Source organism: Leiobunum rupestre, chromosome 10, assembly GCF_980474605.1.
Source record: "Leiobunum rupestre chromosome 10, qqLeiRupe1.1.hap1, whole genome shotgun sequence".
Classification (NCBI taxonomy): domain Eukaryota; kingdom Metazoa; phylum Arthropoda; class Arachnida; order Opiliones; family Sclerosomatidae; genus Leiobunum; species Leiobunum rupestre.
In genome coordinates, this window is record NC_143393.1 from 49,403,700 (window position 1) to 49,547,878 (window position 144,179).

At 37.2% G+C, this 144,179-nt stretch overlaps 6 protein-coding genes across 9 annotated transcripts; 4 read left to right on the forward strand and 2 right to left on the reverse strand.

Moving 5' to 3' along the window:
* The first annotated feature begins 3,316 nt into the window (after nt 1-3,316).
* On the forward strand, nt 3,317-72,622 carry LOC149926128 (ATP-dependent translocase ABCB1-like). Of its 3 annotated transcripts, none has more exons than XM_090159896.1 (24): nt 3,317-3,522; nt 31,271-31,515; nt 33,671-33,731; nt 35,477-35,664; nt 37,183-37,446; nt 38,268-38,439; nt 40,730-40,854; nt 41,560-41,746; nt 43,402-43,515; nt 55,212-55,322; nt 56,302-56,427; nt 57,041-57,244; nt 57,699-57,869; nt 57,943-58,104; nt 59,360-59,602; nt 60,172-60,360; nt 61,836-62,099; nt 62,799-63,002; nt 63,790-63,890; nt 63,947-64,087; nt 64,838-65,192; nt 66,196-66,402; nt 67,259-67,405; nt 69,296-72,622. In XM_090159896.1, the coding sequence occupies exons 2-24, from the start codon at nt 31,283-31,285 to the stop codon at nt 69,521-69,523; spliced, it is 4,197 nt and encodes a 1,398-aa protein (XP_090016022.1). In that variant the 5' UTR covers nt 3,317-3,522; nt 31,271-31,282; the 3' UTR covers nt 69,524-72,622. The 3 variants fall into 3 exon arrangements, with proteins under 3 accessions (XP_090016022.1, XP_090016024.1, XP_090016023.1); XM_090159898.1 differs by lacking the exon at nt 3,317-3,522 and adding an exon at nt 3,841-3,860; XM_090159897.1 differs by lacking the exon at nt 3,317-3,522 and adding an exon at nt 30,224-30,292.
* A 13,012-nt stretch (nt 72,623-85,634) lies between these two features.
* On the forward strand, nt 85,635-87,217 carry LOC149926129 (uncharacterized). 2 transcript variants are annotated; one of them, XM_090160956.1, is made up of 4 exons: nt 85,635-86,113; nt 86,199-86,650; nt 86,721-86,827; nt 86,902-87,217. In XM_090160956.1, exons 1-4 carry the CDS (start codon nt 85,651-85,653, stop codon nt 87,149-87,151), a joined length of 1,272 nt encoding a protein of 423 aa, XP_090017082.1. In that variant the 5' UTR covers nt 85,635-85,650; the 3' UTR covers nt 87,152-87,217. The 2 variants fall into 2 exon arrangements, with proteins under 2 accessions (XP_090017082.1, XP_090017083.1); XM_090160957.1 differs by having other exon boundaries at nt 86,334-86,650.
* A 1,556-nt stretch (nt 87,218-88,773) lies between these two features.
* Nucleotides 88,774-89,409, forward strand: LOC149926130 (uncharacterized). The gene is made up of 3 exons (XM_090161438.1): nt 88,774-88,895; nt 88,967-89,093; nt 89,150-89,409. The coding sequence occupies exons 1-3, from the start codon at nt 88,838-88,840 to the stop codon at nt 89,316-89,318; spliced, it is 354 nt and encodes a 117-aa protein (XP_090017564.1). The 5' UTR covers nt 88,774-88,837; the 3' UTR covers nt 89,319-89,409.
* Nucleotides 89,410-91,710: 2,301 nt separating this feature from the next.
* LOC149926131 (lysozyme c-1-like) lies at nt 91,711-96,982 on the reverse strand. The gene is made up of 5 exons (XM_090161868.1): nt 96,844-96,982; nt 95,003-95,094; nt 94,022-94,085; nt 93,555-93,630; nt 91,711-91,788 (listed from the first exon to the last, which is right to left on the reverse strand). The coding sequence occupies exons 1-5, from the start codon at nt 96,980-96,982 to the stop codon at nt 91,719-91,721; spliced, it is 441 nt and encodes a 146-aa protein (XP_090017994.1). The 3' UTR covers nt 91,711-91,718.
* A 10,472-nt stretch (nt 96,983-107,454) lies between these two features.
* On the forward strand, nt 107,455-112,514 carry LOC149926132 (uncharacterized). The gene is made up of 2 exons (XM_090161117.1): nt 107,455-107,479; nt 111,502-112,514. The coding sequence occupies exons 1-2, from the start codon at nt 107,468-107,470 to the stop codon at nt 112,432-112,434; spliced, it is 945 nt and encodes a 314-aa protein (XP_090017243.1). The 5' UTR covers nt 107,455-107,467; the 3' UTR covers nt 112,435-112,514.
* An 8,473-nt stretch (nt 112,515-120,987) lies between these two features.
* On the reverse strand, nt 120,988-131,148 carry LOC149926133 (glycine receptor subunit alpha-4-like). Its single transcript, XM_090161869.1, has 9 exons — nt 131,096-131,148; nt 130,906-131,013; nt 130,236-130,358; nt 128,312-128,388; nt 127,963-128,257; nt 127,816-127,898; nt 121,708-121,875; nt 121,323-121,648; nt 120,988-121,260 (listed from the first exon to the last, which is right to left on the reverse strand). Exons 1-9 carry the CDS (start codon nt 131,146-131,148, stop codon nt 120,988-120,990), a joined length of 1,506 nt encoding a protein of 501 aa, XP_090017995.1.
* Nucleotides 131,149-144,179: the final 13,031 nt, after the last annotated feature.

A 144,179-nucleotide genomic window follows, 5' to 3' on the forward strand; every position in this document is an offset into this window, starting at 1 on the left:
AATCTCATAGGTAACTAGAATGCTGCCGTGTAAATGGCAAATCGACCCAAAGAATATAAAGCCCCAGGAATGGAAGGTGCAGCTCTGTCTAGTGGAAATTTTGCGCCTCTCGTTTTTAAAGAGAGGTCGGGTTGTGTTAACCGTTTCCGGTTACTCTGATTTGCTTTGCCGGAAGTTTCTAACTCGGCCAAAACACGCGGCCAAAAATATCAATCCTTCCATTCCTGAGGCTTTATATTCTTTGATCGACCAAACGCCGTGGCAGACGATAGCCAGATCTCAGCCAATCTGAGCTCAGGGCAGGAAATAAGAAATTAAAGTTATCGGACATTTGTCCAGTGACCCCCCCCTCATTTAAAAAAATTTATCGGACATTGTCGAACAATTTTTTTTATTTTGTAGAAAAAAAACATTCCCAGTTTATTGAAAAAGTTATCGGACAAATGTCCAATGACCCCCCTAAGATTTTGAAAAAATTATCGGACATATGCAAAATTTACGGACAAAGAGTGGTTCTGCCAAGAATTTAATGTTACCAGAGAGAATGACGTCCTCCTTGGCGGAACCACTCTACGGCCTCTCATTGGCTGAAGGTTCAAAACGAACTGGCGACAAGCTCGGCCGTAGGCGGCCGCATTCTAGTTACCTATGAGATTTCTATGATTTGGGGCCCTTATAGGGCGATTTTGGGCCCCTCAAAATTTTAAGGTAGGCAGCGGCCTACCTGGCCTACACCCTAGCGCCGCCACTGGCCGCTAATATTCATATTAATAATAATCAAATATTTTCGAGGCCTTTTCTGTTTCGTAACTTTTAACTTCTTTGTGGACTATTACGCGTCTTAAAATTAACCCACCAATAGATTTTACCCAACATTTTTGGAGCATCGTGGTTTCCCAATGATCTCCAGGGAAAGTATTGAAACGTTTGTTGCTCTCACGCTGAGATTTTGGAACTGATTTTCGCCCAGATTTGGAACTTTCAAGTTGATTTGGCGATTTCTAAAATCATATTTTTCTATAGTGTACGCTTGGAGAAGAGAAGTATTCTGGAGTGGAAAAGTCGGGCGCCACCTGTGGCTCTGTAAAATTCCCATCATGCACTTTTTCTTTTTGGTCGGACGTCATCAAGCCAGAATGATGGCAGATAAAGCTGACGTCCGACCAAAAACTGGGAGTCTGGGTAATTCTAACAGCAATAGGCGGGAAAGGACGTTCTTATTACCGCTATGGGATTTTCCACTCCAGAATACTACTCTCCTCCAAAGTGTACGGCTGCCATTGAGTTGGGAATATTAATCTAGAGATCCAATCAAATCTGCTCCCCGCGAAACAAGTTTTTGAAAAATACGAATGTGCCGTCTGCTCTAAAATGACGAGCAAACGTTATCATATGACCCGTGGCGCCATCCATTATTTTGAAGAAAAAAATCTTTTTGCTTGAAAACGCGTCTTATTTGGACGAATCATTGAGAGATAGACGGCGCCACGGGTAGAATGATAACGTTTTCTCGTCATTTGGGACGCCGATGGGAGCAGACGACAGTATTCTTATTTTTAAAAACTTGTTTCGCGAAATACTGAAATCCGACGTTTCGATTGGACCTCTAGATTAATATTGCCAACTCAATGACGGCTGCCTACAGAAAGGGCGTACCTGCCGTACCCATAGAAATCTCATAGGTAACTAGAATGCTGGCTTGTAACTGGCAATTGGGCCAAACGCCGTGGCAGACGATAGCCAGATCTCAGCCAATCAGAGCTCAAAGAGTGGTTCTGCCAAGAATTTATTGTCACCAGAGAGAATGACGTCACCTATCTCCCGCTATAGTAGCGGATCCAAGGAGGATTATTATCCTCCTTGGCGGAACCACTCTACGGCCTCTCATTGGCTGAAGGTTCAAGGCGAACTGGCGTCAAGCTCGGCCGTAGGCGGCAGCATTCTAGTTACCTATGAGATTTCTATGGCCGTACCAACATTGAAAATTAAGGGAATCCCAAACCTCTAATAAGGAGTCTCCAAATTCAAAATTATATGGACCCACGAGTAAACTAAACTACGAAAATATTACATTTTTAACCATTGCTTTCCTGCTAGTGCTACATGCTGCTAATAACAGAACTCCTTGAAACGCTTTCGTTGCTTGATTTCATTTCCGAGTGAAGTAGAGCTCACGACGACGCATTACGTTTTTGGACAAAACGTTCAGCTAGCCTCCACTTAGGCTAACTTGTAATGGTAAATACTGAAACGCAGTGGTGAACCCATAGATATATGAAACGTATATAAAGGTCTAGATAAAATATTTCAAAGGGAGTCAATACGAAGGTGACAGCTAGCAGAAATGCGTAATTTCTGCAGGCTATCCTTATAAGGCGCTATCTATCGGTAAGAAAGCTCGTGCTATCGTCGCGAGAGCCATTGTCTCCTGCTTTAAAATTATACTAAAAGTCACCAACAGATGGTGTCTAAAGACTACGGCCTGCGCTCTTGGTCACGTGCCTTCCTCGGCGTCTGCTAGGTGTCAATTCCGTATTTTATGTTAGGCTTAGACGCCCCGAAATTTATCTAGACCTTTATATACATTTCTTATATCTATGGGTGAACCAGACTATAATTTAAAACATTTGCCTTGAGAGAATAAAACGTGTCATACTTTATTATATTACTTATGGTACGTCTTCATTATCTGTCGAGGCGATATTTGGCAATTATCTACATTTTGTTAATTATAAGTTAAGTTTTTAATTACGTTACAATAATTTGCACGTAAACACGGAAACCGAATCATTTAGATAAGATTTTGAGATTTATCGGGAATTCAGCCCCCTCCCCCAGATATCACATGATCCGTGTTACTAACGAGTTTGGGCCAATAGCTAAACTGCTAAACACTTTGGACTTGGGCCTAAGGTGGTGCCTTCGGTATTAGCCTAACCGATTATTACTATTAGATGTGAAACTTATATTTCGGCTATCCAATCTTGATAATATTTATGCGTTTAAAAATAATGGAGATCTAACTATTGATTTTGGTCAATATAACGCCATCTACGATTCTATGTATTAAAAGATATTTTCGACGCAGTGACAATGGAAGGCTACTATTATCTCGGCGCGCCGGTAAAATTATTCGTCAACACGTGCTAGCGTTAATGTAGGCCAACGACCGTCTAAAAGGAGGTTACGCGCTCTGTCGACAGATGGCGCAATAGTTTCCCTAATCTCTTCTCGAACTTCAATCCATCCTAGCGACGGCTGTATAAAGCATTGCAACACGCGATGCAACGCCATGTGTCATTCGGCTCGCGGGCGGTTTAGATAAATATCACTACGATTATAAAGTGGTCTTAAACCGGCGCTTTAGCGTCCGAATAATCATTATTATCGTCTGTGATAGCCGTTAAGCCTTTTAAATTATAATTTTGGTTCGTCTTCAGTTTTTCGATAGCCGAAGAACGATAAGAATAAAAGACATTTTATTCCGTTTGTATCTCGTCAAAACAACGCTCAGAAAAAAGGGTAAGTGTCTCCGACTTGTGAAGGTCGGCTTTAAAAAAAAAAAAAACATTTAACGTAATTTACGTCACCAGGTAAAATTTCATCAAACCATAAGAACTTAAAATTATGTTTAGATTATCATTATCAAGATTTTTATCAAATAATTGCAGAAAAATTCAACAATATAAACCAATACAGTATAACCCAGCCAGAAAAGCTGTTTTAAAAATATTTATTTGAGGCAATGCAAATGGGTTATCTTATTTACACGTTTTGAAATGTGTTTTTAAATTAATATTCATTTATCGATAAAACCAAACGTTAATGAAAAAAAGTTATCAGACAGCGATAGATTTAATGTAAGGGGCATTTTCCGTACGCGCCCCCTTGCATTATATCATTATCTTCTGATTAAACTAATCCATCGGCTTAAAACTATGGGTCTTATAACAACCCCGAAAATGTTTTTGCACGTTTTGTAGCTGTGTTTATTAAGAGCTCTGCTCTAAATTGAATCGGTTTTTTTACATTTTAAGTTTTCCCAACGGTGCTTATAAAATCCGATGCATGTTGTTTATTTATATTTGAAGATCCGAGTAACATAGGCTTAAAATAATTTGCCTTTTAAAACTGAAGTTCTACTAAAAAGAATAGATGATTGTATAAAATAAATTGAATAATAAGTAAAACAATTGACGGCTTTTAAAATTCATTTTGCGCGTGAAAATACCTCGACATGTTATGGTCAAAAAAGCACCCAAAGAAGGTTCTGTGCCCAAGACATGTACCTGTAGTGTCGCGCGCTAAAACGTCATTTCAAAATCCGTCAATTGAATATGTTGCTCTTACGTCACAAGACGCATCATTATTAGTATATTCTTCGCACGCGCGATTCGCACGCGCGCTAGAAAAACGTATATTTCTCTGGCGACTGTAAATTACAAGACTGTGACGTAGGAGCCATATCTTTATTATATTTTATAGAAACATCTATTCAAAATAGATCTTAGTTCTCCCGGGTGGATCTCCTTTTAGAACCGGTTTCGCAGTATAAACGTAAACTATAGTAATTATCACTGCGTATCATTGAATCGTTATTACAACGTAAACATAGTTAACCAACCTATACGTGGTTGGTATTCGGGGAAACGCAATATTTAAAGGTGTGATATAGCACATAGACAAGTTCCGGTTACTGACGTTGCCTCCAGAAAAACTAAATTATATGGTAATACCAAGAACGCAGGCCCGGGCGGCTAACCGGCGATCGCCGGTCAGATCGGGGCCAACTCAAATTGGGGCCAAAAAGGAAAAATTTGGCATTAATGGGAAATGGGGCCCAGACGATTGCATAGCCGGTGGGGCCAACTACTAGCCAGTCCGGCCCTGCAAGAACGTATATATGTATAAGAACGTTGAACGATCAAATTGGCGCCTGGTGCCATGATTCAATCGGATATAGAATAACTTCGCCCAAAAACCGCGTGCGGCGCGCGGTAAAGGTTAAAACCGTTTCTAGTTCAAGTGCGCGCTGCACGCTGATTTTACCCCAGGTGACCACAGGTCCCATATTTCCTATAATTTAACGTCTTTCCTTTTTTCTCCTATAATTTAATTACATTTCCTATAATACCCTATATTTTAAATCGAACGAATAAATTAAAATAGTTGATATTTTACCCTTAGAAGTCTTCATATTGTCCTAGTTTTTACAGATGCTTATTTCCAACACTGTTGGCCGATAGTTTTGGACTATTTCTATCGGTTATCAACTTTATTTTTAATGTTATTTCCCCTTCAAATAAGTTTGACAACTGTTTTCTCTTAGTGTATAATTAACTTACTCCTAATTCTTCCTTTTTTTCCTCAATTTTCTTCATATATTTTCCTCCCCCCCCCCATTTTCTTCCTATATATTTTCCTTTATTTCACTGATAAATTTCCTATAATTCCTTTAAAGGAAATAAAAATATTCTGTGGTCACCTGTAACCATAGAAACTACAAGAGGAATAGAGTAGTAGCACTCTGTAGCTTTGGCCATGGCCGCCATTGTGGGCGTGAATTTTTTATGAGTAGGAAAAAGCATGGGTGACGTAGCACTGCCATTACTCTATAGAAAGAGTCGATGAAAAGTGTTACGGGCTCGGTACGGGCAAAAGGTTATCCGTTCATTTTCGCTTGAATCTAATTGTCCTTCATTTCCAAAGCTTCTTTTTGATTGGACCAGAGATAACCGGAAATGAAGGGAGAACCTTTTGCCCGTGTCATCCTAGTAAATCACGTACAAAGGCAGGGCCTTCTATTCCTGTGGTAGTTTCTATGCTGTAACCCGGTCAGTAAAGGGTATTATCAGTAAACTGTTAGTATGAACTTCACATTTTATGTATTTGAAAACGTGGGAGAAATATTTACCAGAGGCTTATCACTTACGAAAGAAGTGGCAAACTTGGCCATTAAAATTAAATCTGAACCTTCTCTGATTTTTGTGAAAATCACAATAAACGTGATTTGAAAAATGCACCGAAGAGGTTTAAGGCGACGGGAATTTGAAAAAAAAAATCGTAATTTTTCATAAAATCTAGAGGAAGTAAATTTTTGAATTAGTGTTTTTTTTTGCAAAATTTGTACTGGTCAATGTACCACGGAGCAGGTACATGTTTCAAGCAAATAGCATTTAGTGTAAGGAGATGGATACCTCTCTCGTAACAGTATTTTATATACTTCTGATATTAGTAGACAGTTTACGCTCTTTTATTGCTCCTGTTCTAGATACGTATTCCATTTAGCAATCTCGATCAGTCCCTCTTCCAGAGCACAGCATTGCTAGATACTGAAAATCCAATTGTAGTAGCAAGGTCAGAAAATTATCGATTTCGGGAGGAAAAATGTGGCGTGCGTGACAAATTAAGTCTGGTAGAAGTATGATAAATCAAAAACACTGACGCTTGAATTAAAATGGGCCTATTTAAAAATATCGACCAAAACGAAAACCAATGTTAGAAGTTACAGTTTTAACCTGTTTTCCGGTAAATTCGAAAAAATTTCATTTTCTCCGGGCGATTTATCGAAAATATCGTGGAAATTCCCGAATGGCTGGCAACGTTGCTTGTTCCATTTTAGCTCGTCACTTCGAGCTTATCCGACTGTTGAGCTACTGGCCTAAAGATAATCAAAACGGAGGCACCGCCGCGAAATCACGCTCCAGAGTAGGTGAAAATATCCGCTTGGCTTAAGCTATCCGGAAATGCTCCGTATCCAACTTGCATTGGACACGATAAATGCGTAACTCGAAATAGGCTGTACACTACTTGGGGACAGACCTAAAGTTCTTTCGCCAGTGGCGGACTGGGTCTAATATTTTGGGCTGCCAGAAGACAAAAGGCCTCAGCTTTAACCACTATAACGCTATCATGTTTGAGGGGCCCACTTCATGAACGGTCCGTGGGGCCCACCTGGGCCACCTGCCATCGGGCAGGTTCACTCTATGGCTAGTCCGCCACTGTCTTTCGCTAAGGAGTTTGAAAATCTGGCACTTAAACACTCACTTTCGGAGCTATTATCATGTTAAATAGCTAACTTAAGGAAAATTTTCAAGCTTTTCTAAACAAGGTCTTGTTGGCGTTTAAATCGTAGAATCTAGGAGCAACTCTTAGGTTGAATCTCCGCTACAGCTAGTTGGTGAAATGATACACTTTTTTCCAGCGAGTATATCTATAATAGGAACTGCAAACTTTATTATCCATAGCGGCTGGTCAGTTCGTAGATTGCCTTGGCTAGCTAAAGAAGCCAATTGCAATCCATACTCGGGTTAAAATAGTTCATTCCACAAATTCGAGGTTATTTTGGTTTTTCTGTGAACCCTCATGGCTGTTTTGCCATCTTGCAAACTAGCCTTTATTTCTGGCACCGCTTTTAAGTCCCATCGGCAAGGACCATAAAAAGAGCAACTTGTACGTCTAGATTCTGTGTATTAGTACTTCTTAGAGACTTACTGAATCTCTTTTATTGAAGAGTCTATTGCAGTATTTCGGCAGTTCATATTAAATTCCAAGGATGGCCCATTCTTAGCAACCCTTCACCCTACTCTGTATAAGACGGTTTCTATATAAAATATGATGGTATATTGTGTTACAGGTTTGGTACTCTGATCTTCACTATAAAACTCATTATTAGTATCATGTGTAACAAAATATGCCTCTGTACGATAAAAAAATATAATGAGACCTTGTTTCACACGGAACAGACAAATAGAGGACCGAATAAAAATTATTTCTTGCGCTATTGAAAAGACAACCATGGAAATTAAATCTTGTAATAAATTGTCCGAAGCGTTTTACAAATCCGCTTCATTATCTTCAGTTCGACATCTATCAAGTTGACTACGCGTTTTTCGTCACAGAGTTAGAAGTGACGTAATTTACGTTATATTCCGCAAACAGTATTTCATTAAAGAAAATACCTTTATGGCATACTTATGAGTGACAATGTTACGTAAGTTAATATGTATTAGAGGCTTCTTATCGGTAGAAATCGTAAAATGACTCGTTGAGGAAGATGTGGTGAAATAGGATATCATTCTAACGTATTTCTGATAAATCGCGTACGGCCAATACGAAGAATTATTCGGGCGCATTCACACTACGCGGTTTTAAACTCGTTGGGCAACGTTTTATTTAGGATATTTAAATCAAGGTATAAATTAAAAACGTCAATCAGTTTTTGTTGGTAATTTGTTTGGTCGAAAAAACGATTTTTATCTGCAAATCGGCAAATGATAAGGTTTCATTGCAAAGGTAACCAATTTGCCAATTTTAAAGTTAGTTTTTATTGTAATATTTTATTATATTTTGAAGGTCGAGATCAACATTTATTTTTAAATGTCTTCCTTTTGGAGAGCCCTGTTTTATCCAAAACTTCCGGCAGTAAAATGTCTTTTCATTTTCCTATTTTGGAGGTAGAGGTAGAAGTTAAAATATCTCCTTCCCGCTAAAACAATAGTTCATTTAAAAAATAAAAAGTTGGTTTTGCCCAAATTGTTAAAACGTTGCTCTTACGTCACAAAACACAGCTTTATTGTTATATTCTTCGCACGAGCGATTTGCACTTGAAAAAGTTATATTCCTCTGGCGACTGTAGCGCGCGCTCGTAGACTTGTAAAAGTAAGACTGTGACGTAAGAGGCACATAAAAACAAGAAGGCCACGTTACTTCATAAAAAGGATTATTGAGCCACCAAGAATATGTTTATTTGTAATTAGGGAGAATGAGACGACTTTTAGCGTGGCTCTAAGTTCCTTCCCCCTATCAAAAATCAAATCGACCCAGAATATTATTGGCTGCCTAAAAGTGACCTCTTCCCACGCGATTGAAACAGACGGAAAATTCGACCATGATACACATTGATCTTTTCAACAAAGTAATAATCGGTAATTTTTTATCACATGTAAAGGTCAATATTACTGAGAGCTATAGTCATCCCAAGAAGAAAATCGCCCCCTAGCGAGGCGCTGTGAAAGGGGGCGAGCGAAGCCCGTAATGCAGTTTGGCTTGTGAATAGCTCTCAGTAAAACTTTTGCATGTGAAGAATAGGAAGTGTCACACTTATGTAACAATATTATACACTTATGGTCAAACTATTATTTAATAATATTCGCCAGTATTATTTTTATATCACCTTTTTTAAAAACAGTTTTTCGAATATTAAAAATAAAGCTCGATTTGAAAATAAAGCCCAGTTCACACTATACAACTAATTGTAAGCAAGAAAATTGTATAGTGTGAACAGAAAAAGTGGGAACAATTGTTACAATTTGTCTGTTCACACTTTACAATTTTCTTGCTTACAATTAGTTGGATACAGTTATGTGGCCCAAATAATTGTATAATGTGAACTGGGCTTGATAGAACCACTTGGTACAATTTGGAACCAAATCTAAAAAGCTAGGGTGGGCTATTTAAAATATATTGTTTCATTTTGCATCTAATGATAAGCATGTAAGACTCTTAGTGAAACCGAAACATTTGTGTGCTTACTGCTTAGCTAATGAAAATCTGGAACATGTTGGCCCCGTATGTGTATTCTTCGATTTAACGATCCAGTCGTTAATCGTAGGAAAATTTTATGACGGTCCAATACAGAGGTAACGTTTCTAAGCTCGCGTGACTGGGATGGGTAAATTCTGTTGTTCTCGTCGGTGCCGTATCGTCTCCGTTAAGCAAATTAAACGTTTACGTCTTCTAGGTATTTGTCGATCGGTTTATGGCTTGAGTAATTGGAACTCGTCTCGGATCCTAAATGTTCGATTAAATCGGGTTCACGATTGACTCGTACAATTAATGGCTTTGAAAATAGCGCAAACTGAAGTATGAAGCATACGCTTCACGAGCGAAATGCCCATCGAAACTGTCACGTGTTCAAATTTACTTTTTGTCTGATTTAAATCTCAAAATGAATAACGTAATTCGTGTTTGGCAGTCACGAGCCAAGGCTTAAGGATGATAACCCGTAAAATTACATTTAATTAAAATTAAAATGTGTCAAGAGGCATAAAACTTTAACGAAATCTACAAAATAAAAAATAAATTGAAATCAATAGAAATCCGATTTAAATAAAAAAATCAACTATCCTGGAAAATGCCAAGTGGAAATTCCTGAACATAAGCCGAATTTTTAAACTAAACAACAGTCGCGGCTGTAGGTGCGGTTCTAAGGGGGTGGACCAGTGGGCCTCATGGTTGCAGGCGCGGTTCTAGGGGGTGGAAGTGGGCCTCATGGTTGCAGGCGCGGTTCTAGGGGGTGGCAGTGGGCCTCATGGTTGCAGGCGCGGTTCTAGGGGGTGGCAGTTGGCCTCATGGTTGCAGGCGCGGTTCTAGGGGGTGGCAGTTGGCCTCATGGTTGCAGGCGCGGTTCTAGGGGGTGGAAGTGGGCCTCATGGTTGCAGGCGCGGTTCTAGGGGGTGGAAGTGGGCCTCATGGTTGCAGGCGCGGTTCTAGGGGGTGGCAGTGGGCCTCATGGTTGCAGGCGCGGTTCTAGGGGGTGGCAGTGGGCCTCATGGTTGCAGGCGCGGTTCTAGGGGGTGGAAGTGGGCCTCATGGTTGCAGGCGCGGTTCTAGGGGGTGGAAGTGGGCCTCATGGTTGCAGGCGCGGTTCTAGGGGGTGGAAGTGGGCCTCATGGTTGCAGGCGTGGTTCTAGGGGGTGGCAGTGGGCCTCATGGTTGCAGGCGTGGTTCTAGGGGGTGGAAGTGGGCCTCATGGTTGCAGGTGTGGTTCTAGGGGGTGGCAGTGGGCCTCATGGTTGCAGGCGCGGTTCTAGGGGGTGGAAGTGGGCCTCATGGTTGCAGGCGCGGTTCTAAAGGGTGGCAGTGGGCCTCATGGTTGTAGGCGCGGTTCTAGGGGGTGGCAGTGGGCCTCATGGTTGCAGGCGCGGTTCTAGGGGGTGGAAGTGGGCCTCATGGTTGCAGGCGCGGTTCTAGGGGGTGGAAGTGGGCCTCATGGTTGCAGGCGCGGTTCTAGGGGGTGGCAGTGGGCCTCATGGTTGCAGGCGCGGTTCTAGGGGGTGGCAGTGGGCCTCATGGTTGCAGGCGCGGTTCTAGGGGGTGGCAGTTGGCCTCATGGTTGCAGGGGCGGTTCTAGGGGGTGGCAGTTGGCCTCATGGTTGCAGGCGCGGTTCTAGGGGGTGGAAGTGGGCCTCATGGTTGCAGGCGCGGTTCTAGGGGGTGGAAGTGGGCCTCATGGTTGCAGGCGCGGTTCTAGGGGGTGGCAGTGGGCCTCATGGTTGCAGGCGCGGTTCTAGGGGGTGGCAGTGGGCCTCATGGTTGCAGGCGCGGTTCTAGGGGGTGGAAGTGGGCCTCATGGTTGCAGGCGCGGTTCTAGGGGGTGGAAGTGGGCCTCATGGTTGCAGGCGCGGTTCTAGGGGGTGGAAGTGGGCCTCATGGTTGCAGGCGTGGTTCTAGGGGGTGGCAGTGGGCCTCATGGTTGCAGGCGTGGTTCTAGGGGGTGGAAGTGGGCCTCATGGTTGCAGGTGTGGTTCTAGGGGGTGGCAGTGGGCCTCATGGTTGCAGGCGCGGTTCTAGGGGGTGGAAGTGGGCCTCATGGTTGCAGGCGCGGTTCTAGGGGGTGGCAGTGGGCCTCATGGTTGTAGGCGCGGTTCTAGGGGGTGGCAGTGGGCCTCATGGTTGCAGGCGCGGTTCTAGGGGGTGGAAGTGGGCCTCATGGTTGCAGGCGCGGTTCTAGGGGGTGGAAGTGGGCCTCATGGTTGCAGGCGCGGTTCTAGGGGGTGGCAGTGGGCCTCATGGTTGCAGGCGCGGTTCTAGGGGGTGGCAGTGGGCCTCATGGTTGCAGGCGCGGTTCTAGGGGGTGGCAGTGGGCCTCATGGTTGCAGGCGCGGTTCTAGGGGGTGGAAGTGGGCCTCATGGTTGCAGGCGCGGTTCTAGGGGGTGGAAGTGGGCCTCATGGTTGCAGGCGCGGTTCTAGGGGGTGGAAGTGGGCCTCATGGTTGCAGGCGTGGTTCTAGGGGGTGGCAGTGGGCCTCATGGTTGCAGGCGTGGTTCTAGGGGGTGGAAGTGGGCCTCATGGTTGCAGGTGTGGTTCTAGGGGGTGGCAGTGGGCCTCATGGTTGCAGGCGCGGTTCTAGGGGGTGGAAGTGGGCCTCATGGTTGCAGGCGCGGTTCTAGGGGGTGGCAGTGGGCCTCATGGTTGCAGGCGTGGTTCTAGGGGGTGGCAGTGGGCCTCATGGTTGCAGGCGTGGTTCTAGGGGGTGGAAGTGGGCCTCATGGTTGCAGGTGTGGTTCTAGGGGGTGGCAGTGGGCCTCATGGTTGCAGGCGCGGTTCTAGGGGGTGGAAGTGGGCCTCATGGTTGCAGGCGCGGTTCTAGGGGGTGGCAGTGGGCCTCATGGTTGTAGGCGCGGTTCTAGGGGGTGGCAGTGGGCCTCATGGTTGCAGGCGCGGTTCTAGGGGGTGGCAGTGGGCCTCATGGTTGCAGGCGCGGTTCTAGGGGGTGGCAGTGGGCCTCATGGTTGTAGGCGCGGTTCTAGGGGGTGGCAGTGGGCCTCATGGTTGCAGGCGCGGTTCTAGGGGGTGGAAGTGGGCCTCATGGTTGCAGGCGTGGTTCTAGGGGGTGGCAGTGGGCCTCATGGTTGCAGGCGTGGTTCTAGGGGGTGGAAGTGGGCCTCATGGTTGCAGGTGTGGTTCTAGGGGGTGGCAGTGGGCCTCATGGTTGCAGGCGTGGTTCTAGGGGGTGGAAGTGGGCCTCATGGTTGCAGGTGTGGTTCTAGGGGGTGGCAGTGGGCCTCATGGTTGCAGGCGCGGTTCTAGGGGGTGGAAGTGGGCCTCATGGTTGCAGGCGCGGTTCTAGGGGGTGGAAGTGGGCCTCATGGTTGCAGGCGTGGTTCTAGGGGGTGGCAGTGGGCCTCATGGTTGCAGGCGTGGTTCTAGGGGGTGGAAGTGGGCCTCATGGTTGCAGGTGTGGTTCTAGGGGGTGGCAGTGGGCCTCATGGTTGCAGGCGCGGTTCTAGGGGGTGGAAGTGGGCCTCATGGTTGCAGGCGCGGTTCTAGGGGGTGGCAGTGGGCCTCATGGTTGTAGGCGCGGTTCTAGGGGGTGGCAGTGGGCCTCATGGTTGCAGGCGCGGTTCTAGGGGGTGGAAGTGGGCCTCATGGTTGCAGGCGCGGTTCTAGGGGGTGGCAGTGGGCCTCATGGTTGTAGGCGCGGTTCTAGGGGGTGGCAGTGGGCCTCATGGTTGCAGGCGCGGTTCTAGGGGGTGGAAGTGGGCCTCATGGTTGCAGGCGCGGTTCTAGGGGGTGGAAGTGGGCCTCATGGTTGCAGGCGCGGTTCTAGGGGGTGGAAGTGGGCCTCATGGTTGCAGGCGCGGTTCTAGGGGGTGGCAGTGGGCCTCATGGTTGCAGGCGCGGTTCTAGGGGGTGGCAGTGGGCCTCATGGTTGCAGGCGCGGTTCTAGGGGGTGGAAGTGGGCCTCATGGTTGCAGGCGCGGTTCTAGGGGGTGGAAGTGGGCCTCATGGTTGCAGGCGCGGTTCTAGGGGGTGGCAGTGGGCCTCATGGTTGCAGGCGCGGTTCTAGGGGGTGGAAGTGGGCCTCATGGTTGCAGGCGCGGTTCTAGGGGGTGGCAGTGGGCCTCATGGTTGCAGGCGCGGTTCTAGGGGGTGGCAGTGGGCCTCATGGTTGCAGGCGCGGTTCTAGGGGGTGGCAGTGGGCCTCATGGTTGCAGGCGCGGTTCTAGGGGGTGGCAGTGGGCCTCATGGTTGCAGGCGCGGTTCTAGGGGGTGGCAGTGGGCCTCATGGTTGCAGGCGCGGTTCTAGGGGGTGGCAGTGGGCCTCATGGTTGCAGGCGCGGTTCTAGGGGGTGGAAGTGGGCCTCATGGTTGCAGGCGCGGTTCTAGGGGGTGGCAGTGGGCCTCATGGTTGCAGGCGCGGTTCTAGGGGGTGGCAGTGGGCCTCATGGTTGCAGGCGCGGTTCTAGGGGGTGGAAGTGGGCCTCATGGTTGCAGGCGCGGTTCTAGGGGGTGGAAGTGGGCCTCATGGTTGCAGGCGCGGTTCTAGGGGGTGGCAGTGGGCCTCATGGTTGCAGGCGCGGTTCTAGGGGGTGGCAGTGGGCCTCATGGTTGCAGGCGCGGTTCTAGGGGGCGGACCAGTGGGCCCGGGACAACCCAAAAAATTTCGTTCATTTTCTTTCAACTTGAAGAGACAGTGTCAGAATTTTTTTGGTGTGTTAGATTTTGTATGAGGTATATAAATAGATAATAAAAATAATAATGGCAAGGACGATTTTACCTAAAAAAACGGCACTATCCAACTGAAGTTTCCAAATGGAAGGGTAGGCTCCCCTGCATTCCTTGGGTGTCCATTATAGCCGGTAGATGTTTTTATTGGTTGCTACTATAGAGCGAGCCGATAGAGATTGCTTAGAGGGAAACCAAAAATAAAATAGATGGACAAAAAGCCTTATATCCTAAGCTTAATTTTGAGATTTTCAAAAATAATTTTTACCTTTATGGAGAATCGGAATTCTACATTTAATAAAATTATATAATGTGACAATGTTTTGTCTACTTCACTTAGCTGTAGATCTTAAAGGTAGAGAGTAAGTGCTGCAGTCGCGAGACCCTTTGGAATCTGAAACTTGCGTGCCAATCTCGCGTGCAAGTAAAGCACTTAAATAACTTGCGCTTGTGACGCAGATACAAACATTTCATACTTCTAATTTTTTGTTCTACTTTATTGAAACACCTATTGTTTTACGTAAAAGGAATTTAATTTTCAATAAACAGAAATCAATTCCTTATTTCCAAAACAAACGATAATGTAATAAGCTGTCGAAAAATATTGCAGGTTTTTGCTGTTTTCCGATGCACTGATATTTTAAAGTTATTGAGCGCGTGCTTTTTAATTTTGAACTTTTGAAGGGAGCACGCAAAATCACGCTAGCCACACTCCTCTCAAATATTAAGATCGCCTAAAAAACCTACACATAATGTTTTGCTCGTATTTAATCCTAACAAAAACTACAACGGTAGGAATTGGTGTTTCCATAAAATAAAAATTAGGATGTTTTTTTCACGTCACGAGCTAAAGCTTTTTAGGATTTTATTGGCACGCGCGTTTCGCACATGGACTTCCAATTTCAAAATCTTTATCGATTCAAGCGCGCGCTCTCTATCTTCAATAACTATAGCTAGTGACGTGACCTCCCGTATTTTATAGAAACACCTATTGGGTAGGAAATCTTGTAAATTTTTCTATCTTCACAACAAACTTTGACGTCAACAATGGGTAAGATTACCGCGAAGTGATTGACATATACATGTTTGAAAGTTAATTTTCATAACTAAATATTTGTTTTAAGTGCTGTAACATATAGATTTTAGAATTTTGGACATAAAAATCTATCTTATGATGCACCCTAAATCACAAATTTCGAAATATGTCCAAGCTGACACTCTCTCTCTAAAGGTTTGTGGGCACGATGTTACGACTGTAAATGAATATTTGCTTCACCAAATATTTATTTAGAAATGGCCGAGTGAGAACCACTGAATTAAAAACCATAAACCCACTCCTCGCGGTTCACTCCCCGATGAGAGTGACACAAGATTGGTACAGAAATACACAGGTGCCTACTTTTACCTACAGTTGAAGCTAAGGGTTTGTATTTCTAATAATTGTAACCAGGAATCCATACCTCTACTTGGAATGCTAATCGCGGCAGATTTTCGACGGTTTTTTTGACGTCACTATGTTAATTTAACAAACAACAACGTGTGAGTGCGCGCAGAGGGTATTTTTTCTGTCTTAGGCGGGGCCAAAGCCATCAGAGTGATCTTACCATACGCGATACGCCAGGATAAGCATTCCAAGTAGAGGTATGGATTCCTGTTGCAACGTATTATTTCATCATCACTGTTTGAACGAAAAGACTCAGCGCTGAGCTCAAAGGTCAGCGGTTTTTTACTGAACAGGTTTTTTGACTTCCGGTTTTGACGTCACGTTGCCCGCCCGTTGAGTAACGAAGTCATCGGCTGTAAGAGCAGGTTTTTCCGTTGCTCAACGGTCACGTGACGTCGCAGCACGGAGTAAGGCTAGCTGCAGACGCCGCAACCATGGACTAATTAACAACAGGGACGGTCCAGATCTATAACATTTCCCTATAAAGACCCCCAAAAAAAGTGTTAACGCGTTCAGCAGCGTTGCCAGGCAATTTTTTTATCCTGGTGATTCAAACGTCATAAACTGGAAACTGATTTTTGAAATTTCGCCATCTGTCGGGAAACTTTTTTAACGGTTTAGCGGTTGCGATTTGAATTTTCAGATTGTTGTTTACAAAGGAAGCTCCAAACGTGTTTCATAACCATCCATGTTATAACGTTAAATAAGTATAATTATTGCTATTATTTTAGTATCATTGGTATTGTTAAATGTTTCCACCACCGATTCTAAGATATCTTCTAAATTATTAAGCCATGGTACAATCATTTATATTTATGAATAATATTATATTATATTATGATAATAATAATTATCGTAACAAATTTGGGGATTGCTTCCAGACGATAAGCAGAATATTTTACTATAAGTATGATCGGAAAAGCTCGACATTCTAATGTTTTACGACGATTAATTTAATCTCGTGGTTCAACTTTTAAATTCCAAGCATTCCAAGGAAGCTTCTTCTTTCCCTATTTTACTCCCCCCGCCTATTTTGAATCACCAGACTATACAAGCATTTCCTGTTATACCCGCGAGTACCGCTAGAGTGCGTCGACGCTTGTTCTTTTTTACTTTTTCCCATGCCGGACCGTCCCTGTTGTTAATTAGTCCATGCCGCAACAGACGATATTTTACAAAATTTACAACAAGCGTAAAAAGCGTCCAACAAGATCCTACGTCAGGTTAGCAACGGTAGCAACGAAAATAATTTTTCAGATACTTCGTTGAGAGTTACTGAACGCAACCTATATGACCATTAAAAGAAACACGAGATTTTATCCGCGGCTAAAGCCAGAGCCGAAAAGGCTGAATTAAGGAATCCAAATTCGATCAAATATAAAACTCAAGGCGATCACGGAAAAGTGTTCATAAGACAAGAAACGCAAAAGCTCTGGCATTGATTTAGAAACTAACTGGAAAACGACTTTGTTCGAAGTCCTCGGCAATGTTTTTGGTAAAATGGAAAACCGTTTTACAGAAAACACGGGCTTGCTTGATATGGTGCTAAAGCCTGTGTCCCTAATTCCGAAAACTTGATGAATAACCAATTTAGTAATTAAGTACCCGTATATTGAAAAAGCAACCAATCAAGATCTTATGACTAAACAATGCAAGTTGACTCAAGAACTTTACATGGGCGACCAAATTTCTTTAGAATCCAATAAAACTCAATCGGGGATATTTTAAATTTACTTAAAAATTAAAAATAGAGCGTTCTATAAAATCGGCCCAAAACCGGCCAAACGTTTCATACAGACTATAGAGCTAGTTCAGCAGGACTAACAACTTTTGTTATTCTTTGGTTTAAGAGAATTCGGCTTATGTCCTGTCTTTATATGAATATTTTAGAGACGTACCTTTTAGGAGTTGTAGGAGGGACCCTAGGTGTTGAAGTATGTTTGGGGTTAAGAATATTTTCATGATCTAAGTTTCTTTTTAAACCCGTGGATTTTGGACTAGTATTTTGCTTATTTGCCATCATACATTTATGTCAAAAATCATTTAAGATAAGAAAAACGGCGCGGAAAGCCGGAAATTAGTGAAGCCTAGGCTAGCAACTACGCTACTCCTAAAAATTGACTGCTCTCAATTTCTTACAGGTTTGTCAGATAAGTATTTTTCTCTCACACGAAAAACCGACCAAACCTTCACCTCCTCCGAACTCAAAAGGGGGAAAGCACACTAAAATGATTTTACAGAACGCTCTATTGGTGTATGATTTATAAAAATTAGAGAACCCGGTCACAGATAAAAAAAGAAGGGCCCAACCAGAAAACAATTTCTGGAACCGCTCCTGCAAGGTTGCTTATTCTTCTGAAGTAGCGATGTATAGTCTTTGTCTTCGGCCGGTTTAACTATGATTTTACAGATGTCTATTGGAAATTCAAAAATCAAAAGGTCAATGCATTGGTGAAGTTGATACAAACTGGTATACGCATTTCGGGAACGACATAAAACTTTCGCCCACGAAGAAATATAACTTTTCCTGGAAAATATAATGGCGAATCTACCTATTATGGCATCTTGAGAATATATACATACTAAACTAGCGCATAATTTCGTACATGTAAAAATAAACCAGGTACAGGAATTTGATTGAGGTAAATTTGGTAAAATTTCGTGGTACATCAGTAGCGTAGTTAGATATTCGTCTGGGGGGTCAGAACATATAAAATGTCAGAGGTACACTTGAGGTTAAAAAGGTAATAGTGGGTGAAATGTTGGCTCGCGTGACATTAATGATATGCCACCACTCTCCTGCGCAGTGTAACCCGGCCCCCTGAATTAACAGTCTTGTTCCATTATATGACCTATATGTTTATCGTCTTTGATTAATATGGTACTTACAATACGATCATTGTAAATACTATGTATTTTTTAAATTTAATTAATATCCTTATAATCAGCTAACACATTTAACTTCAAAAAAATCACGGTAAGCCTCATGAAATTAAACAAATTCTTCAAATGTAACAGGCAATTTAAAGAGGTAAAAGCTTTTAATGTTGATGTTTAGCGCACGGTATCCGTTAGCGTTTGCGTTATGTACTAAATTATTGGACAAAAACGAAAGAAGATCTTGTCTGGAATTTATTGGTCAGTTGTGTTAATTTAGCACTTTGATACAATTTTTTACCGGCGAAAATAACTCTATGCTCACCCTAGCGTTAGTGTTGATTTGTGGTGGTCAGGTCGAAATAGCATGCATTCGGTTTTTCACACAATCCTCAGGGACTGGTGACATACTAAGATCACGTACAGTGTTGACCGCCGATACCACCGCCGAATCTAACATAACGCTTCTACCATCAGGTTTAGAGGGGTCATTGATATGACAATCTATAGAAAAATCAGATTTTCATTAGTCCTATATTCATTTTCCCACTAGGGAGCCCTTAAGTTAGTAATTTTCCCATTTAATAATTTCAGTAGATTTTCGAGTTGAATTGTACAGAACCTTTTTCAATTAAGACCGACTTGTTTGAAAATCATTTCTGAACTACTTATTCGGTTGCATTAAGAAATTTTAATTTTAAGTGAGATTTCTGGCCAATTCGCGGGAACCAACATTCAACTTAAGCACTTTCGTGATATTTGAATTCCGCCTAATTGATACGGATGCCATCTACATGTAACCCCAAAGAACATTAGCGTTTCACTACATTATTTACAAAACGAGGTAACTCAAAGAAATTCGGTTTGTCTAAAAATTACTTGAAAATAAGGTGTTCGCGTTTCGCTACCTAATATCCAAAACTTAATAACTCGAAAAATTCATGTTTGATAAATTTCCTCTTGGGTTTATTAAGTTAATGTACAAGATGATTGTTCAAATTTAAATTTAATATTTAAAATATAGTTAGAACATCGGGGAGATTGTGTGTACTTAAATGTCCGTGACATCTTGTTGTACCAGATTTTATTTATATTTCGTCCACAATTTACCTTCTATTTCAAGTAATACAATGTTAATAATATTTAAATTATGAGGTCGTTGTGTCTGCGACGTTCTTGCTGAGAAAATATTTGTAGGTTAACCTTCCTCCTCACGAAGGAGGTTCAACGAGATTACTACCCACTTTTTACAATCCCGTAGTTTTTAATCAGAATCCTTTAATCCAAAAACTTCAATAGCACAGGCGAAACCAATGTTGAATTCTTCTGTGGAACTTTTCATCTCTGTGTAAAATATTGCAATTTCCGCAACCAATTTTACTTAAATTTCGCAAAAATATTTAATCTCAATTTCACCATACAAATCTTAAGGGAGTTTTCCCCTCGTTTTCAACGTCCCTGCATCAGAAATGGCGAAGTTAATAAAAATTCATTGAATATTCGTTTAGCATTTTTTGTTTGTTAGCAATTTGCTCTTAACCCGATATCATTGAACTCTTTCGAGCCACAAAGATATCGATTATTGGAACGTTGATTATTTATTCCCGCCGGAATTTTGGTAATGGGTGTACAGTCGTTCCAGTCATTAGGCCCAAATTGACTGCGAAAGTATCGAGAACAATCATTTTAGCTTTAACGAACATAATCGGAGATTCCATTTTCTCGTGCACGAATTTGAACCCATCCTTCCCCACACTCCAAAACTGGTCTATTTCGTGAAAGTGACAAGAGGGGACCACTTGACGGATCAGACTTTTCTGCAATAGATATACGAATCAAACATGAATGAAAAGGAAGAAGAGTCCGAGCAGTCACAGAGAAAATCGCTCTGTTCTCGGTACAATTTCAAGATCATGCTTTCCTTGATTTAAATATGTACATTTTATTTTAATGTAATCTCTATTTAATTTTTTTAATACAATTTGGTCTGTGCTACTATGAGTTGCTGAGTCTGTAAATAATTTATTTCATTATTATTTTTTTATGTATATATTGTTTTTTTTTTGTATATTCATTATTGTAATATGTATCCTTTATAAACAGCCCCTAATTTTAAAATATATCCGAGCAAAATATCCATCCCAAATTTTCCTCAACTTAAGTTTCTCTATTTCTGTCCCTTTACCGCAACAAACGTAAAAATCCTTCTCAGTAGGCCAGCCTCACTGGCTACTCCCTTAATCCCCCTGCTAATCCCTAAAACTTTCCGTACTGAATGTTTTGCATGATACGGCAGAATTCTCGCCCGGACTTAATTGAAAGGTTCAGCTCTACTAATTTAGCAAAGTCAAATAAAGATTTCTTATATTTTTCAAGATGTGTTTTATTCTAAACTTAGGAGATAGTTATTCTAAGGTATCACTTAAATTTTTCAGTCAGTCTCGAAAATAGCCGAAATATAGCTCTCCCAGCGAAACCAAATTAAAATAGTTAGAGGCGTGGAAAACCAAAAAATTGTGAAAGTCCTCTTTAGATACATATTCTTCAGAGTCGATAAATTTCCGCGCCAATTGACTTCTATGGCGAACACATTTTTCCAAAAGCGAGGGAACTCAAAATCTCTTCGCTCCAAACAATTATCGCCCGTTTCATTGGTCGTTTTACTCAGAAGGGAAAAGTTTTGCAAATACGTTAATTAGATTTCAGAAAGTTCTTGAATAGTTTTCGTCTCAAAATATATTGGTTTTGCTTCACAACTTGTAGTGTCGAAATTGCGCAAAGAAAGTTAAGGAGACCCCATCACGTAGAATATCACTGAAAAAATTATAAGATACCGAAATAAATAATTATATAATATAATTATATAAAAAATAATTGTGGTGGAATAATATGATGGAAATGAAAACAAATATTATTATAAATAAAATAAATTTTATTATTGTAGTGTTGAATATCTGCTGCCAACGGGGTGACTTTGAGGGCCCTTACTAAGTGCATTTCACCCCAACCGCTGTTCTACACGTGCGCCAACTTGAAATAGGTTGATACCCATCACAGATCTTCAATGGAACATAAAATTCTGATCGCGTGATCTCAGATTCCTCTAGCATAGATGCCTAAATGAGCGATCTTAACTGATGATCTCGACCTTCAAAAAGGTGATCTTTAAGATAGCAAACTTGTTTATCCCTGCTCTAGCAAATATAAAAAGCTATAAGTTTAATAAAGCTTCTGTAAGACGCAAAATTAAATCGGTTCAATACTGCGTTTAAAATTAACTATGGTTTTCAGTGTTAGTTTATTCAATGTAGTTGACACGAGCCGAACCTAACAACTATAGTATTCTTCAAGATGGCCTTCTGGTTTTGGTTTACTACAGCAAAGTACGCGACGCACAATGATAAGTTTAAACTGCAGTACTATGGGTCTTTTATCATTGCTGTATAGCCCAATCATTTTCCATACTCGTGTACCCTGAAAAGGTAGCAAACGAGTGCTTTCTAGGTCATAACTACCTTCTTCGCGCCGATTCCCTTCTAGTTTTGCAAAAAGTAACTTGACCACCTGTTTTCATCCTACGATGACCGAAATAAGCTAGTGGGTCATGTGGTTTATCGTTTTATCGATTTGAAAGGAAGGGAACGATTTGGTCAATTACATGCACTGACTTATCAGTATAAGTATGGAAGAAGTAGATGTTAGAAAGCCTGTTACAACCACCATTTAAAGCTTTAATTTGATGGATCGTTAGGTATGCAAATGTCTCTGTCAGAATAACGTTATTAGCGTAAAAGAGATCGTTATTTTGTAGCAGTAAACATTCGACCTTGATATGGCGGTAGGCAGATCCAGGGTGTAGTCCGTTTGTCGTGTAGAAAATGGGCGTTTCTCGGGCACACAAATCGATAGACGTGTAAAGGTCGGAATGATGCGACCCAGATAAAAATACTTGGGAGAAGAGACCACCGGAAGAGCAGCGTGCTGTCCGGAATATGATCGAAATGAGGAGGGTCTTTCGAGTTGTTTATAGGTTGCAGAAATGAATAACATTGCGTACAGAATGTATTCCCATCTGACTATCTCTGGTAATGGATTATATTATATCTGAGGTATATTATGTTTATCTTTAAGAGACTATTAAAGGGAAAAGGGTGCTACAAATTTTAATTTAATTTAAATCCCCATTTCACACTCAGCCCTATATGCACTACTGTAGGATTTTTCCCCTGTTTTTCGCATTGAGTTGCTTAGCTAAATCTTCTTTCAACGAAACATTCGCCACAGAGCTCGGAGAAACACGTTTGAATTTGGCATAACGCGTTGGGAATATAAAACACCTATAGGCTTTTCACACTGAATGTCAATCAACAGCGTTCCCCAACGGCCAAAGTTGAAACAACTATAGTTAAATAATTTTAGTTGAACATATACCGTGGCAAGTATGAAACGGCGATATAACCAATCAATTGTCCTTTACCGCGCGTATTATTACAACATAATTGTAAAAATTACGCTGCGTTGAGATAGTGACTAATTTACCCGAGATAATAACCACTTTCTGAAAATCTATACACCGATTACAGCCATACAGAAATGAGAACTCTAAATTTAATAATGCCAATAAAAATACGAAAGAGCAACGCCCGCTCAGCGTATAGTATTTAATTTCAAAACTACATATACGTGAATATAAAACAACTAGAATTTTTTCTTTACACAGAAGCCATCGCCATACAGCGACGATGGTTTTTATTCACTGATTTCGTCAGATATTTCGCGATATGTCATATATTTCGTGATTTCGTCAGATATTTAATGATTTAGTCAGATATTTCGCGATTACGTCAGATATTTCGCGATTACGTCAGATATTTCGCGATTTCGTCAGATATTTCGCGATATGTCAGATATTTCGCGATATGTCAGATATTTCGCGATATGTCAGATATTTCGCGATATGTCAGATATTTCGCGATATGTCAAATATTTCGCGATTACGTCAGATATTTCGCGATATGTCAGATATTTCGCGATTTCGTCAGATATTTCGCGATATGTCAGATATTTCGCGATTTCGTCAGATATTTCGCGATTTCGTCAGTTGGAAATTAGATTTTTCAAACCAGCCCTCGGGAACCAATATCTCTTAAATTGCCAAAGAGTAGTTTTGAATTAGAGGATGGGACAGCAGAATTAAGTATTTTAAGACGAGGGAAAGTATGTTAAAGTCACGTGATGGAAGGGGAGGAAGTAAAAAAGTTATCCTTGGGACCAGTACCAATTTCCTACTAGGAAATTTCGTATTCTTAAACTGGTCTAGGGGAATCCCTAGTTATTGATTAAATAATTTTGCCTAAGAAACAAAGTATATTTGGAATGAGCGAATCAAACTCTGAGGCTTCAAAGGACCTATCCTCCACCGGTGACATTTTTACTTAAAGCAACTTGTAGAATGACAACAGGTTTAGTCGACTTCAAACCAAGTCGTTAGGCTTAATACAAGCTCTATTCTATGCCACGGGTGTAGAAATTAAATCTAATTTGTTCGTTATTAAAAATCACCGCAAATAATTTCAAACATCAATCGTGCGGTAGTTAAAGAATTTCTTTAGAAGGACTAGTATCTTCGCTAGATCACTAAAGACCTTTTCACACTAGCCAAATTTTCAAATCAAACTGCTGAGTCAGCAAAAATGGATCAGTTATCCATTTTTTCTCGCGTACTTTTTTGGTGGATCAACTCATCGAACTTTTATTCACACGAACTAGTTGACTAGTTGGGTCAAAAGGTTGGTTCGTGTGATAGATTTTCGGAATAAACTGAACTATTTTATATTTTTCTCGTTCATTGGATGATGGTTTATTTAAAATTATCTAATGAAATTTTCGATAATTTTATCGCGCCTAATTTGTGACATCATTGACTATGGTTCTGTCTAAATTTTTCCCACTGCATATGGTAGATTATACCAAGATGATTCTTGTAAAATCCTTGCTAGATAATATTTCGATGTCAATTTAGCGCGCGTTTAAAGAATAAGCCTGAGCGCGTGTTTTAAAACCATGTAAGCACCCGCGTACAAAATTAAGTGTAGAATCCCACAATTCTATATGAGATTTTTCGGATTTGAATTTGACCACTGAATCTTAGCATCTGCATTTTGTTTCCAAGCCTAAACTCTATATTGGGGATAGTGGCTAATGAGAATTAACGTGTAGTCAATGACGCCAATCACCACGCTAAAATTCAAATTGTTTTGGCGTTCTACTATTTATTTCTAATTAACTTCGAAGCGGAAAGTACCGAAATTTTATATTTATTTACTTTAAACGTAAGCGCTTCGTTTAATAACAAAATAAAAGCGGTAATGAATAATTATTCGTAGCACAAATGCTGGCGTTTATCACTCAAACACAGAAATTGGTATAGGGACAGTGAGGGTTTGATATTTCGCTTCAATAGACGCATTCACATATTGCCTACAGGGAAATATGTAAAAAGGGGCGAAATACAACCCGAGGTACCTTCCTATTTAATAATGTTTGAGGTAGATGGCGACACTATAAAGTTTATGAAAAATAAACTTTTTTTAAAAAGTTATTATATTATTACTAAATTATAGTATTTTAAATTCTTATTAAAAATATATAATTTTTGTAAATTAAATTAACAATTAATTTTAACAGTAGTTAACACTCTCCGCCATAGATGGCATTATAATACAATTTTAAACTATCCAATCAGGGAAGATAATTTTGTATTTTAAATCTCGACAAAACCGTTTTCCACTGAAAACTGAAATCTTTCAACCAATCGTTGAAAATAAAAATTATGACGTCATGTTGCTATCAGAGCGCCATCTACTAACAAATAACGCCATCACCACGTTACCTCGGATGAATTTTACCCCTTTAAAGTCGTCTTTGCCCATGAATAATATTAAATCGATCTATTGGAGCACCTGTTGACCTTCTTTTAACCTTCATTGAAATTTGCATATCCTATATTTGAGAAGGTTTATATTAAAGTCCTATATTATCCTATATAATCAATTTTTGTGACTTGTATAATTTCCCAAAAAATAATAAATTTTTTCCTATAAGGAATTATCAAATAATGCGCTCTGTAGAAGACGACGGCGTCGGCTACACTATACGTAAAAGTAATACGTACGATTTCTTGGTTGACTGTGTGTAAAAACTAAAATCGAATGACTCGAATCTCTTCCAAACATACACACGGTTAAGTAGGCCTAGGTCTTAAGTACGTATTTATCGTTCGCCGCCAGTTGAAAGATCCGAGATTCTTTGTCACTTAAAAGATCCACGTTGCTCTTGAACTTTCAAATGATACGTTCAATTTAGAACTATATATTATCCCTAAAGATGTATAAGGTTTTCTATGTCAACGTTGTAGAAGTACATCTCTATAAAGTTAACCCAATATTTTCAATCCGTCTCTTCAATTTAAGTTGACATTTCGTTTTGGGTACTTTATTTCTGTAAAAATAGAATTTTTTTCTATAAAGACCTTTTTTTTATACAGAACTAACAAGAAAGAATTGCTATTAAACCTTGAAATTTTATTTCGGTCATTCGAATAAATTTTGTTTACAAATTATGGAATTTTTCGAAAATAATAAAAAGCTAAACATAAACCACACAAAAATGCGCCGCGTATTTCACATACATGAGAGGTTGATAGTGAAGTCAGGGTTATTCGACTTTTAGAAGGCTGAACCAGTAATCTTGGATTAATAATAGTGTTACCTGGATCACGGCCAACCCATTCGCCGAAATTCCATGAACAATTATTTTCCTGGCGTCGAAAATTATTATTAGAATAATTTTTATATTGGCTTCAATGCAAAAACTATTCTAATAATAATTTTCGACGCCGGGAGATTTTTTGGTTCGTAGGTTAACAAAGAAACTTCAACGAATGGGTTGCGTGAGTGTCAAAGTTGGCCGTGCCTGAATATATCACTTCGACATTTTCCCGACCACCAATAGCTTTTACGACCCCCGGAAAATATTTAAGAATAATAAAGAATTTTCACTTCAAGCTTAAAGAATTTTCACTTCAAGCTTATAGAATTTTCACTTCAAGATTAAAGAATGACCACTTCAAGCTTAAAGAATGACCACTTCAAGCTTAAAGAATGACCACTTCAAGCTTAAAGAATGACCACTTCAAGCTTAAAGAATGACCACTTCAAGCTTAAAGAATGACCACTTCAAGCTTAAAGAATGACCACTTCAAGCTTAAAGAATGACCACTTCAAGCTTAAAGAATGACCACTTCAAGCTTAAAGAATGACCACTTGAAGCTTAAAGAATTTTCACTTCAAGCTTAAAGAATTTTCGCTTAAAGAATTTTCACTTCAAGCTTAAAGAATTTTCACTTCAAGCTTAAATAATTTTCACTTCAAGCTTATAGAATTTTCACTTCAAGCTTAAAGAATTTTCACTTCAAGCTTAAAGAATTTTCACTTCAAGCTTAAAGAATTTTCACTTCAAGCTTAAAGAATTTTCGCTTAAAGAATTTTCACTTCAAGCTTAAAGAATTTTCACTTCAAGCTTAAAGAATTTTCACTTCAAGCTTAAAGAATTTTCACTTCAAGCTTAAAGAATTTTCACTTCAAGCTTAAAGAATTTTCACTTCAAGCTTAAAGAATTTTCACTTCAAGCTTATAGAATTTTCACAACCAGAGAAACTCGGATTTTGTATACACATCAGCTACATTTAATTTAGACGGTACGTATCTGATATTAAAAAAACCCTCATCTAACTTCTCACGTACAAAATGATATCGCACAATACGCGGGATGGTTTTTTGTCGAATTTGTCCAATATTTCCTTCAGTTTATCGTTGGACTCGGGGTAGGTTTTAGCGCATATATTGCAGCGTTCGTGTATTGAAGGCGGCCTATCTCCAAAAATTTTATAACCCACGTACATAAAGTACTCATGCACCCCATGTCGCACACATGTCCCCTTCTTGAATTTCTTCAAGAACTTATGGTCACCGACCAACTCCGTCACTTCGTTTCAGTCTGGCATAACGCGCATCTCTCCGTCGCAGTTTAAGCTAGGAACAACAAACACAGCACCCCACACAAGAGCCTCAGTCACACTTACACCTCGAAATCGCTTCAAAGCGCTTTGAATCGCTTTTTTATTGGTTTTCAACGCGTTCACACTTTCCAGAAACCGCTTCAAAGCGTTTCTAAGCTGTTTCGAGGTGTACACGTGAACGCGGCTAAGGAGAACGCAATCCGTCAAACGTCGTGCATTTTCTTGTGTACCGTTTCCAGGGTTAGACGCTTTAGCATCTGCTTCCGTCGGAAGGGGAAAATTCAGAAATTGTCTTCCCCCCGCCCGTAAAACCTTCAGTGTAAAGGTTCGGCCAATGAAAGTTGTACACAACACTGCGTTAGCGTGTTTAAATTCTAGCTGCGTTCTCCTTGTGTTTGTTGCTCGTAGGTTTAAGGAAGAACGCTTAGGAGTGCCTGTCAAAAGCGGGGAACGACTACTAGTTTCAGAGCTGTAAAGCCAGGAATAATTCGAAATATTTTAAACTAAAATCCCAGGGAACTCTTTCCAGGTGAAAATAGATTTCTCTGGGAGAAAGAAAATATTGGAAAAATAAATGTAAAATCACATTTCATTTTAAAATGTTGGAAGAATCCTTATCTTGAAGAGTGAAATACGACGAAGAATAGAAGAGTGTAAAAAAACTCTTCCGAAATCCTACAGCCTATGTATACCATTTTTAAGATGGGTAGTGTAAAAGGTGTTTTACCACTCTGGACCAGCTACTCCTCTAATTTTAATAATATATTAATACTCTCAAATTTAAATTTAAGCCTTCGATGTGTAACCAGTTGAGTCATTGAACAGTATACTCGAATAAATTCCACCCCACCACTCTCACTCCTGAGTGAGAGTGAATCTCCCAAAATCACTCGTGATTTTAAATTTTGTAAAGCTTGATAGTTCCGAAGCAAACAAGGGTGTACTAACGAAAATTTGACTACTACATGAACCCAGCGTGGAAAAATATGGAATCCCTTAATATTTTTTATTTTAATAGACGCTTAAATAAAACCTGTTCAGTGATTTGCCTAGAAGTAGTAATATTACAGAGAGCGCCAGGACTTGGTAAAAGTATTATATTATAATCGCGCGCTGATTAATATTTAAATATAAAAGGGTTCGTTCAATTTGACTTTAGCCTTACAAATAAAACTAACAGAAACACGCGACTATTTTATTCAGTGACTCGCGCATGCGCGTAGGGGAGGAGAGAAAAAGAGAGCGGCATTTATTGAAGCGCCAATTAGAGCTTTTTGAACGACTAAAGTAGAATATAAAAATTTTCATTTGTCCAAGTGGGCACCGATTTTCCAATTCTTCGACTTTTTAGTGGGGAGACTATTTAAAAAACGAAGCGCCTACCGTCTATCTTACAACTATCTTAACTGTGCTTATTTTAGTACGCCTTCCAACAAACCAAAGAATTATATCTTCATTCAAACATATGAGGCGTAGGAGGAAACTCAAACCCTGGGCAATTACATTAGTTCGTTAGCAAGACGAATGAACTGCTGGACGCGGCACATGATAGGCGACGGTGTACGATTATAGAAGCTTCTAAGCCAACGCCACGACCGGCGATAAGAGACAACTCTTTCCAATAAAATATATCATTTCTCTTTCGTAAGCCAAAATTATCAGTGACTGTAGCTAAATTAAAAGCTTTAAAAGTCGCTCGATGACTTAGGCCTAGGGTGGTGCCTTGGGTACTAGTCTAGCTGATTATTATTATTATTATTTTATTTATTATTAATTGAGTCAATATTGAGTTTCAAAACCGCTCCATGGCTGTATTGGACATATATCTTTAACCCTAACGATCGAAGAGTTAAATGATCCGGCAATAAAAAGGACATTACATGCAATCCATATCACAATTTGTATTTCGACGAAGCTTCAGATGTTCAATTTTTATTCTTAATTAAACTATTTATTTAAGCAAACTACTAATGACGTTATTATTTCATTTAATGATAAGTAAAAAATTTCAGCGGCCCTTGGCCAATAGTTGCTTTACAGTGTAGGTTATCCATCACCACCCAAACAATCAAATAGTTTGGAACACAATTGCGGAAAAATAGAAAATTATCGATCTAATCCAAGGACGGTAAAATCATCGAATTATGCCCAAATATGGAATAAAGTTATATTTTTGTCTGCAATTTTGACGCCATTCATCTTATCGAGGGTTTGTGTTTCTAACAAAGAAACTGATAATCGAAATCCTTCACTTATCACCTTTCCTTAAAAATGAAAGGCAGCGGGTTTTATAGTAGGAAACACGGCGCTCGCACGTTCCTAATTAATTATACTCTTACGCGAGTGAAGTTGGCTGTGACTACTTTTATCCAATGCTATTTTCCGCCGCGAATCTTTCCGCTTCAACTTACTACCATTGTACCAATTTCCGAAGCCTACTTTAAAGTTCATTCAGCGAAACCGGACCTAATCTTATCGCGATAACGGGTATATCGGCGCTTGATTACGAAACAAAGCTCGAGTGATACTTGGCATAGTGCTTTTACTTAACCTCAGCCTTAGTTCTCTATTTTCGTCTTCCGTTCATTCTCAAGAACTCTTTGAGGTGCCTTGTAGTAAAACATAAATTGCGTCTACAATCTAGCCATTCTTTGTCTCTGTGAGTATTGTGTAGCGCGTCTCACTTAAACAATTTGCGTAATTTAGTTTAGTTTGGTCCCTTAAAATATCTTTTGACTAAAATCATTCCGTAGAAAATTAAAATTGGTTTTACCTGTTTGGCGAAGATTTTTACCATTATGTCACTAGTTATTTATTATTAGCTATTAGTTTATTCTATTTCTTTATTATATTTCTACGACTTCACCATGGACGTATTTCCATCAGCTTGCGAGATAAAATCAGCATTTTAATTTTCGTAAAAAATCAAGCATTTTTTTGTCCAATATGAAGTCGTTGATGTCGTTGTAGGACTTCCAAATTTACATTGTTAATCCTGTTCTTCAGTGACATCTGAAATCTTTTAAAAATGATAATATTTTCTCACGAGTCTGAGAGAACAGTTCGCCGTGAGATCGTTGTTAAACAAAGAAATGGCCAATATACAAAATTCGGGGAACTGCCAAAGACGGTTTTTTTTTGGTTTTGGAAACGTTGCTTTAAGGGCCGCGGAATCGTTTGAAATTCACTAGTTACCCGCGCTAGTACCCGGAAATGGGGCTGGAAAATTCCCGAATATAATTGGTTTTATCCGGTACCACGCGGTACAGAAGACGAAGAGCTACTTGAAATTGTATTCAAATGATTATGTGGTTCTATGAAACCAATTACAAATCTACTAACTAGTAACATTTTAACCGATATCTGACAATCATGGGTTCAAAACAGGTTCCCAAGCTACAAATACAGGGTTTTACGGTTAGCTTTTCTGATAAACCAGGTCACACGAAAAAGATACAAGTGATTGGACGATACTATAGCAATGGTGAAAGGCGCGTTACTATTTCGTCCTCGTGCAAATTGATTTCTGTTCACGTCAATAGTACTATTTGCTGTAGCGCTAGCTAAAAGTGACGACAATAGCTTCGATGCAATATTTCCAGTTACCTTTAATTCTTGGATATTATTTCTTTTCTAGGTATCTTAAGCGATGTCCCACGACATTTCCTCAAACAGTATTAACGCCTCGGAAGCGGAACAAATCACGCAAGTGCCAAATCAAGAAAACGCGTCCAATCATGTGAAAGAGCAAACGTCTTCATCTGTACCGAACGGCAAGAATCGTGACACGACGAAATGGGCCGAAAAAGTGTACGCATTTCCTGATCTGGTGAACGACGCTTCGGTGCAAACTGTCGATGACACCGCCAAGAAGAAGGACGAGTGAGTGTTCCTTCTATCCATCGCGTTTAATATATCTTATAGAGACTAGGATCCTTCTCGGATCTAAATATTAACTGTGATATTGGGGTTTGTTTTGCACCCCTCGACTTTTATGACTTGCACTCGAGTCTAACGTCTGGTGCACCACTCTAGACGTAACACAAAACGAGGGCCCTAGGCCCGCGCCTCATATTCTGCCTACCAATGTATAATGACCAAATACACTGCCTAGAGATTGACATCAGCCGAAAATCGCAATAAACACGAATTTCCACACTTAATTTTTTCTTCGGATACGTATTTTGTTAAATCAGCGAGCACCTGTTAGGTGATTACGCGCGTTGGCCGGCGAAGAAAGGGCGTAGCTGACTAATGTCTTTTCTAACCTCTTGGTTCCGAGTATCTCCCTGTCCCAAAGTACATAAAGAAACACTTATACACAAAATTATATGATTTATTATTTCGTTTGTTTAACATACATTCAATATGATCTAATTAGGAGAATTTGAAAGAAATTTAGCATTAAAAAAATTGTGTCAATAAATTAGACATGGCAAGTTTTCAAGGTATGGGCTTTATCTGTTTGTCAGGAATTAGGTCAAGGACCTGACACCAAATTATTCGGTGCTCAATTGGTTCTTATCGGTAACTGAAATTATCAATATTTTTTGTTATCAAACATCTCCGTTCTGGCGATCGATAAAGAGGTGAAACATGGAAATCTCCTTAGACGTTTTAACAGGAGCTTCAAAATGCTTCCGACTATACCAATAACCCACTCGCATAGAGTACAAGGCCCTTTGGAAGTGCACGAAACAATAATCCTGATGGGCGATGGTGTTGTTTTTACATTTTTTAGAGTATTAACTTTTTTATCCAGATATTGTACATTACCTTTAGGCCAACTTGTTTATTTCACGCCTCGAAAACAAGACGTTGCGTACGAAAAGTGTTAACAAGTTTCGCTGATAGCCTTCCACTCTAAGTGAGTGTGTTACTCTATGGACTATACTGCTATTTTGTTATTAAAGAATGTATAAAGTGTTTTGTAAAATTATAGGGTGGTAATTATTTTCAAATCTTCATTTCGCATTCTTGTATAGGGAGCTAACAAAAAGGAATGACAAATTCATAAAAACTAGCTGAAATTTTGATAATGTTTTGATTCGCAATTTTGGCATATCGATTTGAAAATCAAGTCTACGAGGGGCTAGCCACTTCTTTAATTTCTGTACCCCGATTACAGTCAAAGCTACGAGCTTGTACACCGATTATGGTCAGCCCCTCGCAAGTCTAAGGAAATATTGTTGTTCTTCGGTTTTCTGCAGCTTAAAATTTCCTGTTGACGATTACTTTGGTTTTTTTTGTAATCCACGGTTTTTGATACTTTGAATCCGCTGAGTTCCGCTCAAAAGGGTATATAAACCTTATTTTTGATCAAATTAAGGGATTGATGTAATAAGTTTTTCATCCTTATGAAATTGTCCGTAACAAGAACCAATTTATGTATTTAGTTACTTTTCAAATTGTTTTGTACTGGTTTTTCCTGACATTAATTTTAATTAGCCTAGATGATTATTAGACTCATAAGTGTGCCAGAAATAACTTTTTCTCAATGAGACCTTGTTGCAAGGATACGACGTAATTGACGTCACTTCCCAGTCGATGACGGTTTTATCGTCATCAAAACTAGTTCTGGCGGGGATGGAAGGAAGTTAAAACCAGTTTTACGCGACGTTAGTCCGTATTTTTTTGGTGGCTGTGAAACAAGGTCTCATTTAATTTTTTAATACAGAGATGTTAAACAGAGGAACACTTATGAGTAATTATGTTACATATGTTAGAATGTATCCAATATCCTGCTATTTATGTTATAATTTTAAAAATGACTGTTAAATTAAACTTAAAGTTGAAGAAGGTAAATTAACGGTTAAATCGAACTTTTCCGTTTATGCAACCGATACTAGATGGCGTTATAAATTTATAAAAATGTAGGGAGCTACATTTGAGATGGAAGCTTAGGTAGAAGATCATGCTAGCTGGTCTGGGTGGTAGGCTTTTACGTTCTCCGTACTTTAAAACGTGCCTGATTGTTATAATTGACAACCGAGATATTTGAACCCTTATGAATTATATTTCCTCTTTATATTTCTAGTTCCAAAGATGAGAAGGAGAAAACTGAACCTGTAGTTCCTCCTGTTTCCTTCTTCAAATTGGTAAGAACTACAGAAATTATCTTCTTTTGGCTTTTGACATTTGTATTCTAGTTGAATCGCTTTACCTTAACTCTTATTCGTAGCTTGCTCGTGGGTGTGGCTTGTGTTCGCTGCCATGGTAACGCGTATAAGTCAGCCATGACATTAAGACGCACATGGTGGTCACGTGATTATTTCGCGGAATCGTGCGTCGTTTTGCCTCGTGATCTGTGACGTGAAATTAATGTCATGGCGGCCGTTTCAAGGCGGGTCTTAGTTATGACGAATGCTTACGACGCTACGAGCAAGCACACAATAGAAAATATAACATTATTGGCGGAGGTTGCCAGGTAGATTGAGTAGCCTCCAGGTAATTGGTGTTGGCTTCCAGTTTGCTCCTAGCTAAATATTATTTAAATAAATTGATATCAAATATTACGCAATACGTTTTAATAAACGATTTTTTTGAATCGATGTTTTATAAATTTTTTTTATAAATTAAGTATAATTTTGTAACGATATTGGTATATTGATTGTAATTTTTTTGATTTAAATCGCAATTTTAATCAAATTATTTTTGAAAAAAATCATTGATTTAAATCAATGTATTTATAAAAATTTAAAAAGTAGGTTCTCTAGCAATGTCAAGTCAGAGCAATCTAAATAAAATTTTGTTTTTAATGAGTAATTAAATTTAATTAAGGTTAATTAAATTTTGAGTTTTCATTACTCGGTGTTGGTCTATTTGATCGAAAAATATGTGATCGACAGTCGATCATTATACGTTGCAATTGATCGAAATTCCATTTGATAGAATCCCATTTGTCATTTGTTTCATAAGATCGAACCTTCAAATGATCGAATACTATTTGATCGAATTCAAAAGTATTTATAGTACCAGTTGGTATGTTTTTATTTTACCGAATGTCAATATGAAGTGCAGGAGGAATAATGATGGAATAATTCATTGCTTTAACTGTATTAAGCCACAAAGATGAAGATATTTTTAATTTATACACTATATGATGGAATTTTTTATGACATCGACGATAACGGCCCGTTGTTTTTGATATATATAAATAGGGTCAGGTTGATGTACGCGTGCCGTAGGCGCGTATGCACCGTTGTATACGAGGGGTCTGACCACGTTCACGGCCCTTCTATTGCTAAAAATTAGGTAGAGTTCGTTTTTTTAATAGGTCTTTCTATTAATTATGTCCGAGAGAATATTTTGTTTTCTACGTCACTGCGCTCAAGTTTTTTCTGTATATTATTTTTTGAATTTTTGTTGTTAAATTGTAAACAAATTAATTAATTTATTAAATTTGAATATGCATATTTCTGTTGTTACTATGGTTATTTTTCTTTAGTACAGTTTAAATAAATAAGTATTATTCATAGAGTCTACTGTATCTCATTCTGACTAGATGTTGCCTTTTCGATTTACTCCCAAAAAATAGTAGATTTACCCTACAGTAGCTTTCGATCAAATTTCGTTCGATCAAATGGAAATTCGATCAAATGGGACCCGTTCGATCATTTGGGAATCGATCAAATAGACTCAAACCCTGCGCTCAAATTATTAATATATTTGTCAAGAAAAAGAGACGTGTAAAATGTTCAATATCAAAATCAGTAAGAAAAGCAAATTTTCTTTAATCGATGTATTTGGTTTCGGAACTAAGGCAGCGAATAGCTGACAAATGCAATGATTTTAAAAATCATTCGGTACCCCTCAATTTTATTTCACCGTTTTTTGCGTCCAGTTTCGTTTCAGCTCCTGCCTGGATAAAATTTTAATCCTGTTTGGTACTCTGAGTTCCACCGCCTCTGGCGCCAGCATGCCTCTAATCATCATTTTCCTCGGACAAATGCTGGATAGTTTCGTACAAAACGATTTCGAGGCGATTAACAAAATTTGTAACATTACAAACAACGGCTCAGTATCACCAGAGTTAGTATTGTAACTTTTATTTTCCTAAATCCATTTCCTTTTCGTCTACCGAGGCTAGAAATCATCGAAAAATGGGAAGACAGCGCTTGGAATCACAATGTGTTTTAAAGCTACAGGGTAATTAAGGAAAAGCCGGTTAAGCTAAGAATGGGCCTAAAAAGTCCGGGTGACTTAAGGGGGAAGAATACAGTAAAAGCCTCTTTTTCGTTCAAGCTGAACGTTTCTGTTTTAACAATTACATAATTGAATTATATTTTTATTATTAGGCTAAACCTTCCTCTAGTGCTTAAAATAATTTTGATAATTCGAATATTAATAGTTAACGAGATATAAGGTCTTAAAGGGTAGTTTGTGAGCTTGCCCAACTTGTTTAGCTCCGGGGGTCCGAATTGAAACGTAATAACTTAATTACTTTTAAGTTTAAAATTGTCAAACTTATTTTAAACACTAACCAAGTGGCTGTTCTACATTTAAATATTAATTTTGTATGTTAAAATACAAAATTAAGAGTTCAGCTTGAAATAGCGCGAAAGTAGACAATAGCCACTGTAGTCTTCCCCCTCAAGAATTTCTTTAAAGTCGGGGAAATTCAGGGAATTAAATTTAATCTTCACACCTTTTGAAGGTTATTTTACTATAGATCTATGACAATTTGTGATTAATATTAATATTTAGTTTAATATTTAATATTAACGTTTCAATAACCCTTGTACTGATATATAGGTTGATTAAATTTGATCAACTTCTGATAAAAGTAAAATATGATGTTAAATTGTCTTTTTTTGGCTTTAAAAGTCTGAGAAATCTGTTAAACGTAAAGGGGAAACCGGGAATAGTCAGGGAATTTGAATCTGAAAATATTCTGGGAACCCTGAACTAGTACCAATTTTTACGAGTGACTACCCCTTGGTCTTTTCAAGGATCCTATATGTTAAAAGGTTAGGTAGCCCTCCGGCCCGCCCGTGTTTTCAAAACGCCGGCAGCGCCGACGATATTAAGAGAGCCTCTAAACGTGGGACGTCTTGTTTCTATTCCCTCAAGGACACATTTTGGTGGTGCTTCCTCCATGTTTTGTCCTTGACGGAATCTCAAGACGGATTCTCTATCGCGCATGACCCACCGACGGCGCTGCCATTTTTCGTCCCTCGCCTCATATCCTTTTAACATATAGGCTCCATGGTCTTTTACGCTAGATGGCGCCAGTTTAAATTTATTGGCGGGAAATGCAAATTATTACATATTTCTTAGTTCTAAGATTATAAACAACTGCTGAACTAATCTAAAGAACGAAATAAAAATGGGGCCTTACGCAGTTTTTGCTTCTAGTTGTTGGAAAGGGCTTCAACCTAGGTGTGATTTCCGGAAGTTATTTTAAACGAGAGTTACTTTAATGGGCGTGCATCCTAAATGTTTGCTTACCTCCTTTGACTCGGTAAAAGCGCTCAATCAAAAATAAAGCCCCACGAGTTTAACACTTTTATCTTTCTAACCAAATATTTCATTTGTGCATTTGAAAAGGCTCACAACCGTAACGACCACTATTCCGGATCCTACAATCTTGGTAAACGAGTTCCTAGCCAAATGCGCCGAATTCGCGGCGAGGATGTCCATCGTGGGAGCCGCCTGTTTCGTCCTCAACTACATCACCGTCTTCACGCTCAGCTGGTCAGCCGAGAACCAAGCGCTAAAAATCCGCGAGAGGTTCCTGCAAGCTGTCCTCAGGCAGGACATTGGCTGGTACGACACCAACGAAACGGGAGACTTCGCCAGTAGGATCACGGCGTAAGATATGACACTTTGATTTTTTTTGGTAATAAGGGTTGCCACAGGTCAGGGAATTTGAAAATAGGTCTCAAGCGTCAGTGAGAGTTCCATGAATTTTACAAACGAGTAAAAAGTGGAATTTCAACGTTACGATAAAATGTTTTTTTTTAACTAAAACGTAACTTGAAGAGTCACATTTACACTGAAATATAAATTGAAGTAGATTCATCTAAAGAAGATACTTTTGACTTAGTTATACAAAGTTAGCGACTTGCGCAAAATTAATCTAAAGAAGTTAATTTTGACTACAAATTTGTCTTGTGCGCAAAATTTTATTTAAAATTAAATTACAATACCCGACTACTTTTGGTAGAACAGCCTACCACCATCAGGGTCTAACCGTAATATGACGGAATAATCAACTTGTAACAAAGGAAACAATGTCAACCAATTTCCATATCCTTTTTCTATAATATTATTTTTATTGGGGGTGTGAAATTTTCACTCTACCCGGGGGCAATTTTTTCTAGCTATGGCCCTGACCAGTAATTCATACCTCTACTTGGAATGCTTATCGCGGCAGATTTTAGTCTCGATGTGGTCGACTGTTTTTTGACCTCACTATGTTAACTGAACAAACAACTACGTGAGAGGGGAGCGCGCGCAGAGGGGATTTTTTCTCTCGTAGGCGGGGCCAAAGCCGTCAGTGACCTTATCATACGCGAAATGGCAGGATAAGCATTCCAAGTAGAGGTATGGACTCCTGCCACGCGTTATTGATTTTTCTGATGCGTTGCGCGGGTCGTATTTGTGTGTTTGATAAGTTTATATTTTGACAGAGATCTTCAAAAGATTCAAGACGGAATTGGAGATAAAGTTGGAATCTGTATATACTTCTTTTCAACAACCATCATCAGTGTTGGCGTCGCGTTTTACTGGGGCTGGAAACTAACTCTCGTTATTTTGTCCGCTATGCCTGTGATGATCATCTCCACCAGCATTATTGCTATGGTATTACAAATATCATTCTTTTTTTTAAACGTATTATCAGAAATATACAGGGTGAGTTAAGAAGTATGCCTGTGTTTCCCATTTTCCTACGATGAGTTAAAAGAGCGCCACAGAGCTTCAAAATGTGTCCTACTAGCCCCTGGAATTAGGCCGCAGCCAGCGCAGGGAAATTCGAACATTAAGGTTTGGGTTCGTGTGATCGGTAAAAAAGGACTTTAACAAATAGAGGTAACCAGCGTAAAAAAAGTAAACTTAAAAGTTAAACAGTATTTAAAGTCCCTGCTGCTTGGTTTTGCGCTTGTTGCAGCCTACTTCTAGGGGCTAGTAGGCCACACTTTGAAGTTCTCTGGCGCTCTTTTACTCATCGTAGGAAAATGAAAAAAAAAAACAGGCACACTTCTCAACTCACCCCCTACAACTCCTTAAAATTTTGTATAACCTTTTGAAACACCCTGTATAAGAACCAATTTACGAGAGAAGTCAATATTGCTAATGCGATTAGCAGGCTCATTTTTCAAACTGCTTTTCGGAAGATAAATAAATTAAACATCCCTACAAGTTTAACGATAAGACTATCAAGGTTCCCTAAGTTTGAATTGTGCATAAAGGCGCGTGTATGCAGCTACCTGGCGTAGAAAAAGAGCAAATTCTGCCAACCCCCTTCGCCCCTATCATCTAAACTACCTCTCTCCATCCGGTAGCATGAAATAGGGGATTTGTGCATAAGTTTCAATTTTTCACCACCAGGTGGATTCATGAAGCCCGTTTGGCCAGTCATTTGTCTAACTTTAAAATCCCATTCGTTTCAGACTCAGGGGGCCTTGATAGTCTTATGTTTTAACTGATACATTTTGCATCGTTAGTCGGAGTAAGTTTTGAGCCCGTGAAGGTACATATTTAGTTTTTCCCTGCTACTTGAGTATTTCTCGAATAGTGATATAAATGTGACCATTAGTTTATAATATATTTTAAAGCAACTGTCGGCTCTATCATTGCCACCTGTATTTTGAAAAGGCCCCTGTTATAAGAGATGGCCATGAATCTATCCGAATCTTCGAAAAAAATGACTTTCGTGGAGAGCGTGGAGCCATCTATTAATGGGAACGGAAGCTAAAATTCAAAATAGCGAAACAATAACGTCGTCAGAGAGCCATTATAGAGTATTATATTTAGACCACTTTTACTCTGCTTAGTGAACTTTAACCTAAATTATATATCCCATATAAAATATATTGTAAGCAATTACTATAATTGAAGTTATTGATAAATTTACTAACGAGCCAATCAACGCGAAGCATACTTTCCGCCTTTTGGGTCAAAATGTAGCTTCAGCATCTTGTTTTGATTTCGACGCTAGCGACATCTGTTGAAAAAAGAGCTACTTCACCTAAAGCCGACACTTGCTTTAAAGTAATAAACTGCATGTAGTTGGAAAAATACGCATTTGGAAATAAAAAATGTTCTTGATTCAAAGAATCTGTAGAGGGACCTACCAGTATGTCTCGAAAAAGCGTGTATTTTTAAGCAGAAAGCAGAAAGGACAGCATATTTTAATTCAATTCGGAGAGACTATAGGCGGGCTTATTTAGTGTTAGGAGGTTGGAAGCCGTCCACCTGGAATACAGTTTATTGTTCTTCAGTGAATTGAATGACAATTCAGAGAAAACAAATTAAGTTTGATTAAGATTATAGGGAGTAGAAACGAAAATAAAAATGTACTTCCTTTAACCGAATCCCGCTTGAAGGATTAGAAAATCGTTGATCTGCCGTAAAATTAAACATTATATTCTCTTTCAATCAAATTTAGTTTGCCCGGGAAAAGGGGCAGTTTAAAATACGATAAAATCATTCAAAATAAGATATTTTTAAATCTATTTTATTAAAAATAAATAAATACAAACATCAAACTAGTCCCCTTCAGTTAAGTGGTATAATTGGAAATATTGTGCCTCAAATACAAAAAAAAGGAAATGAGACCCAATAATTTGAATTATTGTGCCTGAAATACAAAATGAGGAAATGAGACCCAATAATTTGAAATATTGTGCCTCAAATACAAAATGAGGAAATGAGACCCAATAATTTGAATTATTGTGCCTCAAATACAAAATGAGGAAATGAGGCCCTTCAATATTTACGCCACGGGCATCTCAGTAGTCATGGCGTATGGCTGAGCTTGTGGGCCTAGATAAAAAACCGATCCCCAATGTACCGCGTGGGATGCACTGTTTCGGAAATGTTTCGAAGAATGTACATTCTACTTTCACTCAGGATAACTGTGTTTTTGTAGATTCAATCGAAAGTGGCGGGCGATGAGCTGTCGGCTTATGGAAAAGCAGGTGCAGTCGCCGAAGAAGTGATTTCGTCCATAAGAACGGTGGTTTCTTTCGGCGGGGAAAAGAAAGAAATTACCAGGTAATGCCGAATCGCCAAGAGTTTAAACTATAAACCTGAATATTAATTTTCGTGGTATGAATAGTGTATCGAAAGGTTTACAAGCGGTCGTAGAAATTATCTTATCCCTTTTAATTTAATGATTGAATAATTAAAATTAACCGGACAAAACTACCCACGCGAACACGCAGGAAGCCGTTGAAATAACAAATTCTAGATTCGTTGCTGAACCAGTACTTGGCAGACGACTGTTTCTAAAATTAATAATCAGCTAGGCTAATACCCAAGGCATAACCTTAGGCCTAAGTCATCAAGCGACTTTTAAAGCCATTAATTCAGGTGGCCGGGTTACATTGCGTAGGAGGGTGGTGGCAAGCCCTTTATGCCACGCGAGCCAACAGCTCCCTACACTAACTATTGCCGTTAACCTCAACAAGTTTTTATGGAAGGGGAAAACCCCTTAAACCAGTGGGGAGAGAACTTGCAAACTCAACGCGGAAGGAGTTGTTCCTAGTTTCCAGCCAGCGCCACCAGCTGGGATCGAACCCGACTTCTCTCGCTGCGAGGCGAAAGTGCTAACCACTCCGCCACCCCACTTAATTATTAGCAGACTTGTAATTAAATAGTTCAGTAATGCAGCTAGGGATGGTGCCACGTTTGCTAATCCCGATGGGGGTTGGGTATCGTCTTATTAGAGTGGATAAAAATGACTTGGATTTTTTTCAGATACGAAAAGGAATTGATATCGGCGAAAAAGAATGGCATCCGAAGAGGCATGTTGACGAGCATCGGAATGGCGACCTTTTGGTTTTGTATCTACGCCAGCTACTCGCTCGCCTTCTGGTACGGCACCAAACTCGTCCTGGATACCAGATGCTCAAGTCAAGAGTATTCTTCGGGAAAGATGATTGTGGTGAGTAATTACTACGATACCTTCATGGTGGCGACTGTGTTCGATGCCGTTATCAAATCGACTTTGGCTGAGAAAGCCTTGGTTTTTTAAAAATCGTGCCACAATTTTGTTCATTTATAAACAATAAAACACTTTCGTGTTACCAACATTGCGGTAAATTGTATTCTGTAAAGATATAACATAATAAACTAAGCTTTATGATATAGTTTCCGAAGGAGCTTGAAATAGCCGAAAAGCTGAGCTTCTCCGAATGCCTTTCGGTTGAAAATCTTGTAGACTAAATTCGGTGAATCACGCGAGTTTTAGTTTTCAATGGCCTTCGGAAACATAGCTTTATTAAAGAGCAGATCATCTTGTCAAGTTGACGGGAAAAAAAACTTTGTAATTTCATCTTCGTTTATTTCAAATTCGAACTGTTAAGACCTTACGTTTGACCCCAAAAGGAACCATTATTGACATTGATTATGACCAAATTTGTTCCTAGAATTGCACTGACTGGCTTCGTGTCAAATTACCCCTCAGTTGAACTTGTTTATATGGTTTTAATGTAAAAGATTTCAAGCGTTAGTGGTGTTTAGTATTTATTCCCACGCCACCGAAAACGTTTAAATTGGTGCTATATAGTATATATGGATCCGATTAAATGAAATGTCTAAAGTACTTCGCCCTTAATGGTGGTTATTTTTTAAGCAATTTATGAAAGTTCAGGAAATCTAAACGAATTATAATCTCCAGTGCTTTGGTTTCAGTGGCGTAGCTAAAGGGAGGGGGTGGTCCGCCCCTTTTGGGCGTGATTTGGGGGTGATACCCGACCGTGAAAAAAATTAAAACTTACACAGACTAGAGACTAGTAAGTAGCACACCATGATATCCGACTCGGGTGTCACCCATGCTAGCTACGCCACTGCGTATTTTCTTAGTACTTTTCCGACACGTGAATAGGCGATAGCATAAATTATTTCGTTCTTAGCTAACTTCCCTGAAATTCGTCATAGCACTGCCAACGTCTATAACGCGCTTCCGCGATCGGGGTTGGCCGTGTTCAAAACATAGGGGCGGCTTCACTAAGCCAAGAATAAAAACGTGTTCTAGTCTGAGTCTTTCATTTTTTAACAATTTTCTTGTCACAATTATCACAATAATAATACTTATGTCCGAGTAGTCGTTAAATTAATTTTTTTCTTTTAAAAAAGTATAAATATTTAAAAACATAACTTACCATAAAATTAAAGATTTATTTAATGGAGCTGGAACTTTAAAGCAATTTTATAACCACATAACTATTTTTAAAGAAATTTTACCCATTATACCTTGCAATTTATGCTATCGCCTATTAACTAGCTTTAAAGGTGCAGTGGCGTAGCTGAGAACTCAAAGCCCCCCCCGCAAAAATCTCCATGAGGCCCCCCCTTTTTAATTTTTTTATGGTTTGCGGCCCCCCCCCCCCGAAGCTTGAGGCACCGCTGGCCCTGCGGACCATCAGCTACGCCACTGTATATGTGACATAATCAATCATAAGTATGTCTTTGTATCTCTAAAGCAACTATTCACTATAAATACTTGTTTCAGGCAGAAAAGGTTAAGAAAAAGTCCTTTCCCAGTATTTTTGAAAAATCATGTATTTGTTTAGACTGATAAAATTTGAAATGTTTCAGATATTCTTCAACGTGTTGACTGGCGCCATGTTTGTGGGTCAAACCGCCCCTTACATGGAGGCTTTCAGCACCGCCAGAGGAGCAGCCAGGAAAGTGTTCGACATTATTGATAGGGTTAGTAAAACTAAATTTAATATTAAAAATAATAATCAGCTAGGCTAATACCCAAGGCACCACCTTAGGCCTAAGTCATCAAGCTACTTTTAAAGCCATTAATTCAGGTGGCCGGGTTACAAAGCGCAGGAGCGTGGTGGCAAGCCCTTCTTGCCACGCGAGCCAACAGCTCCCTACTATTACCGTTATACTCAAATTTTTAGGGAACGGGAAACCGAAGAGCTAGGGGAAAACCCCTTAAACCAGTGGGGAGAGAACTTAGTATGTCCGCTATAACCTTCAGCTACTAGATAATTTTGTAAAGTCCTAGTCATAAATTTTATCTTTAACATTCTTTTAAATTATTAAATTTAATTTATAAATTTTATATAATACATAATATTTTAAATTTTATCGAACATGCAATTTTAACATTTATATTTTAAATTTTATCGAACATGAAATTTTTACATTCATATTTTAAATTTTATCGAATATGCAATTACAACATTTATATTCTTAAATTTTATCGAACATGCAATTTTTAAATTCATATTTTAAATTTTATCGAACATGCAATTACAACATTTATATTCTTAAATTTTATCGAACATGCAATTTTTACATTCATATTTTAAATTTTATCGAACATGCAATTACAACATTTATATTCTTAAATTTTATCGAACATGCAATTTTTACATTCATATTTTAAATTTTATCGAACATGCAATTTTTACATTTATATTTTAAATTTGATCGAACATGCAATTTTTACATTCATATTTTAAATTTTATCGAATATGCAATTACAACATTTATATTCTTAAATTTTATCGAACATGCAATTTTAACATTTATATTTTAAATTTTATCGAACATGAAATTTTTACATTCATATTTTAAATTTTATCGAATATGCAATTACAACATTTATATTCTTAAATTTTATCGAACATGCAATTTTTACATTCATATTTTAAATTTTATCGAACATGCAATTACAACATTTATATTCTTAAATTTAATCGAACATGCAATTTTTACATTCATATTTTAAATTTTATCGAACATGCAATTACAACATTTATATTCTTAAATTTTATCGAACATGCAATTTTTACATTCATATTTTAAATTTTATCGAATATGCAATTACAACATTTATATTCTTAAATTTTATCGAACATGCAATTTTAACATTTATATTTTAAATTTTATCGAACATGAAATTTTTACATTCATATTTTAAATTTTATCGAATATGCAATTACAACATTTATATTCTTAAATTTTATCGAACATGCAATTTTTACATTCATATTTTAAATTTTATCGAACATGCAATTACAACATTTATATTCTTAAATTTAATCGAACATGCAATTTTTACATTCATATTTTAAATTTTATCGAACATGCAATTACAACATTTATATTCTTAAATTTTATCGAACATGCAATTTTTACATTCATATTTTAAATTTTATCGAACATGCAATTTTTACATTTATATTTTAAATTTGATCGAACATGCAATTTTTACATTCATATTTTAAATTTTATCGAATATGCAATTACAACATTTATATTCTTAAATTTTATCGAACATGCAATTTTTACATTCATATTTTAAATTTTATCGAACATGCAATTACAACATTTATATTCTTAAATTTTATCGAACATGCAATTTTTACATTCATATTTTAAATTTTATCGAACATGCAATTTTTACATTCATATTTTAAATTTTATCGAATATGCAATTACAACATTTATATTCTTAAATTTTATCGAACATGCAATTTTAACATTTATATTTTAAATTTTATCGAACATGAAATTTTTACATTCATATTTTAAATTTTATCGAATATGCAATTACAACATTTATATTCTTAAATTTTATCGAACATGCAATTTTTACATTCATATTTTAAATTTTATCGAACATGCAATTACAACATTTATATTCTTAAATTTAATCGAACATGCAATTTTTACATTCATATTTTAAATTTTATCGAACATGCAATTTTTACATTTATATTTTAAATTTGATCGAACATGCAATTTTTACATTCATATTTTAAATTTTATCGAATATGCAATTACAACATTTATATTCTTAAATTTTATCGAACATGCAATTTTTACATTCATATTTTAAATTTTATCGAACATGCAATTACAACATTTATATTCTTAAATTTTATCGAACATGCAATTTTTACATTCATATTTTAAATTTTATCGAACATGCAATTTTTACATTCATATTTTAAATTTGACCGAACATGCAATTTTTACATTCATATTTTAAATTTTATCGAACATGCAATTTTAACATTCATATTTTAAATTTTATCGAACATGCAATTTTTACATTCATATTTTAAATTTTATTGAACATGCAATTTTTACATTAATATTTTAAATTTTATCGAACATGCAATTTTTACATTCATATTTTAAATTTTATCGAACATGCAATTTTTACATTCATATTTTACATTTTATCGAAGATGCAATTTTTACATTCATATTTTAAATTTTATCGAACATGCAATTTTTACATTCATATTTTAAATTTTATCGAACATGCAATTTTTACATTCATATTTTAAATATGATCGAACATGCAATTTTTACATTCATATTTTAAATTTTATCGAACATGCAATTTTAACATTCATATTTTAAATTTTATCGAACATGCAATTTTTACATTCATATTTTAAATTTTATCGAACATGCAATTTTTACATTCATATTTTACATTTTATCGAAGATGCAATTTTTACATTCATATTTTAAATTATATCGAACATGCAATTTTAACATTCATATTTTAAATTTTATCGAACATGCAATTTTAACATTCATATTTTAAATTTTATCGAACATGCAATTTTAACATTCATATTTTAAATTTTATCGAACATGCAATTACAACATTTATATTCTTAAATTTTATCGAACATGCAATTTTTACATTCATATTTTAAATTTTATCGAACATGCAATTTTTACATTTATATTTTAAATTTGATCGAACATGCAATTTTTACATTCATATTTTAAATTTTATCGAATATGCAATTACAACATTTATATTCTTAAATTTTATCGAACATGCAATTTTTACATTCATATTTTAAATTTTATCGAACATGCAATTACAACATTTATATTCTTAAATTTTATCGAACATGCAATTTTAACATTTATATTTTAAATTTTATCGAACATGCAATTACAACATTTATATTCTTAAATTTTATCGAACATGCAATTTTTACATTCATATTTTAAATTTTATCGAACATGCAATTTTTACATTTATATTTTAAATTTGATCGAACATGCAATTTTTACATTCATATTTTAAATTTTATCGAATATGCAATTACAACATTTATATTCTTAAATTTTATCGAACATGCAATTTTAACATTTATATTTTAAATTTTATCGAACATGAAATTTTTACATTCATATTTTAAATTTTATCGAATATGCAATTACAACATTTATATTCTTAAATTTTATCGAACATGCAATTTTTACATTCATATTTTAAATTTTATCGAACATGCAATTACAACATTTATATTCTTAAATTTTATCGAACATGCAATTTTTACATTCATATTTTAAATTTTATCGAACATGCAATTACAACATTTATATTCTTAAATTTGATCGAACATGCAATTTTTACATTCATATTTTAAATTTTATCGAATATGCAATTACAACATTTATATTCTTAAATTTTATCGAACATACAATTTTTACATTCATATTTTAAATTTTATCGAACATGCAATTACAACATTTATATTCTTAAATTTTATCGAACATGCAATTTTTACATTCATATTTTAAATTTTATCGAACATGCAATTTTTACATTCATATTTTAAATTTGACCGAACATGCAATTTTTACATTCATATTTTAAATTTTATCGAACATGCAATTTTAACATTCATATTTTAAATTTTATCGAACATGCAATTTTAACATTCATATTTTAAATTTTATCGAACATGCAATTTTTACATTCATATTTTAAATTTTATTGAACATGCAATTTTTACATTAATATTTTAAATTTTATCGAACATGCAATTTTTACATTCATATTTTAAATTTTATCGAACATGCAATTTTTACATTCATATTTTACATTTTATCGAAGATGCAATTTTTACATTCATATTTTAAATTTTATCGAACATGCAATTTTTACATTCATATTTTAAATTTTATCGAACATGCAATTTTTACATTCATATTTTAAATTTGATCGAACATGCAATTTTAACATTCATATTTTAAATTTTATCGAACATGCAATTTTAACATTCATATTTTAAATTTTATCGAACATGCAATTTTTACATTCATATTTTAAATTTTATCGAACATGCAATTTTTACATTCATATTTTACATTTTATCGAAGATGCAATTTTTACATTCATATTTTAAATTATATCGAACATGCAATTTTAACATTCATATTTTAAATTTTATCGAACATGCAATTTTAACATTCATATTTTAAATTTTATCGAACATGCAATTTTAACATTCATATTTTAAATTTTATCGAACATGCAATTTTAACATTCATATTTTAAATTATATCGAACATGCAATTTTAACATTCATATTTTAAATTTTATCGAACATGCAATTTTAACATTCATATTTTAAATTTTATCGAACATGCAATTTTAACATTCATATTTTAAATTTTATCGAACATGCAATTTTAACATTCATATTTTAAATTATATCGAACATGCAATTACAACATTTATATTCTTAAATTCTATACAAAACTTCACCTGAAATTTATAGTTAACTCTCTAATTTTGTAAATTCATGTTTCCGTTTAGTTAAAACATACGTCTGTAAATTAGATTCTTAAAAATAATTCTTTTTAGAAAGTAACGTGGCCTTCTTGTTTTAATGTGGCTCCTACGTCACAGTCTCTTACTTTTACAAGTCTGCGAGCGCGCGCTACAGTCGCCAGAGGAATATAGGTGTTTCTAGTGCAAATCGCTCTTGCGAATAATATACTATTAAACTATCTTGTGGCGTAGAAGCAACCTTTTAACAAGTTGGGCAAGACCACTTTTTATTTCATTAAATCAACTATTAAATTATAACAAAAAAACGTAAATGTTTTAGCGTAAATTTGAAGAATATAACATAATTTATATTCTTCAAATTTATCTAAAATATTATTTTTTATTTATGTGCAAAAAATATTAAAATTGTTTTTTTATATTCTTCATATTTATTTAAAAATAATTTTAAAATTATATTTCATATTTATAAAAATAATTTTAAAATTATATTCTTCATATTTATAAAAATAATTTTAAAATTATATTCTTCATATTTATAAAAATAATTTTAAAATTATATTCTTCATATTTATAAAAACCATTTTAAAATTATATTCTTAAATTCTATCTAAAAACAATTTTAAAATTGTATTCTTGAATTCTATCTGAAAACAATTTTAAAATTATATTCTTAAATTCTATCTAAAAACTATCTAAAAACAATTTTAAAATTATATTCTTCAATTCTATCTAAAAACAATTTTAAAATTATATTCTTACATTGTATCTAAACCCAATTTGAGTGGAATTTTTGATATTGTTTTGATTCGCCATTTTGGCAGATCGATTTGAAAATAAAGTCTACGAGGGGCTAGCCACTTCTTTAATTTCTGTACTCCTATTACAGCGAGTACAGCCTTTGGTAGTGCTAAATCGGTAATCGATTACGTAATCACGTTAGTACAGTCAAAGCTATGGGCTTGTTCACCGATTACGGATAGTGGTCAGCCCCTCGCAAGTCTAAGGCTTAGTCTAAAGAAATAAAGTTTTTCTTCGGTTTTCTGCAGCTTAGAATTTCCTGTTGACGATTATTTTTGTTTTTTTTTGTAATCCACTGTTTTTGACACTTCGCATGCGCTCAAAAGGGTATATTTAAAAACAATTTTAAAATAATATCTAAAAACAATCATAAAATTATATCCACCCAAAAACCATTCGGTTAAAAATGGCAAGGTCCTTTAAACAAAAACGTCACGTCCTATATTACTCTAGGCCATAAAAGTCATGAAATCAAATAACGGGCAAGATCTGTAATTATATTCCCATAAACGTCATAAACTGGACTTATTTGTCGACAAGTGATGTGCTCTGAAGTAATATGCCAGACCTTGCGCGTCCGAAGTGTTTTACTGACGAGGAGACGACCCGAGGTGGTTCTCACCGATTTGGTTCAAAGTTGGAGGATTGTTAGACCTAGATGTAACATGAAACCCGTTAAAGGGAAAAGTTACGCTGGGCTTCCGTTTTGCCATGGCAACCAAAAATGTTTTTGACAACATAAAATGAGAAAAAGTCTATGTAAAATAACATGCGAAAATTACAAATTCTAAGGGTCCCCCCCCCTTTGCAAAACTCCAATAATTCAAAAAAAATATTTTAAAAAAATTTGTAAATTTTACATTTTTGGATTACTTTGGACAAATAGGGGGGAATAAAAACCGTTTAGGGTGAGCTCGAGCTAATTTGAATAAATAGGTCGAAATTTTAGATATAATACAAAATATTTGTAAAAGTTATGCCGTGATAACTGCCATATATTTTCGCCGATAAATCTTAAAATTTCTAAATTACATTATCTGAACGATGTAAACAGATTTTTAGATTTCGATAGAAAAACGACGCCATTTTATAAAATGGCGGATACAAATATAAATCATGGTGCAATAAGTTAGGTAATTTATATCCGATTAACTAAGATTTTACGTAACATTATCTGCCCGAATGAATTTGTACTATAGATTTTTATAGTAATCCGACACCATTTTGGAAAATGGCGGATATCAATAAAACTCATCGTGCGATAAGTTCCGTAAATATTCGTCGATTAATCAGAAATTTTCAACGTTTCATTATCTGCCCGAGTTAATTAGACCTATGGGTTTTCCGAATAATAATCCGACGCCATTTTGAAATATGGTGGATATAAATATACCTTATGATTCGATAACTGCCGAAATTATTTGTCGATTTACGTGAAATTTTCTACATTACATTATCTGACCGAATAAATAAGCCCCTTACATTGTGATAGAAATCTGACGCCATTTAACAAAATGGCAGATATCAATATCTCATAATGCGATAACTGCCGAAATTATTTGTCCAATTACTTGAAATTTTCTACTTTACATTACCTATTAAAGATAATCCTATTAATTTTAATAAAATTTCAGGCCATTTTGGAAAATGGCGGATGTCATATAAGTTCCGTAATTATTCGACGATAAATCAGAATTTTTATGTTTCATTAAATGATCGAATAAAAAAGTCCTTTCTATTTTGAAAGAATTCCGAAGCCATTTTGCAAAATGGCGCATGTCTGAGAAGTTCCGTAATTATTCGTCAACTATTCTGAAATTTTCTATTTCTGACCGAGTAAATTAGTCCTATTTCTTTTGAGATAAATAGTCCGTTTTTCAAAATAACGCACATCAATGTAACCCTTGGTGCGATAAATTCTGTATTGTTATTGTTAAAAAAAATTATAGGAAACTTCATATAAATGGGTAAATTTTAATACATTTCGGCAAAATCCAATAATATTGGGTAAGTTCTTATATCATTGGATTAATAGAAAATAATTATGGTTAAATATATCATTTAGGCATAATTTGGGTAAATTAAAATATTATTAAATTAGTTCAATTGGCATTGTAGAATTATTGGTAATTCGGGAAATTATTGGTAAAGCAGAAAATGGTTGTAATTCCGGAAATTTTGCGTAATTTGGAAAATTATTAATAATTTGGGAAATAATTTGTAATTTGGAAAATTATTAGTTATTTGGGAAATAATTGGTAAATTGGAAAATATTTTGTTATTCTGGAAATTATTGGTAATTCTTGAAACTAATAGTAATTCTTGAAACTAATGGTAATTCTGGAAATTATTGGTAACTCGGGAAATAATTGGTAACTTGGGAAATTATTGGTAACTCGGGAAATTATTATCGCATTATGAGATATTGATATATGTCATTTTGTAAAATGGCGTCATATTTCTATCACAGTGTAAGGGGCTTATTTATTCGATCAGATAATGTAATGTAGAAAATTTCACGTAAATCGACAAATAATTTCGGCAGTTATCGCATCATAAGGTATATTTATATCCACCATATTTCAAAATGGCGTCGGATTATTATGGGAAAACCCATAGGTCTAATTAACTCGGGCAGATAATGAAACGTAGAAAATTTCTGATTAATCGACGAATATTTACGGAACTTATCGCACGATGAGTTTTATTGATATCCGCCATTTTCCAAAATGGTGTCGGATTTCTATAAAAATCTATAGTACGAATTCATTCGGGTAGATAATGTAACGTAGAAAATCTTAGGTTAATTACCTAACTTATTGCACCATGATTTATATTTGTATCCGCCATTTTATAAAATGGCGTCGTTTTTCTATCGAAATCTAAAAATCTGTATACATCGTTCAGATAATGTAATGTAGCAATTTTAAGATTTATCGGCGAAAATATATGGCAGTTATCACGGCATAAGTTTTACAAATATTTTGTATTATACCTAAAATTTCGACCTATTTATTCAAATTAGCTCGAGCTCACCCTAAATGGTTTTTATTCCCCCCTATTTGTCCAAAGTAATCCAAAAATGTAAAATTTACAATTTTTTTAAAAAGATTTTTTTTTTTAATTATTGGAGTTTTGCAAAGGGGGGACCCTTAGAATTTGTAATTTTCGCATGTTATTTTACATAGACTTTTTCTCATTTTATGTTGTCAAAAACATTTTTGGTTGCCATGGCAAAACGGAAGTCCAGCGTAACTTTTCCCTTTAACGGGTTTCATGTTAAATCTAGGTCTAACAATCCTCCAACTTTGAACCAAATCGGTGAGAACCACCTCGGGTCGTCTCCTCGTGAGTTAAAATCCTTTGTACAACCATTAAACATTTCAAAGAGAAATGCTAATATTAGAATCGCCTTGTAGCAAATACACCGTTAAATAAATTGGTTTGAAAATTTTCAACGGTTCTTGGGATGTTCGCAAAGCATTCTGGGAAAGAAAGAAACACACTATTGGCTGAAAATGCTATCTCTCGCTTAGCTGTAACGATTCTAATAATACCAAATAAGTTAAATAATTTACCAAGTTAGTTAAAGAAAAAGGTCAATATAAGATAAAACGTTTTCTTAAGAATGTATAAAGAGTGAACAAAGCATAAAATTTACAACGTAGTGGACGAAGAATTAGTTCCTAAAAACGATGTAGATGCAGGGCCGGACTTAGAGATCCTGGGCCCATAGGCAGAGAAGGAGTCTGGGCCCCCTTTTCACGCGCTGCATTTACTCTTATCCCTGGAACTAGGCTGTGTCTGAATTTCCCTGATTCGGCGTAGAAGTCTGAGCTCTACGGTTATTATTACTAAATAAAAGCTCTTAACAATCGTCGACTAAATATGCGATAATTATGCAACATCGCGATTTAAGGCTGCGTCCGTAAACTGCCAGGCAGACATTTTGGTAATTTTAAAACAAAATCTTCTACCTAGGAATTTCTCCAATATAAATTACGATTGATATTATAGATTTATGCCTTCGAATAAAGTAATTACGGTCACTGGAGGGCCCCTTCCAAGGATGGGCCCCTAGGCCACGGCCTAGGTTGGCCTAGGCGGAAATACGGCACTGTGTAGATGGCAGCATAACCTAATCACGGGACCATTTCAACCTCCCGACTTTAAAGTTTTCTTTCGTTCTCGCAAAACGTGGCCCGGCTTGTTTATTTTATTTATAGGTGCATATATGGTTTATATCGAAATATATTATCTACTCTGTTTAAATTTACTCTTTTACCTTAAAAGCATAGTAAGCGAGTTTCAATCATCAGAGCCAACATAACTTGGCAGTGAAATAAACGTTGGCACGTGTTTAATTCTTGTCTCGCTCAAAGTACCACCTTGGCCAACCGGGACAAAATAAAAACACTCGATAAAATTATTGAAACTGTCCGTACTAGTGGTACTCGAACATTTCTGTACATTATCGATAGGTGGCGGTGCGACTATTGAAACTGGCAAATTACTTAAAGCAGACAAGTTGTTGACTGCAGTGACGTAATTACTGCAGTCAACAACTTGCCTGCTTTATTTAATTATGCTTTTAAGGTAAAAGAGTAATTTTAAACAGAGTAGATAATATATTTCGATCTGAACAATATATTTGATACAATGCAATTCTAATATTAGCAAATTCTCTTTGAAATGTTTTATGCTTGTACAAAGGATTTGAACTCAGTAAAACACTTCGGACGCGCGAGGTCTGGCATATTACTTCAGAGCACATCACTTGTCGACAAATAAGTCCAGTTTATGACGTTTATGGGAATATAATTACAGATCTTGCCCGTTATTTGATTTCACGACTTTTATGGCCTATAGGACGTGACGTTTTTGTTTAAGGACCTTGCCATTTTTAACCGAATTGTTTTTGGGTGGATTTTACGCCTTTTTGTTTATAACAATAGAAGTGAAGCACACTGCCCACCCTGACACTGGCGAGACACTTCGAACTCACTGCACCTGTTTCACTTAGAAACAACCTATAAATCAGTAGCATTCGAATGTTTAATCTATTTCCCTAGTATCGGCCATTTTGACCTTGACCGCCCTATGGCGGACAACCCCCACCCTGACACTCGCGAGACTATTGTTTTCGAACTCAGCGCCCATTTTTACCTACAATCCACCTATAAATATCTTGAATACATAGTTTCCAAGTATATCCGTCATAGCGGGCATTTTGACCTTTAACGCCCTCTGGCAGCTAACTGTCCAATCTGCGACTTGCAAGACTATTTTTTCGAACACAGCGCCACGTTTTCACCTAGAATCAACCCTCAAACTTTTTGCATTAATTTTTTTAAATCGATGGTCACTTCGGTTTAGTACTTATGTGTTTATTACTCCATGGTTTCGTTACCGACTCGCTGACTGTACATTTGTCGCCGTAGCTCAAGAACTATACCAGATATGAACATCTCCTTTGGAAGGACACAATGGGAGCGTAATTTGAAACGGTACACGAAATTGCATTTAAATCGGTTCAGTAGTTTTTGCTGTGGAGCGGTCTGCGAGGAGAAGATGGTAGAATAAGCAAAATTAAGCCTAACTTTGCCCCATTACTACGAAACTTCGCGTCAACCCTGTTCGATGGAATTCGTAAATGTTTGTTGCGTGCCTGTAAACTTTCAAACGATACATCACTGGTTTTAATACGACCTATAGTTTTTGAGATACGAGGGGGTAAAATCGGCTTCATTCTGACTCGAGATAATATAACAAGTGCTCGGGTAGGTGCTGTATACCCGGACCTTGCATAGGGACTACCGTCCTTTTTGATTCTTAAATTCTATCTAAAAACAATTTTAAAATTATATTCTTAAATTTTATCTAAAAACAATTTCAAAATTATATTCTTACATTCTATTTAAACACAATTTTTAGATTATATTCTTACATTCTATGTAAATCATAATTTCGTATATTCATTTTGTGCATCTTCCTGCAAATTTTTAAGAGGTTTTTTCTGAACACTTAGATACCTCCGATAGACAGCAGTTCGGAATTTGGAGAGCGGCCCAGGGGTTTGTCAGGAATGGTCAAAATCACCGCCGCTTTTTTCCGATATCCAGCGAGACCCGACGTCCAAGTAAGTTCTCTGACGCCGTGGAATTATCGTTTTTAGCTTTCCCAACGTCAACTGTGAAATAAGCGAGTGTCAATAACCGCACCGCCATCTATCGGCTTGAAAACTAACTATTAGGATGGTAAAGCCTAAACAATGGTCTTTTACCGATAAAAGCTCATGCCTACACCAAGGAGGATAGGAAGGGAAGCGAAGTAGGAGGGATGAACGTGCTAGTATCCTTGTGTGAAGCTTAACTCGCGCTCGGCGGGAAAATTTCGGAAAAATGGCGGCAAGATTGCAGCCGCTACGCTACGTGTTGCCGCCATTTTCCCGAAATTTTCCCGCCGAGCTTGCGCTAAGCTTGTTACAAGGATGCTGGCGCGTTCATCCCTCCTACTTCGCCTCCCTTCCTATCCTCCTTGCCTACACTGACGACATAATTCAGCGAGTTCACGCTGAGGCATGATGTCAAAAGTACCATCCTTTTCTGCGTCTTGGCCCAACTACGCATGCGTCAGATGTTATTCAAACTCGCTTATTCAACATTTCAAATCCCGAAATCATCTTGAGATTCAAAATCCCTTTCACAATATTTATAAATGACCGATCCTCGACCAAAGGTCACGAGTAATACCAGGGGTCAGTCAGGGCTATCCAATGCCAATGACTTACTGTAAGTTGTTCCGTTCCCAATAAATATGGAGGCGGATTATTATGCATACACGTTGTCTTCGACTACGTCGATGCTGTGGGGATTATTGGAAGTCAAATCCCACGAAGCGTTTCGGGCAAGAAATCTAACTAGATAAGACGTCAATGATGTCATTTCCCCTCATAAAGGTAATTCATGTCATGAAATTTTGAGCCGTTACCGTGGCCATTGAAAACTGGCTCTAGTCTGTAAAGGTACATGTTTGATTTAAGTGGCCCAGATGGATAAAACTCCCGTAATAGACACATAATTTTTCTTTTGGTAATTGTTATAAATCTATTTCTATAGATATTAAAAGGATTTAATTTGGAAGCGGTTCCGGGAGAAACTGTAGCCCTTGTGGGACCAAGTGGTTGTGGAAAGAGTACAGTCATTCAACTTTTACAACGTTTCTACGATTTAGAACAGGGACAAGTAAGTTCAATTCATTCAAGAGATACCTTGTAACACTAAAATGGTTTTGTTATAAACTTGAACTCGGCGGTTATCCTGAATAACTTTCGTTTTATTAGCCAACTGAAACCTTAACAACGGTCTCGCAATTTAAGCAGAACAATCAAATTGTAATATTTAGAATGTATGATTATTAACAATATTGCTACAATGATGTATCAAGTTCTCTATTCAAATTAATACGTTGATTTTTGCTTAGTTGATTGTGTGATAAGAAACCGTTGTTAAACAAAAATAATTTGGACAGCTTAGACGCTTCTCCGTCACGTATTGAAAAAGTAATTTAGCTTACCCCTAAATATTGGATTTTCTTCTTCTACAAATAGTCGCTTAACGCCTGTCTTCTGTTCTGACAGAAAGTTAGAGCCGTAAGTCTATAATATAGTTTCAATAGTATGACACTACTTGTACTTTATATGCAAACATTTTTATTGGGACCAATTTGTAATAAAACTCTCTAGCGACCCGCGTGAAGACGTCACTCTGTGACAAGGTCTCAGTGAAGTGTTTCGCAAAGAGATACTTACGAACAATACATTTATGCTATAACGAATATTTGTTTTGATTATTGTAGATTCAAATAGACGGAACGAATATTCGCAATCTGAACATCGGATGGCTGAGGGACAAAATCGGAGTTGTCGGCCAAGAACCAGTGCTGTTCAACACGTCTATCTTGGAGAACATTAGATACGGATACAAAGAGGCCACGGACGAGCAGATTACGTTAGCTGCCAAAGCCGCTAATGCCCACGATTTCATCGCGCGTTTACCGTTGGTACGTTCACAGTAGTTACTTCTTTCGCGATCTAAAACGGGCACACTGACTCTGAAAATCTAACCAAAGATGAAGAATTTTACAACATTGTGCAAGTAACAAAACCAAAATCGTTTAATTAAAATTGATGATACAAAGTTACTTTTGCACATTTCATGATAACAGAGATTCGCTTTTTATTAAATGTGCGAATAAATTAAAATTTATCTAAATCATCATGGCCGCGAGTTGTGAAGACATCAGTATTACCTTTTCTTAAGTTAAACGCGTAAATGTAAGAGGAGGTCAATATATAGGGAAAACAAAGCTTTATAAGATAAACAAGCTTGTTTCACTAGTAAGCTTAGTTTCCCTAAATATCGGTTTCCTTTTCCTTTCCGCGTTTAACTTTGTACACATTCCCATTAGATGGTTTCGGTCTTTTATTTTTCTTAAATTTCTTTTCGCTATTTAGGGTTACAAGACACAAGTTGGACAAAGAGGAACTCAACTGAGCGGTGGGCAAAAGCAGAGGATAGCCATCGCGCGCGCTCTCATAAGGAACCCCAAAATACTGCTTCTCGATGAGGCCACGTCTGCCTTGGACACCGAAAGCGAATCCGTCGTTCAAGCCGCTCTAGATGAAGTATGATCTCTTTCGCGTATTTATCTTTTCACGTTTAAGGTTTTTGACTTTGTTTTTTCGTCGTTTTTCAAAGGCGAGGAAGGGAAGGACTACAATCGTTGTGGCGCATCGACTGTCCACTATTCGAAACGCCAATAAAATCGTCGCCGTGGACAATGGCTCGGTCGTAGAAGAAGGTACGCACGAAGAGTTGATGGACAAACAAGGAATGTATTACAATCTCGTTATGGCGCAGGTACGTTGATAATCAGCTAGCTAGGTTAATACCCAAGGCACCACCTTAGGCCCAAGTCATTTAGTGACTTTTAATGCCTTAAACAGGTGGCCGGGTTACAATGCGTAGGAGGGTGGTGGCAAGCCCTTCATGCCACGCGAGCCAACAGCTCCCTGCACTCACTATTACCGTTAACCTCTACAAGTGTTATGGAAAGGGGAAACCGAAGAACTCGGGGGAAGAACCCCTCCAACCCGGGTGGGCGGAGAACTTGCTAACTCTACTCAGTAGTAGTGGTTCTGAGTTTTTCACCCAGTGCCACAAGCTGGGATCGAACCCGCCTCCTTTTGCTACGAGGTGAAAGTGCTCCGTCACCCCACACTGTTGCCAGTATAGCGTGTTCTTATTTTATGAATAATATCTTATTAGGAAAACTTATTAAGCAACAAAATAAGACTTATTATATAAGGGTGTTATTTAATTTCTAATAGATATGCGTGGAGTGAGTAAAATTATGATACAAATACTCGTGTACAATGTCAACTAAGCCACTATAATTAGAGATAATGCAAACTTTTTTTGATGGGCTTTTAATGTGAAACCGGAAAAATCACTTGTACTCTAATACCCTCTAATTGCAAAGCACAAGCCCACCAGTAGGGCGGAAATGGAGTATCAAGTAGGGCATTTAATCGTGAATCAGGGTTCGTACACCACCTGGAAAACCTGGAAAAGTCAGGGAATTTGAAAATGGGCCCAAAACCTCAGGGGTAAAGTGAGGGAATTTGAAAATGGGCCCAAAACATCAGGGGTAAAGTCAGGGATTTTGAAAATGGAAAGTCGGAAAATATGAAAATTACCACAACTAATAAGCAAATCAATTCTGTTTAAGATGCAATAAAAATACATTTTACATATTTTGAAAGATTTTACCTCAAATCCTTCATTTATTCTACAAAAATGGTCTGGGAAATTAATTCCGTAAATTTCGTACAAAACCTATCAATTAACGAATTGAACGTTTTTGTCGATATAAGCGCCATTGAATGACTCTTAGGTTGTATCGACTGCGGTAACCTCGATTTCTACTGCATTAAGGCAAGTTGGGACGCGTGCATCTTTTCCGCGGTAGTTAAAGCTTATAAGGGGAAGGTTGTTCGATCAAAGTAGATTTTGCTAAACAATTGTCAGCGCGAACATTTCAAAACACTCCCTTTTAGTCGTTAGGTAGTCAGACGAGAGATTAACGGCAAAATGAATTGTATCATACTCTTAGCAAATTCAAGCGGAAAAGAAAGGTTTAGAGACTGTGGAAGAGAATGAAGACGAAGAGGGTGAATCGGAGCCAGTGGCGCCCCACTTGGACGGCAGCGCCAAGGATTTGCAGCAGCGCTCGCCGTGGAGAAGTCCAGAGCGACAAATCAGCCTTTCCAGCGCCAGGTCCAACAGTTCCCTCGATGGCAACAGAAACATATGGAGACGTCAGTCCAGCGTCAACAAGGACGAAGTCAAGGGTCTCGTAAGTACTTCAAGTTGCGAGAGCTTATTCTCGAAATCAAAGTTACCCGCGACCCCACAGACAGAGATATTACTATAGTCTGATATAGACAATGTGGTCGCCCTGAAGTAATATCAGAGTTAAGTGAAATATTTATCGTGGCACCAAAACAATAAGAGAATATAACAATATTTTTTAAGAAAAATATATTGGAATCTAAAATTTAAAGTACCCCGCCATGGCTACGTTAAAAAGGGACATGACAACATAGTTTCAAAATAATTTATAACCAAAGACTAATGAACAGTAAACGAATTATTTTTCCACATAAATTATTACATCGAATATAAGTTTTGAAATCGTTGCTGCTGTTTGGGTCTTCTTATTTGAAATTGGCGCTGCCCAAAACGACAGACGAATAACGCCATCTACTGACTAGTAGAAATATGTGTAGTAATTATGAATACCGACCACTTTCGTAGTCTCTGCTGACATTGATTTGGAGTATAAGGACGCCTGATGTTACGAACGAGAACATTTCTTCAACTGACCTCTTACTTACGCAAAACTAAGATTATTTTGGGTCGCAGATGGAGACGATGGAGAATGCCGAAGACGAGGAGGAACTGGACGAGGAAGAGAAGCGCGGGCCCGACATGTGCCGCTTGATCAAACTCACGGCGCCGGAATGGCCGTACACTTTGATGGGATGTCTGGGATCTTTCCTCATCGGCTTTTCAATTCCCGTCTACGGTATACTTTTGGGAGACATACTCATGGTAAGTGCGACCAAGAGCTAAACGAAATGTTTTAGGCCAAGTCGGGAATCCATACCTCTACTTGGAATACTTATCCTGCCGTATCGCGTATGGTAAGATCAGTCTGACGGCTTAGGCCCCGCCTACGAAATAAAAAATCCCCTCTGCGCGCGCTCCCCTCTCACGTAGTTGTTTGTTAAGTTAACATAGTGACGTCAAAAAAACGTCACTATGTTAACTGCTCGATTGGCCGACTGCTCGTTTGGCCGACTTCTCATTTGGCCAACTGCTCATTTGGCGGTTGGACGATACTAGGTGCGTTTGGCTAGGTACTGTCCTCTAGGTCGCGTTTTAGAAGGCCCAGCTTGGTTATTAAGAACGGCACTGGGGGTCACCGGACAAACTGCTACAGGACTAGTAATGTTAGCCAATAAATTTTGGTTCTAATACTGTCGCTGGGTAAATTTATGACACCCAGGGTAGTTTTTGGAATTTAAAAATTCGGTACAAGTTGGCAGCCTCCATGGAATTTTTAAAAGGGGAAAATAGCCCAGAAAAAAACACAATTTACTTAATACTTAACTTGAAAGTTTAAACCATAGTTTAACTAATAGTAAATCTTTTTGCTCTTCTAGGTATTCTTCAAAATAGGTTTCAGTCGATTTTTAGCGAATCGATTGATAAACAAGATGATGATTTGCAAAGTCCAAAAAATTATAATTCAAAGAATCTCCATAAACCATTGTAGCACTTTTTCGGTTCCACCACTAAAAATTAATTACATACTCGTAAAATAACATCACAGCAGTATTCGCCATCTTGTACTTAATTTTTAAATCTCGAGAATTACGCACCGGGGCGTTGCAGTCGAATAGCGCAACAGTTTAAAGATAAATCCTCTATGAGTGTAGTAATACTAGCCTTGTAGTAGTTTGTCGATGGGCAGAGGGTATGGACAATGGGGGTTAAATGGGGAAACTAAAAAAGGACGCGCCCAGCGAAAAATATTGTATGAATAGTCGCAATGCCAGCTAGCAGCGCCACCACACGAGCGCGCGAAATGCGTAATGGGTGTTCGTTTCTTTACCAATGGGGTCACGAAACTATTTGAAAATAGGAAAGGGCACGATTGCGAATGATGTCAAAATCACGCGACAATATTTAGAGGGTGAAAAACCAATAAAATACGTTAAAATGCGAGCACCCATAATTCATTTCGTGGTGTAGATAGATAGTGATTTACTCTACACAACTTGACACCACTGATGAAATCAATGGATTTTTCACTGATTCGGATTTTAAGAGACAATTATATCAGGCTAGTTGCTTTATTATATGGAAAATCATTATTCTCGTGACATAAGCTCAGCTTCGGGACACGCGAGCTTTGTGTTTTTACGCTTTCCTTACTTAGGACCCCACCAAAATCGGCATAGGGCCGCACCTTCAGTAAAACCGGAACTGATATGCTAACGAATTATAATTTTTTCCCTCAGGCAATGAACGAGGAGGACGAAAAGGCGAAGGAAGAAACCAACTTCTATTGCATAATTTTCCTGATCATGGGCGTCGCCTCGGGGCTGGTCGTCTTCATGCAAACGTTCTCGTTCACGGTCGCCGGGGAATGCCTAACTCTGAGGCTACGCAAAATGCTCTTCACCACGATGGTTAGCCAAGAAATCGGATGGTACGACCTCCCCACCAACAGCACGGGAGCTCTGTGCTCCCGATTGTCCGCTGACGCCGCCCAAGTTCAAGGGGTAGGCATACTATTTGCTATAGTCGCGAGTATATAATAACTATAAATATGACGCGAAACATTTCGGTTAATGGTAGTCTGTCGGAAGAGGAAAGCTCGTCACAGCCTACTTTCGTTTGTGGCCAAACCACTAGCGAGCTAGTATGATGGCGATACGAGTGAAAGCGCTATTAGGTTTCAGTTTAAAAAAATATATTACAATTTATGTTCCGATTCAATAATTGATCATTATTTTGCCAAAGTAAACGTTATTTTTACTGTGCAAAAAATACAAAATGATCCTTCAATTGGTGGCGTTTTCTCGCACAGCGTTACTTGACACTTCCAAAGATAAGTTACAAAACCAAGATTAGTGGAAAGCTCTCAGTACTTAGCAGTGGCGTACCGACCAGGGGGGTGGGCAACTTGAACTGCTAAAAACTGTTTGACAACCCTTCTATCGACTGAAAAAATAAGTCAATTTCTATTTAAATTACCTTGTTGCGAAAGAGGCGCTATGCAAGAATTAATCTTGGGCGTCAACCATCGTCGGTACGTCACTGGTGTTTAACGTAACCATTTTATGATCATTAGCGAAACAGACTATCATAAAAATGTTTAGCGTCCGAAAAATAGGAAGCGTTATCTTATGCCACTTGTGATAATATACACGAGAGCAGTATCTAACTAGGCCAATTAAATGTAAATATTTAATTATTAGGCTACTGGATCGAAAATGTCAACAATTATTCAATCCCTGGCGACATTGGCAGCCTCGATTGGTGTGGCGTTGTATTTCAATTATAAAATCGGGCTGGTGGTTTTGGCCTTCGTCCCAGCCGTCCTCATCTCCGTGTACTTCGAGAGCCGGGTCATTTCCGGGAATCTACTTAACGAGAAAGCGGCGTTCGAAAAAGCCACGAAGGTAACTATTCACTGATTGAAAATTTGTACAAGTAATCCACCCTTTAATTAAAATATGTGGTATTTATTGAAGGAAAGTATTCGTGAAAACTTTGCTTAGTTAAAAACTTTCCTTATCAAATCAGGTCATTTAAAACATTTTCTTGTTAATTCGATCAAAAGCGAAGAATGACTGATAATATCAATTGTTTCGCTTTATTAATTTAAGATTTTTTTTGGCTAACTTCGTACTATTCAATTTTGAAAACAAATGTTTAACACCAAAATCGTTTTAAAATTTAAAGTCAAATTCGAACAAATGATTACCAGCCAATGTATACACTTGGAATGTTTAAGGAAGGCTGTGGTGGCCGTGATGATTCTCAGAGAAACGGGCGTGGTTTACAGGGGGCGAGTTAGACTCCGAGCATTGTCTACAATAAGCCTTATCTCGAATCTAAACAAAATATTTAATTACGGGGATTTACGCAAACTAAATCAGTTTCGTGAAGAACGTGAAAGTTCTCCATGTTGTTCAGTGTGTAAATTTATCGGGGTTTCTTAAATCCGTTTCTGGTGAGTCTATTTTCCGAGTGAGTGTTTTCTACTAATTAAAACGCTATCAAAAGTAGAAATATGTATGAAATTGGCAGGTAAACGAATCATCTGCATTAACTTAACCTGGTTGTAATTCTTCCAACGAAAAGTATAAAGATGAAATTTTACAGCAATGGTGGAGTAGTTTAATGCCCATTTAATTAAGTTAAAATACTTAACAGTGCTTTTATTATTGATATTTATGATTGTAGGTGGCCGTAGAAGCAATTAGTAACATCCGAACGGTGGCGTCTTTGCATTTGGAAAATACATTCTTCGAGCAATACGCCGTAAATCTAGCCGAACCTCACAAGTAATAACTTCTACCGAGTTAAATTTTTATTTGCTTATGAGCGTCACTCTTTCCAGACTAGCGAGAAAGAAGGCCTATTTGAGAGGCCTGACTTTCGGCCTTTCGCAGTGCATTCCTTGTTTGACGTACGGAGCCTCCATGTATTATGGAAGTACGCTAATCGCCAAAGGAGAACTCACCTACGGCGACCTTTTCAAGTAACTGTCTTGGTTAAATTAGTTAAAACGGAAGTTCATAGAGATACGTATACTCAACCACCATTTCGACATAGACGAACTCGTGAGTAGTATAAAAGTGAGAGTTAAGGACCAAGGGGTGGGAAATCCATAGGCCTTGTAGAGGGTGCCGAAATCACCCTCGAAACAGCGACTCTGGCCGCATTCGATTATCCCTTCACGTTTTCATGGGTCTCTCGCGTATTTCCGATGCCGAAAAATGTAGCCAGATCGAGCCGTCGCTGTTTCGAGGGTGATTCCGGCCCCCAGTACAAACCCTATGTAACAATTGCATCCCCTGGTCCTTAACTCTCACTTTAAAACTACTCTCGTGTTGACGCGCTGCATCGTATCAATTGTAGCGTTCAAAGTTCCATCTTTTGAAATTACTGTCAAGTTTAAATTTAATTAACCCTTTACCAAGAGGCAATTTATCGTGCAAAGGTGAAACTAAGTGAGCGGGGAAACAAGAATGTCATCCATTGAAAAACATAAAGATAAACGAGTCACATAAATTTTATAAGTTACCTTTAAATTTTTTCCCATAACCCAACGAGAGATAAACATAAATAGTCCGGGGAACCTGTAGTCTGGCTGCCTTCTGGTTCGTGGACCCCTCATTTACGCATTTTTAATTTTCATCGATGATGGTCCTATCATGTTGAATTCCCGCTTAAGGTTAGGCGTTCATTTATCGAGGGAAGTCATCAACCTTTATATATTTTTGAACAGAGTCGTAGAAGGAATAATCACGGGGTCCATGATCATCGGCCAAGCCGTCGCTTTCGCCCCGGATGCTCAAAAGGCCAAGGTTTCAGCGGTCAGAATCTTCCGGCTTCTGGAGAAAGTGTCCCAGATTGACCCCTTCTCCGACAAGGGCAGCAAACTGGCCCAGACCAACGGGGACATTGATTTCCACGACACCAGGTTCACGTACCCGACGAGACCGACCGTCAAAGTGTTGCGGGGTTTGAATCTGTCCGGTAGGCAAGGAGAGACCATCGCCCTTGTGGGACAAAGCGGATGCGGAAAGAGTACTTGCATCCAGCTCCTGCAAAGGTTCTACGATCCGGAAAGCGGAAATGTCGTAAGTTTTCTATGCGCCCTCACTTAGCAGAGATTAAGTCCATTGGGTTTGATTATTCCGTTGCTTTAAAGAAATCTCGGCTTTTGGGGGGTGGAGTCGGAATAACTGGAAGTCATCAACTCATCTGGCTAACGTCTACCATCTATTGGTGGCAATGAGTTCTTAAATACGGATGCAACATAATAAAAGCGGCAGTAAACCGATATAGAATATAATAATAATACACATATGTTTTTTTCCTTTTCAAAGCTACTGTTATTTTGGTTAAGACAATATTTCCAAAGATCTAATCAGCATTAAGGACACCCAATTTCAGTAGTCATTCATTATAACTTGAAGAAATTCCTTTGTTTTTGAAAACTTTCCCTGATTTTATTATTAAATTATAAAATTATCTTACCTAAATACACAAATCGGCTTACTATGAGGTGGTGGTCGTATAGGGGTAGGACCAATTTTATCGATTTTTATGACGCTCTAAATGCCCTTCTCCGATTGCCCCGGGAATAGTCATCATTGGCGCTCTCTAATAACAGCTGTGATCATTGACTCTTCTAGTACCAATTGCAAACCCGTTCTTTCCTTAAACGTGTTTTAATATCCTTCATGCAATAGTGACAATGCCGTGGGGTGGGTCGTAAAGTCCTGCCCCTGCCGTAAAGGCAATAGTGAAATCTATATTCATGGGTGTGTATGTGTAAAATCATGATCTTACGAGTGTAAACTGTGAAATCAAAATCTTTTTAACAGCGCCGGCCCTAGGGCGGTGTAAACGAAGTGACCGCACCGGGCACCGAACAATAGATCGGGACCAATAAGTTGTGACCTCATGACCGAAACGGTTGACCTAGCGCGGTCACGAATAAGCGATTGCATAATAGGGAGATCTCGAACCACCTGAAAAACTTGCTAGGGCCCCTACTGCTTTTTAATTAATTTGTTTCTGCTTTATCGTAGATATTAGTGAAATCGAAAGATTAAAATACTTTTCGTTTTACTACAGCAACTGGATAAAGAAACCATTCAGGGTCTGGAGTTGCGTTGGTTGCGTTCTCAAATGGGGATCGTCTCGCAGGAACCGGTGCTTTTCGGTTATTCGATCAAGGACAATATCGCGTACGGCGACAACACTCGCGAAGTCAGCATGGATGAAATCATAGAAGCCGCCAGAAAAGCCAACATTCACAATTTCGTTCAATCTTTGCCTGCCGTAAGTTCATTTTGAGTTTATAATGAGGCAGAAAGTGAAATAATAAGTGTTTCCGCAGGTCAGGAAAAATACGGGGAATTCTAAAAATTGTTAGGAAATCAGAATTTTAAATATTGTTAGGAAGTCAGAATTTTAAATATTGTTAGGAAGTCAGAATTTTAAAAATTGTTAGGCAGTCAGAATTTTAAAAATTGTTAGGCAGTCAGAATTTTAAAAATTGTTAGGCAGTCAGAATTTTAAAAATTGTTAGGCAGTCAGAATTTTAAAAATTGTTAGGCAGTCAGAATTTTAAAAATTGTTAGGCAGTCAGAATTTTAAAAATTGTTAGGCAGTCAGGGAATTTTAAAAATTGTTAGGCAGTCAGTGAATTTTAAAAATTGTTAGGCATATCTTGAAAATTTTACGAAAGTGAAAATATTTATTGTTATACCCGGGTTATACAAGTTTAGAAGGTTGGATTACTTGAGCTTTCGGATGGTACACTTAAGTCAGACTTGTTTCCCCAAATTCATCTCATGTTTTGTTATTGCACCAAAGCGCCATCTAGGTGACATATTGATTAAAGATACCAAAAACTTTAAATAAATGTTTACCCTAAAATTTATTTACCAACAGTTAAGAAGTAAATAAATGTTATTAATATTTTTTCATAATTGATCGGCCGACAAAAGCATTTTTTAACGGAGTTCTATTTATGCGCAATAGAGAGCGATGTTACCCAGTGGGCGTAAAATTCCCCACCTTCTCCCATTTGGGGGAAAACAGTCTGACTTATTGTGGTGCAGGCATTTCGATTACGTTAGCTTGCAAATATTGGGGCAACCCTGATGTAGTATATTGGACATGGTCGTTTCAGCAATACGATACTAACGTCGGCGACCGAGGCACGCAACTGAGCGGAGGACAAAAGCAAAGGATAGCCATCGCGAGGGCCCTGGTCCGCAATCCCAAAATATTGCTGCTGGATGAAGCCACATCCGCTCTCGATTCAGAAAGTGAACAGGTAAGATGTTCCCTACACTTCGTATTGGCAGACGTTCTTATCAATCTTCTTTCGTGGAGTGAGCTACGCGACAGTTCCCTTCGCTTCTCCGACTCTGGAAAGGAAACGGCCATTCTATAAATTCCTGAATGTAACTTTCAAGTATGAGAGCTGGTTCAGATTTCACTTGAACCGTAAAGAGATACGTTATCTCACTTACCTGGTGAACCCTCAAGCCGTTTTAGCTCGGTTAAAGGACCACCGTCTCCCTTTTTAGAATGGCAGAAACGGCGTTGAAAATTATTCAAATGTTTTTTAATATAATTTTGCATTTTAATTATAATAATAATTATCTGCTGTGCTAATACCTAGGGTTAAAACGTCAGCTGCGCTGTCTTCTGCATCTTTGACAAACTAATTTCCTCGGAGTCTCGCCCAGCATCACGCGTATTAATCTATATAGTTTATTATGATTCTTTGTGCGGATGGGTTAGATCAAGCGAGCCTTTTTATAAAGTAAATGGCACCCAATTTTTAGCGGGGAAGATTGGCAGAAATCGAAAAAACTATTTACGTATTTGTTAGTTAAATGTATTGTTATATTTTCCGAGGGGCTAACCACTCTCTGAAAATCTGTACACCTATTACATAAATATGAAAATGAGTACAGCGTTTGGTAGTGTTAGTGCAGTCAAAGCTACAGGCTTGTACACCGATTATCGGGAGTGATCAGCCCTCGATATTTTCACATTGAATACCTTAAAGGTCAACCTAATGTCTGGGGTTCTAGAGAAAAACCAACCAAAAAGGGCTGAGCAGTTTTTAAACCCTAAAGAATAGTCAGTAACAGTAGCAAGTCGTGCTCAAATAGCGTTATACAGTCCGGATTCACAAGGAATTAACAGAAGGTTTTATTGAAAAGTCGGGCGATGAATGTTGTACTAAATAGAAGTCGTCAAGAGATCATCAGCGTATTCTGTAAATGTTTCATTGTGCAAGAGCATAAGTGAAACCCGTTGAAGTTATTCCATCAAAAGTAAAAAAGTCAGTAACCGCTTACCCTCGCGATTCAATGACTATTTTTAAAAACGTAATAATAATAATTTGTATTTAAGTTCATGTTGATGTTTTTCTCACTAAGGTGTTTATTGCCGATTTTGTTCAAAGTCGGGCGTAATGTAGACCTATATGAGATATGAAATTTCCCAAAAGGAAACGTTGCACTACCCATTCGTTTTTCTATAGCAACCGAAAATGTTTTTGATCACTTAAAACAATAAAATCTCCATTTAAAAAAGCATGGGATTTTCTCGGTTTCACAGGGTCCTAGCTACGAAAATTTTAAAAATTTTGAAAATCACGAAATGTGTAATTTGGACCACATTTAGGTAAATTTCATCAAGTTTGGGTAAATTGAAACATTTTTAGGGTAAATTTGTAACACATTTTTTTGTAAAATAAGGGAAAAATCTTATTTTGGTTGTAAGTGGTCAAAAACATTTTCGGTTGACATGGCAAATCTAATGGGTAGTGCAACGTCTCCTTTTGGGAAATTTCATATCTCATATAGGTCTACATTACGGCCGACTTTGAACTAAATCGGCCATAAACACCTCGGGTACTCTCCTTGTAAGAAGCGCTTAGCGTTTTCGGCAGGTTCAAGTACCGCTCTTGAAAACCTGAACGGGAAACTCGTAGGAATGTAGATTGCGTAGAATAAACCTACGTCTACAATCTTCCCCTACAGTTTTTCGAGAGGTGCTTTTCACCTGTCTATTATTTCGTCTAACTGACACAATTATGATCGTAGACTTATGATAATAAAATAAAATAAAATCAAACTTAAATCTGCTGTTATAACCGATAATTGAGACGTATTGAGAATCTTGAAACATTTCATTTTCTCGCCAGGTGGTTCAAGAAGCTCTGGACAACGCCAGCGAAGGCAGAACGTGCATTGTCATCGCGCACAGACTTTCGACCATTCAGAACGCGGACCAGATTTTAGTGATCCACAAAGGAATGGTCGTAGAGCAAGGCAAGCACCGAGATCTCATGGCCAAAGAAGGGTTCTACTACAAACTGCAGTCCGTCCAAGGGGCGAAGCCTGACAATTCTGCCAATAACCAATCAACGTAAGGAACAAATCCGGTTCAAGACGAGGCTTGAATATTCGTTGTTGTTAGTATAAATTAAAAAATGTACCTATATATTTTCGTAAAGCGCCGTAGTGTGATTTTTACTATAACGCGTATTCCATCCGCAAGTTAGCTGTACCATTAATCTATTGCCTTAAAATGTTTATCAGTATTTTTATCTATATTTTCAAAGTTTAAAAATGGATGTTGTTGTTTAATAAAGATTTTAAATAAAGCGGTTACATTGTGCATTCCAAAGCCTTAGAATCTAGTGGAAACTATCGGTTACACTAATGGTAATTTTTAAGTTATAGCATGAATTTATTGATATGCACCCATGAATATAGAGCGTACATAGATTGCATCACTACGATGTTGCTGACGTTGAGGTAGGACTAAATTTATAAATTTTGATGATGCTCTAAATGCCGATCTCCGATTGGCCAGATAATAGCCAATGAGGAATCGGTCTAGTTATGGCAACATCGGCGCTCGCTAGACCGAATAGTCTTTGGCTATACTAGGGAAAATAGTGACTATGCCGAGCGTAAAGTCTGGCCCCTTAAACAAGCTGATGCGGTGAAGGTTACAGCCCAATCTATATTCATGGGTGTATATGAATAAATTCGTGGCTATAGCGTCCAAGACATCAAATATGCTAATATGTTATTGAGAACTATTGCTGGGATAAATTGGCAGTTGTGCGGGATAAATTAGACTATTCAAACTGGACACTTCTGAAAACTGATTAATTAAAGCGAAACTTTTCTTATTTCGATGCTAAATGGCGTTCAGGAACTTGTAATTATTTCGAAATATTATTAGCATTTCCAAATTTCAAATGAAAGCGCTACAATTATTAAAAAAAAATCAACTAGAAATTACTCGTGGGAGCTGCTAGGGGAATACGTTCTGCTTAGTTTTCTGAAAAAAGTGTTTCTCTGATTTATAAATAATTTCCAATTTTCTATCCTTTTAAATGAAAATTATCAAGTATCAAAATGTTTACGAAGTTAATTTCTAATATTCAAAAGCTAAGCCTTCGTTGTAGTTACACTAAAATTCCATTAGAACCTTTGAACGACATTTGTAGCACGCTGAATCGTTACTATTCCGAGTGTAGCCAATAGTTTCCAATCAATCGTTATCTATTGAAACGATCAATCGTTTTATACATTGCTAGGCCAGCATCAGCCTGAGTTAGAATTCATCGCAATATACTGATGCAAAACTCCATTATAAAACAGGGTAAATCGACAAAGTTTTTCAAATAAAGCAAACTGAAATAAATGTAAATCCGTTATGGCCATTATAATAATGTTTTGTGAATAGTGGGTAGTAATTGTGGTGGCAGTGCCTTCGTTTTAAATCACAAGTTCACAAATCTGCACTCCGGTATATTATGATCGGAGATTTCCTTCAGTTTACGCAGCGAGTTCTTTAGACAAATTTTCTTTGAGCCAATCATCATGCACTAAGCTTGGATGATTAGGGGATCCCACAGACTTTTCACCCTATAATGAACAGAGCTACTAGCATCAGAAACCTGAGGCGCCTTCTGTTGAAATGAGTGTGTTCAAAAACGCTTCAGCCGCAGCAGCCACTACTTATGGTGCAATGTGGAAAGTAATTGAGAGTTGGGTAATGAAACTATACCCATCTCGTTAATTTTATATTTGTATTTGTACGCCATGTGGTCGATTTGATTGTAATGGCTCGTGACTTAAAATGGGTACACTGACAACCATCAAAATCGATCTGCTCTAAGCTACCAGCGGCTATAACACTGCCAACTTCTTCTATAGTCGACTATAGCAAAAGTAACCCACGAAATTTCTCCGAAACAACGCCTAGTGTATGAGATTCGCTCGAAGTCGATAGTCTTAGTCACGTGACGTCACATCTCTAGAGTCAGACTTAAAAAACGAGAGATTTGAAACTAAGTACGGAAGGGAAGAAGTTACCTGAAATTTGGACCTAATTTTTCAAATTTTTATCTGGTTCTTTAAATATTAGGGTACCGGGAGAAACTAGATACACTAGTTTTTGTGGATATAAATATAGTTCCAAATGCAAATATTATTTTTTTTTACCTCTTTCGAATGGTCATAAATTACTAATTATTTGTTAATAATTTTAAGTTTGTTAAACTATTTGGATCTAATTCACTTTACATTAATAAAAATAATGAATTTAGTCACTGTAACGTGGAAAGAGACCGCGAAAACTGTGCCATTTCTGAATTTAACTATGTTTAATTTCTAATGTTGAATTCAAATGACTTAAATTAGCTCATGATGAATAGCGAGCAACGAAATAACCATAACAAAATCATCAGGTTTACACTTTTCACCCTTGGCGCTGTAAGGTAACTGGGAATAACCTCTCTTTTGTGGTGCTCTATTTGTAATCCCTCTTACCTGAAATGTGAGATCACTACCATCCACCAGAAGTAATAACGTTATAATAAGATTAAATATATTGTCTGCCACTAATGTGAATTAAAAAATAAATCCTTTTAAAAATGTGTGGTTTGAATACAAATATTTTCGTATTTTAACTTTAAAGCGACAACTTTTAGAGCAGTCATTCATAATATCATGTACAATACAAAGAGAATGGTAACCGTGCAATTCAATAATATTTAACCAAAAACCTCATAATTAACTAAAATGGTTAATATAATTTCTTCTTGACCTTTAGTGCAAAGTCCGGACATTATGATCTATATTTATTTTGCATAATTCGCTACCTTAGTTCCAAAACAAAGTATCTCAAAAAATAAATTTAACAAAAAATATTTAAATATTGCAAGTAGTTTTCTTTTTTAAAATGTAAAAAAATTAATAACTTTAAAGCTAAAAATGGAAGGTTGAAATTGTTTTCCTGAAAAGTTAAGACGAGCTACCCTGTTTTTAAACTAAGACAGCTTAATGGAGACAGCTTTGCTAGTCTCAGGTTACATTGATTCAGTATCCGTGAGCATAGTTTAAAAGCTAAAGTAGATATTTTGGTATATGTTCATTAAATAAGAGTAGATACTAATATAAAAAGTAAAAGTTAATGAACTTTAATTTAAAAAGTGTAATGTCTCGTTATTCTGTTCAATGAATCTTAACTAATCGTATTCATTAAAATGTTACAGAAAATCACCGTATGTGCTCGTTATTAAATTGTATCGTTTGTATTTAAAAAAATCATTATTGGTAGAAGTTATAATTTTTTACGGCTTTCCAGATTAATTTTGTTTCTAGGTGCTAATCTCTCAGACTCGCAAGCGTGTATCTTGGACCAGTGTTGGGCACCGCTCATCTCATTGTGAGCGGATTGGTTATTATGAGCGAAAATGAGCGGTAAAAAATCTTTTTAAAAGAGCGCAAAACAAAAATGAGAGGAGCGCCAATTTTACCGCTCAAAAAAAGAGGGGAAAAACAAGAGCGAAAATTTTACCGCTCAAAAAGACGTGAGCGTGAGCGGCTCTTTGACGAAAATGCCCAACACTGTCTTGGACTAATGAATACAGGGACGTTTTGACTAAAACGTGAAACACGCTTCTTTCGACCCCTCGATCGACTGAAAAATGCGTAATACACATTATCTCTTTATTTATATTTAGGTAGAGTAGGACGCACTAAGATAATAAATAATAGCTAGACGATACTCTAGATACAATACATAGAAGTCCCCAATTTGTGATATCGGTCGTTATCCCAATACACTACACATAGTAAATATATGGCACGTGGATCATGCCAGATTAGTCTGTTTAGGTATCAACTAAAAAACTATACAAGACCAATAACTCGAAATGTATTTAAGCTAGGAATTTCAAACTTTCGGAACACAGAACGTGGAGGGGGTCACTACACTATAGAAATTTCCATGACCTTGAACCATGTCTTCAAGGTCATTTAAAATTTATCTCTAGAACCATTAGATATACAAAATTGGTTTCAATTAGAAAAGTGGTCCAATTCGCATTTTAGGTGTAAAGAACTTTGATCCTTCGTTTAAGTCCTTATTTGACTAATAACAAGTCAAAAGAATTTAGACAAAAGGGCTATTAACTCGAAAAGTGCTCATGCTATAGTATCAAATTTACTAGACAAACTCATCTGGTATGGCGTTTTTAGAATTTGAAAACTCATGGTTCAAGATCAATCAAAGTTTATCTTGATAACCGATGGGGCAAACGAGGCGCCAAGTCTCAGGGGGCGCCTCGGTGGTTAAGAAAAATAAAGGAAAAAAATATATTAGGGGCAAGCAAGGGGGCGCCATAAACGGATCTCGCTCTATCGTAAAACTTGCCTCGGGCCGGCACTGGCTAGAAATTATGTTTAGTATCAATTAATTATTGTCGTAGTGGCAGGACTAACAAGGAGACATCCCGAAGTGTAACCCACCGATTTTGTTCAAACTCGGGGGATTGGTAGCCCTTCATGTATCATGAAAAATCCTAAAGGGAATTTATTCAATGGGCAACCGTTTTGCCATGGCAACGAAAAATGTTTTTGACAACACAAAATATTAAATTTTCCAATTGAAAAAAACATGGGATTTTGACCTCAAATTGATCAAAAGTTTTTTTGTCAATTTTTATCTATTTTTTCTATTTTTGGCATTTTCGAATTTTTGAAATTTGTTAAAATGTTTCACATGGGGGCCCTAGGAATCGGTCTGAATCCCATGTTATTTTCAATGGGAAAATTTAAATTTTTTGTTGTCAAAAATATTTTTCGTTGCCATGGCAAAACGGTTGCCCATTGAATAAATTCCCTTTAGGATTTTTCATGATACATGAAGGTCTACCAATCCCCCGAGTTTGAACAAAATCGGTGGGTTACACTTCGGGATATCTCCTTGTAAGTTTATCGTGCTCACGTGTTTGGTGATTTCTCCGCTAACTCCCAGGCAGAATTGGCAGTTTATACCATTGAGTTGGGAATATTAATCTAGAGATCCAATCAAATCTGCTCCCCGCGAAACAAGTTTTTGAAAAATACGAATGTGCCGTCTGCTCTAAAATGACGAGCAAACGTTATCATATGACCCGTGGCGCCATCCATTATTTTGAAGAAAAAAAATATTTTTACTTGAAAACGCGTCTTATTTGAACGAATCATTGAGAGATAGACGGCGCCACGGATAGAATGATAACGTTTTCTCGTCATTTGGGACGCCGATGGGAGCAGACGACAGTATTCTTATTTTTAAAAACTTGTTTCGCGAAATACTGAAATCCGACGTTTCGATTGGACCTGTAGATTAATATTCCCAACTCAATGGTTTATACCCTGCTAAGACGGCATGTTACCCTTGGCTAGTGCATATCGCCGATTTAATCTCTTGGCGAAAAATGCCCGGTGGCGGGGCGCCCGACGATATTTCGAAAATCCTCGGCGGCGGCGGTGGCGTGAAGAGGTCTCCCCCTTTTGAAAATTAAAAAATATATATTTGTTTTTGAAAGAAAAAGTTACGTAGGCGGTGGTTTGGCGCCATAGAAAATATCGGCGGCGACGGCGGCGTTGGTTCGGTGGCTCTAGGCTCTACTCTTGGTCACACGCGCACCAAAATCGTTTCAATAATGCGTTATTGAAAACCCTTTAAAGCAACTGTCGGCTCTATCGTTGCCACCTTTATTATGAAAAGACCCCTGTTATAAGAGATGGCCATGAATCTATCCGAATCTTCGAAAAAAATTAATTTCGTGGAGAGCGTGGAGCCATCTATTAATGGGAACGGAAGCTAAAATTCAAAATAGCGAAACAATAACGTCGTCAGAGAGCCATTATAGAGTATTATATTTAGACCACTTTTACTCTACTTAGTGAACTTTAACCTAAATTATATATCCCATATAAAATATATTGTAAACAATTACTATAATTAAAGTTATTGATAAATTTACAAACGAGCCAATCAACGCGAAGCATACTTTTATGTCCCGCCTTTTGAGTCAAAATGTTGCTTCAGCATCTTGTTTTAATTTCGACGCTAGCGACATCTGTTGAAAAAAGAGCTACTTCACCTAGAGCCGACACTTGCTTTAAATATTAGTTTACTTAAAATAGTTACGATTCTTTAAATGGTTTGTTTTGGATTTTTTCCTAAGCAGGTTGTACGAAGAACCTATACGAGTTATCCTTGCCTAACAAGATGCTTCACGCATGTTCGTTTTAGCATAAGTGTATAATAATGTCACATAAGTGTGACACTTCCTATTCTTCACATGCAAAGTTTTACTGGGAGCTATTCGCAAGACAGACTGCAATTGCTAACGCGTCACACGTAGCCTTTGACAGCGCCTCGCTAGGGGGTGATTTTCTTCTTGTGATGACGTCACTCTGTTACTACCTCTCAGTAAAATATTCCCCAAAGTGACAAACTTATGGAACAATATTAAAGACTCGTGGTTTTAGTTAAAACGACAAAAGGAAGTACAGCTAAGCCATTGGCAATGCTTGTTGAATACAAAAAATGTTTACGGAGCTTGATCAATTTTATGGAATTTATTTATAATAATTTTATAAAAAAAACTTTAGTTTATTTGTCTACTTGAATCCAACTAATTAATAATGTTATATTAATCAAGTTCGGCATGAAAGATCACATTTGATAGCCTAAATATCGAGCAATTTGTAAGCAAAATCCTCAAAAGTCGTAGAATAACACACGCCGCCAACTAATTGACTCAAGATAATGATCATTTCAATGCAGGCTCAATTTATTGGGCCTGGTAAATAAGGTTGAATTTCATTAGATATACGGACGCCAAAGATATTTTAGTTAAGCTTAGGCCTAAAGGGATATTTTTAGCAACTAAATAGATTATAAATAGATTTTCTACGGAAAATTCAGGTTCTTTAATCGTTTTGACTTTAAAAATAGCAAATAACAAAATTAATTCGGAGTTAATCTGCAACACTGGGTTCGATAAAAATTAAAATTATATTTTAAAATTTCATAAATTTAAAAAGCAGATAATTTGAAGAATGTGTCTTGATAATATTTTTTGATATTACACATTTAACTTTACTCTATTTATTCAAGAATTTGTAAAACATATTCGTAGTTGCCATCACGGTTGGACATAAGGCACTAGTCACATTTAAAATAATTGCTCTGACTATTAAAATTAATCGAAATCTGGAGGCTCACTAGTCACTTTGACTAGTGAAAAATGTACCTAAATATTCATAAATAATGGTGAATATGGCGTACCATAAATTCATCATTCATCAATCCCATTTTATTTAATAAAAAATTGTGATCGGCCAAAGTCATCTGACGGGTAAAGTCAAGTATTGGCTGTCCTTCTGGTTTTTATACCCCCATTTTTACCCCCACTAGTGTAACAAAATAAATACACATTTCCAAATATATTAGGAAAAATAAAACTTCCCAAAAATATTGAAAACCAAACATTCCAAATATACTCTAAATGGCTCTTGGAAAATTTCGAACATTTTGTATTCATTTCTTTTATGTTAAAAATTGACAAAGGCTGGTGATACCCCGAGCTGGTTTATCCTGTAGATATGCTACGCGTTCCTCGAATTTCACAGTGTTGCGAAATTTGGAAACCACACATCGCTTTCACTGGAATGTGTGACGTCGGAGGTTTTTTTCCGACCACGCTGACCAGGCCCAATATCCGACCCCAATTTGGAGGGGGCGAAAAACGAAGAAGACCGTTTTTCGGTTGTTAAACACTTGTTCGAGGGCCCTCTCTACAAAAAGCAGTTTTTCTGACCGGCTGAAGGCTCCTGCCTCCTTGTCCAATGCTTCAGACAACTCTCCGGCACCGTACTTTAAAATAATAAAGTACGCGCTAAATAAATAAACTATGCGGAAAATTAAGTACGCGCTCGGCCACTGTTTTCACCGATCGCGGCTATTGTGACCTGATCCACCATTATCAACGAACTGGATGCTGACGCTACGAGCTGATGAACTCCAAGCCGCCGTATGCTGTTTTGTTTATGAAGACGACCAACGATAAAACCGTCGATGGTATCGTAAGTGAAAAACGTATTTTAAAAAGGGGTAAACCAGCCTTCGCGAAATTGAACTATTAGTTTATATTAATTGAGCCCATTGATTGTTGTTTACGCGAAATATTTGTTTTATGTTATTTAGTATTAATTTCATTTGTCTTAACTAATTGATAATTTCCCAATGTATATAATTTTATCCATTCATTAAATATTTTCCTACCGAGACCAACCCGTATTTAATTTTGATTATTTTTAATGATGACACTAAGCAATTAACTTTAAGTTTATCTTCCCCTAGACAACTGATTTATTATCTTTACAATTATTATTCCCTAGTTTTATAAACATGCTAAAGAAAGTGTCTCATTTTGGGGGTTTCCCGTCCGGGATTAGGTCTCTCGCAGGATTATTTTTATGAAGGCTTTATTTTTGTCCCTAAAATTTTAATTTTAATTTCTCAACCTGTTCATTGTGGCCGGAAGTACGTAACCGTAGAAGCCAACTAAATAATGCGCTAAATTTTTTTTTTCTTCCTCGCTTTTTGATTAATTGTCGCTTTAATAAATTTAATTTACACGAACCTTAGGGAAGACCGTGGCGATTTGTTTAATCGATTAGCTTGATTTATTAATTCGTATCCATAGTGATATATGTATTTTTCAAAATTTTAGCTTTTTGGCGCCAAAATTTGCGTTAGTAGGCTGACATTTCTTTTTCTTACTTTTTTTAAATTTTTGTGGGTAAAAATTTTTTTTTTGATCAGAGGTTTAGCGACTCTTTATGCCTTTTAAAGCTAAGCATGCTAAGTGCCTACCCCATTATAGGAAAGATTTAAGTTGCGAGCTTTGCTTCAAGGATTTTAAGGTTTTTGAGCGAAACGAGCGATTTGAACGACGACAAAGTAGTCGCCTTCGTACCCCGCCCTCCGTAAATAAGAATTCTTTAACGACGTCTAAGATGGCGAGTACGGGTGCAACTGGAAATACTGGTCTCCCCGTTTCTATTGGCGGTATTTCGTCCCCCTCTACGCCCCCCGTATTAACGTCGGGTGCTTTAAGTCCGTTTCAACAGCAGAATAACGCCCCTCCCCCGCAGCAGCCAGTAACTGACCCTATGCTAGCAATGCAGCAGCAAATGAAACTATTAATGGACCAAGTAGCTTTCCTAACGAATCAGTTAGCAGCTCAGCAAGCTCCCACCGTGCAATTAGTTCAGCCTGTACCCGTTACGGTTTTTCCGGGTGCAAGTTCGGCTCAATCAGGTACTGCCCAGTTCGTACCAAGTACCCATGTCCCAACCTTTTCGACCCCTGCTAATTTAGCTTCTAGTTCGAGTATTGTCTTAGGCGGAAATGTTAGCGCACCTTTAACGGTTGTAACCCAAGGTAATCAGTTAGTTTCTAGCGTTGTTCCTATCATCGCAAATCCCACTTTAGGCGTTTCCCCTGGCAGTCTCCAGGTCGGAAGTAGTGCAGGTAATGGACAGGCTGCTTCGATAGGTTTGCCAAAGTCGTGGGTTCCCTCGATTAGTATGCCCAATTTCTCTGGTTCGACAACGGGTATGAGTCCGAAAGATTTTCTGACTAAAGCGCGTCAGATATTAGCTAGTCGAGATTGCCCCGAGGATATTTTTGTAAAGCGTTGGGTGCCCAATATGCTGACAGGTGCCGCGCTAGATTGGTTTGAAAAGCAGAACCCATTTTCTAGTTTTGCGGATTTTTCAAGTGCCCTTAAGGCCGAATATCAACATGATACGGATGACGACTTCCTACTCGAACAAATAGATAGTCGTTTCCAAAAACCTAGCGAACAGTCTAGCAATTTTATTGAGGCCATACTTACGCTTATGCGCAAACTTAGCGAGCCCTTAACCGCGCGAGAACAAATTAGGCACATACGGCGTAACCTACTGCCGGATATTAGGAAGTCACTAGCGACCCGTACCTATTCCAGCGTGAGAGAATTATTAGCAGACGCAGTCAAGGTTGAGCACGCGTCGCAAGACCCGCGTCGCAATGCTGCTCAACAAAACATAAATAGCGCAAGTCCGTCCTTCCACTCTAGACCTAGAAAGCCGGACGCCATCTGTATGTCCTGTGGTGACCGTGGTCATTACCAAAATCATTGCCCTAAGCGCGCGAACCCCCAGCCGCCCGTGGCGCCCTCTAGCCAACTAAACACCAATGCTAAGCCATTTGTTCCTACATGTCATTTGTGTGGCGAGAAAGGTCACATCAAGCCCCGTTGCCCTAAGCGAAGTAATCAGCAGGGAAACGCGAGAACCGTGGGGGAAAGGACAGGCGCTCCCAGCGGGAAGACCCAATAAGTCCCGTTATTGTAAATAATGTAAATAGTGAGGTTTCACCTCGCCCAAAACTGGCTTGGATTTGGATTTCAATTGATGGCACGAGTTGTTTGGCACTGGTTGACCCTGGATCAACATTTACGTTGGTCAATGATAATTTTAGAGATAAATTAACACCCGTGAACAATGCCCGTCACCGCCATAAGCTTGGCATTAAGCTAGCCAATAAAACGCGAGTTACCTCTTCGGGCACCGCCAATGCAACTTTTGTTCTGCCAGGGAAATCCGATTCTAACCTAGTTTATTTTGTCCCACATTTAGTGTGTGATTGTATTTTGGGGATGGACTTTTTGCAGAAACATGGCATGATCGCTAATTATAGAGACATGCGTTATTGCTGGGCTGATAAGCCCGCCGAATTTTTTCATTTTCACTCCGATAGTAAAAGTGATGACCATATAGGAAGCGATCCGCTAATTTGTCACATGGAACCCGTCGAAATTGACGAAAATGATTTAAAATCCGCTCTGTCTCTTGCGAAGGTTGATACTAACCAACGCTCCCAATTAGAAACTTTGGTGTATAAATATAAAAATTTGTTCGCTTCCAAAGCTGGTCTCACCGATACTACGTGTCATTATATAGATACAGGGGACGCGATCCCGATAGGTTGCGCTCCCTACCGTTATTCCCCTTTCAAGAAAGAAAAGATAGATGAAATAGTTCACGACATGTTGGCTCAAGAGTTGGTAGAACCCAGTAATGGCCCGTGGAGCTTTCCTTGCATAATCGTCCCTAAAAAGGACGGCGGTTATAGATTATGTATAGACTACCGTAAATTAAACGCAGTTACCATTAAGGACGCGTATCCCCTCCCGCGGATAGATGACATACTTGACTCCATGCGCGAAGCTAAATTTATAACAACTCTTGATCTTAAAGCGGGGTATTGGCAAATACCCCTTGACCACTCCAGTCGCGACAAAGCCGCTTTCATTACGCATAATGGTCTCTATAGACCAAAGGTGCTAATGTTCGGGCTTTGCAACGCCCCAGGAACCTTTCAACGCATGATTGACAGGCTGTTTTCTCATATGGGCCCCGAAGGCGTGTATGCCTACCTAGATGATCTAGTAATAATATCCACATCTTTTGAAGAACATATGGTAACCCTAGGCAAGGTCTTTAAAACGCTTTCTGACGCGGGCTTAACAATTAAAGCGAGCAAATCAAAATTTTGCCAAACCGAAACCCCACTCTTAGGTCATATAGTTAGCACGGAGGGAATCAAGGTTGCGCCCGAGAAAACTAAAGCGATTAGCGAATTGGCAGTACCGCGCGACGTTAAGGCAGTAAGGTCTTTTCTCGGAATGGCAAGTTACTACCGCCGCTTTATTAAGGGTTTTGCAGCCTTGTCCTCGCCTTTAACCGCCCTTCTCCATAAAGATGTTCCATTTGTTTGGACCACATCGCACACCGCGGCCTTTAATATCCTTAAGGCGGCTTTGATTTCCACCCCTGTTCTAATCGCCCCGGATTTTTCAAAACCATTCATTGTCCAGACAGACGCGAGCAGTACCGGTCTTGGAGCCGTACTTCTGCAGAAACGCGATAACAAATTGAAGGTTATTCAATATGCTAGCCGCACACTGACTGCCGCGGAGAGAAACTATTGCACAACCGAACGCGAAGCTCTTGGCGCTGTTTGGGCCATTGGTGAAAAGTTCCGCCATTATTTAGAGGGCGTACATTTTGAGTTGTACACCGACCACTCCGCGTTAGTTTGGCTTCTTAAAACCCCCGATCCCACTGGCAAATACGCGAGGTGGTATGCGAAATTGCAGGCATTTGATTATTCGGTGCACCATATACCCGGCGACCAAAACGTTTTAGCGGACGCGCTTTCTCGTTTGGACACAGTCAAGGAGGAGGTTTCGCTGGCGAGCCCCCCTCCTGACACTGATGTCACTTTAGCCGTAGCTTTAGGCGCTCCCTCTGAGCCCATTGCTTTTTCCACGGATATTTTAGTTGCCGAACAAAACAAGGACGATTACCTTGGTCTTTTCATGACATCCTTAACTGATAGTGCCCCTTTACCCTCTATCGCTCCGGCTAAGAGTGCGCTGGTACTTAAACAGTGTAAGATCATAGATGGCGTTTTACATAGGCTTCCCAACAAATTAGCTAATGTTGATTCCAATTTCAAAATTTGGGTGCCTGCTTCGTTGCGTAACACAGTCCTACAATTAAACCACGATATCAGGTCGGCCGGACATTTAGGTAACTACAAAACCCTGCGTCGTCTTCGTGAGCGCTATTTTTGGGATGGGATGACCAAAGGCGTTCGTACCTACGTCCAATCTTGCGACGCCTGTCAACGGCATAAGGTGCCCCAGCGCGCGCCCCCGGGACTTATGAAGTCCGCGTCTCCTACAGACCCTTGGACGGTGATCGGAATAGATCTTAAAGGTCCCTACACCCCCAGTAGGCGTGGCGTTACGCAACTCCTCGTCATTACTGATATGATGACGAAATGGGTAGAAATATTTCCATTGCGTCGGGCTACGACTAAGGCGATTGTCAATTTGTTAGTAGACCATGTTTTTACACGATTCGGGTTACCGCTGACCGTTGTAAGCGATAACGGGAAACAATTTGTCTCTCGTATTATGAGGGATACTTTCAAAATTTTAGGCGTAAAAAATCGCTACACGTCATTTTACTCGCCCCAATCGAACCAGACGGAGCGCGTCAACCGCACTCTTTCCACCATGATCGCCACTTTCGTGGGTGAGACTCATAAAGACTGGGACCTGGGAATTCAGCAATACGCGATGGCATTGCGAACAGCTACCCAAGAGTCTACAGGATTTACCCCTGCCTACTTAAACTTCGGGCGCGAATTGCGAACCGCGTCTGACATTGGCAACCCCGTCGAACCCGATAGTTCCCTTGATAGTAGCAAAATTAACGCTCACGCTATTGAAATTAAAAACCGAATAGATTCCGCGGTTGCTCAGGCAAAAACGAATTTAGTAGCAGCCCAATCTAGACAGGCCGCTTATTACAACCAACATCATCGAGATTTCGAAATGGAGGTCGACCAGTTGGTTCTGAAGCGCACACATTACAAGTCATCCGCCGACGCTCGTTTTACTTCCAAGCTAGCGCCTCGTTGGGATGGTCCCTATCAGATCGCTCAGAAACTTTCGCCCTTGACTTATAGGCTTAAGACTGTTAAAAAGGGTAGGGTTCTAAAAGGCACTTTCCATGTAAGCCAATTACAGGTGTATGTCGAGCGTAAAGGGGATGCAATTTTTCCACTTGTCGCGCGTGATGCCGACCATGATCAGGTGTTGTCACCTTTGCCTGTCGAGCGTATTGCCGACAATGATAGCAGTAGGCCTGTTAGCGCGTTAGGCGATAGTTATGACTTAGCCGATGGCACCAATGAACAGTCCCGTAACACTCGCAGCCTCCGACCTCGTGATCCTATTACCGGACGGGCTCTTTGCTCTTAGTTTTAGGATATATTTTTTTTACAGTTTGTTTTAAAATGATTTTGTTTTCGCGTCCGTTTGAATTTACTTCAAATTTATTTTCTTGTCGCGTTTAATTAATATGTATTGTCTCGACCTGTGAATTTCACTATTGTTTTTAATTTTGTGTGTTGGCCAATGTAAATAATTTAAGGTACCTTGTTTATAATTCGTATTATTCTTGTATATTGTTTACACGCGTTGATTTTCTTTTGCCTATTGTATACATTTTTTTTTTAATTTGGAATGTTGAGCGAGGACGCTCAAAATCGAGTTGGGGAGAATTTGTAACAAAATAAATACACATTTCCAAATATATTAGGAAAAATAAAACTTCCCAAAAATATTGAAAACCAAACATTCCAAATATACTCTAAATGGCTCTTGGAAAATTTCGAACATTTTGTATTCATTTCTTTTATGTTAAAAATTGACAAAGGCTGGTGATACCCCGAGCTGGTTTATCCTGTAGATATGCTACGCGTTCCTCGAATTTCACAGTGTTGCGAAATTTGGAAACCACACATCGCTTTCACTGGAATGTGTGACGTCGGAGGTTTTTTTCCGACCACGCTGACCAGGCCCAATATCCGACCCCAATTTGGAGGGGGCGAAAAACGAAGAAGACCGTTTTTCGGTTGTTAAACACTTGTTCGAGGGCCCTCTCTACAAAAAGCAGTTTTTCTGACCGGCTGAAGGCTCCTGCCTCCTTGTCCAATGCTTCAGACAACTCTCCGGCACCGTACTTTAAAATAATAAAGTACGCGCTAAATAAATAAACTATGCGGAAAATTAAGTACGCGCTCGGCCACTGTTTTCACCGATCGCGGCTATTGTGACCTGATCCACCATTATCAACGAACTGGATGCTGACGCTACGAGCTGATGAACTCCAAGCCGCCGTATGCTGTTTTGTTTATGAAGACGACCAACGATAAAACCGTCGATGGTATCGTAAGTGAAAAACGTATTTTAAAAAGGGGTAAACCAGCCTTCGCGAAATTGAACTATTAGTTTATATTAATTGAGCCCATTGATTGTTGTTTACGCGAAATATTTGTTTTATGTTATTTAGTATTAATTTCATTTGTCTTAACTAATTGATAATTTCCCAATGTATATAATTTTATCCATTCATTAAATATTTTCCTACCGAGACCAACCCGTATTTAATTTTGATTATTTTTAATGATGACACTAAGCAATTAACTTTAAGTTTATCTTCCCCTAGACAACTGATTTATTATCTTTACAATTATTATTCCCTAGTTTTATAAACATGCTAAAGAAAGTGTCTCACTAGTCAGAAACTACTAAAATAAACTAAGATAAGAGACTCACTACTCAGGCTGACTACTAAAAAAAATATCCTTATATCCAGCCCTAGTTGCCATACCATACCGTAATATATTTTTTGTTATTAAATCCGGATGACTCGTTAAAACCTATCAACTTGTAAAGATTTTCGGAATACTTAAACTTTATTCTTACTAGACTGATGGTTAGAATCTGTAAAACGTGACAGGGCTCAATTGAGACTATTGGCTGTTTTTCTTTCAATCAAATTGTCATCAGGTGAGTGAGCCGTGTTTAAAACTCAATTTGAGTCAACAACTATAGAAGGGTAGATCCCCCGATATTCACGGTATTTATGGGAAAGGATCGAAGATACGTAACGACAAAATTGTTTCGGGATGAAACTAAACAGAGAGACTATCCCTTGAAACAAGTTTTAATATTGAGTTACTATTATTTCTTTTATTCAAATTGACATTCAAATCGACTTAAACTGATTAATGAACCGTGGCCTTAGCCTTAGGTGCAACCCTTTTAAATGTTTGGAAATTTATTAAAGGGGCTATGCCTCGTCTCCGAACCTATAGGGAGAGCCCGAGCTCAACGGGACTATGCCTTGGGTATTAGCCTAGCTGATTATTGTATTATTTTGGGTTTATTTTAACTCTACGCCTATGAAAAAATATATAACATCAGTAACCAGTCTGGCTCCAAAGCTCGGGCGCCAAGAACGAATATTGTTGTCTAGTAACGCTCGTCAAATGAAATTCGCACACAACCCTTCGTTGGCGTGTCTAAAGGCTAGCTGCGTTCCTCTTGTGTTTGTTGCTCCTAGCTGTCACGCGCAAAAACGTAATTTTTAAAATGGTCAATTTCTTTGCAACGCGTTATCTTGTATAAACCTATTTCAAATCTCGTGAAATTACTAAATTTCACGAGGTACTAACGCGTTCATTTTAATTCCTTTGAAAAATTGGTCAAAGTCTTAATGGATGGTTTCTAACGCAATGGAGGTGAAAAAAGTCAGCTGTATGTGTTTCGCGATGTTGTCGTTTCTGGAGAGCACTTTCTGTCAGAAATTATGCTTTTCGGATTCGTCCCCGTCACTCTCATTTCCGGTCGCAGTGAAAAATAAGGTTATCGACTCGCCACCAACGTACCAGTTTCAAAAGGAAAAAAGAATAGTCGATTTCGGCGAAGCTGGTGGTAACTCCGACTATGCATATGGAGCTGACGACGACGAATTAGGTGCTGATTATATCGAAGGTGATCTAGATGTTCGCTTCGCTGAAGATGAGAACCAGCCTGATAAAAAGGGCCCAGACGACGATGACGACGAAGGACCAAGTGTAGAACGCGATTTCCAGGGCAGATTTGATGAAAAAGAAGGGTGGATATACAACGACGATGAAGTTAATAACCCAGACTACGATGATGACGAATGGGCTATGAAAAGTGAGTTGAAAGAATAGAATTTGGTTTAACCGCTTAGGACAGTTTGTGCCAGATGGAGCTCCGACACGCTTGTTTTGCTTTTTAGTCACTATTGGTCAATCAAAAACTAAACCTTCACAACGTCAACCGAAAAATAAAAATAAACCTTCACAACGTCCACCGATTTTCCATCCATCAGCGCCTACTCCCGACGGAGGTCATAAAAATTTTCTTTCTCCAGCACCTATTTTAGACAAACGTCATCGTATTATTCAGCCGTCGACACCTACAACAGGCCAAGGTCCTCCTATTTTTCATCCGTCGAAACCTTCTCCTGACGAAGGTCATCCGACTTTCCAGCCACCAGTACGATCTGTGTCTAGCACCCGACCTAAGCCTAGTGGAAGTAAACATCCCAAGCGCAGCCAAGAGGGTTCAGCTACAACCAGGAAACCTCGTCCCTTGTTCCCGCGGAAATCGCCTTCAATTTACTTTCGTACTTTAGCTCCCATTCGTTATAAGCCATTTAGGAGAGTCATCAAACTGAAGAATTCTACTGTAAATGTCGTTTATGTTTTTTTTGTGAAATAAAATAAGCGAAAGTTAATTCTAATTTAATTATCATTAGCAAAAATGCGACAAAATCCTAACCGTAACAATGGTCAAAAAGTGTATTTGGGGATACAAAATGAACTTCACGGATAAACTCAAATACGATAAATATACATTTTGCTGGTAAGATAATTTTGTGAAATACTTAATTATACATTATTAGTTTTTAATTGATATTTTTTAAATGACACTCAAAGTGCGAGCAAGGATTATTTGGTATGCGTGGCGAGAACTTTGAAGGTGGGCAACTGCTCCATTGACGGAGACCAAAGAATACTAATTGGAATTCTGACAAATAGTCTCAGCTCAGCCGACTGCGAAAATTTCCAATATTGTCAAACCGGAGACCGCCCGCATCCTAACAATTCTTCACGCCTACATCGAATCGAAAATTTCCCTTGGTTAATTATATGTTTGTTTAAATTACAAAATTTATTTATTTACTAATAGACAGTAAACTCAATTATTTTTTTCGGCTACATTACTATACGGACTGTTTCATCAAGATTAAAATATTCCCTTCCAATCACAATGAGTTTCGTTTATTAAAACAAGTGTCGGCTCTAGGTGAAGTAGCTCTTTTTCAACAGATGTCGCTAGCGTCGAAATCAAAACAAGATGCTGAAGCTACATTTTGACCCAAAAGGAGGGACATAAAAGTATGCTTCGCGTTGATTGGCTCGTTTGTAAATTTGTCAATAACTTCAATTATAATAATTGTTTACAATATATTTTATATGGGATATATAATTTAGGTGTAAGTTCTCTAAGTAGAGTAAAAGTGGTCTAAATATAATACTCTATAATGGCTCTCTGACGACGTTATTGTTTCGCTATTTTGAATTTTAGCTTCCGTTCCCATTAATAGATGGCTCCACGCTCTCCACGAAAGTCATTTTTTTTCAAAGATTCGGATAGATTCATGGCCATCTCTAATAACAGGGGCCTTTTAATAATACAGGTGGCAATGATAGAGCCGACAGTTGCTTTAAAGGGAACATAACCTCTGGTATTTCTGTCGCCCTTCGTGGGTTCCAATATTGTCCGCTGCCTCCCATAACTTTTCACACCTGCAGCGCTGATAATCGCTGATTGTAAAGGGAATAAAGGAAATTGATGGGGTCTTCCATAAAGAACGCGTTGGGTGTTCTATTGCCTTTAAGCGCGGGTAAATATTATCGCTTGATCGTTAAGCTTAATATCGAGTGATATAAGATTTTTCAAAGTTTGAGTTCCAAAAAACCGGCGGCCATCTTTCTTTTATAAGAACTAATTTAACTTATATCAAAAGATACACTAGTGACTATGTCAAGTGTATAGTTGGTACCCTGGATTTGCTGAAATGCTCTCAGAGTCAGGACGAACTGTCGTTGGTAAATATTTCGGCAGCAGGTCTACCGAAAGTTTTAAGCAATCCTGCAGATTCTAGAAATCCAGGTCAACTCTTAATACGAAGCCAAGAATGTATTTATTTATACCTAGGGAGAATGTCTATGTCGAGACGGTTTTTAGCCTTTCTCTCAATCCACCCGTTGGTCCCCCCAGTACGCTCCCCCGCTTAAAATAAAACGAATAGTCCCGGTATTTAATTGGCTGCTTAAAATTTACGTCACCTAACGCGATGGAAATCAAACGCCGGTGACGTTTTGTCTTTCCAACCGCGCGAGACGGGGGAAAGGCGTTCAACGTGTCCGGCGATTGTCGCAACATAATCATTCTTCCTAAATATAAATAAATACATTCTTGACGAAGCTATTTCTCTATTCGACCACTTTTCACTCGATTTATTTATTTATTTCGTGCCATTTAATTAAAAATATGTTTTGTTACTTGACCATTTCACGTTATATATTTTTAGTACGCTGTTAAAATTAGTTTCAATTGCAACTTCGTTTCGTAACTTAATAATATGTATTTTCTTATAAGATTATGGAGCTGCCTCTTACGTCAAGTTTTCTTATTTTATTTTATTTTGTATCGTGCGTCGACCAATTATTAAACTCGCGCTTTATTTCACGCGCCACGTGGTTTTATTTTTTGTTTCACGCGCCAGATTTCAAAACCCTTCCGTTAGGCTTAGTTAATTATCGAGTTTGTAATTAAATCTAAGTTTCGCAATAACTACTGTGAAAAATGAAAACTCTGTACTTTATTTTGTGGCTTGTAATCGGAGTATCTTTGCGTGTTACGGGTAAGATAAAGTAAATCATAGAATTTGGGCAGCGTCAAAATGCTAATTTTCAGACGGCACCTCTTAAACAGATTGCGTTCTAAGTCGTCGCTCAAACAAATGCAACATTGAGAAAGCCTTCGAAAGCTGTAAGCCCTGCCAATTGAATTTCAAGACTTACAGCTCCGGGAAGGAGTTCAAAGAGCACGTCATTTGTTGGTTAGTTAAACGAGGCTACAACGAGAAAACAAATTTACAGATTAAACTTTCTTTAGCTCCGTGCTGGATTCCATGGAATGCGTTAAGGATGCTTTCGATAAAGAATCGTGCTCCAAGAAGGTCCAAGGTACAATTACCCTTTGGGGTTTGGTTCAAATACAGGACTACATCGGATGCTCCAAGTTTTCGAGAGCTTACTGTGACGAAAGAAGACTAACTAATTAATTAATATTAACATTTTTCAAACTCTTATATTCTATAAATATTTATCGCTGAATCGCTATGTAAAACCAAACAACACTTATCTTCATTAAAAATGTGTCTATTAATATTTAATTAATTAAGTAATTTTATTATTCATTTTAATTTACTATTAACGTATTTAAACATTACAGGATATAGTTGCGTATAATATATTTGTCTACGTCAACTCAACTTTTTATTTAATTTTTCTACAAATCTCTAGAGGTCATATGACGCTTAATTATTAATATAAATATTTCGTTGCACTTGGGATTAGCCACCTCGATTACATGCATATTAAACTGAGTGCAGCCTTCGGTAACGTTAATTTGGTTAGCACTTTCGCCTCGCAGCAAGAGGAGCCGGGTTCGATCTAAACTTGTGGCACTGGGTGAAAAATCGGGATAACTCCTTCTGCGTTGAGTTTGCAAGTTCTCTTCCCACTGGTTTAAGGGGTTTTCCCTCGAGATCTTCGGTTTCCCTTTCCATAAAAACTTGTTGAGGTTAACGGTAATAGTTGGTGTAGGGAGCTGTTGGCTCGCGTGGCTTGCAGGGCTTGCCACCACCCTCCTACGCATTGTAACCCGGCCACCTGAATTAAAGGCTTCAAAAGTCGCTCGATGACTTAGGCTTAGGGTGGTGCCTTGGGTATTATCCTAGCTGATTATTATTATTTTATTATTATTACTTTGAATAATCAGCAACTTGTTGTAATGATATCAATCTTTGCAAGGTACTTAAAGGTTGTTGAATATGACTATAGTGATAAGTAACAAAAATATGACCCTTCCTATACACTCTTTTACGAAGTCGGCCATTTCATTACAGGCCTAATTTAAAATAGTACAGGCAAGGGCGCCTGCACGTGCTCATCAGCTTGAGACTTCGCGTGCACTTGACCGCGTGAAGCGGCCTTGCATGCGCTATTTGAAATCAGACCTGTAATAAAATGGCAGCTCTCACAAATAAGGATATAAAAGAGTGTATTGTTCCAATTTTATTACCAAATCTTATTTTAAACACTGACTTGGACTCGCAACTGAACTGGGTACACACAGAAAAATATAATTGTAAATTTTACAGTGAGCTGCGGTCAGCATAGATGCCAGCAGAATGCTGTTAATTTCACCACCAACTCTGACTGTTTTTTTTATTGTCATGCTTCCTGTTAAATTTACTGGACACTTTGCTGTTTAAAAATACAGCAAGATAAAGTTATATTTACAGAGTATTGCTGTTTATTTAACCTTAATTTCAGTCGTATTTAATATGGTAAATGCATGCAGTTTTTACAGTAAAATCCAATGTTTGTAAAATTCCAGTGTTCGCCGTAGTTTTAGTTAACAAACGTATTTAGTACAGAACCTATTCACAACCTTCAATTTCATCGAATATTTTACGGATCAAACCATTATCATATCGCTTTAATTAAAATTTTTCAAATATTTCATTTATCAACTCATGATAGAAATATATACAATTATTTATCAATTATTAAAATTATTATAACAATAGAAAAATTTAATCTAAAATATAAAAAATGACTTCAACTCTAGTTGATCATGTTTAGCTCGAGCCTTTGTACTTTAGAATTATAAGGAAAACCAAAGGAAAGTAAACTATTAATTTGGTTTCAAATTATTAAGCACATGATGAACAAGGGTTGTAATTAATATAGCATTTTGCGTGGGGTGCTACTTATACAAAGGAGTATATAAAACTATTTTTATCGGATATGATTATATTTAAAACTAAAATGAAACTTGTGCGATTTTAAAAAATGTTTTGACAACTAAATAATAATTAGTTGTTTTATATACTAGCGCTTGCCGTTTATAACAGAAAAAACAGCAACAACGTGTGGTAAATTTTACGCATTTTTGAAGTAAAACGTCAACCACGGTTTCATATTGTTAATTTTAATATAACTGTCATTTTAAAAACAGTACGAATATGAATTTTTACAGTCGCTAATGTTTTCTTCAAAATACAGCAGAAAGCTGTAAATTTTACGACAAACTGCAATTAACCCACTTCAACTACACCTTGCTGTAAATTATAAACCGTATTTGCTGTTTTTTCAACAGTAAGTTTTGAGTGTGTAGTATATTATCCCGCTTTCATATATAGTGTATTTCACTTGGGACATATTTAGACGGTATAGAGCTCCATTTTGTACTAAAGAATTATTGAAAACAGTTCGGTGATAAATTCTGTGAGTTGTTCGCCCTGTGACATAACTTATGGTTTTTATGTTGCTTATGAATGATAAGAGAAAAATATAAAGTTGAAAGATATTAATTTATTAGGAGGTTCGTATTGACCAATAAAAGTGATATGTTAGATAATGTTACGGATACTAGGAAGCGACAACGGTGAGTATTAATAGAGTCCGCAACCGGCGATGTAGCTTGATAAATCCTGGTACTGGCACTTGTACACCCAACCGTACCTAAAATCAAAAATATCATTTCAATTGATACGAATGATCTTGCCAGATGTATGAAAGCTTAAGATAGGTTTCCAGAGGTGCTTGAAAACTGTAAAAAGTCGGGTTTGAGTCGTTTGAGAGAGCTCTTCAACAGTACATAGAAAGAAGCTCATTTTTTCATATTTCACGCGCCTTTGAAATATTTAAGAGACATTCGCCAAGGAAACTGGTTTCATGAGTAAGTGCGACCGACGTTTTGGCACTCCACTGCATACACTTTTTTTTCGTAGAACCCCCTGATGATCGATGTGTCATTTATAAGTTGGACATTACTAGTTTCTACCTCATTATAAACGAGGGTTATTTGTAAATTATATCATTATTGTGGGTGAGTAGGTAATACTCAAGATAGACAATGGGTATATCCATGAATGTATTCATATTCATCCATAAATGTATTCATATGAATATAGAGGGTACAAAGATCGGTCGTAGAGGCATGTTGTCAGAATTTATAGCCCGGTGTACCGGTAAGAAAAGAACCACACCACCGGAGGCCTATCATCAGAATGCCCTACGCCAGCGTCCACAAGCCCGGACAGGTGACAAAACCAGCATGGGTAGCAGAACCCCACTACTGATGGTCGCACCCTCGACGCAAGCCGCTCAACCCAGCAGAAGGTGCAACAATGGGACGACCAGCCCGCCACTTCGCACACAGCAGTGGGATAGAGAACGGATGCTCTAGCAACGCCGGCCGACACCCCACCTACAAAGGCAGGGAGCCAAGCCCTTTGGAGAGAGCTCCTAAAGGGGAACGGCGGGCACACAGCAGCCCGCATAACCCGGCACAGCAGGCACCGGAGATCCCGGTGGGAGCCCAAAAGGCCGGGAGATGGGTCCGCCGTGCCCTCATACGGAGGCCCGCAGCCCCACAGCAGGCTACTCAATCCGCCGAGGCGGCCAGTTTGCCCGGCCCCTCTCCATTAGCCTGGGCCGAAGCCCAGTATCCAGCCCACACCTGACCGAAGTCGGAGGTCGGAGATAGGACCCTTTGGACGGAGCTAACATCTCCCAGCGCGCCACCGCCCTTACGGGTTACAAGAGCCGGACCCCGACTCCCCGGTAAAGCCACCAGTTATTGCACACTCCGACCCCTTGAGGGCCGGTCGTAGAGGCAGGAATAAGTTTATTGATTTTTATGACGCTCTAAATGCCGGTCTGCAATTGGCCGGAGAGTAACCAATGAGAAATCAGTCTCTCGCCCCGATTTTTCATTGGCTATTCTAGGGCCAATTGAAGAGCCGCTCTCGCGTTAAATTCATGTTTTATCATAAGGCAGAGCTCAAATAAAAAGCCTCCAAATTCACAATCAAGGACATACATGTATGAGCAATGCAAATAACCTCAAAAAATTGGATTCTTTGAAAAACGTGCTTTGATTAATGGATGTTATCTTTTCCTGATGTCTATTGCGCAGAACTCTCGACTTGTTTCAATTGTGGGTGAATCAGAGTACATGTATGCACAAAGAACGGCTAGACTCCGTTTGGCCAGCTATTTCGTCTTCGTAATCGCGACGACAATACTATTTCGTCTACGATACAATTACGCACAAACGCACTTTTTCGTCTTGCTAATAGATGCCTACGACTGTTCGCCTACCTCAAAACAAATCTTTTTATTGTAAATCGTCAATAGTGAGTCCGTGTCCGTCGAATATGTCTCGGTTTTTAATGAGGCCTATTATTTGAAGAACGAAATGCTTATAATGACGTCGAACTCACCAAGCTTGAAAGCCGTGCCTTTTATAAATCAGTCTTGCACACTTGACGTCATCACTAATGTCGTCATCTCTCAGACCTGTAATGTCAAATTCCAATTTTATTCAAAATATACGTTCTTGAATTAGGAAGTTAGTTCCACCCCTGACACCAAGGGACGAGAAATCTTCTAGCTTTGTTTAAAAAAATAATCAAGAGCAAGAATATCCATGCTATGAGCGCATTTAAAAAACGTATATCATGGATCACCTGGCGCCATCTAATGCAAGTAACCCTCATGAAATTTAATTTTTGATGATATGAACGCCTAAACTTCATCATTCTGATTTAACTGTAAATTTTGCGATGGCTGTGAACTCACTTTATAATTATAACTAAAACGTTTGACTAAAATCAATCTTAACGTCAAAATCGTAAAAGTCGATGATCCACCAACGTAATACTTAGCATTATATTTTAAGCAGTCTTACTGGAGCAGTTGACGTTACATTCGTTGGTCGGACCAGGTGGAGCGCACCAATATTTGTCATTAATCTGAAAATACAAATAATTTAAGTTGTGTACCCTACTGCATACATATGGTTTCGGGAAAAGGTCGGAAACACCTCGAAATGTTCGTAACTACCCCAAAAATGATAACCGCTATCCAGATATCATCAGTAGGTCATCTGGTGACTTTGATATTTCACGAAAAGAGTATTTAACATGTTTAAATCTCTTACAAGAAAGGTTTTCATCTGGATCTTCAAATTAAAACATGTGCCTTCGTATAGGCAGTTTTCAATCGGAATGAATTTCTCGCTATATCGCGGAAATGTGCAGTGCATTACAGCAGAAATGTAGTATTATTCTATAACGATCTAAAATGTAGAAATGAAACTGCTGGATATTTACTTATTTATACACCATATTTTATCGATGTACTAGTTTTAGAAATTACGCGATTAACGACCCGCACAATTTTATAATTCAAAACGTTTTTTAAAAAATGTTCCAAGGAAATAACATTATCAGGCAGAGATTGAAAATATCATGATATTTTGATAAATAAAAAATACATGATCACATTGCTCTTTGGTTGGTTGGAAGTTCCAATCTCAAAAATGCAGCGTGACCCCAAAATTCCTCTAAAGGGGTAAAATTCTTATTATCTTCGCCTAATTTCAAAATACTGTAATTACACGTGTTTCCTCTCGCATTTAAAGGAAAAAGGAAAATATCAAAAAAAATTTTATCAATGATATTTCGGATATTTTTATACAAACCGCCCGAAAACTACTTTTAAGTTCAATTTCAGTGATTTAAGACTAAAAATTTAAAATTTCCAAATATCAAAATATCACCTGATATATATATTATGTTTGTCGCCCTCTTCTGATTTTTGGAACCAATATGAAAAATGCGTTGTACGTGTGAGCGATTATACGCTAACTAGGTTGAGGTTTCCTTACTTGAAATAGGCCGTGGTCGTTACTGCCATCCCAATTCATGCTCCCCAGGGCGCTCGTGTTGTAGGTACTCTCGGCAAATGCTAAGCATACCCCTGCAAAAGATCACCTCGCAATTATTTGGCGGTACGGCGATAAGTTTTCAAAAATGATGCAACATGTAAATGTAGGAATAATGCCCCTCCAAATTTATGGGGCAATTTATGAATTTGTCCCCTCCAACATTTGGTAGTTTAAAATGTTTAATTTGACGAATTAAAGGCAATGAAGCTCAACGAAGAGAAAAAATTGTGGTTTACCTCTTACGAAAATAGTTAACATGGTCATTAGTTTTGTATACAGGGTGTTTCAAAGGGTTATCCAAAAAAATAAGGAGTTGTAAGGGGTGAGTTGAGAAGTATGCCTGTTTATCCTATTTTCCTACGATGAGTTAAAAGAGCGCCAGAGAGCTTCCAAGTGTGTCCTACTAGCCCCTGGAAATAGGCTGCAACAAGTGCAAAACCAAGCAGCAAGGAAAGGCGAACATTAAGGTTTGGGTTCGTGTGATAAGTAAAAAAGGACTTTGTAAAGAAATCGAGGTAACCAGCGTAAAAAAGGAAACTTAAAGAGTATTTAAAGTCCCTGCTGCTTGGTTTTGCGCTTGTAGAAGCCTACTCGCAGGGGCTAGTAGGCCACACTTTGAAGCTCTCTGGCGTTCTTTTAACTTATCGTGGGAAAATGGGAAAATTTCATCTAAAATGTTTGGCAATTTTAGTTTTAAGAATTGTTTTTCTAGAACTCTGGGTACTGACTCCCCCTTCGGTTTGATGTTACAACGCCTATGAATTTCAGACACTGAACTTATAATTTTTCCTGGTGTATTCTAATATCAGAGTTGTTACGTTTGGGGTACAGACGACGTGGCAGACAGCATTGATCATCTATACAATTTAAATGGAAAACGTGCGGAGAAATGTAACGAAAAGATACTACACTTTCATCTTCGCCATATGTTGATGTTGAAAACGTAAGTCACGTGATTATTTTAGATTTTATTCCAGTTTAAACGGTAAACGTAGCCAGAATTGTTTAGCACCTGAAAAATACTACACTTTGATTTGGCACATATGTTGACAAACGCGAGTTACGCGATCATTTCCAATATTATTTTTCAATTTAAATGGTTAACGTGACTAGGATTGGACATAAGGCACTAGTCAAGGCATTTGACTACTAAAATTAATAAAAATCTGGGGGATCACTAGTCATTTTGACTAGTGAAACATTTACCTAAATATTCATAAATAACGGCGAATTAGTATTATAAATTCAGCATTCATCAATCCCATTTAAAAAATCACATCATGTAACTCAAGTGATAATAAACTTATATTTTCATTCTGACGGGTCAAGTAAAATATTGGCGGTACTTCTTGTTTTATACCCCCCTTCCCCCCCTAGTCAGTGACTATTAAAATAAATTAAGATAGGAGGCTCGCTAGTCAGGCTGACTACTAATAAAATATCCTTATGTCCAACCCTGAACGTAACCAGCTGATGTCAAAAATACTACACTTTGATGTTACCCAAATGTTTGAAACGAGATTCAAGTTACAATTTTGGACGGTGGAATATTTAGTTTCCGAATTAAAATAATGAATAGCGAAAGGTTTCTGAATCATCGAATTGAAGAAATTGGGAGAAAGGTTCAGGTCGAAGCTATATAACTATCGTTATCATTCGAGTAACCAGACACAGAAGGAATCGTAAATCAAAGTATTGTGCCCAATATTATTGGCCCACCCCGTAATGTTCTAACGAAATAATTCAACTGACCAAATGAATGAGATAAAAACGTAACTTACAGTCAGCGATCTCCGCCTTTTTGAAATTGAATTTATTGAGAAGATCTCTCGCCAACTCGCATTTGTCGTATATTTCCCCATGGACCGACAATGCCAAAATGAAGAAGAGACAACCCGCTCTATGGCGAACTTGAAACATGACGTTGTACCCGGTTTCACGGATAAATTCCGACGTTCAAGGTGTCCTGGCTTTCGCGCAGTGGCGAGAACACAAGTCAAAGAAGCTTTCTAAATAGCGAGATTTTCGATGACTCGACTACCCTGAAATTATTAATGAAACTAGTTTTTTTTTCCCTCTCTAGTCTCTATAATCGTAGAAATGGTAATTTGAAATTTCAGCTTGTTCCAGTGTCTTTTTACTCGCGAAAATTGACGCGCAATATACCTTAGGAATTACAAAACAATAGTTGCATCCTAATTTTACCCGAAACGCGACAAATAAGCTAAATATATCGGCACAAATATTAAGTGGAACAAAACAAAAAATTATTTTAATAGGCTTTTAGGCTAGTCGCAGGAAATGTAGTTACCTGAGAATAAAAACAACGTAACTTTACCGTAACTTGATTTTGCACGTAAAATCAGGTAATCTTTAACATAAATAAGAGCTATTTATTTTCATATATAATATAATTTTTACATTACGTAATATAAAAATAGAGGTACATGTACTTGTTTAAGAAAATAATTTAGTTTAAAAGATTCAAAATGATACTCAATGTTTTAACGTCTCCATTTTATTTGTTAGAGAAAAGTCTATAAATTTTATATTAATTTAAAGTTGAAATTCCAATACTATTTTCCCAAAAAGGCTATTAATTTTATATTAATTTAAATTTGAAATTATTATGGTTTTGAGGAAAATACATAACTTTGTAACGGTGATTTTAAATTATTTTTGGGGTTGAAACGATATTATGATGTATTATATTTTTTGCCGTTTCTAAAACCGTAGATTTTCTTGTTACGTAGTTTTTCTAAATTATGAGTTAAATGAACCGTGATCTCACATAAAAGCTGCTGATTTAATAATGATCGGAGTATTTTAACCCTTTTGTTTTTATTATTTTGCCAATTTATATCCCGCGTTATTTAAATCAGATTCGAATATTAAAAAGACTATACTCAAAGCTATTTAGTTCATATCCAGAAGTGTAAATAGAATGGCGAATAAAATATTACGCATGCATATTTATGTATATATTGTGATGATCTCAATTTTCTCTATCAAGGAAATATTTATATATTTGTCAATAAATCAAAATTTAATTTACAAGATTAACCCAATATAGAGAAAACCAATTACGATATTATTATTAATAATTATGTAAAACTAGGTGCTATTAAATTGTCTAAAGTATAAATTAATTATAAATTAATTATAAATAATAATTATGTAAAGCTAGGTGCTATTAAATTGTCTAAAGTATAAATTAATTATAAATTAATTATAAATAATAATTATGTAAAGCTAGGTGCTATCAAATTGTCTAAAGTATGAAAACCTCGCGCTAAACAAACTTAGAATTATAATTTTATCAAATTTATAAATGTAATTTTATAGTTTTAGAGAAATATGACGCTAATTCATAAAATCTTAAAAAAAAAGAGGCAGTAAGATACTTTTCCCCGAAGTAGTTCTACTATTTACTATTGATAACACTTAAATTGAGCTATTAAATAAAGCCCATCTAGTGACCAAATCGAGAAGTTTACGTTTTAAATTTCAGAAGCTACCTGCGCGGTTAGGGGACTTCGTATAAATCGAAAGGACTAACTATTTTTTATAATTAACTTTTGATGATACTTTCCAATTAGCCTATAACTATGAATCTAATTAGCATAAGAATTAAATTCCAAAAACGAAATATGGCTTTAATTCAGGGTCAAGAATGGGCTATAATTATCATTTCTTATACTGACAATTAGCGTAATTAATACGGCGTTTTACGTCTACTACTCATTTTATCGTATCCATAATCGGTAATGTTCGTGGAATGTCACTTTACTCTGATAAAAGTTTATCACATAAATGCGGCACTTTTTCTTTAACACAGAAACTCCAACAACTTGCGGTAACCTTGGAGATGTTTTTTTTTAATTTTTTTTCTCACACAACCACTCTTCGATTGTACCAGAAGTATATAATACATATTTTAAGATAAATCTATACTATATTCCTAAGTGTCTTCTGTCTGTCTTGCGCCTGTTTCTCTATAGGCGTCCGAGCCGTTCAACCTAGGACCTCCAAATTTCTCACATATATTCTTATGGCTCAAAGGCAGCGAGTGGCGCTATTTTCATCGATTTCCTATTAAGTAGGTGAATCCTGCAACCTACATACACCTATACAACCAATATTTTTCTGCCTCAGAGGCTCAGCCTATTAAGCGGCTGCGCTGGGAGGGGGGAAGGGTTTTGATTATGCCTCAGTCTTCACGAGATTTTAGTTCTAGCTGGGGCCCGGCCGAAGGACGGGCTACCCAGCTAGTATATCCATATGCACAAAAGACAAGCTATATATACATTTTCTTCAACTTTATTTAAAACTATGTGTAGTTTTACATTTCACGTTGTTAGACAACATGTGTGGTATATTTTGAGCCACGATGCGGTGCTCACATCCGTGATTGGCATACAATTCACGCCTATTGAAAACTGGTGCTGGTTACATTTAACATACCTTCTTCAAAGAGAGCTATTATACACTTCTGCTTATATTCTAAGTCATGAAGTAGCAGCTTTTTTAAAATTTAACAATTTATAATAAACCATTTAGATGAGTTGCAAATGATTTTGAGATCCCGTTACGAAAGGCATTTTGAGATATTTTGGCCCGAATTTCGAATTTCTTATTATCTTCATCCCCTTTAGATAAAGAGCGGGGAAGAAGCTATTATTTTCGATGCCGATGTTGTCGGTGCTGCAGCTATTCGTGGTAGTGCCGTGACATCGATTTTATTGAAAGGGGGTAATTCGATGCTTTAGGTTCCGTCTGAGTCAGCCTCGAAATTTAATTTATCTTTAACGGCACTCGATAAAAATATAATTGATAAATCATTCGATTGGTATGAGTTTATTCTAGGTAAACATAACAGCGCTTTAATTCGATAGCCATATCAATTTGGGAAAACGGGGGCCCTTAAAAATTGGGCATTTGATTTCTCTGAAACCGTTTGGGCAAAAATTGTAGCTGATATATGAATCGAAAAGTTGTTCCTCTTGACCGGAAAACCGGGTCGTTTCAAATTTAGCGGTGGAGTGTACGTGAAGTTGAACCATCCAGTGGGATAGGATTGGGGATGAGGCTACTATTACGTCTGACGTAGTTCGGCTTTGAGTAGATTCATTAGAGCGGTGAACAAACTATCATTAAATTAATAATAATAATCAGCTAGGCTAATACCCAAGGCACCACCTTAGGCCTAAGTCATCAAGCTACTTTTGAAGCCGGGTTACAATGCGTAGGAGGGTGGTGACAAGCCCTACATGCCACGCGTTCGAGCTCCTTACACTAACTATTACCGTTAACCTCAACAAGTTTTTATGGAAGGGGAAACCAAAGATCTCGGGGGAAACCCCTTAAACCAGTGGGGAGAGAACTTGCAAACTCTACGCAGAAGGAGTTGTTCCGAGTTTTCACCCAGTGCCACAAGCAGGAATCGAACCCGGCTCCTCTTGCTGCGAGGCGAAAGTGCTAACCACTCCGCCACCCCAGCCTATTAAAACTATAGGCCGATAGTGCCTTTGGCCAGGTGTAGGATTTTAAACACAAACCTTATTTTAGTCCCTCGGTAGCTCAATAGATGTCGTAGTCGGAAGAGAGTCCAATCTAGTGTACTGATCGAGGCCTAGCGCCAAATTAATTTCGTATATTATAATCATCTTTTCGATAGAATTAAGAAAAAACTATGAAAAATACTCATTTATTTTGTATGTCAGCGGATATTGTAATAGTTTAAGTATTTATTTAATGAAATTAGGTGAATTTATTATGTTTAATTAAAACATTTCGCGTTGTGCATCGACACAAATATGATTTTATGAGTATTAGTGTTAAAGATTTATTTTTAATCTGTGACATGCTGACGATAAATCGAGGGGCTAACCACTCTTAGAAAATCTGTACACCGGATTACGCTTAGATTACCACTGCCAAAGGCAGGGACTTCAAAGATTACGCGTAATCCCATTAGTACAGTCAAAGGTACGGCTCTGTACACCGATTACGCGGAGTGATCAGCCCCTCGCGATAAATTAAAAGATCAACATTAATACATAGATTGAAAATCAAATTTTTATCGTAGTTATTTCACCAGGAACATTTATTTATTTTTAAATTAATTTATTGATGCTTTATTTAAATACAAGAAAAATTATTAGTTAATAGATCACCCGAAATGCCACAGAAGCAAAGGTTGCTTGCGCGTGGCTAGGGTTGCATAGTAAGAAAATAGATTAATTCAACTAACAACAAAAAATAAACAAATATCTTTGAAGGGAGGGAATTACAAGGTGAATAGATAATTTTACCAATTATAATTTTAATCTTAAATGAAGATAAAGTTTCACATTCTTTTATATTTCAATTTAACTTATTGTATCATTTTGGGCCTAAGTATATTACATGTTTTTGATCAATTTCTTTTCACATTTTTTCAATTTCTACATAACCACTACTAATATATCGCGTTTTATTTAAATTGGATGGAACTATAGTTTATCTAACTTTAAAAGTATACATCAAAATTTCATTCGCGTATAATTGTTTTAGTGAGAAGATTTTAACCTTTTATATAAAATGTATCGGGATTCAAACCGATCCGCTTAAACAAATCCGTAATATTTTTCTTTGCATAATTTCTAAGGGTTCCAGAATTGTGTCCAAAGTTTTACCCCAAAATGCCATACGTTAAAATTGAATGTATTAGAGAAAAATAAACGACTCTAAGCCAACGTAAAGATAAAAATCTACGGATTATGCGAAATTTATGCAAAGAACTACGTAATCGTTTATCTATAGAATTAATGTGATTTTTCCATTTAATGTTATCATCAATAATGATAAGTAATATTTTATGTTATAAACACATTCAACTTCCAAACAATTTTAATTACATTTTGTACATCTATTCCTATGTATTATTATTTTATTTAACAAACAGTAGGCGTTCTTCTTGGAAAGCAGATAAATTTTGTTTTTTTAATATTTAGAGTAAAAAAATGTAAATTTAGGATATTAAGAATTTTATTTAAAGTCATTTGTGCTTTATTAAATACTTCAAGCCAAGTAGTATCTTCAAATATGATAGTAGTATCATCAGTGAACGATATTAGATTTCCATTTATTTCTATATTACACAGTTCATTTATGTAAATTAGAAATAATACTGGTTCAAGGACAGTACCTTGTGGTATTCCGTATTTCAATTAACATGGTTCCCTAATTATCAACAAGTTGGCAAGCTGGCCAAAATATACCTATCCTCGAAAGAGTTTGCCCTTGGGTGTATTAACTACTGGGCACGGCACTCAACGATATTTCGCCATATTCAGAGCGTCCTCCTAAAAACGTAATCCCGGTGCTATCCCAACCAGTATAATATTTTTATTATAATTAAAATAAATATTACGAATGTTATTGCATTAAAAAAACTTCCAATATCAATAGAACAAAAAAACAATTTTAGAACAAAAACCTTATTAAAAGCAACAAAAATGAGAAGTAGAAAATACAAAATTAACATTTATTAGAACTCTCACGAAACGTAAAATTTATATACGTACGGGAAACAATTTTAAAGAAAAAACCAATCCATTGTATTATAGGTCTTGAACAATCTAACATATACGGAAAACAACAGTTAAAGCAAAAACCAACAACTATAAGTGAAATCACTAATAAAAACTGCGTAGCCTCACCACGACAGCCCAACAAAGCCGGTAAATATTAATGCAAATAAAAAATCGTAGACACGAATTATCCCTCACATTATCAACACATTCGAAAAACGAAATAAAAATAAAAATTACTAATAGAAAAATATATAATAATAACACAATTAAGCAAAAAGGTAAATTTAAGAACTTAGGAATCTAGAAAATGCCAATCCATATACCCACAGTAATGAAAATTGTAATAGAAAAAACCAAAAACGCCTTACCGTTAACAATTCCCGGCTTATAACGCACACAAAAAACCCTTAACTGAATAGTGAAGGCTTAACAACAGCGCATATCTTAAAATAAATAAAACCAACGTAACCACATGAATGAAAATGTATCGCACATTTAAAGGCGATAAGAAAACACGTAAAATAAATTACGTTTGTAAAAATTACAAAGTTTTAATAATAATAATTTTATTCAAAATCCAAAACATGTTACATTTGTTAGAAAGGCCAAGTCGAAAAGCGACTTTTAGGCCTACGAAATTATATTATATAAACTTAAAAACCGAAACCGTAAAAAAACTATAGAAATTAAAAGGCATCATAGATGTCTATTAACTCAACCATTGGAAATAAAATTCCTTGCAAAGGATTTAAAATTACTTAGATCAATATTTGTTAAAGTGTGATAATGGATTTATAAAAAATGTAATTAGCTTACAGGGACGTATGAGCGAGTTCTATTTACCCTCAGAGAGGTAAAAAAATTAACTACAACTTCACCGGCATGTTCGATTTTTTTGAGTAGAATTGGATAATAAAGCGTATCGAGCGTTTTTGTTAAATCTAAAAAAATACCAATGGCTTTTTTATTTTTATCAACAGAATTATATAATTTTTAGTGACCTGGAGCATTGCATTTATATCTGATCCTACTTAAATTTACTACTTATAATATAATTTTTTAATGAGCTCCTTAGATTTAATGTTTAAAATAATAAACATAGTTCTTTGCAGTTCACGGAGCTGGTCTTTGTATAATCATGGATAGTAGATTTTAGAAGATCGGTAAAAAGCCTGGTTTTTAGCCCCCGTAAACCAATCACATTAAGGTTATTTGAAAAAAAAAAAACCAAGTATCGCTAAGAGTGGACGATACTGTTCGAAAAAAGAAAAAAGATAAACACGAAGTACATTTTCACGCCAAAAGGTATTTTTTCACGTTTTTATAGATTAAATATGATATACTAAATATCAGTTGATAGTGTTTATTGAACTAAAAAACCAAAATTAAAAATGACTAAAATACAAAGCGCAAAAAATTACGTAACAATATCAACCGCATTAGATTGCCATTTTGAAATTTTAAGATCAGTACGTGGTACAAACGACCTTGCAAGACTCCCTCGGAGGCCCTCGAGCTGATTGATACGCGGGGAGAAATAAAATGCACTGTGCAAGGGTATCGAAAACCTGTCCTCTAAATTTACTGTCCATGGTATAATTAAGTTTTGTTCAACTAGGTTCTAAAAATTTACGTAGTTCACCAACGCTTGTGAAAAAAATCACCATGTAAGTTTAACAGAAAACTTCCGGTTAACTTTAAAAGCGTTGGAAAGCCAACCCGAAAACAAGGTTTAACATAATGTGGTAGAAAATAAAACATGATGAGGGTTAATCTATATTGGAGAGGATTTAGAATGTAGTAATTATTTTTACCTCGTCGAAATATGGATTTCCTTTTTACACGTCAAATAAAGATGGTTAAAAATTAAACAGCAGATAAAAAGAGAACTAATCACGCGACATCACAACAATGGCGAAATGGCGTCCAATCACAGTTTTCTAGCCTTCTATATTTACTCCAATTAAGCTCGTCTACAAGACGTCGGCTGCTTAGCAGTCTGAATGTATGCTTCATAGTTTAACATGAGCAGAGTGTAGACTGCTACAATTCACTTGTTAAGATTACTATTCTTCTAAAACAAATTAAGAATATAAACGGGCTGTAATGGTTATTTTTTATATTTATTAAATTGTTATATTATTATATATTTTTAAATTTGCAAGTTCATATGCATTTTTTACCTCTCCGAGGGGACTTTGTACCCTAGGAGGGATTATCCAATCACCGTGTCTGTCTGTCTGTCTGTGGGTCTGTCTGTCAGGCCAGCGAACGCGTTCGCATTTTCGGGGCAAAGGGTAATCACTGTGTACGCAGTTTCTTAGAATCAGGGAAAAGGTTTTCCAAAAGCGCCCTCTTTTTGTCATTGGGTGTAGTATAATTTTTTAATCGGCCAGGATTCGAACCCGAGCCCTCAGGTGAGCGTTCTACCGCAGAACCACGGATAAAGTTACGCTTTACAGAAAATTAAAAACTCTTCCGAGGAGAGGTATATTTTGGCTTGCCAACTTGTCTTTAATATTTTTTAATATCATCAAAAATCAACATACAATTATCATTTAAATCTTTCAAGGAACTTTCATTGGGAAATTTGCAATCTTAAGAAAACCTTTCAAGTACACAATTCAAACTAGTGTTATTAGTCGGAAATAATAAAAAAAAGTTTTCATTCCATAATTAGTCTAATATTGTTTACAAATTTAAATAAAGCGGCATTTTCGTCTCATTTTATCGAATCTAAAAGTAAAACTAAACCTCTACACTAGCTTTAAACTTATTAACAATGTAACACTATTCATGTTTTGTTATCTCTCCATACCTTACAAAAATTATCAATACTTCGTTTAGCACGAATAATTATCCATCACAGTGGAAAACAAGTAGGGTAATCCCCTTACATAAAAAAGGATAACTCTCAAATATGGGAAATTATCGCCAGATATCAATCCCTTCATGTCTATCTAAACCCATAGAATACCTATCATGCCTTCAAGTAAAACAGTATCTGGTTTCCGGGCAGATTATTAGACCATCACCAGTGTCTTATACCTCCTAGAAACCATTATTTACCGCCTTAATGACGGTCAATATGTAGGAGATCTCTTCGCCGATCTAAGTAAAGCCTTTGACTCAGTCGACCATGACATACACTAAGAAATAAAAACTTCTCAAGCACTAGTGTATCTTGGTTCAATACTTACCTACGCGACAGGAAACAATTCGTAACAATTGGAGAAGCAAAATCTCCATCCATGGATATAACAACCGGGGCTCCACAGGGAGGAATACTTAGCACAACTCTCTATAATATATATACTAGTGATATACACAGGCAGCTAACCTCAAGTATCTCCAACGAATATGCTGATGATGATGCCCTGATCATGTCTAATACCAATCTCGACGGACTATTAAATATTATTTAATTTTTTGGCTTCTTGGTTCATATTAATATGAACCAAGAAGCCAAAAAATTAAAAGAGATCCTCGCTTCAAAAAATCTAACAATGAATGAAAGACAGAATTTATGCTTTTTCATCCAAGACGAAAACAAATCCCATCCGAGAATACAATGACATTACAAAATTCATCAATAAACTGAGTAAATAAATTCAAATATCTAGGATTCATTATTGACGAAGATCTCTCTTGGAAAAAAAACATCGAAATGTTGGTCACAAAATCAAGCCAAAGACTAGGAATACTTAAACCCTTTCACAGTGCCTTAGAAACTAAAACTTTCAATCTGCTCTATAATTCATTAATACTACCACTATTAAAATAGGGCGATATCTTCTACAATTCAGCTTATTTAATATACCTTATGAAGTTAAAAGTGGCCCATAATAATGGCTGCCGATTTGTAGCAAAAAAAGATAGATATGCATCGGTGACAGATACTCAGCGAGAACTAAATTGGATGACCTTGAAACAACATTATGTATTAAACTTATGTACCATGATGTTTAAAATCTCCAATGAAATCTGTCCAGATTAACTTCTAGAACATTTTAAGAAACCTAACGAAATTCATCTACAAAACACTCGAGCTTCATCCTCAAGTTTTTACGTAGAAAATCTTAAATCATCCATTCGTCAAGTGAGCACCAAATCTAGAGGAATCGAACTTTGGAACCAAATCCCAAACACAATAAAAAACTTATTATTATTATTATAATTAATATGTTTACTGTTATTTGACATTTTATATCGAGAAAAAGTAAATAATTGAAAACCCTTTAAAAGGAATTTATGAGTTCCTACACAGTACTGATGAGCCCCAAAAGGGCGAAACCGGTCTACTGTTGGAATCCTCTGGCCTAAATTTTGACTTTTGATATAAGGAATTTATGATTAAATTTTAAATTTTTACGATTTGCGTTAAATATTCCACAATTCGGAAAATTATCTGGAAATTTTTCCGCATTTTATTTTTCCGGAAAATTAACAACACTAATTCAAACGTTTAATTAAAAATTTCTGAAATACGCGTAACACTTTATTACGGGTTTGACCGGAGTGGAATGTAAATGCACTTTTATTGTATAATAAGTAATATTGTCGAAGAACCATATGTTTAAAAATATATTAAATGTCAAATCGGCGATGCGGAACTCTTCGATAACTTTCGAATTATTATCGATGCTTTTTGGGTTGTTTTCGAAACGAACAATATTGAAACTTCAGCATATCGTTTCGTGTCTAATCTCCAAACGGCGCTTAACATTTGAAAATGATTAAAACTGGATGAGATTAACAAACCTTATAAAAGCCACGAAACGCGGTTGAATTTCTTTTATTTCCTTCCAACGACAAAAACGATTTAAAAATGGAAATGAAGGTAAGGCCATTTAAAATTTTAAAGGGTAAATGCTAGAATTATGTTAAATTTGGGTTAGGTTCGAAATATGGTTGGAAATGTTTGAATTTGTGTTTGATCGATTTCTAAAACCAAATCGAAGTCAGATTTATATCTTTTATTCAATGAAATAACATTTTGTACGTTATTCACAATTCATGGTAATTATCCGAATTTAAAAATCTATTAATTTTATGTTTAAGCGAAACAATGGATATATTTGTTATATATTTTTAAAAAGGATAGATTACCTTTTGTAAATAAGGGTAAACCCATATTTCGAACATTTGGGACACATACTTTCAACTGTTGCGAACAGGAACATGTTCTCACTATCCCTTTAAACACTTTTCAATTCACTATAGCTTAAGGAATTTTTGAATTATCTATCTCTTCAAGAAGATTGTAGTTACACATTTTTGAGTCACTATCCCTTTAAGAACTTTTGAACAAACTATCCTTTTATTGTGATAATTTATTTCCAGTAAGGATAGAATATATTAAAAAATAGATAGACTACATAATAGAATAGATTAATGACATAAAAAATAGATCAATTACATAAAAATTGATAGAATAATTACATAAAATTGATAGATTAATAACATAAAATTGATAGACTATTTACATAAAAAATACATTAATTACATAAAAATAGATTAATTACATAAAAAATAGATTAATTACATAAAAAATTGATCAATTACATAAAAATTAGAGATTAATTACATAATAAATAGATAGCTTAATTATATAAAAATTGATAGAATAATTACATAAAATTGATAGATTAATAACATAAAATTGATAGATTATTTACATAAAAAATAGATTAATTACATAAAAATAGATTAATTACATAAAAAATTGATAGATGAATTACATAAAAATAGACTGATTAATTACATAAAAATAGATAGAATAATTACATAAAAAATTGATAGATGAATTACATAAAAATAGACTGATTAATTACATAAAAATAGATAGAATAATTACATAAAAATAGAATAATTACATAAAAATAGAATAATTACATAAAAATAGAATAATTACATAAAAATAGAATAATTACATAAAAATAGAATAATTACATAAAAATAGAATAATTACATAAAAATAGAATAATTACATAAAAATAGAATAATTAAATAAAAAATGAATATATTAATTACTTAAAAATAGATTAATGACTGAAAAATAGATTAATTACTGAAAAATAGATTAATTACTTAAAAATAGATTAATTACATAAAAAATAGGTAGATAAATTACATAAAAATTGATAGATTAATTACATAAAAATTGATAGATTAATTACATGAAAAATAGATAGATTAATTACATGAAAAATAGATAGATTAATTATATAAAAATAAATAGATTGCAAGCAAAAAAATGTTTAATTATGCTCTGAAATGTCGCAACGTACGATAATATCCCATATACACCGATGGTCAGAGGATCGTCTTTTCTTCCCCAGCAGTAGCTCATTGTTTCAAAATTAAGAAACCGAGGAAAGATATCCCAAGGGCAGATGGATTAAGACTGTATTTATTTCAACTTAAGGAGAATGACCATGTTGCGGCTATTTTTAGCATGACTCCCAATCTACTTCACGCTCTAACGGTAGCCTACATCGCCAGAAAATAGAATCAGGTTAATATCTCATAGGCGGAATAAAACTGACTTCTGGTTATAATGAGTACGAGATTGGTGGCAAGCGAGGTGGCAAGCCTTTACGCACTCACTATTACCTAAGACCTTGGGGGAATACCTTTAACCAGTAGGAAGATAGCTGTAACGCTTCCCTGGTTAAGATAGCGAACAACCAATCCAGGCCAGCTTAGTCAATAACGCTACAATTAAAAACTAATTAAAACGGTAGCCGCGTTCACACTAGACACTTCGAAAACGTTTTAAAACGGTTTCGAAAGATCAAATTAAAGTGAATATAACCCTCAAAGCAATCTTTGTGGAGGACCCCTTCAATTTTTCAAATTCCCCTGTACAGTGGCGCCAAACATATCTAAAGGCTAAGGCAAGAGCGGCCAGATCTGCAAACGTTGGTGTTCCACACCAAATACCTGAGGTTATATTCCCTTTAAACATTTTCGATGTCAACTGTGTTAATAGGCATTCGATAAATACATTCGATAGCAAAATATTACAATTACATCTTTCGAAACCGTTTTAAAAAGTTTCCAAAGTGTCTAGTGTGAAAGAGGCTAGTATGCACTAAGGCAATTGAGAGCGATAAGTCTTAATTGCTTAAGAAAACATTTGATATTAAAAAGCAAATATCTACAACTGTAAAACTAGAAACCTAAAAGCTAAATGTATATTCCCATTGAATAGAATCCCATTGGGTCGAATTCCCAATGGATCGAATCAAAAAATATACTTTCAAAATTGATCGAATTCTAATTTTGCAATCCCATTGGGTCGAATCCCATTTATTCGAAAAAGCATTCTAAAATTGAAATCTGTTTATTTCGTTAGGTAAGGTTAGGTAAGGTAAGTTTAGGTTAGGTTAGGTTAGGTTAGGTAAGGTTAGTTTAGGTTAGTATAGGTTAGGTTTCATGCTTTCACTTGTGAGCAAACAAAATGTCGGTCGAATGGGAAAGTCGGTCGAATGGGATTCGGGTGAATGAGACCCAATGAGACAAAAGCAAAGCTAAATGACCAAAATCCATAACGCTTGGAAATACCTAATTTAAAATAAAGTCATTCTAATAAATACTGACATTGCTTAACAAACTAGGATATTAACCATATTATTTACTATCAGTTTCGGTTGAAACAGTCTGTTCTATAGTTCGACGTTCGATTATTTCGAATAATAAACACGGGATACCTTTTACACTATAGCGCGCTCACTTCTCTAAAAAGGGAGTCAAACTCCACAAATCAGCGAACACGAAGTTCTTGGTGGTGCCAACGAACCGCCCAAATGAAGGCGCTTGTAATTTGTGGATCCCGATGCGATTGGTACTTATCACATTTATTGACTCATGAGAACGGTTCTCCGGTGCTTGAGGGAGGCAGGGTTGTTCTCATGAAACTGGAGGTTGGTCGACGGTACCATCGGTGAAAAACACTACATTTCGCACCCACACTAATTATAAATGATTATGACTGCGGCGAGTAGATATTTCCTCGTGGATGCCAGACCGCTCTCGGGAACGAAGTCAGCCTGGAGTTCCAGGGATTTCCGGGAGAAGCAATTTTGCAAACCAAACCGGAACATTCCGAAATAAACGCGAAATAAGTATAACAAAAGCGTAAAGCCCTATATTACTTAATAACATTAATTGACCCAAAAGCATCGTTACATAACGTAGAAACTCAACGCGAACCCAGTTCCACAAGCTGGAATCGAAGCCGGCTGCTCTTGCTGCGAGGCGTAAGTGCTAACCACTCACTCACCAACCACACTATTACCTTGACTTTTAACAGAAAAATATAAAATTCGTTTGGAAAGAAGCGTAATATATCATATTTATGAAAACTATTACTATTACAATTAAAATAAAATTTCTAAATAAGTATCTTTAGACATGGTCACTTTTAAATTTTTCGTCGTATGGCCGAGTAACGCACAAAGTATATTTTCCGCGGTGATGACGTGTGCGGTACTGGACGGATATTCACAATTGGAAGGACCACGTCCCTAAATTACGTTACAAATAATCTTGCTTACTTCAATTGTAATAAAACCATATCCCTTCAAATTATAGAATTACATTAAAAATCAATTTTTTATTGTTTTACAAGTATAGTCATAAGTATAAGTATTAAAATAATTGATGATATAGGTTTCGAAGCATAATTATGATACGTGATTTAACGTTATTCAGTAGCTCCACCTGTCTCCTCCTGCACCATTTCGAAAAACTTGCGCGGAAATCCCTTCAGCTTTAAAAGCGTGAACTAATTTGTAAAAGGTCCCATTTCAAAATATTTCCATCTCTTGTGACCACGAATTACGTATTCTTTTGCAGGTCTTCGTCATCTCATTGCAATTCATTATTGGCATACAAAGGGCACTTTCAATTCCCGGCGCGACTCCAACGCCTGATGCTCCAAACGACACGGTCCGATTCAATAGTGAGCCGTCATCGGTAAACGCCTTCGAGCTGGACAAACGGCCAGCACGCCAAACATTTAGGGCCACCCTCCATAATGCTTCATTAATCCTAAAAAATATCGAGTTTGGAACCACGGGAGCTAAATCAGTAAGGTTGGTGCTTAATGAACTGGATGAACGCGATTCGGGGATACAAATACTCGTAATGATCCAGCCAACTTCACCTAACAACGCTACTTCACCCAGAACGATAGCAAAGATTGATGTCCCTAAGATAAACAAAACATCGGACGCCAAACGGGTGGTTCTGGAAGCGGAAGTTCAAATACAAGGCGGGGTACAGGACGTGCATTTCGTCTTACCACCGTCAGTGAAGCCCTCGCGCCTATCGTCAATATCTTTCACCGCCGCCGGACCCACCCCGGGTCAGTGGTACTTCATCTCCGCTCGCTTGAACGGGAAGGCACTCGAAGTGGCCGGCGTGGGCACCGCGGAGGGCCCCGTGGACATGTGGACATTCTTCTATGGAGACAATCAGATCTTTAGATTCAATTTGGTGTCGACCGACTTGTACAAGATAGAGGTGAAGCGCACCGGGCTCGTACTGGAGGTGGCGGGTCAATCCGTCTTGGATAATGTCGCGATTCAGTCCGCCACCTACAAGGGAACTGACAATCAGCATTGGTTGGTCGAACCGATCGAAGATGGTATGTTTAAAATTATTAACCGAAACAGTTACAAATCTTTGGATATCTACGGGGGATACGTCGACAATGGTACTCCAGTTCATCAATACGGTTACTGGGCTGGTCCGAACCAGAAATTTTTCCTCATCCCTTTGTGTTAAAATAAAGGGCCTAATAAAATTGTAAAATTACTCGGCATTTCTCCCTGAAATTCTATCGTTATGGATCTTTTTACAACAAATAAAACCAAAATCATAAAATCACTATATATTATTATTATATAATCGTATTGGTATACAATTATACTATAATTCGGTTTACTATTCTGCTGTTAATTGTTTGCTTTTACAAAATGTACCGTATTTCGTGTAATAAAATAAAATCATCGAGAGCTTTTACCACTGGAAACTTCCATCAACACCTATAGCTCTCCAAATATTTTGTCCGAGTTAGCCAAATTTGGTCTTCGACTACAAATACGGCCGCCTTCAGATTGCCTCTGCGTAGTTTACACAGCTTTTGGGGACACGAGGTGGTAGCCAATTAAAAAACAATTGTACACAAAATTTCTGATTTCCAAATATTTCCAATATTTCTTAAACATTTCCAAAAATTTCGGATAATTCTTAAACATTTCCTATTTTTCTAGATTTCCAGAAATATCGAAAATATTATTTCTCTAGATTTCCAATATTTCCTATGGATTTCTAGGTTTCCAGAAATAATTATTTCGATTTCTCACTGTTTGTACACCAGATTTCTTAAGTGGCTGTCCCCCTCTTAAAACTACTGGTAATCTTCTATCGAGGCACAGATTCAAATATATAAATGAAATACCAGTAAATCATCAATATAAAATTTAAGCTTTAGTAGATAAATCAAAAATGTTTCTTGCTGGTACGATTTTTAGTATTACTCTTTTTTTATTCAGGTGTGTAACGTGTGGGACAATTCAATCCGCTCGTCCACCGGATTAATCAGGGCGAGAAAGGTTTAACGGCCACGCCAACGGGTGGATACGTGGGGCCTGGGGTGGAGCCACCCGTGGCGGAAGTATTCCGACCACCCGTTGGGGTATAGGTAATCGTCCTCACACGGCCATCCTCAAACTCTACTTCCCAGACGCTTGGGATTACAGGAGTACGCCACTACTCCGGCTAGTGGTACTCTAACAGTAACCTCTTAATCGTCCCCCCGTAAAAAATCGAATCAGCCCATTTTCTCATTGGTGCCGTAAAACACGTGTCTTTCGACTCGATTGAAGCGGACCCTAGTGAGTACGAAAGAAGACAACGGGACAGAGGACGTTCTGACGTAAGGGAAATAACTTTCACAAGTTAGGGGGATAAATTTCCGTGGATGTTTTCAATTGTATCAGTTAATTGTCGTCACATAAATTATTGATTAAGATGTTTTATTTAATTCAAATTTAAAATTAATTTGTTTTTCAAAAATATTTTATTAAACCATGAGAAATAAATGTCATAATACATAAAACACATTTTTATACATTAACAATAAATAAAGCAATATTTTAATTATTCAGTGAAATATTTTTAGTCAATTTTTGCAAAATGGGCCCATATATTTTTTTGGCAAATAATTCCTGTGACCAGTGGAAGATTATCTTCAGAACTAGTCCAAATTCGGGAACACTAGGAATGCGGAAACAACGGTCGGAAATAGCCTGGAAAAGTATCCATACTCAGCAACGAATTATATTGACTCATATCTATTGATGTTAACGTGAATGCAGATAATCTGATATTTGGTCTATCGTAATTAGTCCGGGAACTAGATAACTTAACATATATCTGTGAATCACTAAGCCGTCGCGCAATAGTTTGAATGAAACTTTAGTCCACAGAAAAGTCTTGAACTGGCTGTCATTAAACATTGAACAAGTGGAAGATAACAAACCGCCCCATTTATGCGAAACATCATTATAAACTGATGATGTTTTATGTGCAACATCTACAATAACACATCAGTTTATAATGGAGGTGAAACTCTCACTAAATTATAAAAAAAGAATTGGAGCACAACGTGTCTGAATCTTCTATGTCTTCGACTTTCGCCATTTCGCCCGAAAAGAGCACTTCTTGACTTCCAACGTCGACGATTATCATCTAAGCCAGCCGCATGATGAATATTTAACCAAAACTAGCCATATTTCCCGCCAGTCTGTCCATTCTGTTAGTTAAAAGGAAATATGCAGTACATGTGGGTCTGAAGAGACTCCAGAACATAAAGCTACATAAAAATATAACATATGTATCTGTGCCATAATTGGTATCATGTAGAATGTGTGAACCTGCGTCCAGCTATTGCATAGAAAGTCTATGATACGTGGGAATGTATAGCCTATATCCAGCCATTTAATTTTTTGGACCTGAGCACAAAGAAACAGCCAGTGGCTATTTCTCCAGTTGTATCAATGGCAGTAGAAAATGAGTTTAGTGACGATACCCAAAATTTAGTTAAACTATAGATTCAGGAAGTCTAATTCATTCAGCCTTGCCTTCTGAAGTGTCCAAATAAATGGTACGAGTAGACATTAACCACCTCGAGGGAGTGATTTCCAAAGTATGGTTTCTGTTCTTACCACTACAGAAACCACACAGCTCATCGGGTTACGGTGCGCGTGATGCAATCTGAAATGACATAGACTGAAGGATTTGTATACAGCTGTCAAGATGCACATTGATAACAGCATCCAAAACTTACACTACACAATCATGGCGGATGTGACTGAGCAGACTGAAAAAATTTGCCGTCAACTGGATATAGTCAGACAGATTCAGGAGGCTTGTCAAGGAAAATCTTCAACCCTGGAACAAAAAGTACTAGAACAGAGGAAATGAGTTACTTGCAGAATCAACTTCACTGGAAGACTGACAAGTGGATAGTTGTGGAAACCGCTGCCAGAGACCGTCCAGATCCTGAAGCATAAATAGTGCCCAAAAATGTCTTAGCTTATGGAGTCACTACATCAACTCTAAATACTTCTGAGCAGGCCCGGGGTTGGTTAATTTCCCACCATAAGTCAGAGGACGAAGAGGAGTTTAGGGTTATGGAATGCCTCCGGTTTGGCAGAGGGGATACATTGGCAAAGAAACCTGACGTCATCACGTTGAATAATATAGAAAGTCGTAACCTTATATTGCGAGCTGCCCCAAACCTAAGGCTGATCGCAACAGAACCCAAAAGTTATTTATCTCATCAAGGGAGGGGAAGGGGACGGTTCCAATAAGTGCTAACCAAAAACAAAACGTCAGAGAGGGCTTCAAGGAGCGGGCCCAACTAGACACTTAACCACTTTCGATTTACACCCCGATTCTCGAACCTTAAAATATGGACCATCAAAGATTGACGTTGGGAATGTGAGGGTATGTAAATATGTCATATTCAAATATTAAAGCAACTGTCTATCATTGCCACCTGAGCTAAAATTCAAAATAGCGAAACAATAACGTCGTCAGAGAGCCATTATAGAGTATAATATTTAGAGCACTTTTACTCTGCTTAGTGAACTTTAACCTAAATTATATATCCCATATAAAATATATTGTAAACAATTCCTATAATTGAAGTTTTTGATAAATTTACAAACGAGCCAATCAACGCGAAGCATACTTTTATGTCCCACCTTTTGAGTCAAAATGTAGCTTCAGCATCTTGTTTTGATTTCGACGCTAGTGACTTCTGTTGAAAAAAGAGCTACTTCACCTAGAGCCGACACTTGCTTTAAAACTAGGTCCCATCTATGAATAAGACTGTAGATGGCGCCACTTTCCCGACGCGTGGAAAACGTGTCGGACTGCTACAAAACCCAAAGATTGAGGGGCCAGGGCATTCAATTTCTTCAGCCAGATTGTGGGAAATTTCCAATATTGTGGGAATTTTTGGGGTTCATTTTGGCTCTATGGGACAAAAGGTAATTATTTTTAAAAACGTTGATTTTGTGGGAATATTCATGTCTGCGGGTATTTATCCTATGTTTTTTTACTATCAATAGAAAGCCCAAAATTATCTAGAGCAGTGTATTTTCGTGAATCTTGGTTTTATAAATAATATAAAGGAGGTGCCTCCTAATACTACAATCAATAAATGCATAGGCCTAACAACAAAAATGTTAAAACATTGTAATTTCAATACAATTTAATTTTTAACGAAGCACGAGGGAACAAGGCTTAACAGGGATAATAAGAATCTGGGTGGAACAACATTCAACCATAAAGGAACCTGGTTCGTAGGCTTTTAGCGACTCCTATTTTTGGACAGCCATTACGGAATTTTTATAAAGTTATAGTTATTCCGTTCATCCATAGGTGGACACACTCTACTAAGCACAAAGGTCAATTGAGCCACAGTTCACTAGCCTTCTTTTCCTCTCCAGGATAGTAGTTTCTTCCTCCATGATTCATCCGTTGCTATCGGGGAGTGAAATGAAAACCAGATGGGCTAGCCCATATTACACTCTCACCCCCTCTGTAACATATCAAACTTAATCGAAACTTTTTACCTCTCCGAGGGGACAAAGTCCCCTAGAAGGGGTTATACGAATGGGGTTCGTTATTGTAATGTTTATGTGTAGGGAGAGAATGTTGTGATTTATTGGCGCCGGCCGGGAATGGAACCCGGTTCTGCTGCGTGCAAGAGATTTACTCCAACCACTGAGCCACCGACGCTTGTTAAGCTACGGTGTTTTTCGAAAACCGCTTTGGTGAATGTCCTTTACGAAGTTATAACGTAAGGTACTATAATTTAATCTACATCATTTTAAATATTTATAAATTATATTAATCTTAACGTTTTTTAAATCAAATACGGGGTTTACGGGTAGAAAACAATTGTGTGTAACCCCAAAAAATAAAATTTATTGGAATTAATTTACATTTGAAACTATTAATTATCCACTCAAATACCTGTCCCTTCTTGGCCGCAACGAATGACTCAGGTCTACGTATATATCACCTTCTTTACTCAGCGTAGCTGAGCTTTTTCCTATAATATATGTCCCTTCTTAAGAACTATACACGCATATATTTCTTGAAATGTTTTATTTGTTATATTTTATAAATTATATAGTTATATATTATATAAATATATGTATATTATACAGGAGGTCTCAATTTGCTCTATCGGGCCATTTTTCTCAAAATGTATTTATGCTAGGGTTCTGAAATTTGCAGGGTGTATTTGTTAGGTATGGAAGGCTTTGGTTACTAAATTGCAGAAAAATCGAACGATTTTGTGCCGTTTTGGAAAATTTATTTTTTCACCGGTAGGTGTCACGCAAAATTTTTCAATAGAAAAGTTGTAGGGCATAGTCGAAAGTGTAAAAATAATTTTGGTTCGGGTAAGTCCGAGTACCCGACGAAAGAAACTACGTAGTTGAACAGTACTTAGTTACGTCTTATATTTGGCAGGGTCCCGCTGATTTTAGAGTAAATGTGTTTAACCTAATAATGGACCGCATTGTCAGGCACTAGATTCACGTTTTTTACAACACAAAAAGTTGTATAAAGATTTATCTTGCTTGGACACAGCAAATTTTAAAAATATTACAGAGAAGGGCTTCGAAGATGACGCCTTGGATGGTGTTAAGCTTTCTCCACGAATCAGTAAAGATGAAGTTTTGTTGGAATTGCTTTCTTTTGCTTCGAACTTCGACGTATTAAAATTATTGCTTAATAACGATGAGAATATGGATTCCAGTTGCAACAAGTGCAAGGTTTGTAGCACTTGTCCGTCCTGTGTACTAAAAATTCTGGCATCCAACAGACTTCACGACAAGGAATTATGATAACCTTTATGAACTTTATAAAGTCTTCTGCACACTATCAGTTACTCAAGTCCAATGTGAGAGGACATTTTCAAAGCTAAAAATAATAAAGACAAAATTAAGGCTAAGAAATTCACTGTCCGAGGAGAGCTTGGAATCATGCATTTTGCTATCCATTGAAAAGGAATTGTTAGATGAATTGGATGTAGAAGCAATTATTGACAGATTCGCACAGTCATCTAGTGTATTCCAACGGTTACTCAAAATATCGTGGAACATGAAACATGCTTTTAAACAACCGGTTAATAAGTAAATTTTCGGCACCGTATACCTATTTAAAAAGCTAGCATTTGTCTAAAATATAAACTAATAATAACAATCTGTATAATTATGTTTACATTTAGTATCGACTGTATATTGCCTTTAATATGTTATCTGTAATTATTAAAAACATTATATCGCTAAAACATTTCTTTTATAAATGGCGACGAACCAGCGACCTATGAGTTGCCGTTTCAAAGAGTATTCCAATTGAAAGGAACTGTTACTAATAGGTGATTTATAAAATGCTATGGCTTAATAAAAAATCGGGATATATCTTACGCGAGACAAGGGAACACCTATATTGTGGGCTTAGTAGTCCAAAAGGAAGAGGCGTTGGGACCGCAACCCACAGGTCGCTGGTTTGATTCCAGCCTGAGGCATGCCCAGTGGTATTCCTTGATTTAATTTAAAATATTATAGCATTTATCCTTCTAGTTTTCGGCAGTAGCACACAATTGAGTAAAAAATAATTAAAGCGAAAACATTATTAACATAAAACAATATTTCAGGGGGGAATGTTCCTTTTTCGGAGGGTGTCTCCCCCTGTCTACGCCTCTGGTTTTGGGTGGGCCCCCTTTGACCCCTGGCAGTCCACATTTTTAGACCCAGTCCGCCACTGCCGCGTAGCCTCTATTTCGTTTTACGGTGATCTATAGAGGTAGAACCGTGCCAAAATGACTACCTTGTAACCTGGCATAACCAATCTCTTGTCCACTCTGTCTTCAAGGTCATCCAATTTTACAAACTTGAAAAACTCCCATCATAAAGAGTTTGTCTAGCAAATTTCGATGTAACACGAATTGGTTTCGAGTTATTTGCGTTTTCTTTCAATTTTCATTTTAACGACCTTTGTGATTTGGAAAAACCGTTACTCGACTTCCTATTGGTCAAATTCGATCGAATCAAAGCTAATTAGACCTACAATGTGACGTGGAACACTTTTCTAATTGGGACCAGCTTTCTAACACTTACGGTTCTCACGTTAATTTTTGGATGACCTTGAAGACATAGTTCAAGGTCATTGAAATTTTTACACTTAAAACCTTCAATCTTGATGATGATGTGTATCAAATTTCAGTACTCTAGCACGAGTATCTTTAGAGTTATCAGCTCCCGATCCTTGATTTCGACACGTTATCAACTTAACGACCTTCTTGTTTTTCATCTAGCATTTATCGGCTTCCTATTGGTCAAATCCGATCAGGTCAAAGCTATTGGTACTTAGAAAGTCACGTGGAACACTTTTCTAATTGGAACCAACTTTGTAACACTTACGGTTCTCGAGTTAGTTTTTGGATGACCCTGAAGACATGGTTTAAGGTCATCGAGATTTTCGCAGTAGGTTTCCCCCTACATCTTGTATACGACTTGAAAATTTCAAAATCGCACCTAAAACAGATTTTGAGATAATCGCCCTGGTTCATTTTTTAGGGGACACCCTGTATATCTTGATCTTTGAGATTTTTAAAATGTAGTAGTATCAGTCCAGTTGAATGGAATTATAGGAATATTCCAAGAGTTCAACCAATGTGCCATTAACTTCAATCGGAGACCATTCGCTTTGCACCTGCCTAGGGGCCCTTATCGATCTGTCGCTACGCACTGATTAAAGACAAAAATAGAAACTAGGCTCAATTGGACATGACCCGTGCAAACTCTGTAAAAGCATTAGCATGTTTGAATGTCAATTAACTTCGAAGTTTCAAGGTTAAATCATTCGTGAGAAAAGCTATTTTATAAAGGCCAATTAAATACTAATATTGGACGTCACAGATTTTCGCGTAAACATATTTATTATTAGTTTCCTAATGATTTTTCATGTTTGTATTCCAATATTATTATTATAATATATTATAATTATTTATAACTGTTTATAATCCAAAACTGAACTAAAATTGTTGGTATTGCAAAGAGGTTTTCTAATATTGAGGTTTACAGAAACATTAATTTATTGTAATTCGTGTTATTATACATTTATATCTTACAAACAAGTATAATATTAAATTGTAGTAATCCCTCTATGAAATTATATTTAGTTAACTCATAAATTTCCATCATACTTATATTTTATCGAACACCTAAGATCACTCACCTAGCAAAAGGCTGCGTGTGTGATTCAAATCTATTTTATTTTGTCAAATTGATCAACGCTGCACTCTACACCGAGGTTGCTAGAGATGTTACTATGGCACTACACAAAATATTAAAGGGAATGTAACTTCAGTAACTTCCTTCTCCCCTTTCTCAAGGGGACTCCAATATTGGACGCTTCTTGCGGAGGTAACCCTTATAATTGTTGGGGTCTTTCATAACATTTCCTTTTAACCGCCAAACTTTTATTTTATGATTCGAATTGATCCAGTCTATTTTGAGGGTGTTCAATTAAATTTATTTAAATCATTATATTACCTATGGTAATATCGTCATTCCTCTAGCCGTTGTAGAGTGCAGTTATCTCATTAAGTACCAATACATTTATTCTTTAAGCCGATAGCGGTTAAGCGCATGACAGGTGGTCCGTATTTTAATTAAAAGATACAAATTAAATTTAGCCGTCTGGAAAATTGGGTTTCCCGGAACGATTCTGGTGAACATTTAAAATTCACCTAAAAAGAAATTTCTTGTGCGTGTATTCGTAGCTTATAAGTTGGCTTTGATGGAAACCGTAGTACAGCGTATACACGACTGAAAAACAAATCGCAGCCGCTGGAAATAAGATTCGTGATGTCCGGTCAAAAATATTATCCCCCAAGGTCGCGCTAGCTTCCTTTAACTTCACACCCGGAACGGATTCGTTTTGATAACTAATTTTGTCCATCGCTAATCTCTTCCCGCCTCTGAGTTGATGGCTTTGCGGTTTTGGTTTTACGTGAACCTGCGCAACGAAAACCCGTTACGATTGTCGCTACTCGGAAAGAAACGGCAGGTTTATCTTACCTTGGACCGTCTTCTACTAATGGATTGAGCCAATGTAAATTCCAATAGCGAACAGAACACCATCAGCAGACATCCGAATAACCAAACATCCATAGCTGTCATGTAATTAACGGCTGGTAGACTACTTCGAGCGTGGGCGATCTGCGTCGCCAAGGTCAAGAGAGCGGTCACGCCTAAAGTGACCCTTCCGGGAATGGCCGTCACGTCCAACCAAAAGGAAACGAAGGACAGGCAGACAACTAAGAAGCTGGGAATGTAGGTGTTGATGAACAGCGCCGCTAGATTACGTCGAAATTGAAAAGAACATCTGAGAAGTGACGCTTTACCTATGAGAAGTATCGTTATCAAGTCGTTAGTGAATAATTCATTCACTCTAACTGGGTACCAGTTAGGAGCGAGACGTTAAAACTCTCCATTTTGGGAGGAAAACACAGAGCGAACTGTAAAGGGCGCACTTCGCCCACGAACGTGACTGCTGGAATTCTAGTCAAGGCCTTCGGGGTGCCGTCGTCTCCCAGCCATCTCATCAGGGCTTCGCTCGATTTCGAGGACACTGCGGGTTAAATACTCGCGCATTAGATCGTGTTCACATGAATTTAATCATTTCAACCATGAATATCGAACTATATACTATAACTATAACTATTCTACCATCTGGGGCTAAGATGGGCGGTGCCTTTCTGAATTTTACGTAATCACTTAAGCCAATCAGGAGACAGGCGTTTGTCGGTGACTCGATCCACAAAATTTAACCGGTGAAGAAAATGACCCGTGATTCTTAGAAAAATGCCTGTAGTCTAACCAAAATTACTTGATAATCATGAATAAGGGAATAGGCCGATAAAAATATTATCCTACTAGGAGACTTCCCATCAGTACTTCCCCCAAGTAAACCTGCAAAAAAGAGGATTTCTCTGATTGATCGGAATTTACCGCCAACTTCGACGATTATTTTTGCAGTCTAATGAATTTGCAATTCGCGAATCGGCAAGTTTGAAGCGATGGATTATCCAAAATGTTAATGTTTTTGATAAATGTAAATTAAATAACATTTAAATAAAATTTGAATTTAATGTATTAAAATTAAGGCATTATAGAATATACTGATACAAAAAGTGTTTTTAATCGTTATTATTTTTCAGGGACGCCAAGGCCTAACACTAGCTCACTAAGCTCTGTCAAAATTGCAGAATTAATCCCAAAAAGAAATTGGACTAAACTTCTAAAAGATATCCCCAAAGAATATTCGGATGAGATTATTGCAAAACATCATTCAAGAAGTAAAAAACACAAAAACAAAGGCTACCGTATGTTCAAATCTAACGGAGTCACGAATGTTTCAACTCAGTTTGATTGGATATTTCGTTATCGTAATGTTTATGTGTAGGGTGTGAAAGTTAAGTCTGTGTTATGACGGTTGTGGGTGATGAGTTTGCTGTGTTTGTGTTATGACGGTTGTGGGTGTTGAGTCTGTAGGGTTTGTGTTTGTTGAGTCGGTGTTTGTTGTGTTTGTACGGGCGTTTTCTCTTCAACTCCTGCTTATTGACTTTTGGGACGGACCGAGTGCTGAGTGTTATGGCAACCTCTCAACGTCCAATGGCAAGGCTTCCACCAGTTGTTCACCGTATTCGTCTTAGTATCAATTTGAGATTAATTAGCGCCGGCCGGGAATCGAACCGAGGTCTGTTGCGTGCAAGAGATTTACTCTAACCACTGAGCCACCGACGTTTGTGAAGATACGGTGTTTTTTAAGTTATGGTGTTTTTCTAAAACCTTTTCGAAAGTGTGATATTGGAAATTGGACGGCATTGGTCTTTTTCATACGGTATGTGTCACAAGCTCACAACGTCAACTGTAAGTCTACGAGTCGTCCACTACCAGATCTTGAATATAGCAATTCTAAGGTATCTTCATCAAGGGCGAGTGTTGAAATAAAATGAGCGTCGTTAAAGATGCCGCAACTATTTCGTAAGCGAGAAAAATACAAATACCCTCTGTAGATATTTCTTTCATTAAAATTTGCTCGTATTATATTCGGGTCATTCCATACGATTTCAACCACTCATGTCACCATGGGTCAATCGATTTTTTTAAATTTTAAACACAGATAGATCTGTCTAAAAAACTGTGATATCCAAAGTTTTAGCTGAAAATATTGAGAAGTTTTAGAATAAACAGAGTTTAACCGAAACCCCACATTTTTTGGTATATCGTACCTCTTTTTCAGTACCCCTTCGCTTTAAGTTTAATAACGTTTTATAAATATATTTTATTTTAACAAAATAACACAATCTTACACAATTCAATGGTGGAGTTTATATAGTCCTAACTATAATTGATACCAGGTTATTGGATGTCAAAATGTACATTTTTATTTTTGGGGGGTCTCATTCAAGGGGTTAAAGGGTCCTGTGGGCGATTGAAAATACGAAATATAAATACACTATTAGATAGCTCTATAAAAGAGCTTTAAAATAAGCTCTTAAAAAGGGGTATTTTCCCTGTTTTTATTTGATAAATCAATAACTATTTTCTTGAAATTCAACACTTTTGAAATTTTATATTTTTGATATCATACAAAAAATGGTTTAAATCTTTCAGAAATTATTACTACGTATTTAACGATGTGTGATAAATAATGCTCGAATATTTTCTAAATCATAATGTTTAAAAATAAAGGATCTAGCTCTGGAAGAAGTTGCTGGAGGCGTTGATATTAGTCGCAAAATCAAGTTAAGAGGTACATGGCATTTGTCGTCCCGTTTAGGCCATGACAGACTGTTAACTTATGTATATATTTTTCAACCCTTAATTTTGAGTAGTAAATTGATAAAATATTTAATTGAAAATAATTGCGTGTTAAATAGAGTCATTGAACTTTTTAGTATCGCCTGTAATGTTTGTTGTAACTGAAAACTAAACCTAATCTATAAATACCTAGAAAATTCTTATACCCTTCAGTAATTGATGTTTTCTAATACACCATTTTGGTTAGCTTGGAAAATACATTAAGAAACACATGGTAGAATAAATGCTTCCGAATTTCATTTTTACCTTTTGTAATACCTAGCTCCCAAAAGTATCAACACTTGCAAAAGATTCATTTTATATTATCTATAATGTGTGATAGGTTCAATTTAACCTTCTTAGGGGGCAGCCTCGGCTGTGACCAGTTCATTCTTCACTGAATCTTAGGCGGAATTCACAATTTAAAGAAAAAATATTAATTTATATGAATAGTCAGGAGTGGTTCTTTGAAATATTTTCAATTACTAACCCTAAAACAATATTACTTTAACTACGTATACAAACACAAAACTAAATTTGTGTTAAAATAATACTCAACGGCTCATGTTTCTCACTTCGTAAAACTCACCTTTTTATATCTGCTTATGGAAGAGATGATTTTAAATATTGATTTTTGAGGCACAAGTTTAAAATTATTAACAATAAAGTCAACGTTAAAATAATTAATAAAAGACGAAATCAGAAGTAAATGAACCGAAGTTATTGAAATAGCGCTCAGAATCGGAGGGCGTTTTCCTTATGAAAATGATGATAAAATCGAGTAAAATAAAAGCTAATTTCCATCCCCGTCTTTTGACGTGATAAATTGCTCTTAGAAATAGCTTTACCAACAGTTCCCATGTATAAAAAAATGGTTTCATAAACACAAAATTTTTTTTTCAGCCCCGGAGCGTGCAAAATTTCAAATTCGAGGTCAAAATGTAACTTCATAAGGAAAACGCCTCCAACATGGGGAGTTTAGCAGTCTGATAACTTCGGTTCATTTACTTCTGACGAAATTTAATGAAACAAACATTACGCAATTTCTTAAGTACTAGCAATTTTTAAAACTAAGCATGTTTTTAAAAGATTGGGTACCTTCCTAGAATTTACACAACGTAATAAGGTAATAACAAGCAGTTAGGCTTACATAAAATAGTTTATTACAATTAAATTAATTTAAATAATTACAATTTTTTCAAAAATAATTCATTATGAATTTGCATTTTGGTATGTAAACTGCGCATGTGCTACTCACGGAAAATAAACATTTATAAGAGGAATTGGTATTTATTGCATAAATTAACAAAGGCTGGTTGTGGGTAGATAAAAAAATCTGGTTTGAAGAAATATATAGTTCAGGTCATTATTCCTCTTATAAATGATTATTCTAGGAAGGTACACAATCATTTAAAAACACCCTTAGTTTTAAAAATTGCTAGTACTTCAGAAATTACGTAATGTTAGTTTCATTAAATTTCGTCTATTACTAATTATTTTAACGTTGACCTTATTGTTAATCATTTTAAACTGGTGCCTCAAAAATAATTATATAAAATCATCTCTTCCATAAGCAGATATAAAAAGGTGAGTTTTACGAAGTGAGAAACATGAGCCGTTGAGTATTATTTTAACACAAATTTAGTTTTGTGTTTGCATACGTAGTTAAAGTAATATTGTTTTAGGGTAAGTAATTGAAAATATTTCAAAGAACCACTCCTGACTATTCATATAAATTATTATTTTTTCTTTAAATTGTGAATTCCGCCTAAGATTCAGTGAAAAATGAACTGGTCACAGCCGAGGCTGCCCCTAAGAAGGTTAAATTGAACCTATCACACATTATAGATGATATAAAATGAATCTTTTGCAAGTGTTGATACTTTTGGGAGCTTGGTATTACTAAAGATAAAAATAAAATTCGGAAGCATTTATTCTACCATGTGTTTCTTAATGTATTTTCCAAGCTAACCAAAATGGTGTTTTAGAAAACATCAATTACTGAAGGGTATAAGTTTTTTCTAGGTATTTTTAGATTAGGTTTAGTTTTCAGTTACAACAAACATTACAGGCGATACTAAAAAGTTCAATGACTCTATTTAACACGCAATTATTTTCAAATAAATATTTTATCAATTTACTACTCAAAATTAAGGGTTGAAAAATATACATAAGTTAACAGTCTGTCATGGCCTAAGCAGGACGACAAATGCCATGTGCCTCTTAAGTTGATTTTGCGACTAATATCAACGCCTCCAGCAACTTCTTCCAGAGCTAGATCCTTTATTCTTAAACATTATGATTTAGAAAATATTCGAGCATTATTTATCACACATCGTTAAATACGTAGTAATAATTTCTAAAAGATTTAAACCATTTTTTGTATGATATCAAAAATATAAAATTTCATAAGTGTTGAATTTCAAGAAAATAGTTATTGATTTATCAAATAAAAACAGGGAAAATACCCCTTTTTAAGAGCTTCTTTTAAAGCTCTTTTATAGAGCTATCAAATAGTGTATTTATATTTCGTATTTTCAATCGCCCACATGACCCTTTAACCCCTCGAATGAGACCCCCCAAAAATAAAAATGTACATTTTGACATCCAATAACCTGGTATCAATTATAGTTAGGACTATATAAACTCCACCATTGAATTGGCCTTGCCAAAATGTGTAAGATTGTGTTATTTTGTTAAAATAAAATATATTTATAAAAAGTTATTAAACTTAAAGCGAAGAGGTACTGAAATCGAGGTACGATATACCAAAAAATGTGGGGTTTCGGTTAAACTGTGTTTATTCTAAAACTTCTCAATATTTTCAGCTAAAACCTTGGATATCAAGTTTTCTATCTGTGTTTAAAATTAAAAAAAAATCGATTGACCCATGGTGACATGAGTGATCGAAATCGTATGGAATGACCCATTCAACTGATTAACTTGTACTGTAAAAAGGGTTTAATTCAATTGTGCATTGTTTTAGTACGTCTAACGCACTGTTGTAACTACTTAATTTATAATATTCTGAATATATTATTATCGGTTGTTTCGTCTAAATTATTTAAATTATAATGAAAATTTTATACCGGGCGGGATAGACCCGGGATTACGGTTTTAGTAAATAACTCTTAATTGCGGAGATCTATCTTTAAGGGTCATCTCGAGAAATTAATACCACTAGGGACAATTCTTCCGAGGAGAGGTATATTTTGGCTTGCTAACTTGGTAACTTATAATTTACGTGTTAATCATAAGAAACGTTCGCGTAAGGCCACGATTCTTGCCAAGGCTTATGTTTCCCACAAAAATACTGCAGCAGACGAAATTTGTTTTAAACGTTTTTTATAGTTTTGATATCTGTACATTGATGGTGCTGCTGTTGAACATACGTCACAGACTTACTTCAACTTCCTACCCCATTTCCGAAATCCTCTAGTAGTGATGGAAAGAGAACAACTTAGGCGAAATATTTTTATAGGCCTATTGATTATAAATATTCTTAATAACTAAATTTCGCACTGAAAGCTAGTCAAGTTTCAAAACGTTGCCCTTTTTTTGAACGGTGGCACTTGACCGACGTCATAATACCAAAGCCACTCCCATCCTAGCGACTGAGGCCAGACTACATAATGCATTTCGATATTCATGGTTGAAATGAATGCATTCATGGCGTTCATTAATGTTTCGCGAATTTCCCACTCACTGAATCCCATCAGGATATCGCATGTTTGAGTGTCCAAAGGGTATTTTCGGAAATCCATTTGGCAGCTTAGAGTTACGAGATATCTGTCATGGCATAAACAATATCCGTGAGACCTTCGGGAGCTGAAATTTCTTGTGAGACAAATACCGGCTGAGGCGATATAGTAGCCCTCCCGGAAATACTTTAAAATCCCTGTTGACGGAACTGACGTCGTAAAGTTTTGCCTGTTTGCTATTGAAGAAAACGCTATCCGGCATCCAGATGCATTTGACGACGTGGGGTGGTAAACGATGGGCTTTGGAGAGGTTCATCCGATCAAACTTCAAACTGGGATCGGTCCAAAATTCGAGAAAGTAGATTTGCATTCCGTACTCCATTTTGTCCTCTCTGATATCGTAGATTTCCCTGACCACCAAACCCACGTACACCTCGATCGGATCTCCTAAAGGAATCAATTATCAATATTTTCGTTTGCGATTCCGTTACGCGCGCTTACTGTTGAAGTAAGTGTAGTTGTCGTCGTTTAGGCATACTTGCGGTTTGTAGAGACTCCAGTCTATGTGAGTTTCTCCCCTGCGGAAATTAGATAAACAAATATTTTTGAATTTCGAAATTATTTTTCTTTGAAACATTCTCCCTCATTGATAACAATTTGCTTTTGTGGAAGGGGTTACCGTCCTTTTATTTTCATCGGTTCTATTCTTAATTTCTTAGTCTTTAATTGAGAAACTTAATTGACTTTATAATGAAACGTACTTACCTAGAATCTACCAGCCAAACACACAGGAGAAAAATTACTTTTTTGAGGAACGATATTCCGTACAACATATTACTACGCTTATTGACCGTTATTTATTTCAAGAAAACATTGTAATGCTTTTACAGACGACTCCTTTATAAATGTTTTTTTTCTCCGAAGTGGTTTTCAACGGGCTTACTTTGTTAATTGCTTTTCTCACGTTTTTCACTAGAAAGCATTTTCTTGTCAAATTAGCCTTTCACGAAATCGCTGATACGAGAACCCCTAATGGATAATCGATTATTTGTCGCGCAACTTTCATCTTCCAGAGAAGTGTTTTTATTTTATATAAACACGTTAATTAAATTAATTGACTTAATAATTAGAAGAGCAACGTACTTACCTTGCCAAACGTTGAGCAGCCAAATCACCGTTTTAAGCTCCGTTATTCGATCTAACATTTTACTACGCTTATAACCCATATTACTTCTATCGAAGAAGTATTTATTTCAGGAGAACATGGTAGTTACACCGGGGGCGTTTGGTACCTTTATTGTCTCCAAAAAGCGTTTCTTTAATGCGTTTATTTGCATAACTCGTTTTCGGGGACACCGAAAATCGCTTCAAATCATTTTATTTCAAGTTCTTACATTATATTTTGTGGTAAGAGAGCCAAGTCAGCATATGACTTATAACCATATATATCTAAAAAAATCGGGGCTATAACTAATAAATAAATAAATAAGTTGGCAAGCCAAAATATACCTCTCCTCGGAAGAATTGTCCCTAGTGGTATTAATCTCTCGAGATAACCCTTAAAGATATATCTCCGCAATTCAGAGTTATTTACTAAAAACGTAATCCCGGTTCAATCCCGCACGGTATACAATTTAATTATAATTTAAATAATTGAGACGAAACAACCGAGTTTAATTTATTCAGAATATTATAAATTAAGTAGTTACAACAGTGAGTTAGACGAACTAGAACAACGCACAATTGAATTTAACCCTATTTACAGAACAAGTTTATCAATTAAAATGTAATACGAAGCAAATTTTAAATATCTACAGAGGGTATTTGTATTTTTCTCCCTTACGAAATAACAACACAAAAACCAGCTGAGAATATTTAAAGTTTATTTTATTCAAAAATATCTTGGGAAGCCACTTCCGAGGTGAATGTACATTCGTTATGTACTTTATCCCTAAAGAGAATAAATTATATTCAAAAATTATATATATAAACCGACTTCGTGACGTTAGTTAATTACTCGAAATATGGCGTAAAATAAAGTTCCATAAATAAAGTTTGATAATAGTCAGATACCACCCTGCCAATATGGCGGCTAACGACACTGTCGTGAAACAGTAATAGTCTAAAATAACAAAAGATTGTTAGGACGTCTGCTTGATGGTATGAGTCAATTTACTCAACCAGACGTTCTAGCAACTACTATTACCGCATACGGATGGCACTTGTTCGGCACTTGTTCATATTAGCAAGGTGGTATAGGCCTATTGGATCTAAAACGCGATATTAAAGGCAATTATTTAAAGGGCAACAAAAATGGTATTTGAAGATGGGAGTAGTTCGTACTACTGGCATTGTAGCTCAGCTGATCGGTAATTAAAATCACATCCCCAGCACCATTTTTTGCCCTTAATAAATAATGGCTTACACTATATTTGAAAGAAGATTTTTAATGATGGTTTCTTCTTCAAACTCTTCCAGCGATTTTGATAGCGCTTCGTCGTTCTCGCTGTGCATTTCCCAATCTTCAGAAATGTCAATAACTGGAAAACTAAAACAATAAAATAATTTAATACTAATCTTTCAGATTTAAATAGATCCACTTAGTGGCAAACTAGAGAAGCCAACTGCTGGATTTAGTCTGCTAAGGAGTTGATTTTTCAATATAAAAATGTGTCGGTTTTGCAGACCAATAATTAACAGTTTACAAGCTTCCCGCGTTAAGCCCTAGGTACCTTTATGTAAATCTAAAAGGCGAAATGGGCAATTTTAAAATGAAGTTTTGGCGCGTTAATTTCTAGCTTAATTTGTGGGGTTACACTACTCTGGATCAAAAACACGTTAATACAGGGAACCCAAGAACCACGTATTACATAATTCCACAGTACGTAGCTAATATTGGTACCAGTGGCGGCTTAAGGCCACTCTGGAGAACTTTTTACTTTAGATAAAGGCATCTCTGGCTACGTCAATCTCCCTTATTACGCCGGCACTAGAAGTTAATAATTAACCCCGGTCTAAAACATCCGGTCCATGGGCATAGCTTTGCCGCTCCTTACCGAAGATTGAAAGCCTTAACTTTAAGAAAATGGTAGTACCAATTCTGGGAAGAAGTCGAAGGTTGAGTAAACGAAATTGAAGGTTGAGTATTTGTGTCCATAATTTCAAACATCGATTTCATATTCTCTATTTGAGATGAAGTCATTCTGAAATATGGAAAAAGCGTGAGAGAAATAACATAACATAAGACAATTTTTACCAAAGGCCTAAATTCTCTATTAATCTTACCCAACTTGTCTAATAAGTTCCCATAGACCTGGCACGTGCTGCGTCAGTAACATGGTTTCTTTTCCTTATTTATTTGCTCCCGAATTTATAGACAAAACCAGTGGCGTAGCCAGGGGGAGGGATTTCCGGGTCCGGACCCCCACCCCTTAGGCCTATCTTTGACTGTACTAAATTTTCAGTCCTTCCCCGTCTTCCCTCTTAACATTCACATACTTAGACCCCCCTTAACAATTTTCTGGCTACGCCACTGGAAAAAACTTATAAGTGATATACACATAAATATAAGTAACAATATTTCAAATATAACACTTCGCTTTGTTTTAATACAGTAATGTAATGTCAAAGATGTTTAACAAACTTTACTAACAACGGTGATGTAACACTAACGCCACTGAAATATATCTCAAGGACGGTCATTACTTACGCAAAGGAACTGGACCCAAATGCTCACCTGGTGCCATTTACGAAACAATATCCTTTTTCCTTAAAGGAAAAACTTCCCACTGAAGTTCCAGTGTCCGGACACTCTTCCCATAATTGATATAACTGTTTTATGGTCTTTAGCGGATTGGTATAAATTTGCGAAGCGCCGTTAAATTGCAACGCCTCCAACACGATACTGGCGGGAGCCCCTTTTAAATAGCCGAAAGCAGCTATGCTATTAATCTGATTCGGAAACGCTATGGTTTAAGCAACGTTTCGATTAAACCTCGTTATAAATTTAATTACGGGATATTTTATTACGCAATTACATGTCTCAATTTTTTAAAACGCAATTTCAATTAACCCAGAACACACAGCAGGGTTCGCTCAGAACACACAGCAGGGCGGTCATCACAAAGCGACGGAAAACTATCGCTTCTAATCACTGCCTTAGCACAAAAGCAAGGCTCTCCCACAAAAGGACGAGAGTAAAAAATGCGTAACAAAAAATCAAATAAATATACAAAGAAAAAACTTGTCAATTATCAACTTTCCGTATTCTTTAAAACGACTATAACCTCAATATACTTGAAGTCACTGTTACCCGGGGTCGACATTTTACATTAATACACATTCGCGGAAATTCAATAACTGAACTGATGGTGATAATCGGCCACCGTGGCTTTAGCGGCTCTATTTTTAAATAATCGCACCCAAGCAACAGCGAATATCTGGCAACTTGTGGACTTTGCAGTCAAGCTCGTACAGGAAAATCAACGTGTTAATTTTCGTAGAAAAATGAAGGGTTCTCTGTCCAGTCGCTAATCCTTGGATACGTACTATTTTAAAACAGTGTTGCCAAGTTCTTTTCAACGAAGAAACCGTTGTTACGACGACTGACGATGATCGATATTGTGAGGTCACCGTGTTACATTAAATTTGAATTTTAGGTTCGAAAATTTATTTATTTAAATAAAAATATTTTACAAGGTCTTTTACGTTCTTAGTTAATTTTTGTGTTACGCAATATATTGAACTTTAGTATGCGCTAATATTATTACCCAACAATCGCTTTCTTTAGGGGACTATATTTCCGGCGGACGTCAAAAAATCCCTGCCTTTGGTAACGTACACAGGTAACGGTGATTTCGAGTATAGGTTAAAAAAATAGCGAATTAATAAAAGTGCATATATGCTAGTATGCGAATCACGTAAAATAGCAGAAATGCCAAAAAAAACCTAGTTTGACTCAAAGAAATTATCGTCGTTCTAAACTGATTAATTTCCCAAAGCGACCTGAGAATCAAGTGTTCCAACTAGCTCTTTTTTAAAAATGCAAATACCTTTGTGATACGAAAAATACGATTCCCTATAACAAGCTTCATAACGATCTAGAAAAGCTTTATTTCCAAATGCCAAATCTAACTGGCAATGATAATCGGTTGAATATTTATTCTCGAGGCCAGGCAAAAGAGACATGGCGAAAGTTCAAAAAACTTTGTTAGCGCCGTCTTACATTTTAAAAAGATAATATTGAAGTCACCAACAACAACTGTTGGAACTTCAGAAACGTACTTAATATCAAATAAGGGATTAAAATCTTCAAAAACAGCGCTCAAACTCGCTCCAGGGGACTTATACAACAGAATCAAAGCAATGGGCTAATTATCAATAAAAACATTCAACCAACAACGTTCTATACATGAGAATTTCTAAAAGGTCTGTCTTTTCGCAGAACTCGGCCTTCAAACTCGTTTAAAGTGTTTTTAATCGATTCCTTTAAATAAATAGACGAGCCAAAAGCCACTCGGCGTGCCGTTCTTGGCAAAGATATAGCACCTACTTCCCTAAAGGATGGCACACTCATGCTATCTGTCTCTTTTTTCCATGTTTCAACAAAACATAATAATTCACTCCCTAATATTACATTGTCGGCTAAAATATCGGCTAAATGAGCATTTAACGACTGTACGTTATGAATATAAATACACACCTTCCTTTCTAAAAACGGCAAAGCAATACGTTTAGTTTCTCGTAACCTTTTGAGTTCCAATTCAATAACATCGTTTTTAGGGGCATTTGGAACTTGAAACTTACCATCAATATACAAACCAGAAGCTGATTTTGCTCTACTACAAGCCACGTATAAGTGAGACTTTTGTAACTTTTTCGATGGCTTACAGTGCACTACAACCGAAGTATAAGTATCACCTTGGCTTTTGTGTATAGTAATGGCTTCGGAAATAACGAGAGGAAATTGTTTCCTAGTCACCGAAATGTTTTGTTGCTTCCATTTCCTTGAAAACGTTTTAGTAACTTTCTCAACGGGTGTCCATAACCTGCTAAAATCATTAACGTTATACAACCCAAAACTTCTTTGTCTTAGTTTTTTACCAACATCTTTGTCATCAAATTCCAACCAAACCCTAAACGGAAATTGAATTCCGTTTCTATTTCTGCCATACTCAATTTTCTTTAACCAGCCCGTTGCGCCATTCGTCAGTCCATCCGAGGTGTCAACGTTGTTAGTCATCATATATCTTACATCGCAAGCTAATGTTAAGTCCTTCGGAAGGCCGTAAGTATCGGACGTCGCTAGTGTACCGACTTGGGTTAAAATATCACTTTTTAACTTGGGACTCAAATCTCCGTTGACAACATCGACTGCAGACGAAGAAGCCTTTTCAGTTTCCATCCTAGATAGTTTCTCTGAGTTGAACCGATTTACTTCAACATTAGTGGCGAAAAGATGGATCGCATCAATTGGAGGTGTACGTTCAGCACATACCTCCAAACTATCAAAAAGTTGTACATCGTTCGAAGACATTTGACCAACTGCCATTCTGTTTAACGCTTCTGCGAAAATTTTATCGTCTTTCTGTCTCATAATTTCATCTAATTCAGAAAATTGGAATTGCCCCCATATAGGATTATCTATCAGCGAAGTGTAGACATAATCAAACTCATTCTGACTTTGAAATGCAAAAGAATCGCACACCGGCCGAAGTTGATTAAAATCTCCAACAAGTAAAACGGACACGCCACCAAAATAGTCAGGACATCCCATAATTTCCTGCAACCTAGCGTTAACTCGATGAAAGACTTTTGACCCAACCATTGATATTTCATCTATTATTAATAATTTTAATTGATCATAAAGCAACCTACATTTGTGCAGAGTTTCACTTTCTAACCTAGAAATATTTCCTGCAAATTGACTAACAGGTAGGCTAAATGTACTATGTAACGTTGCACCACCAATATTAAAAGCAGCTTTACCCGTAGGAGCGCATCTAATAACCTTGGCTTCTAATGGATTAGATCCTGGTTGTTTGTTATAAAATCTAGTAACTGATTCGTAAATTGCGCTTATCAAATCCCAACACCGGCCCCTCCCGTTTCAAACAAACGAAAAGGAACTTCGTTCGTTTTTACATGGAACCGGACCTGGTAAAAAATTTCCTTTGCTTGGAATTTAACTTCCTAAGAATATCGTGATATTCTGAATCGTCCACTAATGTAACTGAGGGTAAAACAGTTCTGTCAGTATATCCATCACCAACCTCTATATTGATGTTCCCCACAGCATCTTGCTCCGTATTCACTAGGAAATCAGGATCCACTTCGACCACTAATTTATCTATTTCATTTTGGTGTTCTAATTCCGGTTGAATATTAGATAAATCGGGGTCAACCAATTCATTTTCAAAATCTTCTAAAGCCTTTTCAAATGCTAACTCGTCAAACTCATTGTTAAATTCCTTTCTTACTTCGTTAATATTTTCTAAGTTAACCTCATACTCCGTTCTAAAGTCCTTCTCCAAAATATCTACATTTTCATCACGCCAAGGCACAAATAACATTAATTGCTCCCGATAAAAATTATCCGGATCTTTAATTAAACTAAAATTTCTGTGTCGGATAATTTTAGATCGACCTCGTTTTCTAACAAACCCAGAATCACCTTTTAACTTCAACCAGTTACCAAACGATACGCCATCACAACTTCCGTCAACCTCATCATCGTGAATTTGGGCAGGTGTAGGTTTACGACTTTTGGCGTATTCATACCAACCCGCAAACTGAGCTAACGTCACGGCCTCCATTACATCTGGCCTCTGTACATAATGGTCCACCAAACCACAGGAAAACACATCATTACTGTCCTCGGGCAACTCACGAAGCTCCGTACTAGTTTTAAGAATGCGCACACGATTCTGTGGCAAATTCGTGTTAGTGAAAATACAAGATCTACTTCTCCTTGATACTGGAATTTGTAAACTACTATAAGCAGCTTCCTGCGCGCTTACTTCGTGAGCATTTAAAAACTTGTTAGCTATAACTTTTAATTTTTCCTTTATGGTACATTTATCTTTTTTCGCTTCTTTCGCAGCGTCACGTAAAAGCATTGACATTCCTCGTTGCGACTTTCCGATATAAGATACAATATACATAACACATGCGTATGCGTCGAGAACCAACTGAACATCTATATTGGCTTGCCAAAGGCGCAAAATATCCTTGTTATAGGGATTAACTCTGGTATCTTTCGGGTCAATAAAACGGTTTTCTTTTTTAAAGCGTATGTTACGGCTGAAATGTATTCGTCCTCCGTCATTTTAAATTTTGTTAGCAGCTCCTCAAACGTATCGACCCAAAATTCGGCTTCCTTCGACTGCAAAGTATCGTAAAGCAATTTATTATTTTTTTTTGCACTTGAATTCTTCTCCTGGTGCTCCAACCTTCCTAAGTTTTGGATCGTACAATACAGTACGGGGCATTGGTGGAAAAGGAATTCCAAAACGACAAATATAAATATTTTTCACTTTCTTTCTGCACGTTGTCGTGTGTCTATGCATTTGTAATTTGGTCAAAGTATTTAGATTTTCATTACCGAGATTAGCGGCGCAAACTATTATTTTATCAATAAAGTCTTCTATTTCCATGGCATTAGACAAATCGTCCTTCAGTTTCGGTGCCCCTTTTATCCATTTAAGCCCATGTTGATGGGGAGAACCTCTTTGCTGTATTTCAACCCTAAAGTAGTAATCTTCAATGACACCCAGAGGAACTAATTTCTGAAGAGCTTTAAGTAGAGCTCGAAAGCGATGATCAAAATAACGAGCGCAAGTAACGGGATCTTCCTGAATTAATTTAGCCTTTTCGCCGTAAGTTAAATTTAACAGTTCGGGAACCTCTAAAATTCATTGACCGGAAGTCACGCGCAAAACGTTTAAAGGTTCAGGCCACCTACTTTCGGCAGCAGAAAGCGTTATAAAAAGGGTTGGAATACCCAATTGTCTAATCATGGCCAACATTTCCTTCTGCCTGTGTTGCCAATAAGAAGCAGATGACTGTAACCTTTCAAGCACTTAAAACCATCATCCTCCTTTACAAGCGTGTCAAGAGCACATTCACTCGCAAGATGCCCAGCTGTATAATTCGAACCATCCTTTTTGTTAGATTTCCTCATGCAAACCTGGATAGCTTGGCTCACTTTCAATGTTTCCAATTTCACAAAAGAATAAAAAAGTTTCGAAGAGATCTTCGCGCATCTGCGATCAGAATTACGAATCTCCCACTTAACAATATCCCCATAGCTTCCTTTAACTTTAAGTTATCTTTTCTGACCAACGTAAATACTTGGAAACGACAATTCTTCGGCGTCCTCATCAAACAACAGAGACATCGGTTTCTGCCCTTCTCCAGGAGCAAATTTAACATGCAAAGTACTCGTTGGCCAAAAATCAGCCGACGATACCAATAACGTATCCTGATTTCCAACTGGCACGGAATCAACAAAATCGGGTTCATTCCAGAAACCATCGCTGTCTCTATCGGCATTCGGTAAATCCCCTGCCTCACACGTCAACAAATCAGCATTACGCTCTGTTGTTTGCTGATAAATTTCATCAACAACAAAGTCAAGCTCTTCCAATGTACTTTTGTTTATTGCGATTTCATGCTTCTGATACAACGGAGATGTTACTAAAACATTAAGGGCCGCCATAATTTTTTTAGGTCTAACTGTTTCATACATAAACGGCGACTTGTATTGCATTCTTCTCATAAATTCAATCTGAATAGTATCCGTGTCACGGGGCAACCTGGGTAAAACAGATACCGTAGACTCAATATTGATTGGCACAATGACAACATTCCCTTTAATTCCTCTTTGTTGATCACATCCCAACTTTCGAATTTGCATAAAAGGTATTCTTGGTGATATCATTCTTTCTTCTAAATTCGATATATCAACTAACTCGTCTGGAATGGAGTGAAACACAAAACCGTTTTCGGGGCTAAATTTTGGTACTTGTTTTTTCTTTACGGCCAAATTGCAAGCGCTGCACAGAAAAACCACTTCAGCCAGTTCACGTGGTTGAATATCAGGCACAGACAAAAATATATTGGACTTTACTAAACTTCCAGATGCTCTAAAAAAAAGATTTGAACAACCTTCACATTTCCAAGTCAGTCTTTCTTTAATGGCCTTAAAATAAACGTCTTCAATATACATTGAACTAGCCCTCCTTTCTGCCGCAGAAACTCGATTTGTAGCACGTTCCGTAATCCTATGCGCAATGTCCTGCCGCTTGGCAACTTTCGCGTGACGGTTTTAAGCACGTTCCGCCTCAACGTATTCGGAGTCCTGACGCTTAGCAGCCTTCGCTTGTCGGTTTTGAACACGTTCCGCGTCAACGTATTCAGAGTCCTGACGCTTAGTAGCCATCGCTTCTCGTTTTTGAACACGTTCTGCCTCAACGTAATCGGAGTTCTGACGCTTAGCAGCCTTCGCGTGTCGGTTTTGAACACGTTCCGCGTCAACGTATTTGGAGTCCTGACGCTTAGTAGCCATCGCTTCTCGTTTTTGAACACGTTCTGCCTCAATGTAATCGGAGTCCTGACTCTTAGCAGCCTTCGCTTGTCAGTTTTGAACACGTTCCGCGTCAACGTATTCAGAGTCCTGACGCTTAGTAGCCATCGCTTCTCGTTTTTGAACACGTTCTGCCTCAACGTAATCGGAGTTCTGACGCTTAGCAGCCTTCGCGTGTCGGTTTTGAACACGTTCCGCGTCAACGTATTTGGAGTCCTGACGCTTAGTAGCCATCGCTTCTCGTTTTTGAACACGTTCTGCCTCAATGTAATCGGAGTCCTGACTCTTAGTAGCCATCGCTTCTCGTTTTTAAACACGTTCTGCCTCAACGTAATCGGAGTTCTGACGCTTAGCAGCCTTCGCGTGTCGGTTTTGAACACGTTCCGCGTCAACGTATTCAGAGTCCTGACGCTTAGTAGCCATCGCTTCTCGTTTTTGAACACGTTCTGCCTCAACGTAATCGGAGTTCTGACGCTTAGCAGCCTTCGCGTGTCGGTTTTGAACACGTTCCGCGTCAACGTATTTGGAGTCCTGACGCTTAGTAGCTATCGCTTCTCGTTTTTGAACACGTTCTGCCTCAATGTAATCGGAGTCCTGACTCTTAGCAGCCTTCGCTTGTCAGTTTTGAACACGTTCCGCGTCAACGTATTCGGAGTCCTGACGCTTAGTAGCCTTCGCTTGTCAGTTTTGAACACGTTCCGCGTCAACGTATTCGGAGTCCTGACGCTTAGTAGCCATCGCTTCTCGTTTTTGAACACGTTCTGCCTCAACGTAATCGGAGTCCTGACGCTTAGCAGCCTTCGCTTTTTGGTTTTGATTACGTTCCGCCTCAACGGATTCAGAGTCCTGACGCTTAGTAGCCATCGCTCCTCGTTTTTGAACACGTTCTGCCTCAACGTAATCGGAGTCCTGACGCTTAGCAGCCATCGCTTCTCGTTTTTGAACACGTTCTGCCTCAACGTAATCGGAGTCCTGACGCTTAGCAGCCTTCGCTTTTCGGTTTTGAACACGTTCTGCCTCAACGTATTCGGAGTCCTGACGCTTAGCAGCCTTCGCTTTTCGGTTTTGAACACGTTCCGCGTCAACGAGAAATACTAAAAAAATATCGGAAATACTAAAAAATATCGGAAATATTTGGAAATTGGGAATCGGAAATCGGTTGTAAAATATTTATCGAAGTGGTTACCCCCTCTTGGTGTTCTGCCCCTTGGATAAACGAATATAAGATATCATTGTATATCAGATAAGTATAAAATCAGCACTAGGAGGGGTTACATTAAAAATTGTGCCTAAAACACACTATTGGTCCTATGACACAAAACAAAATATTTTTAGAAGCCCAAAGGTTTATTGCGCATAAATTGTTGCATTACGAAATTTTAAAATGTAACTGAAGTTATATTAAATTCCCATTTATCGAATTTAACTAAGGTGGGGGTAAATTAAAACTACTGCTTTTCCCCATATAACGCCACTGTAACCTCGCTAAAAAACCTTAACAACCTTAATCCTACTATTCATAAAACCGTTGAGATTTTGTTTCTACGATAAGTAGTTATTTGTAAATAAAATTAAAACCAAAATAGGGGCGTGTCTACTTCCACCCCCTTCCGCCCTCCTATCAGCGATTTTCCAGCTTGTCAACATTTTTTTTTAATCACGAGGGTCGATTTAATATGTTCGTAAAAAAATCGTTTTTTACACGCAATGCAAGCGGCATCACAATTCAACCCCCCTAAAAGTCGTAGCTCTTATTTACACGTAAGTATAACATGGAAGATAGTTTAGGCTGAATTAAAAGAAACCCACGACTTATAATGAAGGCGAAGCGCTACCGCTAAGTACGGTGGAAAACCCACATAGGAAGGCAAAGAAATCAGCGAGACCCTACCACCTCGGCTAAGGTAACGAAGTTGAGTGTGAATATAGTATACATATTTTAAACGAAGAGAAATGGGAATCCTGCTAAGCTTTTTCTGTGCAGACACGATGCTCCCGTGAACCTCTCCCTAGCGGAGTTAAAAAAAAATACCGTTTTATCCCTTTCAAAACAGCAACCCCCCCCCCCAAAAAAAACCCCTTTATTTGTTACATTTAGTTTAGACATTACAGTCGGTATATACAAAATGCAATATTAACATAATAAACATCGGATGTCGGTTAGTGATAGTTTGTCGCGGGCTGATTCAAAGTGATTCTTAAGCTTGTAAAAAAGCGACACACAACTTTGAAACGTGCGAACGTTTTCATGCGCGACAAAAAAATTGACATTATGAAGCGCGAAAAAACCTTTTGCACGATTTAAAGCTGAGTGTCGCTTTCTGACGCATGTTGGTAAACACCAAGCAGAAACCAGAAAATCTTCGAAAAACTATTCATTATATACGAACCGAAACTCGTTTTCGTCTCAAATCCGACACAAAAATTAAGTTCCGATTTAACTCGCGGAGAGTTGTCAGTCCATGTTATTTAATGATGTATATGGTCATTGCCGAGACAGATTAACATTAAAAAAAATATTATTGGAAGAATAGAAATGTCATGCTTAAATATTTGGCGAGGCCGGCGAAGAATCTCTGTCCCCGCGACGTGAACAACAATTCTCAGCCCAATATTTATTTAAACGACCTTGATAGGAAAAACGCCTGCTGGCAAAGTCCATTTTACCTATCTCAGGGAGGATACGTTTTATTAGGTCGTGGGCACAAATCAGGCCCTGCTCAAGACAAACTTTTGAGGGGGGGGGGGTGAGGAGTTTTTGAAAAATGTAAAGAAAAACAACTTAGAATCCTTCGTGGTAAACATCAACTGCTTTGACGGGGTTGGAATTTTATAGGGTTTTAGTTTTATTTAAACAAATTGAATTGATTGTAGTAATCGTTCCGTCATATTATTCCTTTTGATATTTCTGTTAATTATTGTTTACAAAACAAATGTGTGGCGATAAAACAGCCCACTGAGCAAGGTCTAAATTGAGGTAAATCCACAATCAAGCCTATCGAGATCGAAACGCAACGAAAATTCAATAGCACCGTACGGTATTTCCCCCAAAGCAAACCCAAATAGCTGCCTAGGGGCCCAACCGTGGGAGTCCAGTGGCGTAAATAGCGTCCCCCGCAGACCCCGCGGGCCCCGAGAACTAGGGGCTCCGAAAAGTTTATGATTAAGGAAAAATAGGCCCCCGAGTCGTTGTCCGCGAGGGCCCCCGGAGTTCCTAGTTACGCCACTGCTTGGGACGGGCCATCTAGTAACAGTAATTATCATAAGGCATGAATAACGACGGCATGAATCTATAATATCAATCGTAATTTAAATTTGATAAATTATAGGTCATATTTTCTTTACGAAGTGTATTTATATTTTGTTGACACTTTACTATATTTCTCAAGGAGGGCCCAGGGTCTCTAAGTTCTAATTTTATTATAAGGTGTGACACAATATACAACGGAAGGAGACGTGCTTCCGAGGTTGGATTTCAGCTGCTATAGCTCCTTTTATATTTTATTTTGGCGTGATTTTGAGTTTTTGGAAGGGCTTCCGGGATTTCGGGAACGATTTCGAGATTTTACGAAGCGATTCCGAAATTTTGGAAGCACTTTCTAGATGTTGGAAGCGTTTCCGGAAGTGTTTTTGCGATTTTCAAAACCGTAAAATCAATTGTAGAGGTTTTGTAATTTTGAAGTTGATTTCAAGACGGTCGTTTCAAGATATCAACAATCAACTTTACAATTAGTGGGGATTTTGGCGCATGTCGGACCATTAGGATAAAAACTGTTTTTGCGGCTACTTAGTTTTAACTTTTTTTAAAAAAAAATCCTAACAATTAGGCTTTTCAGATTACATAGAGCCACGAAGCGGGAAACGCAAGATGCTCATAAACTGCTTTATTTAAGTCTACTAAGCGGACGATTTACCATAATAAAAATACAAAGCGACTGCTAAGCAAATGAAAATCCAGGAGTTTATTAGCTTCTCATGTTTACCGCTACGTGGCTCTATGTAAACTGAAAAGACTAATTAAAGTTAGAAAACGAAATACGTTTTGGTGTATATTAAAAGTTACCAATAAATAGCGGGAACCGAGCGAGGGGCTAACCACTCATAGAAAGTCTGTACACCGGATTACGCTTAGATTAGCACTGCAAAAGGCAGGGACTTCAAAGATTACGCGTAATCCCACTAGTACAGTCAAAGGTACGGCTCTGTACACCGATTACGCGGAGTGATCAGCCCCTCGGAACCGAGAGGGAAACAATTAGCTGAAAAAGTGTACACCAATTTATTATTTTCGTTAGATTAAACCGGATTAAAGAAAAAATACAGATTATCCAATAATCTTTGAAATATACATTTTTATTATAGTATTATTATAGATTCAATGGGATTACGTGGATTAAGACGCCACTTTTTTAAAATTTACGAATATTACATTTTTTGAAGTAAGAAATTCGGGTACTACACGTAGTAATAAATTAAATTAAACTGGGACTATTTAGTAAATTACAGTTGTTAAACTAGGATTATATAGTATAACATTTGTTTAACTGGGATTATTTAGTAATACAGTTGTTAAACAAGGATAATTAAGTATTAAACTTTCCAAAGGGGTAAAGGGGCGCATTCGTTGATATCATGAGTAACATAAGAAACATACGTATGACACTTTCTAGTAAGCCAATATCATTTCTGTTGATAGTTCTTTTTCGCCAATGACAACGTAAATAATTATGTAGCTAAAGACTAACAACTCTGAGCTAACTTCTTCAGTACTCCTAGTATTTGGCCAAAGCTCGGAAAGACTGCACCTGGAAATCGCTGCCGGCAGTCTTTCAACGGGCCAGCCAAGACCAATCGAGATGGTGTATACCTACCGTTTCAAAGCTAAATAATGTTTTCGGTCTGCAACGGGGCCTTGAAAAATCAAGATCAATACAAGGGCCTAAAAGGAATTCCGAAAATATCTACGGTCCGCTACGATGCCCGATGATCAGTAGGGCCCGATATTCATTAGGACACGGCGATTACAAAGACCCGAAGATTACTAGGACCCAACGATTACTAGGGATCTGATGATAACTAAGGCTAGACGATTACCAGGGCCTGAGGATTACTATGACCCGACTAGTACCAGGCCCCACTATTGCCATGGTTCGATGATTACAAAATATTTCTATGGGTTTTCTATAAAATCTTATAGAAACGTATAGAGGGCCTATAGATTTCTATGTCCTATAGAGTGCTCTATAAATATTTCTATAGAAAATACACTAACTTTTTCTATAGAAATTATATTGATTGATTTCTATGGTGTTTTCTACAGTAGTTATATCAAAATATACCAGTTGTTTCTATAGAAATTATATGGATTGGTTTCTATGGTGTTTTCTGCATTTATTATATCAAATTATACCAGTTATTTCTATAGAAATTAAATGGATTGATTTCTATGGTGTTTTCTACAATAGTTATATCAAAATATACCAGTTATTTCTATAGAAATTGTTGGTTATTTGAATTCTCCAGATTAATTTGCCAAATGAAAGTATCAATTGGCACCAAAGTGTCAGCTCAAAATTATTATGGTTAATTTGAAAAACACCCCAAATATGTTGTTTGAGTTCACCTAAAGGGTTTATATTTGCAAAATTGATTTATAAAGGACATCGTACTTCTTCTATGGGGTTTGGCTTTCGACCGATTTTTTTCAAATTGAAACATGTTGTTGGGCTTGATCAAAGGAGCAAAATTGTCCATTGCCATTTTTTCCTAGCTCCGATAGTTTGG

Bases quoted from the DNA above. Each gene is read 5' to 3' on its own strand.
- LOC149926133 (XM_090161869.1), bottom strand. From the start codon at position 131,148: ATGTTACTGACGCAGCACGTGCCAGGTCTATGGGAACTTATTAGACAA. The intron at 128,258-128,311 runs GTAAGCGCGCGT...TGATTCCTTTAG, and splicing joins CAACTACACTTACTTCAACA to GAGATCCGATCGAGGTGTAC. The intron at 121,261-121,322 runs GTAAGATAAACC...TTCGTTGCGCAG, and splicing joins TTAGTAGAAGACGGTCCAAG to GTTCACGTAAAACCAAAACC.
- LOC149926131 (XM_090161868.1), bottom strand. From the start codon at position 96,982: ATGTTTCAAGTTCGCCATAGAGCGGGTTGTCTCTTCTTCATTTTGGCA. The intron at 95,095-96,843 runs GTAAGTTACGTT...GATCTTTTGCAG, and splicing joins AAAGGCGGAGATCGCTGACT to GGGTATGCTTAGCATTTGCC. The intron at 91,789-93,554 runs GTGAGTTCGACG...TTTTGATTTTAG, and splicing joins AGGCACGGCTTTCAAGCTTG to GTACGGTTGGGTGTACAAGT.
- LOC149926128 (XM_090159896.1), top strand. From the start codon at position 31,283: ATGTCCCACGACATTTCCTCAAACAGTATTAACGCCTCGGAAGCGGAA. The intron at 37,447-38,267 runs GTAAGATATGAC...ATATTTTGACAG, and splicing joins TTCGCCAGTAGGATCACGGC to AGATCTTCAAAAGATTCAAG. The intron at 66,403-67,258 runs GTAAGTTCATTT...TGGTCGTTTCAG, and splicing joins TCGTTCAATCTTTGCCTGCC to CAATACGATACTAACGTCGG.
- LOC149926130 (XM_090161438.1), top strand. From the start codon at position 88,838: ATGAAAACTCTGTACTTTATTTTGTGGCTTGTAATCGGAGTATCTTTG. The intron at 88,896-88,966 runs GTAAGATAAAGT...CCTCTTAAACAG, and splicing joins AGTATCTTTGCGTGTTACGG to ATTGCGTTCTAAGTCGTCGC. The intron at 89,094-89,149 runs GTTAGTTAAACG...AACTTTCTTTAG, and splicing joins AAAGAGCACGTCATTTGTTG to CTCCGTGCTGGATTCCATGG.
- LOC149926129 (XM_090160956.1), top strand. From the start codon at position 85,651: ATGGTTTCTAACGCAATGGAGGTGAAAAAAGTCAGCTGTATGTGTTTC. The intron at 86,114-86,198 runs GTGAGTTGAAAG...TTTGCTTTTTAG, and splicing joins TGACGAATGGGCTATGAAAA to TCACTATTGGTCAATCAAAA. The intron at 86,651-86,720 runs GTAAATGTCGTT...AATTATCATTAG, and splicing joins TCAAACTGAAGAATTCTACT to CAAAAATGCGACAAAATCCT.